We start from the raw sequence: 144,179 nt of genomic DNA on the forward strand, positions 1-144,179 counted from the left end.
AGAGAGGGTAAGAGAAGAGAGAAGAAAGAAGAGAGAGAAAGAGAGAGAGGACATTCGAGAGAATGAGACATGGAAAAATGAACAAAATGAAAAAATTGGGTTTAAGTATCTAAAGCCCCGGAGTCACAAGATTCAACCACGTGGCATTCCATCATCCATTTGATCGAAGAAAGCATGTAGCTCCCCTGCGTCCGTCCGTTTCTATTTCCTATCAACGGCCCAGATCTCACTGTATTAGTACTCTGGATTACCATCCAATCCTCGTAGATCAACAACGGTCAAGATCGCCTTGTTCAAGAAGAAACCATCATGAGTGTCTGCACGCCAAGTGACACATGGCAAGTGCGTGGCCCTCGTCATTAATACACATAAAAGCCCGTGAGCCATCTCCACAAGCCATTGGATCATCCCTCAATTGGATGGATCAAATCATGGCATGATAAGAGATCTGCGCGGGTCAAATCCCTATGGATCCCTACTATAGTGATCCGAAGAATGATATTATTTAAATAATAAGAGGGAGAGAAATAGATACAGAAACAAAAGGAGGCCGGAGCATTCGTTGACGACATCGCATTTTGGGGATAATTTTAATTTTAGGAAACTACTAGGACTCATCGATGAATACAGGGGTTCGTCGACGAGTGCAGAAGAAAATTCGTCGACGAACATAGGGTTTCGTCTACGAGAAAATACCGAGGGACGGTTCGGGCTACTCTGAATTTCATCGGCGAATACAGGGCTTCGTCGATGAATTTACTAAAATGTTCGTCGACGAAGTGACGTGTCTCATCGACGAATTCGGCCCTATAAATAGATAAAAATCGAATTTTTATTCATTTCTCACGCCGCTCTCTCTCTCTCTCCTCTCTCTCGCTCTCCTACGTCTCTCTCTCCCTTCTCTCTTCAATTCTGGCCCCGTTAGTCACCAGATCGACGATCTGAAGCCACCATGACACTCCAGGCAGAATTCTCTTCAAGTTTGCTAGGACGGATCGTCGGTGGGATTGAGTGGGGTTTCATCCCAAATTCAGGGTAAGACCTTTTTAGCCCAATTTTGCCTTTCTGACAGTTATAGGAAATGATGTAAGCTAAGAAATACTAATATTTGGTTCTGGCGAATATTATTTTTAGGGTGTTGTGTAGGAGGCCTTGCGGGTGTTAGGCTAGTAAGTCGTAGGGGGTGTTCTGGTCGTCAGGTAAGGGAAATATAGGGGTGAGCATAATTTGGGGAAACCCGAATTAATCGAATTAACCGATCAATTTTGGTCGGTTCGGTTATGGGTTCGCTAAATTTCGAGTAATCGGTTATCGGGTCGATTATGAAAAAATTTAATTCGGTTAACCGAATTATCCGAATTAAGAATTAATTAAAATTTAAATATAAAATATATATATATATATATATATATATATATATATATATATATATATGCTAAGTCCTCTCCACTCTCCTCTGTGCCAGACGCCCCGACTAGCCAACTGCTCGTGTCCTCTCAACTCTCAAGACTCATCTGCGTCGCAGCTTCTGCCTTCTCGAAGAGACGATGACTCTGTCTCGGCATCTCGGACTTAGACCCTTAGTTTTCCTTCTCCAGTTCTCCTTCAAAGTCTCTTTTGCGCCGCAGCCTCTCCAGTCTCCCCTCTCGGTCTTGGACAGCGCCGCAACCTCTCCAGTCTCCCCTCTCGGTCTCGGACCTCAGTTCTCCTTCTCCTTCAGATTTCAGTCCTTCTTCGGTTTCCCTCCGCCAGACTTAGCAGACAGTCCTTCTCCACTTCTCCTTCTCCCTCTTCGCAAATCGTCTCTTCAATCTTCGTTGCTTTGCTTGAGGCTCAGGCCCTAAGCGCCGGCGGCTACGCCCCTCCTCCGACTTCCCACTTCCCAGTTCTCTATTCTCGTCCCGATCCTGATCCCAAATCCCTCTTCCAGTAGCTGGATGGATGGATTAAGTGACTCAGGTACATATTTAATTAATTTTAATTATTTCGGTTAACCGAATTACCCGAAAAGGAATTCGGTCGGGTTTGGTTCGGGTAGCTTTCCTTGTTCGGTCGGTTCGGTTAACAGAATTTACTAACCAAAATTTTCGGTTAATTCGGTTAATTAACCGAATCTGGCCGAACCGACCGTTTGCTCACCCATAAGGAAATATGCTATGTTAGGTATTTTTAAAATATTATACAGTTTATTAAATGATGAAAATTATGTATTACAGTATCGTGTGGCTTTTGAATATGAATATAGTATGAATATATGTTTTACGATATTTCAGTATTCTGATTTAATGATATTTCAGTACCATGATTTTATGAATTTCAGTACCATGATTACACGATTTTCAGTATTATGATTATGCAGTTTCAGTGTTATGATTATACAGTTCTCAGTAATACGACGTATAAATTACAGTACAGTTATGCAACATCATGGTTATTACGATTTTTTTAGAATCATGGTAATTCATATAGCTGTATATAGAAATATATTATATAGTATTAGACCCTGTTGGACTTGTAGCTACAGAGTACGGTACCATTGCTATAGAAATTATGTTACTTTATGAGTGCAACCACCTATTTAGATAATATGTGGTAAGGTCGATCACCTAGGCCCATGAAGAGATTAGGCTTCCCATCCAGATATGGGTTGAGGTGGGCAGATCGACCGATGAAGTATAGTGATTTATTCTTGGTTGGTCAGCTAGGGTAAATCCCGCCTACGGGCTGCACAACCCTGTCATGAGGGGGTAAGTCATGACACATAGATAGACACAGGGAACAATTTCAGTTACTATTACGTACGTACGGATTTACAGAAACAGGGACCATACTTATGTACACTAGAAGTACTTTGAATTATAACCTATAATATTGTTATGTTAAGCAACATGGAAATGGGTGGTGTATTTATTACTTGTACTGTACTTTTGTATCCAGTTATTCATGATTATATGAAAACAGATTTTCATAGTATAGTAACTCATTTGCCACACACTAGTAATAGCATATTTCGTCTTACTAAGCGTTGACTCATCCCAATGTTAAATTATTTTTCAGGTGATCCAGGTAGGTGAGCAGACTAGGCTCGCAGATAGAGGGGCTTCATTGGTGCCCTGTTAGAGAGTGAGTATGTTATGAAGGATTTTTGTATACCCTAGCTAGTTAAAGGTATTTTGGGGAACAAGCATATGTATATATTTTGGAAAACATGTAGTACTCTGGTATTGTGTGGTATTGGTTTTTGTATTGTGTAAATATTTTCATATGGTTATGTCTATGCGATTTATGCTTCTCGCTGCTTAGGTTATTGATTGGATTTACTCCCAGTATGGTATCAGAGCATGTGGAATGTTATAGTATAAAAAAATATATATACCCAATTAATTAAACAGATCGTTACACCTACAGTGCACCAACGGTCTAGATTACTCCACATCAGCATATCAGCATTAGGAGTCTGCGCCCCCTCCTCAACCACACGATCTGTGTTTTCTAGGGATGGCTTCGATCGCTCCACGTTGGCAATTTGAGTACCACTTGCTGCTTATCGTCCGATGTGTGTTTTCTTGGGACGGTGAAGATCTCTCCATGTTAGCAATCCAAGCGTGCCTCACCTCAACTGTTGAATCCCTCTTTTCCAGCGACGACTTGGATTGAGCCACGTCATCGATCCACACCCGCATACACCCACCAATCGGGCCACCGACACGTGGCTAATTTTCCCCAATGCGCGAAGAGTCCTACGTGCCCCCCCCGACCACCGTTGGATCTGTGTTCTCCTGGGATGCTCAAGATTGTGCCACACCTAGATCCAGGTCACATTTGACTAGCCACTCAGTTACTGACACGTGGCACACCCTCCTCAACCGCACGATCTGTGTTTTCTAGGGACGGTTTGGATCGCTCCACATTGGCAATCTGAGTACCACTTGTTGCTCACCGTCTGATGTGTCTTTTCTCGGGACGGTGACGATCTCTCCACGTTAGCAATCCAAGGTGCCTCACCTTCACCGTTGAATCCCGCTTTTCCAAGGACGACTTGGATCGAGCCACGTCATCAACCACACTCACATACACCCACTAATCGAGCCACTAACACGTGGCTCATTTTCCCCAACGCACGAAGAGTCCTATGTGGCCCCTTTGAGCACCATTGGATCTGTATTCTTCGTGGACAATCAAGATTGTGCCATGCCTAAATCCAGGTCACATTTGACCAACCATTTAGCTACTAACACGTGGCACACCCTTCTACACACTGTGATATGCTACGTAATCTCTTGTGAGCCATTCGATTTATGTTTCCCCACGACGAATAAGATCATGCCACGTCTTCGATCCGGGTCACCCTCTATCTCCTCTTTTTGAAGGTCGACACATAACCTCACTTAGAAGACGACACGTGGTCAATTTCTTGGCCTAACTAAAATAGGTGTCTTTTATCTTTATAGGCCTGTTGTTAGAGATAACATAGGAGAGTTCCTACTGTTACCCCAAAACAACAAGGCCTAAAAAGAGGGGCAGCTGTGGACACCCCAATTTTAACTAGGTCTTTCCAAGGAGACTTTATGTCAAACCCCTTCCATACAGCTTGTGGGCCCCACATGATTTGTGGGCCCCACATCTTTGGCACACTAGTTCGAATTCCTACATCCGGTGCACGTTACCTTTTTTAGTACGCTACCTCAGATCCCTATATCTAGTGCATGCTAACCTGAGTTCCTATAACCCTCACACGGCTCGCAGGACCCACGATGCTTGTTGACCTCATATATATCTATTGGGCCCCACTTGGTTTGTGGGCCCCATATTTTTGGTACACTAGCTCAGATTCCTACATCCAGTGCACGTTACCTTTTTTAGTGTGCTAGTTCGGATCCCTATGAGTGCATGCTAGCTTGGGTTCCTATAATCCTCACACGGCTCATGGACCTCAAATGGCTTATGGGCCCCACATATCTCCATTGGGCCCCACATCTCTTGGTACGCTAGTTCGGATTCCTGCATCCAGTGCACGTTACCTCCTTTAGTAAACTAGCTCGGATCCCTATATCCGGTGCATGCTAGCTCTGGTTCTTATAACTCTCACACGGCTTATGGACCCCACATGGCTTGTGTGCTCCACATATCTCCATTGGACCCCACATGGTTTGTGGGTCCCACATCTCATGGTACGTTAGTTCGGATTCCTACATCTAGTTGACATTACCCCACTCTGGTACGCTACCTCGGATTCCTACATCTGGTGCACGTTACCTCCTTTGGCATGCTTATGCCTGCTAGCGCAGGTTCTTATAACCCTCAAATGGTTCGTGGATCCCATATGGCTTTTCGGCCCCACATCTTCTGGTACGCTGACTTGGATTCTTACATCCGGTGCACGTTACCCCCTTTGGTATGCTAACTCAGATCCCTATATTCGGTACATGCTAGCTTGGGTTCCTATAACCCTTAAATGGCTCGTGGACCCCACATGGCTTGTGGGCCCCACACATCTCTGTTGGACTCCGCATAACTTCTAGGACCCCTATATTATTATTATTATTATTATTATTATTATTATTATTATTATTATTATTTATCTAATTTGTCAAATGCAAGCATGCTTTGTTCCCCCCATCATCACTCACCACATGTTTTGTTCCTCTCCTTATCATTCATCCCATGCTATATTCCCTTCATCATTCTTCACCCTATGCTTTGTTCCCCCATCATCGCTCACCATATGTCTTGTTTTCTCTCTTTATCATTCATCTCATGCTATATTCATTTCATCATTCTTTATCTCATACTTTGTTCCCCCATCATCACTCACCACATGCCTTGTTTCCTTTCTTTATCATTTATCCCATGCTATATTCCTTTCATCATTCTTCACCTCATACTTTGTTCCCCCATCATCATTCACCACATGCTTTGCTTCCTCTCTTTATCATTCATCTCATGCTATATTCCCTTCATCATTTTTCACCCCATACTTTGTTCCCCCCATCATCACTCACCACATGTTTTGTTCCTCTCTTTATCATTTATCCCATTCTATATTCCCTTCATTATTCTTCACCCCATGTTGTGTTCCCCCCATAATTACTCCCCTATGTCTTATTTCCTATGCTTGCCCCAAGTTAAGTCTATAAATAGTCTTCTCATTCTAAGCACAAGGGAAGAGTTTTTGGTGGTGGTAAGGAGAAGATTTCGAATATTGAAATTTTCTATTATAAGTTTGTGAAGCTTGTTTTTTTGAGTGGTAAGGAGAAGATTTTGAATATTGAAGTCTTCTACTGAGTGAGGTTATGTTTCATTCTCTTAGAAGATAAAGCGGTTGACTGATCCATTTTCCTACTGGTGCTGGGTCACCCCATCTGAAGAAGGCACTCCGTAGTGCCTCGAGTCAAAGCTCAAGAACAACCCTCGAGAAGACGCTGTAGACTGACCCTGGTAGACTCACCGACAGGAAATGAAGACCAGAGGAGAGAAAGGTGAGAGGTAAAACTAATGGATTTTCCCTTCCTGAGTTACATTTGGAAGTATAATAAACGAGGTATGAACTTGTGAATCGAAGACTCAAACCCAAAGTTACGTTCAATGTCGAACCTAAACCACGTTTATCTCTCTGTGAATTGTTTGAACCCTTGAATCGGTATGGAATCTTAGTATGTTTTTTTTTTCTTTCCTTTAAATGTCTAATGATTCAAAAAACCCATAAAAAATCATAAAATGCCAAAAATAAAAAATCAGAAACATTTTTTTAGGAAAAATTCCAAAAATACTTTCAAACTTTGACTTCTGTGAGTTTTGTTTTAATTTTATTTGTGCTATTTTTAAGTTCGGGAAAAATATTGAAAAATCATAAAAGTCACAAAAATGTTTTCACACTTAGAAAAAATCACAAAAACATTTTCAAGGTTTTAGAAATCATTTTCACCCCGAATGAGCCCAAAACCTCCCAAGGTTTCAAAAATGTCAATTTTCCTTAAAAAAAAATTCTTATAAATTTCAAAATACCTGGGAGTTATTTTTTTGTGAAAAAACCTATTTTCTCTATTTCCCGATCCCAATGATTGCAAAGAAAGGTGTTGAGTTTTCCGAAGCATGATATGCCCCGATTCCGAGGGAATACTTATATGTTATTTTTTTTTTTTGGATATTTGTTTTACAATTTTTTTAAAAAAGGGAGTAATTTTAAAGGCTAATTAAATTAATTTTTGGGATAATTTTTAATTAATTTGGTACCGTTTGTGAGAATGGGCGCGTAGGGAGTGTGAAGACCTTCTCCTTGCATAACCGTACTCCCGAGCCCATCTCTGGTAACGCAGACCGATTCTACCTTTAATTGGGTAGTAATCAAGTGTTCTAACCACACAAAAAGGTTAGTGGCGACTCAATTACACCATTTTTCACGAAATTTAAAATTCACTTTTCATTCGCTTTGTTCCGCCTAGGAACGTCGCGACAGTCTTTTTTTGAGAGACACGAGAGATTTTGTTAGGTAAGAAGGTAAAAAGTGGTCTCGAGCATCAGCATTCCCACTAAATTCATGTTATAGAGTTTGAACTAAATAATCTTATGCACAAATAGTCTTTACTTTAAAGCTCACTATAATGTCACGTCTAATTTGGCTTTATTAAATTAGCTCATAAATGATTTTAATTTAAACATATTAAACAAACTCAAATCGAACTCATAATTGAGCCGCTCATGAGGCGAAACAAGCCAAATTAAGAGGAAATTGGAGAGTAGTACAGATGTATGGTTGTCCATTAAGTATTGAGTGGGGGTTTTAAGTAGGAACATGACAGGAATGACTCAATTAAAGGATGCTGATTTTTGGATATTACAGAATCTGAAAGTGCAAATTGTGAATAAAAGAATTAAAACTATGCAATGTGTGAGATGACTAAAACCGAGGCAAAGGAGGTTGAACTTAAATTTGGTGGAAGTAGCTTGGGGAACCCAGGGTCGGCGGGTGGTGGTGGCATCCTTAGAGACCATACATGTTCTTTTGTTTTTGAGTTTTCAAAATATTTTGGTTCTTGTTCAAATAATGAAACTGAGTTGAGAGCTGTATTGGAGGGAATAAAGATTTACAAACATTTGAGCCATACTAGTATTGATATTGAATATGATTCGAATATTGTAGTAAATTGGATAAGATCCAGTAAGTGCTCCTTGTAGTATTTGTGGGATTTTTGGGAGTAGCTTATTAGTTTACTAGAGGGAGTAGACTTTTCGATAAATCATTGGTATAGAGAAAGGAACAAAGTAGTAAATGCCATGACTCGACAAGGTGCGATGAGGAGGAATAGTTTTTTTACCAATTGTAGTCAACTTCCTAGAGTTATCAATGGTTTGTATAAACTGGAGAAGATGGGTACGGCGTATATGAGGTATGTTTAGCTGATTTTCTATTGGTTTTGGTTTATGCTTTTTGTTGTTTATCTTTTGTTTGTTTTATTGCGTTAGGTTTGTTTTGTAGGTCCTTGTTTTGATTTGTTTTATTTGGACTTGTAACCCTGGTTTGGCTGTTTATTGGTTTTGCTTTTTGGGAGACCTTTTTTAAAGTTCTATCTTTTGTTTCTCGCATTGATTATCTTGTAACCAAGGTATTCCTTCACTAAAAATGAGAGTTTATCAATAAATAAATGGAGGTGTCGCCATTCTTCTAAAAAAAAAATTTTTTTTTTAAAAATCAAATTAATTCATAGTCAAGTTCAGGTTGTTTACTAAACGAGTCACAAAATGAGTTTGAGAATCTCTAGTTTATATAATAAATGAAATTGAACGAACTCTTACAAAAATTGAGCTCCTGAAACCACTCTAAGTAGTTTGGTTTGATTGTAACTCTATTGAGTATATGAAAATTACAAAAATCCTAAACTTATATTTCGATTTGGATTTGAGAGTCTGAATTTCGAATTTTGAATTTAAATTAGGTAAATTTAAATAGTATTTAATAAATTTTAAATTATATTTTATTAAAATTCACATAATCCAAACCTTTTCCAAATATAGGAATTGTGTAGTTTTCACTCGTTGAAAGCTTGTGAACTTCTCCCTTTGGCAACAAATACCAAGAAAAGAGTTCACAATTATAATTTTTTTTACAGTTATTTCTAAGGATGATTGCAGAAGATAATCTTTTAGTTTTAGTTCTACTTCATTTCCCAATCAATTTAAGCACAATAGAAAAGATTAACTAGAAGATGCCGATTTCATAGTTGGTTAGGTAAAATAAAACAAAATGTTGCCCATTTAGCATTAATATTTCCATTAATAATTACCCATGTTAAATTATAATGGCCTTATTATTATTATTATTATTATTATTATTATTATTATTATTATTATTTATTTATTTATTTTGCTTGTTTAAAGGAGGGCAGCACCTCCATTTATTTATTGATATACTCTCACTTTTGGCAAATGAATACTGTGGTTACAAGACAAGCATTTGAGATTACAGATTAAAAAAATTAAAAGTCTTCCAAAAACAATACCAACAATCACCCAAATAAACTTAAATAAAAAACAAAGGCCTATCAAAAATAAAAATAATAAAATAAACTAAAATAAAAAAATTAAAAAAATTTATAATGGCCTTTTGATCACTACCAGCTGTTGTAAGTGACACCTTGTAAGTTATTAGTCAATAATTGTACCTACTCAATTCACAAATATCTTCTCCCTGTTCTACTTAACACCCATATATAGCAATCAAGACATGGACAATTACCAACCACTAACAATGATCAAGCATTTCCCTTCCTGGATGCCCTTTGGTTGGCTAATGATCCTATGCTTCTCTTGCTTGATCCCTCTTTGCTACACTTGTAATCAAGTTGATCGTGAGTCGCTCTTGTCATTCTCTCTCACTATCTCTCATCCTCCGACCAATCCTCTAATATGGTCATTCAGCAGTGACATCAATGACTGCTGCCTCTGGGAAGAAATTGCTTGCGATCCAAACGGAAGAGTTACCCATCTATGGCTGCCATCTAGAGGCCTCGGTGGAACCATCTCCCCCACTCTAAAAAACCTGACGCGTCTCTCTCATCTCAATCTCTCCCACAACTCCCTCACTGGCCCACTCCCAAATGGGCTCTTTTCTGCTTTGGCTCTCCTTCAAGACCTTGATCTCAGCTTTAATAGTTTGCATGGGAACTTGTCGAACACTTTGCCTATTTCCATCCGAACATTGGATTTATCCAGCAACCACTTTGATTCTGCAATACCATCTTCGTTCCTCCAACAAGCATGGAACTTGGTCAGTCTTAACGTTAGCAACAACTTATTCACCGACCTCATCCCTCCTGTTTGCACAATCAATTCTAGCCCCCTTAAGATTTTGGATTTCTCCTTTAATTTTTTCAGCGGTCAAATTCCTCATGGGCTAATAAGCGAATGTCCCAAACTTGAGGTTTTCAATGCAGGTTTCAACGCTCTCTGTGGATTGCTTCCAGATGACATTTACCATGCAGCAACCTTGCAAGAAATCATATTACCTTCTAATAAGCTCTCAGGGCCTATAGGCAGAGGCATCGTTCATCTAACCAATCTCAGTGTACTAGATCTTCACGATAACAAATTGAGTGGCGTGCTCCCTAGAGATATCGGAAAGCTCTCTAAGCTAGAAAAATTAGTTCTGCATATGAATAACTTGAGTGGTACAATGCCTGCTTCGCTTATGGATTGCACCCATCTTAGAGAACTGAATTTGGGGTTTAACATCCTCCAAGGAGATGTCTCTATCCTTAATTTCTCCAAGCTTCTTCGACTAAGCGTGCTAGACCTGAGTAACAACTACTTCACTGGTAAAATCCCCAAAAGCCTTTACTCATGCCAGTCCCTAACGGCAGTTAGACTAGCCTATAACACGCAGTTGGAAGGCGAGATCATACCAGACATACTTTCTCTGCAATCTTTATCAACCCTCTCATTGTCTGACAACAGGCTAACCAACATCTCCGGCACAATAAAAATTTTGATGGGTTGCAAGAACCTGAATGTCCTCATCCTTGCAAAAAACTTTGTGGATGAGGTAATGCCAGATGGTCATGATCACAACAAGCTGGTAGCCTCAGGCGGGTTTCAAAATCTGCGTCTTTTGAGTCTATCTGATTGTGGACTCACGGGTCAAGTGCCCAGTTGGCTGTCTGAGCTTATGAAGTTAAAGGTCTTGGATTTGTCTGGTAATCAATTAACCGGTTCAATTCCTAATTGGTTAGGCACTCTGCCAACCCTCTTCTACATAAATTTGGCTGGTAATCTCCTTGAAGGAGAGTTTTCGCAAGAACTCTGTCGACTTCCAGCATTGACATCGCACCAGGCGATGGATAATGCTTCTTTCCAATTGTCGGTGTATGGTGCACATAACTTAAGTGAACCTAGTAAAGCTCATGATAAACAATACAATAGACTCTCGAACATGCCATCAATAATTGACTTGAGCAACAATAACCTTCGCGGTTATATCCCTGCTCAAATTGGCCAGTTGAGGCTTCTTCAAGGGTTGAGTCTCAGAAATAACAACTTCTTTGGCAGAATTCCAGATCAAATGTCAAACCTTTGCAACTTGGAAAGATTAGACCTCTCCAACAACCATCTTTCTGGTAAAATCCCACAATCGCTAAGGAATCTCAACTCATTGGCAGAGTTAAATGTTTCATATAACAATCTTGGAGGACCAATCCCACTAGGCACCCAACTACAAAGCTTCAACTCTTCTGCATATGAGGGAAATCTTGAACTCTGTGGGGCTCCACTTCCTCTTCCGTGCCAAGTTGTTAGTACTACCGATGATGATGACCAAAGCATTCAACAAGAGGAGCAGGGGATAGATGAAACTCTTTGGCTTTACGTGAGTTCAGGGATTGGATACATAATGGGGTTTTCTGCCGTTTGCTGCACCTTGTTAGTGAATGGTTCTTGGAGAAATGCTTATTTTCAATTCTTGACCAACACTAAAGACAAACTTTATGTGATCTTGGTGGTTCACGTTGCAAGAATGAGGAGACGGCATGTGTGAAAGCTACCTCAGTGGTAACAATTAACTTCCATTTTTCTACAATTTGCTTTTATAATGAGATGTGTACTTTAGACTCCTTGCCTATTCCTTCAATGCTGTTCTTTATGGGTCCTAACCATCATAGACTCACTGTGTGGAGCTTGACATTAACTACCACTGTTATTTGTTCTTACTTTGGGAGCTAGTATTTGACAACCATGCTCTTGCCGCTCTTACTCTTTGATTGTAGGTGGCTCGTGTAGCAAACAAGTCGAGGGAATATCTTGGCCGGCCATTGCATGGAAGAACACAAAACTTCAAATTCTATTTTTTTTTTTTTTCTCAGATTCACCTTTCCTCTTAGCTGTATTTTAAGTAATTTTATTGATAAAATTAAATAGTAAGTGCTAAATGTTGGGTTTTCAATATAATTAGAAATGTCTCCGAACCATGTTGAATTTAGTTGTTTAGAAACTAGAATGCATATATGTAAGATAGGATTTGAAAGATAAGGGTATTATAGAGTATTGATTTATGAAATTCTCATTCAATGGCAAAAATGTTCAATGGGGCGGGTTTTTAAGTGGACCTCTCACTTAGTACCATCATGAATATAAATTATTAGGTTAAATAATCAAATCACGTCTCATTTTAGATAACCATCATGAATATAAATTGTTAGGTTAAGAGTTCGGTTTAGATTAAACCCATATAACAATCATGGTTAATTGAATTGAACTGATTTGTTATATATATATATATATATATATATATATATATATATATATTATATAATTATATATGATACAATATTTTAATAATTTAAATTATTTTTTTATAACAATTTAAAACTTGAGTTGGTTACTTTTATGTTTTTTTTGGAACTATAACTTGAAAATTATGGATTTTGCTTCTTCTTTTTTTTAAACTTTATAAAAATTTAAGACTTTCTATTGATGCTTGAATTTTAATGTTTGATTAATTTGAAAATAATGGTTCAGTTCGGTTCGATTTGTTTAATCGTTGAATATCAACATGAAACCTTTCAATTGAATTTTAATTAACCATTAAAAATGTCAATTTTAGTTCCCATCAATCAAAATAACAATTTAGTTACAATACGAAGAGTATAGTTTGGTAATTAACTGAAACATGCCACCCCTATGGCCACCAAGGACCTCCTAACTCTTAACCTTTTTATTTTTCTCTTGGTTGTAGGATCATTGCATATGTGGAGTAAGATATTTTTGCATAAACAAAACTCCATGTAATTTTGTACTACATTCTACACAAATTCAAATCTAAATTCCAAGTCCAAACTCTAACATGGCCTTTAAGAGAATAAATTTCATGACTTGAATTTGAATTTATTTGGATATGAGTAAAATATTACATTTTATTTAAATTTTAGTCACAATTAAATCTAGAATTAGAATTATAAACCCTTGAACACAAAATATGGTCCCAAACGCATAGGATGAGGATATTTTGGGATTTAAACGTGTACAACTTTTGAGTGAGAAGCTGAACTCTTTTAAGTCCATGCACTCTACCCCCAAGTCAACAAGAAACCTAAATAGAACATGAAATCATGTGTCACACATTCAGGCAGTGAGTCAAAAATGGCTGCAACTCTAAACTTTTATTTATTTATTTGTTTAATAGGACGGAATCTTCTAACTCACAGTTTATTTAACTAAATATGCAGTTCTTTCTCTCTCAATTTGGATATACAAATTTTTATCCAAATTAGAAAGTTATAATCATCACTCCCAAGATTTGAAAGACTAACACCAAACTAGGAAAAAGATGTTTTAAATTTATCAACACTTAGGGTGGGGCATTGGATAAATTGTTGGGTTGGTCCTGTCATGGTGTAACCATCCAAAAAATTTTAACTATTTAAAATAATAAGAAAGATAATAAAAGGAAAAAGGGAAATAGAAGGAAGGGAAAATAAATTTTAAAGGGTAATAAGCAGGCGCTCGTCAACGAACTTGATTTTCTCGTCGACGAGTAATCTTCTGAGCCTCGTCACTGAGTATGCATGTCTCGTCGACGAGGGTTTACCGAGAGAGGTTCTCATATTTCTGAATTTCGTCAAGGAGCTCTGATTTCATCCACGAATTGTGTTCTTGAACTCGTCGATGAGTCCAGATGTCTCGTCGACGAGGCCACGTGGCAAGTTGCCTATAAATAAGCAAAAATCAAATTTTCAATGGAAGAAATCATTTTCTCTTTTGTTTCTCTCTCTAAAAAAAGGCCTCTATGTCTTTTCTCTTCGAATCCAACTTGGTTTTAGCCCGATTAGACGATCGGAAGTTACCACAAGACTCTTGGAAAGATTCTCTCCAACATAAGCGGAGCGTTGAGAGTACTTGGGAACCACTCCAAAGCCAGGGTAAGTGAGATATTTTAGGGTTTTATTATTATTTTGAAATATATGGAACCTAGGAAGCATTAAATGAGTTTGTTAACTCTATGAGTTCAATCCTATTTTGATAATGACAAATCACTTGGTATTTGATCTGTACATTGAGATTGTGAATAGGAACAATATTTAGCATGCACGGAAGGCTAGAAAGTCATGGAAGCCATGAAGATTAAATTATATACATCTTGGCATAATCCATCGAATTAAAAGAGTAGAAAAATGAAAATGCAAGCGGCAAGTTCAAGATCGTCATGGGAATGGGTATTTATAACTGAATGTATTTACATATTTCATATGATTAAATTCGAAGCTTAAAATATACCCTAAACTGATCTTAGGATTCATGCATCTCATGAAAATCTTTAGGGGATATTTATGGACTTAGATATTTTTTAAAACACCAGAAAATATTTTATAAAAAAGCAAAAAAAAAAAATAGCAAAACAGATTTTTGAAACTAAAATGAAAAAACCAGAAAGTGTTCTATTTAGAAGACCGAAGTCTTTACCCAGAAGTTGGAAGTGTCAACTTCAGAAGATTGAAGTGTACGCTCAATCATCTGAAGATTCAACTTTAGAAAACTGAAGTTTAAGCTCAGTCGTCTGAAGAATTTCTTCAGAAGACAGAAGATTAAGTTCAGTCGTCAGAAGATTTATTGAAGAAACACATAAACAGGCAGAAGCACACCAAAAGACTGTACGTTGACTTCAGTTGTCTGAACCCACAACTTTAGAAGTCTGAACCCCAACTTCAGACGTTTGACCTTCTGTCTAATTCAATTTTTTGAAACTCTAAGGAACTTCAATCATCTGAGCCCTACTCCTCAGTTGTCTGAACCTGCGAGAAGATTAAAATTTTAATCTTTAATGAGAGAGCGAGTTATTTTTTAATCAAGTTGATCCAATGGTTAGGACTCATCCTAAGGGCAAGGTTACCTATGTAATCAACATCTAAACCCTAAAGCCCCAACTTTTGGCATAAGATTGAGTGTATTGAACGTTTAGCACAACTTGGGAGAGCATTGAACACACTGCTAAATTATTGCTTGGGATTTCAAAGCTTATATTTCAAATCTAAGCTAAGGCTACATTGATCTTCAAAAGGCATTCTAGCAATTGTTGTGCATTCAACTTGGTATTAAGGTTTGATTTGAAATTATATATTGTAATCACGGTTCGGGTTATGAACTGGTTGAGGAGGAAGTTGTATCTCTTGTAAGTAGTAGATGTAAGAGAAGCTCCATCCCAATTAAAGGAGCAGGGATTTAGTGGAATCCTTGAGTGGGTTGCTCAAGGCAAGAACGTAGGTTGATTTGGCTGAACCTCGTAAAAACTGTGTTTGTCTTCTCTCTTCCTTTGCTCCTTTTAATTTCTGCAATGCATTTCATTACCTATCTTGCATGTGTGTATGTTGAATAACCGCACACGCACTTCATAATTAATTAGGTAAAATAGAATTTATTGAGATAATAATTTGAATCAGTTTCAAATCCATGCTATTAATTTTTTAAATATAGAAATAGGGATTAAGTGGTAAATAATCTTTAAGATTTTTAAAAAATACCCAATTCACCCTCCTCTTGGGATTACACCTAAATTAACATTTGGTATCAGAACGAGTTTACATAGACTTAATTGTTCATTTTGTAAAAAGATCATATGGCACACATCGATGTAACTCCATTCGGTGAGGGACACTCATCCACTAGACCATTTATTTTATGCGGTGTAATTAATACCTACTGGAAAAGAAGGATGAGTATATATCTTTTAAATGTGGATTGGAAAGTGTGGAAAATTGTTTCCAAGGGAAACCATGTCCCTATGAAAGTAGTTGATAAGGTTAATGTACCCAAAACTGAAGATGAGTTTACTGAAGAGGACTGGAAATTTGTGCAAATAAATGCTATTGCAATGAATTTGTTATTTTGTGCACTAGATTTAAATAAGTTTAATAGGGTGATGGCCTGTAACACTGCTAAAGAGATTTGAGAAAAATTAGAAGTTACATATGAAGGTACTAAGGAAGTGAAAGATAGTAGGATAGACATGCTTGTCGCGACGTCCCGAAGCGCGGGTGCCCCGGGGTGGCGAAATAAAAAATGTGGTTTAATATTTTCATGAAAAAACAGAAGTATTGGAGTCGCCACTAACCTTTTAGTGTAGTTAGAACACATGATTACTACCCAATTAAGGGTAGAATGGGTCCACGTTACTAGAGCTGGGGTTGGGCGTTCGGTTACGTGAAGGGAAGGTACAAACACCTCCTATGCGCCCATTCTTACAAATGGTACCTAATTAATTATAAAATTATCCCTAAGTAAATTTAAAAATTCTTTAGGTTACTCCTTTTTATGAATTTACAAATACACATGCAAAATAACTAAGTAAACAAATTATACAAAAATATACATTATATATATTCCCTTAGAACCAAAGTTATGTGAAGCCCGAAAAAGTTTGTACCATTTTTAATTGCAATCATAGGGAAAATTCATACCAGTATTCAAAAGTCGTATGACATTGATTTCCCAGACTAGATGACTGTCTTTCTCTTCAACTGCCCCAGTTTCATTGAGGGTCACTCATCCTTTTCGTCTTATCCTATTGTGAAACAACTAGAAATCTTTTGTTTAATTGTTGCCTTTAGCTTAGTCAAGTTCAATCCATGTTTTGATCTCAAGATGGTCTTTAAGACTCGAGATGAAACGTAGGCTTAGGGATGTAAACTTTTAGAATAAAAGTGAAACTAAGACTAAAAAATCCCACCCCATAATGATGTTTTATGCCCTTAGTTAGAGTTGAGGCGCTTTGCAATATATTGACCGAACTTGTTATTTACATAAGCTGCCTATGTACCTTTTCAGGATCAGGTCATTACGTAGTTCAGACTCAACATTGAGTCTGACAAATCATTTAAGACAATAACATATACCAATCTAATCAGAACTTTTATTCGGACCGTAATGTAGGCTTTAAGTATGGGTTGAAGAAGAAAAGAGTTAAATAAAGTTCAAAATCATCGATTTCATCAAGGGTAATTTGGTCAAAGACCATATCGATAGTATGTCCATTATTTTCTTTCTTCTTCCTTTTCTTCTTCTTTCTCTTTCCTTTTATTTCTTTCATTTTTTATCTTATTTTTCTTCTTTTACAACAACTTTCGCTTTTCCTTTTATGAAGGAATTTTAACTTCATTTGGGACCGATTTTTAAAACTGCCCCAGTGTGGTGTGTGATCCTTTGATAGGTTAATCAAGAAATGAATTTTTCAAGCTCAAAAAGGGTTTGTAAGGGATTTTTTTTTTGAATTTCTTTTGGATAGCAAAAAAATGATCTGTCATCCTTTTGGTAATGATTATTGTCTCAAATGACTCGCCAAACGCTAAGGTACCCAAACCCAAGTTAGGTTTCTGGTGATCTGACTTTTAAGAAATAGTTAGTTTAACATTCAGGTTCAACTTGGTTAACAAATGGTAAATCATTGTTTTGGGTTTTTTTTAGGGATAACTGGTCAGCCAAAGAGAGTCATCCATCATTTGATCAAAACATGAGTGATGAACTGACATGAAATTGTTGGAACAGCACAGCCACTTCGTTGACTACCCTGGAGAGTAAAATACTTCTTCATGACATCTAGATTCAATAGGGTGAGGACGATTGTTTCATCCTTCTTTACTTTCGCCTCTTGGATTAAATTTTCAAAATTAACAGCTCTTTTCAGCTCGTGAATACTGGTAATATTACTTTACCTATTTCCGCATGAAATACAAGTAAACAAAATTTGGCAAATGAACTCATGATGCAAGTGATATAATAAAATGCATAATTCATTTTATTGATGAGAGAAAATTTTTCGAGACAAAGGCATCAACGGATTACAAAAAGTAAATAACAATAAGGAAAACAAAAGAACATTATATAAAAAGGATTGGACAATCAAAATCTTGCTGATCCAGTATTTTAGCTTCTATGGTCGACGAGTGAGACCATTGATTCAGAAATCTCCTAGATATGTTAACCACTTCCTTTCTCGTGATTAGGTAGAGGATACCCCTGGACTCCCAGTTGCTTGTCATCAAAAGCTAACCATCCTGCATCTCTTAATGACTGCACTTTATGCTTAAAGGCCCAGCATCGATTAGTATGGACGGGAGAGTTAGTATGGTAATCACAACGAACCCTGGGATCGTACCACTATGGAGGAGGGTTCGTAACGAGCATCCCAGGGATTGCAGATACCATCCCTCTTTTAGAATAAACCTAGTTCCCCTGGAACTGATCAAACAAGTCATCGATTCTGGGAAGTGGATATTTATTCTTAACTGCCAATTTATTTATCTCCCTATAATTGATACACATCCTCATGGTTCCATCTTTCTTTTTCACAAATAAGACTGGTACTCCCCAGGGCAACACACTGGACCTAATAAACCCCTTATCCAATAATTCTTGCAAATGATCCTTTAATTCTTTTAACTCAGTTTGGGTCATTCGATAAGGAGCTTTAGATACTGGCTTTGATCCCGGTAGAAGATCCACCGTAAACTCAACTTCATGGTCTAGGGGTAAACCAGGTAATTCTTCTGGAAATACGTCTGAAAATTCTCTGACCACAAGAATATCAACTTGTTTCAATTCTTCTTTTGGCAATTCCTTAATGTAAGCGACAAATCCCTGACAACCTTCTTGAATCAGTTTTCTCACTTGAATAGCTGATGCAAGCTAAGGTGAAGAACAGACACGTGAACCAAGAAATCGATATTCTGGCTCGCCTGGAGGTCTGAAAATTACTTCTCTCAAATGACAGTCAATGCTAGCATGATTAACTGCCAACCTATCCATACCCAGAATTATATCAAACCCCTGCATGTCTAATATCACCAAATCAGTTGGCAATGTTTTTCCCTGAATAGTAACTAGAAAACCCCTGAGTATCCTTCTACATCTCACCACTGACCTAGTTGATGTAGCTACAGCTAACCCAACACCCAAAAACTGGGCCTCATGCCCCGTTAACTTAGCATTTTCCATAGAAACAAAAGAGTGGGTGACACTTGTATCAAATAAAACAATAGTTGTATATGAGAAAGTAGTAAGGGTACCTATAACTACATCTCCAGTTGCATTTGCATCACCCAGCATCAATGCGTACACTCTCGCTGGTGCAGTATTTCTCTATTAGCCTCCTCGGGGCGCATGATAACCACCCCGGTATGGTTTAGAAGCCGATGTTTGAGCTGGAAATCTCTAACACGACCACAATCGGTGCCCGGGTCTCCCACATCTATAGCAAACGTCCTCACCCATTCGACACTCACCCGAATGTCTACGTCCACACTTAGGACAGGTAGGAATAGCCCGTCCACCCTGAGGACCACCGCGGCTCGTCATTCGTTCCTTACCACCTCCATATCGATCCCCTCTCCACGGCCCTCTGTTGGAGTTCACCTGAAGATCCTGACATGTGGACCTCTTTCTTTGACTCTAAGCTACAGCACCTCTCTACATACCACTCTTAATAATGGCAGCTCTATCCACCACCTCAGCAAAAGTTTAAGCCCGAAAGCCAATGACTTGCTCAAATAAATTCTATCTCAGGCCTTCCTCAAACTTTCTTACTTTCTTTTCTTCATCTGGTGCTAAATGTGGGGCAAAACGCGATAACTCAATAAACCATTCAGCATACTAAGACACTGTCATCTGCCCCTGAGCCAAATGCAGGAATTTAGCTGGTTTCGCACTCCGAAAGATAGCAGGGAAATATCCCTCGAAGAATAATTCATTGAACCGACTCCATAATACTGGAACTAGATCTGGCCTCTACTCCTCAATCAACCGCGCTGACCTCCACCAGTGTTTCTCCTCTCCCGTCAATTTAAACGATGCAAATGCCACTTTATGCTCATCTGTAAATGCCAATACTACTAAAATCTCTTCTACGTCCTGAACCCAATTCTCAGCTACGATCGGATCAGGTCCTCCAACAAAAGAAGGAGACTTCATCCGCGTAAACTGCTCAATCGTGCAGCCATGCTTTCCTTCGTTCCTGGCCATCTCAGCCATCACTTGCTGGGTGATGTTGCGTAATATGACATCTATATCTCCACCTCCCATACTGGAGGATCCTAGTTTGTCACCTCCAGCATTTGTTCACTGCTACCCAGATCCATCTTGAAATACACAAAACATTGTTTCAAAACCCTATCTTCTCTACAGATCTAATTTACTCAAACAACACCCATGTTCTTACCCCATAGTCCAATCCTGCAACCCAAACACACAACTCGTCAATAGTTTACTATGATTTTCCTGAAATCGTCACCCAGGAAAAACACAAAAACCACCACGAAAATCCTGTATATAGACCACAGAACAAACCTCAAATGCTTTTCCTATTTTCTAGTATTGTTCCCACTGCATTCTAGAGTTTACAGAACCTAACAACCTAGGCTCCAATACCAAACTGTAATGACCTGCTACTTATTTAACATTTTTTTCCGTATATCATAGATGTCATCTATTTGAAATACTACTGAAAATACCTTTGGCTCAAAAGAGCACTAAAGAAACTCTGTCTGTCATATATAACTAAGCAGCGGTGTAGAAAGCTAGGAACTGCTATATACAATACCATAAAACTATAATGCTCTGAAATATAATTACCATACAAAATACCCAATGACAACATCAAAACCTTGAGATCTACCCCAACTCACTGGTACCAAAATATACCTACCCTTTCAGTAAGGGCAGCACAAGACAACCTCTACCCGCGAGCTTGATTTGCTCCCCTAGCTGGATATCTTGAAAAATAGTAAGTCACTGGGATGAGACAACGCTCAGTAAGTAGAAATATGCTATTACTAGTGTGTGACGGCTGATTTAATCATTTAAGGTACTGAAATAATACTGATATTGTAACTGAGAAAACTGATAAACTATATAGAATATATGGAATATAATTTAAAACATAGTTGTGTATCTGAGTTTTCTATATAAAGGTACTGCTAATATAATAGTATAAATTACTACTGTGTGATATATGTGTACATAGGAACTGATGGTATACCCTAGGATCTGTGTATCATGATATAACCCCTCATGACAAGGTTGTGCGACCCATAGGTTGGACTTACTCTGGTTGGCCTACTAGGTAAGTCAATCTATATTTGTACATCCACAAGTGTAGCCCACTGCAATCTCTCCGGGCAATCTCCAAACTCTATCATCATCTAACCGGCCACCTCAACCCAACTCACTGGGGAGACTGTAATCTCTCTTAGCTCGGTTAGACAGAATCCACATGCTAGCTGAGTAATGTGGTTGCACCCTATTTTGTAAATAGCAATGGTACTATGCTCTGCTACATATATATATTGGTCTGTAATTCCCACAGGGTTCTGATATCGTGTAATTCTATATACCTATGTAAATACATATAATTATCTTGCTGCTTTTAACATGATTTTAAAAACAACCATAACACTATAAATCTGGGCTGTAATATCTGAGATATCTAACTGAAATATATAACTAATATCTTTCTATATCATCTGTGATTTCTGTCTATACTATCTGTAATATCTGTATATAATATATGTATACTCTGTCTGTAATATCTATAAAATTTGTCTGTAATACCTATAAAATCTGTCTGATTGTTATGGTTTAGAAATCATATTATTCTGAGAAATACTGTAAGTCTCATTCATTGTTAATAATCTGAAATATCTGAATATTTGTAATACTGTAAAATCTACATACTATACTGTAATAAACTCATGCCACACATTTGAGTAAACACATTCTCATGCTCAATTTCTGTAATTCTACTATAAAGATAATATTCATAATTTTCTAGAAAAATAATATGATCTGCATGCTTGTAAATGCACATTCATAATATTCTGTATACATATTAAAAATCGCTAGCATAGCATATTTCCCTTACCTTAAATATGAAAATTCCCTACTAAATTCTAGCCCTATACCCACGGAGGTCCTAGCTCAACACCCTGAAAACAGCATCCCCCGAAACCAAACATCAGTATTTTTCTGTATACAACATTTCTTATAACTGTAGGAAAGGTAAAAACTGGATAAAATACCTTACCCTGAGATTGGGATGAATTTCAAACCATCTCCACCAACGATCAGCTCCGGCAGACTTGTAGAGAACTTCGCTAGGAGCGTTGTGGTGACATCAAATCTTCAATCCGGTGAGAAATGGAGCCGAGATCGAAGAGAGAAGGTGAGGGAAACGTAGAGAGAGAGAGAGAGAGGAATTTTTTGTGTTGAAAATAGAGTTAAAAATTTGGGTTTCAACTATTTATAGGGCTGGATTCATTGATGAGACACGTCACCTCGTCGACGAGTCTTGTAGAAAGTTCGTCGATGAACCTGCACCCTCGTCAACGAGTTTCAGACTACCTTAAACCCTCTCTCAGTATCTTCTCGTCGACGAGACGTGACCTCATCGATGAGGCCCTCATATGTTCTCGTAGACGAATCCCGTGTGTTCGTCGATGAGCTCATTTTAATTTTCTTTGGTCATTACAGCCAGTATCTTCTCAATTCCCTCACCCAATTCTATACCATCATTTGGTCGGCACCTCCCAAAAACGTTGGGGGATGCATACGGGTAAACTTCTCAATGGTGCAACCCGCATCAGTAGTAGGACGGTCATGTCCCTTATAACTCCGCATGATCTCAGCCATGACTTGTCTGGCCAATCCACGAAGTACTAGAGGAGATTCATCATTGGAAGCCACCTCAGGGCTACTTCCTCCAACGTTCATGTCGTTATCCTTGGGGTCCATTTTGAAAATACGATAGGAATAAGTTAGAATTCTAATATCGTAACACGATCGGCACTATCATTTTCTAGATAATCATATTAACATCCCAAACCTTAAGTTAAGGTTCATCTCACCGCACCGACACAAAAACCATTGATGATTTGCCGTGACTTTTCTGAAATCGTCATTTTAGGAAAAATACAGAAGAGAGTAAAAGGATTTCTGCCCCCAGGCTATGAGAAAAAACTCAACCTACTCTATCAGTACCTCAATCTACCCATTCCTATCTTCTTATACTCTGGTAAGACCATCTATCAAAGTCTACAAGACCTAACAACCTTGTTGGCTCTAATACTACGTTGTAACGCCCTGAACCCGAAAGTGGGGTCTAGAGTGTTATGTAAACCTACCTATCTGTATCATACATACATCTCTAATACTAACTATAAGGAGGGCCCGAACCCAAAGGGTCCCGGGTACCCTATCCATAATCAATATACATAAAAACAACGCAAAATAATTAAATCTCAAATACCTTACCAGAGCCCTACAGACCATACCATTACACAAATACTTTCTAGTATTCATATTACATCCCAAAATAGATTACAATGCAATAGTTTAGTGTTACACAACACTTACAAAAACTATACGATCTAAATCCCAACCCTCTAGTATGCTAGGCCTGATTACCAGCAGGACCTGAAACGAGAGTTGGATATTGGGGTGAGACATTCCTCAGTAAGGTGGATTTGGTTATCATCAGTGTGTGGCAACATGTGTTTTAGTGTGAACATAATCCATCGATCGTTTTAACTATAAGTGAATGCGCAGTTGAAAAACCATACTCACACCTGTATTATAGAAAATACCTACTTTTCCCTGCAAAACATAGTTCGGCTCATTATAGCCCATTTTACTTAAATCACATATATGCATAAAAATCCATCCATCTTGGAATGTCACATAACACACCATTTACTTCCCCCATGGTACAAGTTGTGTGGCCCGAAGGCTGGACCTAATTGGGTTGATCAAACCACAGCTAAGTCAAAGTAACATCGTCTGTAAGTCTGATTTGCCTACATCAACTTGGTTTAGATTCCAGGAGGGTACACAACCCTTCCATGGCCAAATCGACTATCCAACCACCAAGACCTCCTCAACAGTGTGGTTGCACAGATCTTTTTATAGCTAGAGTACCGTGCTTCCATAATAACCAATTCCTCAAGGGTTCATAAATCATATATACAATTTATATAGTAAAAATAGTAACCTAGCTTCATTTCATAATACATTCAAAACAATTCAGTATTTTCACAATCTCATTCATTCCTCAGTATAAAATCGGAACAATCATAATTCCTCGATATAAACCAACATATTAAAACCCTCGATATTAAACTGTATATCAAATTTCTCAGTATTAAACTAGCATATCAAATCCCTCGGTATTAAATTGGCATATCAAATCCCTCGGTATTAAACCAGCATATCAAATCCCTCAGTATTAAACCAGCATATAATTTCCACTTTTCCTGAAAATAATTTGAAACCCTAGTTTTCCACGTTTCATTCCAAGAAACCAACAAATTCATTTAAACCATAAATTTCATTATCATGCCACACTTATTTAGGTAAAATTCCACAATATAACAAATAGTCCAGGAAAAGTATAGTTTTAATGACAACAAGGGTACCATCATCTCTAGGTTTTTGTTTAACTCAAATATATGATTTTTAAGAAAACGGAGATGATTACCCTAATCCCACTAACTTTTCCCAAAACCATAAAACAAGCGAAACCGACATTTTTCCATACTCGATTTATTCAGAAGTCACATATAGTATTCCTGTAACAATATACTTCAATTTAATCAGTTTAGATTTCAAAAACAACTGATATAAACTAATCCCCTTACCTTTTTCCTGAAAATACGCCTAAATGGTTCGGAAATGGCGAAACCCTAGCTTTTCTAACTGGCCAAAATACGAGACTCAACTAGTTGTAAGATAAGAGAGACAATTGAGAGGCAAGGGAGAGCTTGGAAGAGCTTTTATGTGAAGAAACTTCGAAATCCTAGGAGAGAGAAGAGAGAGAATTTGATTTTCTCTAAAAAATGAGCTCACTTCTATTTATAGGTGAGCTGCCCAAGACAAAACCGTCGACGGTTTGCCATTTATCAAACCAAAATTCCTTTGTTAAATACTCTCAATCGTTCAAATCGTCGATAGTTTTCTTGAGCTCCATGAAACCATCGATAGTTTGGTTCTGTGCCAAACCTTTTCTTCCTTTTTTCCTCTTTTTTTTTTTCTATTTTCCTTTCTTTTTAATTCTTTTTCTTGGTTTGAGTTCCTACAATATTCCACAGCTTGGTGGAAGGAATGAGGCGGTTATAAGAGATCTTCTGAGAAAGAATTTTGTATAAGTTGGAAATAGTGAAAATTTTGGAGGGATCGGGGTCCCAAGAATCGGAATCAGGGATTCCCCTTCTGACAAAAGCTTTTTAGATCAATTTCGGTAACTCAACTACATGATTTACCTCCTTCCCTTTGATCTACCTATTGGAAACAAGATCCCAAAAGGGTCTATTGTTGGGGAAGCTCAAAACCTCTACAATTTTGACCTTTTCTTTTTATTTTCTGAGAAGTTATAGAGTTTAGTATTGGATAAAGGTTTTGAAGGGTGTTCTTAGCAACCCATTTGTCTATCCTAAAGTTTGTTTTGCACCTGTCTCCTACAAGAATCGTCATATGGTCCCACATAACCCAATTGAAATTAAGGATGTTTTTCCATAAGCTCCACCCGATGGATCCTGAAAATGAAGGAGAATACCAAGTAGAGACTCTAATTCTATACTTTATACAAATCACCATTTTCCATAAGCTGTTATCTTCCCCTGCAAACCACCAAATCCATTTCCTTAGAAGAACGTTGTTCATGATATCCAAACGTTTGATTCCAAGACCACCCTGACCTTTTGGGTTAAGTCACAAATCTCCATCTGGACAAAGAATATTTGAAATTCTCGTCGGTTTTTTTCCAAAGGAAATTTCTTTACAATCTTTCGAAAATAAAACCCACCCTCTTATGCATAGGGAAGATGGACACGTAATAAATGGGGAGGTTGGAAAGCACAGAATTAATCAAGTCAATCTACCTGCCAAGGAGAGGAATTTTGACTTCCAAATAGCAAGTTTTCATTCCAATTTTTCCACAATGGGATCCCAAATGTGTCTGGAATTTAACTTTGTTTCCATGGGAATGCCAAAGTAATGGGTGGGGAATGGAGTCTTGCTTGCAGCTTAATTTCCTTAATTTCTATATACACAAAAATCATAGCAGCTATGATTTTAAAAATAGTTAAAAATATTAAATCATTAAATATTCGATTTAAAACAAAATGGCAATCCCGCAATTAAACCCAACATTGGGGGCGTGACTGTTTACTTCAACTTTGCCTTCTCTTCCCCGTCTTTTCTTTTGTACAGACAGAACACATCCATCCATGAAGAAATATATTGATCTTTGTTGAGTAATTTTTATTATTAATTAGATTTTTAAAAAATAATTAAATAATTTTAATTTAATGTAATGGATGGTGGGGATATTTTTGTCCCATAAAGTTACGTTATCATTGTAATCCAATATTAGCAAATTAAAAGTGACCTAGTCTTGAATACATATATATATATATATAACAAAAATAATATTAATAGTTATACTCATTGTTATTAAGTATAGATTTTAAATATTATAATAATATTGCTCAAAATGATTAACAGTGTAGATACTTTTATCCTTAAAATTTAGATTATTATGGGACTTCACAAAATAAAAATGAACAAGTGTCAAGTCATTTCAACCACACAAATGAAAAAAAAAAAAAAAAAATCCTAAAACGGTATAGATATTTTTAAGAAAGAATAAAATATCTGGGATGAATAGTAACGTCCAAAAGCAATTAATGCCTTGCAGGGAGCTCATTCATGCGTTTGTTTCTCAAGTGCTGCAATGCATGATTGCAAAAAGGGTTAGGAGTATTCAAACAAGAGCCATGCTTGGGCATCCTCACCGATCCCCCATGTTCTACATCTTCTTCCCATGGATCTTATTCTCTTGCCTTATCCCTCCTTTAAGCTACGCTTGCAACATACCTGATCGGAACTCTCTCTTGTCCATCTCCCTCAGCTTCACTCCTCCTCTAAATTGGCCTTGTAATGTCAATTGCTGCCTCTGGGAAGGGATTGCATGCGATCATAACGGTTGGGTCACCCATGTTTGGCTCCCCTCTAGAGGCCTCAGCGGTGGCATCCCTCCATCTTTAAGAAACCTTACACAACTTTCTCACCTTAATCTTTCCCACAATACCCTTACTGGACCACTTCCAGATGATTTCTTTTCATCATTAAATCACCTCAAGATCCTTGATCTCAGCTTCAACAGGCTGCAATGAGAATTACCGTCGCTTCTTACATCAAATGGCTCACCCATCTCCCTCCAAATGTTGAATTTGTCCAGCAATTACTTTCAAGGGTCATTATTCCAATCTCCATTTCTTCAGAGAGCATGGAATTTGTCAAGTCTTAATGTTAGCAACAACGGCTTCGTTGGCCGTATCCCTTCCTCTATTTGTAACAATTCCAGCCTTGTTAGGCTCTTGGATTTCTCTTACAATCATTTCAGTGGCCAAATCCCTCATGAACTAGGGAAATGCTCCAAGCTTGAGGTTTTTCGTGCAGGTTTCAACTCGTTAGTTGGACTGCTTCCAGCTGACATTTATCACATGTCAGCATTGCGAGAAATTAGTTTACCTTCCAATCATCTCTCGGGACCGATTGGCAGCGACATCGTTCAGCTCGTTAACCTCACCATCATTGAGCTCAACAACAATGAACTGAATGGCATGCTCCCTCAAAATATCGGGAAGCTTTCTAACTTGGAACACCTGATCCTCCAAATGAACAATTTAAGCGGTACAATTCCTGCTTCCTTGTTGAATTGCACCAATTTGAAAAGACTGAGTTTGCTGTCCAACAAGTTAGGAGGTGATATCTCCACTTTTAATTTCTCCAAGCTTTCCAAACTTGTCATTGTTGACCTTGGCTTTAATCACTTCATAGGTCAATTGCCAGTAAGCCTTTACGCATGCAAGTCCCTGAAAACAATTAGACTTGCCTTTAACATGCTAGAAGGACAGATCACACCTGAAATTCTTGCTTTGCAATCTCTTTCACTCCTTTCCCTTTCTGGAATTAAGTTAACCAACATCTCAGGGGCAATCAAAATTCTAATGGGTCTGCACAACCTTAGGGTCCTCTCGCTTGCCAAATGCTTTGTAAATGAGATAATGCCAGATGATAACAGCTTGGTTGATTCAGTTGGATTTCAAAATCTTCAATATTTGAGTATAGGCTTCTGCCAACTCGTTGGACCAGTGCCAACATGGTTGTCAAAGCTTAGAAAACTAGAGATTCTCATACTAAAGAGGAACCAAATTAGAGGTCCAATTCCTAGTTTCTTAGGGGCTTTGCCCAGACTCTTCCACATTGACTTGTCAAGAAATTTCATTTCTGGAGAATTTCCACTGGAACTTACTAGACTGCCTGCATTAACAACTAAGCAGGCTTCTGAACAACTTGATCAAATTTCTCTCGATGTGCCTCTGATTTTTGGCATCAAATCACCTTCACAAAGTGGTATTAGACAATACAATAAAATCTCAAACATGGGAAAAGTAATTGATGTGAGTAACAACAGCTTGAGTGGCAATATTCCTATTGAGATTGGTCAATTGAAGTTTCTTCAATACTTGAATCTCTCTCAAAACAACTTCTCTGGCAACATTCCACATCAACTATCCGACCTTTATAACTTAGAACAACTAGACCTCTCCAAAAACAATCTTTCTGGTGAGATTCCACAATCGTTAAAAGGTCTCAATTTTTTGTCCATGTTTAAGGTCTCATACAACAATCTTCAAGGAGCAATACCATTGGGCACTCAACTTCAAAGCTTTAATGCTTCTGCATACGAGGGGAATCCTAAACTTTGTGGTCCCCCACTACCATACCAATGCCAAGTTGTCGGTGTCGAAGAAGATGGGAGCATTCAAGATGAGGAAGATGGGCATGAAATTCCATGGTTTTATGTGAGTATGACGCTCGGATTCATCACAGGGTTTTGGGCAATTTGCGGTAGTTTATTCTTGAAACCTTCTTGGAGGTATGCCTATTTCCAATTTTTGATAAATACAAAAGATCGATTTTGTGCGACGCTAGCTGTTTGCAAGGCTAGAGTTTGGAGCATGATTCAAACTTAAGTGGTAATAGTCCCTTTTTTTTTTTTGGCCTCCCTCTCTTCCTATTTTGTATTTTCTTAAGTGGTAATAGTCCTTGGTTCTATGTGAGTATGGCACTTGGATTCATCACAGGGTTTTGGGCAATCTGTGGCACTTTGTTCTTGAATCCTTCTTGGAGAAATGCCTACTTCCAATTTTTGACAGATACAAAAAACTGATTTTGTGTGACACTAGCTGCTTGCAAGGTTAGAGTTTGGAGCAGGATTCAAACTTAAGCGGTAATAGTCCTCTTTTTCTTTTTCTTTTTCTTTTTGCCTCCCTTTCTTGCTATTTTTTATTTTCCTAAAATTCTATGAACGCTTTATACACACATGCACACATAGACATGCACATTCTTATGATTTATCCATGGCATCAATACAACTAAAAAGAATCACCCTCGGGTTGTTTCGAGAGACAATTTTGTTTCATATATAACAGAATATATAGTTTGTATGTTGATTCATTTATCAAATTCTTCATGAGCCACCCCCACCCCCAGGCCTCCTTTTCTATTTTGTGTGAGAGCATGGCTCAAGCATGCATTTCAATTAGAGTTATATGAATTTGAAAAGAATTTAGAAGCACTTAACACGACAAAGTCAAGAATTAAATTTGAAAACTCCCAAACAGAATACTAGTTTGGTACGTGATGAAACAAAAGACGCATACCCAGCTATAAAGGTGCTTGTAACTTTTCAAATTTCTGTGTGCTTAATTTTCTTACGCTACCAACTGATTGCAGTTTCTATCTTGTTTGTTTACAAACACGTAGTAATTATGCCTTTTTGTGTTTTGAAAGGCAACAAGTTGATCTCTACCCACCATGAGGATCAAGTAGCCCTATTACTAGAGTGCAACAACAAAGTGCTAGAGGACAAAGGGACCAGCATATCAAGATTAATTAAAGAGCCTTTATTTTTTGTCTTTCTTTTAATAAGCAAATTAAATAAAGATGAAATTTTTAAAACAATTCTCTTTGGTTTTTTGGTTCAAAATTAGGTCAAATTTTGTACGTAGAACAAATTGTGGTATTGTACGAGGTATTTTTGCTTTTCTCTCGTTTCTTTCTTTGTTCATGGTTCGATATTCTAGTGTCCTCTCCTTCAAGGACTTGAGAATGAAGACTGAAATTATGTTTCACATTCTTCTTGTACAATTAATTGTTCTTGCATTAAGCTTTTCTTTTGTTTTTTGCTCCCTTCACAGTGCACTTGTGAATTTCTATTTGAAAAACTATGTACATGCCTGTTATTCATTATCTAGATTCTAGACTACTTAGCATAAGTCTACTCTTTGATTTATTTTTTAGCGATGAATAATGATGCCCTTTGTCCTAGTTTATGTCTTAAGTGATATAGTTAGACTCTTTATTTAGCTAAAATGCACATACAACATTTTCATAATTTTTATAAGATATTAATTGACAACATGAAACATAGAATTCAAGGCTTTCTTTTCCGGTATTTATGATCATATGAAATAAATTAGTTTTTCTAACAAAATGTCAATGCACGGTAACAAATAAATTTATTGATTAACATACAAACACTCAAAGCTAATTACTATTTAGCTATTTAATCTTTAAATAATTAAAACTCAGAAATTATACAAATCCTAAAACTTTCATAAAAAATAGAATATTAATTTTGGGTGAGTGTTTGGTCCTTACTATTTTATTTTAGTATTGTTGCTTACTCATTTCATTGCTTTTTAGTATGAGAAAAATTCTCAAAAAAAATAAAAATCCATCATAAATTAACTTCAAAAATAGTTTTGAGGGGGTATTTAAACCTTATGTTTGGTTTGAGATGTGCCATTTCATAAGAATAAAATAGTGTCATTCCTTCATTCTTTGGCTATGTGCAAAGGGTAAGCTGGCCACATCGGACAATATTTATGTGGAAGATTTAAATAAATCCTGTTGTTTTTGCAGCCCTGATGAGGAGAGTCCAATAGAACACCTATTTTTTAAATGTAGAAGTACAGCGGAAATATGGAAACACTTGAGGAGTTGGTTGGGCGTGACAAAGCCCCCAACAACTCTAAAGGCTGCTCTTAAATGCTTACACAACAACCACTCAATTGAAAACAGGCAACCCCAAAGTCAAGACATGACTTTGAAAATACTTTTGCGTGATTTGGAAGTTAAACTATACACATCATAGAAGGAGTCTTCATTTCAAGAAAGAAGGCACCAAGTTAAAAACCCAACATTCATTATTATTTGCAAAATGAAATAAAAATGAACACGTCAAGTCATCTCCAAAAGCAATGCACCATCATTGTCCTGCTTGAATGAAATAAAAATGAACACGTCAAGTAATTTCAACCCACAAATGAACCCAAAAAAAAAAAAAAAAGCTAATAATGAAAAATGATGGAAGTTAAGAAAGAAGAAAATATCTGGGATGAATAGTTAGTTCCAAAAGCAATTTCTATAAGAAATGAATTGCAATTTTCATGACAGTGCATGATTGCAAAAGGGGTTACGAGTCATCAAACAAGAGCCATGCTTGAGCATCATCACCGATCGCCCATGTTCTCCATCTTCCCATGGATCTTATTCTCTTGCCTTATCCCTCCTTCGCTGAGCTATGCTTGCAACCAACATGATCGGAACTCTCTCTTGTCCATCTCTCCCAGCTTCTCTCCTCCTCTGAATTGGCCATCCAATGCCAATTGCTCTCTCTGGGAAGGGATTGCATGCGATCATAATGGTTGGGTCGCCCATATTTGGCTACCCTCTAGAGGCCTCAGCGGTGGCATCCCTCCGTCTTTAAGAAACCTTACACAACTCTCTCACCTCAATCTTTCCCACAATTCCTTTGCTGGACCACTTCCAGATGATTTCTTTTCATCTTTAAATCACCTGAAGATCCTTGATCTCAGCTTCAACAGACTGCATGGAGAATTACCGTCACTTGTTACATCAAATGGTTCACCCATCTCCCTCCAAATATTGGATTTGTCCAGCAATTACTTTCAAGGGTCATTATTCCAATCTCCATTTCTTCAGGCAGCATGGAATTTGTCAAGTCTTAATGTTAGCAACAATGACTTCGTTGGCCTTATCCCTTCCTCCATTTGTAGCAATTCCAGCCTTGTTAAACTCTTGGATTTCTCTTTCAATGATTTCAGTGGCCAAATCACTCATGAACTAGGGAAATGCTCCAAGCTCGAGGTTTTTCGTGCAGGTTTCAACTCGTTATTTGGATCGCTTCCAGCTGGCATTTATCGCATGTCAGAATTGCGAGAAATTAGTTTACCTTCCAATCATCTCTCGGGACCGATTGGCAGCGATATCGTTCAGCTCATCAACCTCACCGTCATTGAGCTCAACAACAATGAACTGAATGGCATGCTCCCTCAAAATATCGGGAAGCTTTCTAACTTGGAACACCTGCTCCTCAAAATGAACAATTTAAGTGGTACAATACCTCCTTCCTTGTTGACTTGCACCAATTTGAAAACATTGAGTTTGTCACTCAACAGATTAGGAGGTGATATCTCCACTTTTAATTTCTCCAAGCTTCCCAAACTTGTCATTGTTGACCTTGGCGGTAATGTCTTCACAGGTCAATTGCCAGTAAGCCTTTACACATGCAAGTCCCTGAAAGCAATTAGACTGGCCAGTAACATGCTAGAAGGACAGATCACATCTGACATTCTTGCTTTGCAATCTCTTTCATTCCTTTCACTTAGTGGACTTAAGTTAACCAACATCTCAGGGGCAATCAAAATTCTAATGGGTCTGCACAACCTTAGGGTCCTTTCGCTTGCAGAATGCTTTGTGAATGAGATAATTCTAGATGATAACAGCTTAGTTGATTCAGTTGGATTTCAAAATCTTCAATATTTGAGTATAGGCTTGAGCCAACTCGTTGGACCAGTGCCATCGTGGTTGTCAGAGCTTAGAAAGCTAGAGATTCTCATACTAAAATGGAACCAACTTAGAGGTCCAATTCCTAGTTTCTTAGGGACTTTGCCAAGACTATTCTACATTGACTTGTCAAATAATTTCATTTCCGGAGAATTTCCACCGGAACTTACTAGACTACCTGCATTAAAAATCAAGCAGGTTTCTGAACAAGTTGATCAAATTTATCTCCATGTGCCTCTGTATTTTGGCATCAAATCACCTCTACAAAGTGGTATTAGACAATACAATAAAATCTCAAACATGGGAAAAGTAATTGATGTGAGTAACAACAGCTTGAGTGGCAATATCCCCATTGAGATTGGTCAATTGGAGTTTCTTCAATACTTGAATCTCTCTCAAAACAACTTCTCTGGCAACATTCCAAATCAACTGTCCAACCTTTATAACTTAGAAAAGCTAGACCTCTCCAAAAACAATTTTTTTGGTGAGATCCCACAGTCATTAGAAGGTCTCACTTTTTTATCAAAGTTTAATGTCTCATACAACAATCTTCAAGGAGCAATACCATTGGGCACTCAACTTCAAAGCTTTAATGCTTCTGCATATGAGGGGAATCCTAAACTTTGTGGCTCCCCATTACCATACCAATGCCAAGCTGTCAGTGTTGATGAAGATGGGAGCATTCAGGATCAGGAAGATGGGCATGAAATTCCATGGTTTTATGTGAGTATGGTGCTCGGATACATCACAGGGTTTTGGGCAATTTGCGGCAGTTTATTCTTGAAACCTTCTTGGAGGTATGCCTATTTCCAATTTTTGACAAATACAAAAGACCGATTTTGTGCGACACTAGCTGTTTGCAAGGCTAGAGTTTGGAGCATGATTCAAACTTAAGTGGTAATAGTCCCTTTTTTTTTTTGGCCTCCCTCTCTTCCTATTTTGTATTTTCTTAAGTGGTAATAGTCCTTGGTTCTATGTGAGTATGGTTCTTGGATTCATCACAAGGTTTTGGGCAATTTGTGGCAGTTTGTTCTTGAATCCTTCTTGGAGGTATGCCTGCTTCCACTTTTTGACAGATACAAAAAACCGATTTTGTGTGACACTAGCTGCTTGCAAGGCTAGAGTTTGGAGCAGGATTCAAACTAAAGCGGTAATATTCCTCTTTTTTTTTTTTTTTGCTTCCCTTTCTTCCTATTTTTTATTTTCCTAAGATTCTATGAACGCTTTATACACACACAAACACACATGCGCACGTAGACATGCACATTCTTATGATTTATCCATGGCATCAATACAACTAAAAAGAATCACCCTCGGGTTGTTTCGAGAGACAATTTTATTTCATATATAACAGAATAAATAGTTTGTATGTTGGTTCTTTATCAAATTCTTCATGAACCACCCCCACCCCCAGGCCTCCTTTTCTATTTTGTGTGAGAGCATGGTTCAAGCATGCATTTCAATTAGAGTTATATGAATTTGAAAAGAATTTAGAAGCACTTAACATGACAAAGTCAAGAATTAAATTGAAAACTCCCAAACAGAATACTAGTCTGGTACGTGATGAAACAAACAAGGCATACCCAGCTATAAAGGTGCTTGTAACTTTGGGTGAGTGTTTAGTCCTTACTATTTTATTTTAGTATTGTTGCTTACCCATTTCATTGCTTTTTAGTTTGAGAAAAATTCTCAAAAAAAAAATCCATCATAAATTAATTTCAAAAATAGTTTTGAGAGGGTTTTTAATCCTTATGTTTGGTTTGAGATGTGCCATTTCATAAGAATAAAATAGTGCTATTCCTTCATTCTTTGGCTATGTGCAAAGGGTAAGCTGGCCACATCGAACAATATTTATGTGGAAGATATAAATAAATCCTGTTGTTTTTGCAGCCCTGATGAGGAGACAGTAGAACACCTATTTTTTAAATGTATAATTACCGCGGAAATATGGAAACACTTGAGGAGTTGGTTGGGCATGAAAAGGTCCCCAAAAACTCTAAAGGCTCTGCTCTTAAATGCTTACATAAGGAAGCAAGGGGTACGGGTGTTCAGACAGCGGCCAAAAAAGTTTGTTTGGCTGCTACAGTTTATTACTTGTGACATTTTAGAAATAAGAAGTTTGAAGGTAAGATTACTCCCATTGAGGCTATAATAAGAGTGATTAAAAATCACACATACAGAACAGTGTTTGACAAATTCCCCATGTTTGTCAAAATGTGGGAACCTAGTGGTTTGGAATGATGCCTGAGAGTATGTAGAGTCTCCTGGGCAGAGTTGAATGCATTTTAGTTGGTTGGAGCAGTTGTGTCTTTCAGCTGCTGTAATGTTGTTGACAATGATGTTTGAGGGAGGTTACAGCTGATAGATTTTATGAATTACAGATGCTGTTCTGATATGTGGAGGCAGTAGTTGCTGTAGTTTGGTTGTTCTCCTTTATATGGATTGTGGGTGGTATTGGACTCTGATTCTGTTTCTGAGGGTGGTGTGTGGGTTTTGATGGAGAGTACATTCAATCTTTAACCTCAGTGGTCTTTTGGAAATGTGGAGTGCTACATTTTACTGTGTTGTTTCAAAGTGCAGGAGTAAATTGTATTTATTCCTGCGTCTCTGTTTCTGAGTTTCCATTTCTGCAGTGTTGATGCTCTGATTTTCAATATGGGTTTTTCCTGAAATGCTGTGATTTAAAGGGGTTATTGCTCTGATGATACTGAATATGCAGTTGCTTCTGATAACTGCTACAACTGTTTATGGTGTAGTTGATTCTAGTGGACTGCGGGTTGCAGGTTATCTGTTCCTATGCTTGCAGCTCTGTTGTGCTATTTCCTGTGATGCTGAAGTTCTCAGTTGCTGTTTCGAAGTTTCAGTGATGCTTTTCTGAAATTTCTGAAGTTGTGATGAAAAGAAGAAAGTAAAAAAATAACAGTAAAGAAGACTGAAAATAGAAAATGAATTCTACTGCTCTTTGTTCTTTTCCCTGTAAACGGAGAACAGTGTTATATATATACATAGGAGAGAGAGTGAAATATTCTCTATAACAAACTTAACAAAAATAATAATAAAAAGAAAAATATAAAATCAGAACAGCCAAAATCCGTTGAGCTGAAAATTATTCTTCAGCGCAAGGTGGTTGAGTAGTGTTGACACGCCCCTGCGAGCCAAACGTGTGAGGAAGAACAGTGAGGCTCGAACGGAGAGATGCAAAACGAGAAGCAGATAAAGGCTTTGTGAAGATATTAGCGAGTTGATCCTTGCTTGAAAGAAAAGAGACCTGAAGAGCTCCTGCCTGAATGCGATCACAGACAAATGGTAGTCAACATCAACATGTTTAGTTTGAGAGTGCATAACTGGATTCATAGACAAGTAGGTTGCTTTCAAGTTATTACAAAAGAGAGTTGGAGATGTGGATAGAAAAACACCCAATTCAGATAGAAGGGATTGTAACCACAGTAGTTCACAAGTGGCATGGGCTAGAGCTTTGTACTCGGCCGCTGTGCTGGATCTGGCAATAGTGGGTTGCTTCTTTGAGCTCCATGAAACTAAGTTGCCACCAAAGAAGACGCAGTAACCTCCAGTTGATTTTCTGTCATCGGGACACCCTGCCCAGTCTGCATCTGTGTAGGCAACCAGGGATAAGTTATGTGAGGGTTGCAGCAATAAACCATAATGCAGAGTGTGTTTTAGATAGCGTAAGATGCGCTTAACACTGTGCCAGTGAGATAGACATGGGGCACGCATGAACTGACAAACACGATTGACAGAGAAGGCCACGTCTAGTCTGGTGAAGAGTAGGTATTGTAAGCTACCTACTACACTATGATATAGCGTAGGATCTAGAACATGAGTGGAGTCAAATGCAGACAATTTTTCGGAGGAGGACATAGGACTGGTGATTGGCTTGTAGTTCATCATATTTGTTTTATTAAGTAGATCCAAGATATATTTCCGTTGACAAAGCATGAGCCCAGCAAAGGTATGATGACATTCAACACCCAAGAAGTAGTGTAAAGATCTCAGATCCTTGATAGGAAATTCAGAGTTCAGGGCAGAAATGAAGTGTGATATAACACTGGAACTGGAGCCTGTAATCACCAAGTCATCAACATATACAAGAAGGTAAATTGTGACGGATTGATGTTGATAAATGAATAGAGATGTATTTGATTTGGAAACAATAAAGCCAAGTTCCAGCAGTCGAGAGCTGAGTCTAGCATACCAGGCTCGAGGAGCCTGTTTAAGGCCATAGAGAGCATGATTGAGTTTACAGACATAATGAGGGAATTGTGGATGAATGAACCCAAGGGGTTGAGTCATGAAAACCTGCTCATCTAAGTTGCCATGTGAAAATGCATTCTGAACATCCAATTGATGAATTGGCCAACTAGACGAGACCGCAATGGAGAGAACTAACTTGATTGTAGTAGGTTTGATCATAGGACTAAAGGTTTTAGTGTAATCCAAACCTTCAAGTTGGCTGTAACCTTTGGCAACCAGGCGGGCCTTTCGTCGCTCAATGGATTGATTTGATAAATGTTTCGTCTTAAAAATCCAACGACAGCCAACAGCATGTTGAGTGGGTGTAGGAGGAACAAGAGACCATGTATTTGTGGACATCAAAGCATCAAACTCAACTTGCATTGCATGCCTCCATTCAGGAAATTTGGAGGCTTGAGTAATCGAGGTGGGCTCCTCTGGGACAACAATGGTAGTGGTATGGGCGCGAGGCGGAGGCCAGGGGATGGTTCCATCAGTTTGAAGTTTAGTGCAAACTTTTTGTGCTCTGGCTCTTGTGTGCATGGGGTGAAGAGAGGTGGTAGGAGTCACAGGGGGAGAAGGGGAAGCAGGGGAAGGGGAGTGTGACGAAGGTGACGAGTCGAGAGAAGCCCTAGGGGATTGTCAAGAGGAGGAAGCAGGAGCAGGGGAGACAGGTGGGAGCTGGGTGTGAGAGCGAGGGATGGAAGGATGTATTAAGGGCCCAGTGTTGCTGGGGGGGAGATGATGGGCCGGGCCTAGAAGTGGGGAACAATCCAATAGGCAGACTGGGTATGGGCTGAGCTGGATGAGAATGAAGGAAGCTAAAATTGGAATCAGCAAATGGAAAGACATTTTCGTCCAATAAAACATCCTGGGAGATGTACATACAGCCAGTAGGGACATGAAAGCACAAGTAACCATGATGAGAAGAGCTATAGCCGAGAAAAACACAAGGAAGGGATCTGAAGTCCATTTTGTGTCCATTATATGGCCTAAGATTAGGCCAACATTAACAACCGAAAGTTTTTAAAAAAAGATAATCAGGTTTGGAGTCAAATAAAATCTCAAATGGGGATTTGTTATTTAAAATGGGGGAGGGTAAACGATTAATTAAGAAAGTGGCAGTAATAAAAACATCAGACCAGTAGAGATGAGGCAAAGCAGAATGAGCAAGAAGAGCAAGGCCAGTTTCCATAATGTGTCTGTTTTCTTTCAACCTTGCCATTTTGTGAATGAGCGTGAGGGCAAAAGAGGCGATGACAAATACCAAAGGATTTTAACACAGTATTAAGAGATCGAAATTCACCACCCCAAACAGATTGTAATGAACAGATATTTGTATTAAAGAGAGTTTCTACATGACGTTTGAAAAACAAAAAAACAGAGACTACATCGGATTTGCATTTTAAAGGGAAAATCTAAGTAAATCAACTGTAGTCATCTACAAAGGAAACATAAAAATGAAAACCACCACGAGAGATCACTGGTGTAGGGCCCCAAACATCGGAGAAAATGAGATGAAGTGGGGTAGGTGAACGATGAGATGAGCGACCATAAGGGAGCTGGTGAAGCTTAGCCTTGCAGCACAAAGAGCATAAGCCCGAAGAGGAGGAATTGGTGGGCAGAGACATTTGTGAGATGATTTTATTGACCAATTGCATGGAGGGGTGACCAAGACGAGAGTGCCACTAAGATGAGGAGACACGCTCACCAACATGAGCATAAGGAGACAGAGATGGGAACACGTACATGCCATCCTTAATAGAACCGTGAAGGAGAAGCTGTTGAGTTTGGGAGTCCTTCACACAAAAAAAAGATGAGCGAAATTCAAAAAATACAGAGTTATCCTCACATAATTTGCAGACTGAAATTAAATTCTTAGAAATTGAGGGAACATGATAGAGTTTAGAGAGGAGAAAACTGCCATTGGAGGAGGGTATGGTGGAGTTGCCAACATGGTGAATTGGGAGAGAAGAGCCATCATCAACACGAACTTGTTCATCACATTTGTATTTAGAAAGGTTGAGAGAGAGATTAGAGAGATCATGGGTGAAGTGGTGGGTGGCTACTGAATCGGGGTACCAACTAGAGTCTGTAGGTGGGGAAAAGGTGTGCTGAAATTGTGGGCCAGAAGTGAGGTAGGCTGAGAGGGAAGGGGGTGGAGGAGATTGGTAGCTACAGTTAAAACGGTGGTAACAAGAGATGGCGGTGTGGCCTCTCTTATGGCAGACCTAATAGTTGGGTCAATTAGGTGAAAAGGGAGCTGGGTTGGAGGAGGGAGGATGACCACCATGCCTCCCACGACCCCCACGACCACCACCTCTGAAATTGCCCCTGGCGTGTGAGAAGCCTCTGATGCGAGAGAAGCTGGTAGCAAGTTTTGTTTGAGTAGTGTTAGCAAAAAATTCAGGAGATGTTGTAAGTGTGGTGCTCTGATGGTTCAAACGAGCTTCATGAGTTAAGAGATGGCTGTAAACTTGCGCCGGAGTGAGTGGATCCACACGAGTAGTGATGGATGTAACAAGAGAGTCGTAGTCGGAGCCTAAACCATCTAGGAGATACGTAATGAAATCAGATGAAGGAATGAGTTTATCATCCATGGCAAGGGAGTCCTGGAGAAGCTTTGCCCGACGGTAGTATTCAGGTATGGTTTCTGAACCCTTCTTGAGAGTAGTGAGCTGGAGTTGAATCTGCATGATGCTTGCATATGATTTTGCAGCAAACAAATCTTCAAGCGTTGTCCACACCTCACGGGAAGAGGTAGCTGTGAGGACATAAGCAATTAGCGTTTCAGAGAGGGAGGAGATCAAGACGCTGATGATGGCTTGATCCTACTGTTGCCAGGCAAGAAATTCAGGGGATGGAGCATTGTTCTTGCCGATTGGGTGAGGAGGAACTGAGGACCCATCAATATATCCAAAAAGATTATGGCCTATGAGATAGGGTATGAGTTGTGCCTTCCACAGTAAGTAGTTGTCATGGGTTAATTTCACTGTAATCATATTGATGGGGGAAGGAAGAGAAAGTACTGGAGGTTGCGTGTAAGAAGACAATGCAGTAGGAGATTCTGCCATGCTGTAGACGAGGAAATGGACGCAAGTCTTAACAGGGCTCTGATACCATGATGAAAAGAAGAAAGTAAAAAAGATAACAATAAAGAAGAATGAAAGTAAACGAAGAACAGTGTTATATATATACACAGGAGAGAGAGTGAAATATTCTCTGTAACAAACTTGACAAAAAAATAATAAAAAGAAAAATATAAAATCAGAATAGCCAAAGTCCGTTGAGTTGAAAATTATTCTTCAGCGCAGGGTGGTTGAGTAGTGTTGATAAGTTGCAGCATCTGAGGTCTGCAGTGTAGTTGTTCTGAAGCTGTAGTGCAGTGTGTTTCAAAGCAGGTTCCATGAAGTAGCTTTGAAATTGATTCATTCTCAGAAGCTTAAGATTTTCCTGCACACACACACACACACACACACATATATATATAACCTTTTATGCGGAAAATAAATAAATCACATACTGAGATCATGGTATATGTCAGCCGAGAAGAACACTCGTAGAAACCGTAGAAATCGTTTCTCCCGCTTAACCCCAATCTCTTCCTTTACTTCGCCAGATTTATGGGATTGTGCTGATAAATAGAGAGCAGTAGCGGAGAGAGGACAATTCCTATATTCCTTTCCTTCCTTTCTCCTTGCAGAAATTCTTTACAGATTTCCATTCAGAATTTTATTTTCATACAGCTAACACTTTAAGCTTACCATTTTCAGCTTAATGCTTGGCTTAGTTTTTCTTACCATTTTTGCTACTCCCTATAACAGTAGCAGATATATATTGGAAAAACTTCCAGCCATTAAAATCTCACATTAATTAACCTAATCCCTTTAGTTAACTCATAGATAAGACCTTTCATTACCCTTATCATAGTCATTTCATTTCTCTTATCATATTGGACACATATCCTTCATGTGAGACTCATGTCATTCATGTGAGACATATCATTTGGGATATATCCAACATTTCCCAATTTTTTGAGAGTTTGGTTGGGGTTCTCTTCTCGAAGTGCAGCTGTTATGAAGTTGCACTGCAGTGTGCTATTTTTTGTGTTGTTGATGTCTCCTGTTCTGATTTTCCTGGAGTGTTGCAGTGTGTTTATCCTTGCAGTGATGTGTAATTTTCCTGATACAGTTCTATAGTTTTTGAGTTGGGTTGTTGCTCAGAGATTGCTGATTGTGCAGTTGCTTTTGTAATTGCTGTAGCTTTTGTTGGTGCAGTTTGCTGGTGCTTTTTAAATGGAGCTGGTTTTATTTTGTTCTTTGCTGCTCCCTTGAGTGCCTTCATCAAGGTGTCTCTTTTGTGGAGCTCTGATTTTCCTGCACTGCTTTGTTCTGAAAATGTAGTGCAGTGTGGTAATTCCTGTGGTGTTAAATCTGTGTCCAGTGCAGTGTTAGGACCCTGTGAGCATCCAGAAGAAAATGACACCAAGAAATTTACGTGGTTCGGTCAAGAACGACCTACACCCACGGAGCACACACACCAACTATTCAATAACTCGCCGAAAAATGTTACAATTCTCTCTCTCTCTCTCTTTTCCTCCCTTCTTCCTCACAACTCTCTCTGCACTCTCTGTGCTCTCTCTACACTGCTGTACTATTCTGAGCTATTGTCTTGCTATGTAAAACATCTTCCACAACCCTCCTTTTATAGGGTTAGGATTAAATTACAATTAAGATAAAATTTAATCAAGAATGAGAGTTACAACAAAGAGATAAATTGCACCATAAATTCCACCGTGTGAAATTAAATTCACCACGCGTTTTTTGACTCAGCAATCCCGCGTCTTCAGCTATGTTTTTGGCTCCATCTCTAACAATCTCCCACTTGGAGACAGAGACACCTCCTCAACCAGTATCATGAATAAATGATGTGCTCATAACATGTGTCTTTAAACATGAAGATCAACTGAAGTTGAACACAACTTTAGCTTCTCTGTAGTCGCCACCTTCCTGTCTGCTCGATTTCTGTGGACTAATCTGATGGTTGTCATCTTCACAACTGGTGTAAAAATGTCTGTGTAGTCAATCCCTTCCTTCTGTTCGAAGTCTTTGACTACCAACTGAGACTTGTACCTCCTAAAACCGTCATGCTCCTTTTCGATTTTGTACACCCACTTGTTATGAAGGCCTTTGGACAACTTCCACGTTCTGTTGGAGGTGAGGGACTTCATCTCATCCTTCATCGCAAGCTCCCACTTGCTCGTATCTGCCACCTGACATGCTTTATCATTGCATTCGGGTACTCCTCCATCTGTAGGAAGTAAATAATCAATATACCTTCTGTCTAGTATATGAGAACAAGTAGATCTCCTAAACTCCGGAGCTGGAGTAGGAGATGGTGGTGCGACGATCTGCTCCACCGGTTCCTTCGCCTGAGAATTCTCGGTATTCTGCTGATGTGTCCCAACACATTCATGGGTGTTTATCTGGAAACTAACCCTCTTCTATTTCCTAACTATACAATCCTCACACATGTCAATCTGCACTGACTGTAGACCACTCAAATTTTCTTTTGAGTGTATCACCCTGAGTCCTTTCTCGCACATGCGACCAAGTCGTTGGTGTTAGATGTTGCTTTCGCCATTTCCTGCCGCAACTAAAATAGACATGGAGACATTGGAGGTTAGAAAAAGTGTTCCGCTTTTCTTACCTCGCACAATTGTTAGTACACTTTTTGAGACTTTTCATTCATCGCCAATGAATTTCGTCGTGTATCCCTCATCTGCTAGCTGACCCACTGAGATTAAATTCTTTCTCAAGTCTGGAATATACCTGACATTCTTCAGTTTTCATACTAACCCGTTTATACTGATCTTCACAACTCCCTTGCCGGTTACGTCGCAAGGTTGATCGTTGCCAAGGTGCACCTTACCAAAATTACCTAGTGTATACTCCTCTAGACAATCTCTGCAGCATGTGGCATGAAATGAGGCTCCGGAATCTATGACCCAAGACTCCTGCTTGCTCTCCAAAGAGCATATCAACATCTCATCATTCTTAGAAACAATATTTGCTTCTGTCTTTGCCCTCATCTCGAATTCTTTCTTCTGACTCCTGCACTGGTTTCTATAATGACCAGTCTTTCCACAGTTCCAGCACTCAATAACTTTAGTACTCTGAGAACTTGTGTCCTAACTCCTGCACTGGTCGTCACTACCATCATGCTGACGACCTCATCGTATACAAGCTTCGATTTTCATGCGGAGCTACTGATGGTAGTGACGACACCATTCCAATTTTTAGGCAGCTGACTGAGAATCAGTAGAGCCTGAATCTCATCATCAAACGTTATCCCGACTGAGGCGAGTTGATCAGACAACTCATTGAAGTTATTCAGATGCTTGCTGAAACTTTCACTTGCAGACATGTTCATCATAAATAGTCTTTTCATGAGATGTACCTTATTTGTGACTAAAGGCTGCTCGTATATATTTGAGAGCGCATCCATCAGAGATTTGGTGAATGTTATATGCTTGATATTGAACACCACAGATTTCGACAACGTCATTCATATGGCTCCGAGAGCTTTTCGATCAAGCAACTCCCACTCATCCTCGTTCATGGATGTTGGCTTACCCTTCAGCAGTAAGTGCAATTCCTTCCCAAACAAATAGTCTTATATCTGCATCTTCCAAAAATCGAAATTGTTTCCATTGAACATTTTGATTTTTGAGCTCTTTGCATTCGACATCTCGATTTGCTAATCTAGAGACGGAATTAGCTCAAATGGATAGCACGGATGAATTCGAAACGATCGAAAACCCTAGAAATGGTTCAAGTCGCTTGAAAAACGGACCCTAAACAACCCTGAAAAGCTCAGTCAAAATTTTCAGTCAAACCTGGTCAAACTGTTGACGTGGCATTTGCTGACGTGGCAGTGGGGTCCACCTGCTGACGTGGGAGTGGGACCCACTTGATGACGTGGCAGTAGCCTGCTGACGTGGCTTGGGCGCTGATCTGAGCGGCGGGTCGAATCCGGGTCAACGATCGAGTCTGGTTTAACCCGGGTCTGAGTGACTGGCCAGTTCGGGTCAGGTAGCAGACCGGGTCGGGTTGAGGCGGTTCAGGCGAGGAAGACGCGTGCAGCGTGTCACCGGAACGTGGAGAGGCGTCTTGCTACGGCGAGACGCGTGGGGGTGCTTGTGGGCTTGTCTGAACTCCGTTCGAGCTCCGGGGGGCACCCTTCTCTTCGTCTCGGCAAGAAGAATACGATGGTGGCTTCAAAACATAGTTTTGATCTACTGGACAGAGCTCTGAATTTTTGGATCACTTCTGATCTAGCTTTTGTGCTCCAATCGGGCTCTGATACCACTCGTTAGGACCCTGTGAGCATCCAGAAGAAAATGACATCAAGAAATTTACGTGGTTCGGTTAAGAACGACCTACGTCCACGGAGCACACACCAATTATTTAATAACTAGCCGGAAAATGTTACAATTCTCTCTCTCTCTCTCTCTCTCTTCCTCCCTTCTTCCTCACAGCTCTCTCTGTGCTCTCTCTGCACTGTTGTGCTATTCTGAGCTATTGTCTTGCAATGTAAAACATCTTCCACAACCCTCCTTTTATAGGGCTAGGATTAAATTACAACTAAGATAATATTTAATCAAGAATGAGAGTTACAACAAAGAGATAAATTGCACCATAAATTCTACCACGTGAAATTAAATTCACCACGCATTTTCTGACTCAACAATACCGCATCTCCAGCTGTGTTTCTGGCTCCACCTCTAACATGCAGTGTGCTGCTTCAGCCAATATGTTGATTTTGACTGTCTAGTTTGTGAAGGTGTGCTCTGTTTAGATGCTACAAGGCTCTGATTTTTGGTTAGCTGAAAGTGTTGGCAGGGCGAAGTCCTGAAGTTGATGAATTTTTGTTTTGCAGTGTTGTTTCTCATACAATACTGTGATTTGAAAATTGGTTACCCAGTTTTCTGTTTGGTTGAGACGATGAAGCTTTTCAGTTGTAACTTTTTTGACCAGAGTGATGGTTAAGTCAGCTCCTCTGTTGGCTTTTCATACGGAGATGGGTCAACTCAACTTGGATTCCTTTCCGGTGGAGGCTCGAGACTCTTTGAAGTGTTGACTTTCATGCACTTTGAGGTTTAAAATATATTTAAAATATATTTTGTTGCTTCCTTGATGGCTTTCCCTCTGTTGATGGTTCTTTTCATCATGGGTTTCTTTCCGGTGGAGGCTTGAATTTTTCTTTAAGTTGCTGTGTTTTGAAATTTCTGAATTATCTGATGCTTCTCATTTGAAAGACGGTTCTGAAAGTGTTTTTTGGAGCTGGCTCTTTTTATTTTCTATCTGCTACTCCCTTGATGGCTTTCTCCGGTTGGTTTTTCAACAGCGTCTTTCTTTCTAGCTTGAGTTTATTTGATTGGTCTTCCATCCGGCGATGACCTTTTACAACATGGTTTTCTTTCCAGTGGAGGCTAATTTCTTTAAAGTGTTGTTTCTCATACAATACTGTGATTTGAAAATTGGTTATTGTTGGAGTATAGCATCTCACATTGACATCATAGAATTGAAATCCAAAGAAGAAAAGATCAAGACAGAGAAGAAGCCAAAGACTTAGCTTCTGTTATTTCTGTTATTCCTGTTATATATCTATTAGTTTTTATTGTTTCAATGTAGTATAAGTATTCCAAGATCTGCCTGTATTTTTACTTGAAGATTTTCATTCTTATTCATTTAGTAAATACAAGTTCTTCCAATTTGAATTCTCTATTTTTTAGTTTCCTCTTTTCTGATTCATCAAATTCTCAACATGGTATCAGATTGAATTTTCTGATTCTTGCTTCCACATATATATATATATATATATATATATATATATATATATATATATATATTTTCCTCTCCTATATGTTGCTCTAGAATTTTCTGCTCTGTAATTCTGCACATTCTGCTCTGGAATTTAATTCAATTGTTTATTGCATCTTCTTTACATCTATCAGATTCTCCTTTACAAAATGTCTGATGCAAACCCTTTTAATTCTTCAGATTCTTCACATTTATTAGATGGTTCTCCTATAAATCCTTTCAATGATTCTTCAAGCCCATATTTTCTTCATCCTAGTGATAATCCAGGTTCTTTACTAGTTTCTGAGATCTTTATAGGAGACAACTACATTCTATGGAGTCGATCGATCACCATTGCTCTTACTGTCAAGAACAAGGTAGCTTTCATTGATGGCTCAATCCTTGTTCCTGCTATTACTCACCGTATTCTTCGTGCTGTTTAGCTTCGTGCAAATAATTCTGTGCTTTCTTGGCTCATGAATTCTATTTCTAAAGATATAAGGAATAGCCTACTATATGTTACCTCTGCTGTTGATCTCTGGAATGAACTAAAGACAAGATATCTGCGAAGTGATGACCCAAGAGTTTTCCATCTTGAAAAAGCTATAAGTTGTATAAACCAGGGTTCATCTTCAATTACTGAATATTTCAATGCTTTTAAAACTCTTTGGGATGAGTATATTAGTTATAAATCATTCCCAAACTGTACGTGCGGCAAGATGGCCTCTTGTACTTGCAATTGTTCAACTTCTTGTTCCTTCGACAGCAATCAGATTACGTATTGAAGTTTCTTGTAGGTTTAAATGATTCATTTGTTTTAATAAGAAGTCAGTTGTTACTTGCTGTTCCATTACCAAGCATGGTCAAGGTATTTTCTTTATTGCTTCAAGAAGAAAGTCAGAGACAACTAAAAAATTTTTTAGCTCCTGAAACCCATGCTTTGTTAGCCAAGCCATACACTCAACCTGCTCAGCATATTCAATCCAAGTTTTCTAAAGACAAGTCGAAGAAATCTTTATTGCATTGTACTCATTGTGGCTACAATGGTCATAAATGCTTTCAATTACATGATTATCCCTTGTTTGGACTGGACCTAATGGAAAAAGAAATACTTCTCTACACATGTTGCCATTACAACTAAAGAAATCTCCAATCAACGTAGTAATGAGGCCAAAGGATAAGTTTAACTGCTGAATAATTCAATAAACTCTTAGCTCTTGCACATTCAAGTTCATCTAATCAGATCACTAGTTTACCCACAACATCAGTAAATCTAGCCATTGCACCTCATTTTTCTGGTAACTTTTTCAATCATTGTAATTCTACCTCTACCAAGTTTAATTCTGAACTTTCTTGGATGTTAGATACTGGAGCAACAGATCATATGATTTGTCCACCTCAACTTTATTGTTCCCCTCCTAAATCAGTTTCAATTTCCATTAATCTCCCCAATGGACAAACTATTCCAGCACTATATATTGGAACTATAAATCTTTCTACCACTAATTGCACTATGTCTCGTAATTCCTAGTTTTTCATTCAACCTTGTCTGTTTCTAAACTAACCAAAGATTCTAATCTTTGTATATCCTTTTTTGGTTCTTATTGCCTTTTACAAGACCACTCAATGAAAAAGATGATTGGGATTACATTTGAGAAACAAGGACTTTATCACTTTTCTCAAGCTTCATCGAAAGCAAATTCCTGCCAGTATTCTCTATCAACCCTTTCTCTGCAATCTACACCATCTTTTGCATCAGCTACCACAAAAATTCAGTCAAACCTTTGACACTAAAGATTATGCCATATTTCAAATTCTAGAATTCCTTTTCTTCAACAAATAAATAACTCAATTGCACTTGATTGTACAAATGTCTGTGAGATCTGCCCTCTTGCAAAGCAGAAAAAACTCTCTTTTCTTGTATCTCAGCATAATTCTAATAAAAAGTTTGATTTGATTCATTGTGATGTATGGGGTCCATTTGCTACTATATCATACTCTGGTTTAACATTTTTTTTTTAACCATTGTAGATGATTTCACAAGATGTACTTGGGTTTATTTACTTAAAAACAAATCTAAGGTATCATCTTTGCTTCCAAATTTTTGTAAAATTGTTTTGACTCATTTTAATACTTCTGTCAAAATAATAAGAATAGATAATGGTTCAGAGTTTATACTTACCAATTTTTATAGAACATTTGGCATCTTACATCAAAGAAATTGTGTAGAAACTCCACAACAAAATGGAATTGTTGAAGGGAAACATCAGCACTTATTAAACACAGCTAGAGCACTAATGTTTCAAGCAAACTTACCTCTGATTTTCTAGAGTGATTGTATATTAACTGCTGCACGTATAATAAATAGAATTTCAACCCCCCTTCTCCAAAACAAAACACCTTTTAAAATGCTATTTCACAAAACCCCAAATCCTTCTCATCTAAGGGTTTTTGGTTGCTTATGCTTTGCATCTACAATTGCTAATCACAGACAAAAGTTTGATCCAAGAGCAACTAAATGACTACTCTTAGGTTATCCTTCCAATGTCAAAGGATATAAACTCATGGACTTAACAACAAATAAAATCATTATTTCTAGAAATGTTGTGTTTCATGAAACCACCTTTCCTTTCAAAATTCTTCCACTTAATTCTGACATTTCAAATGTTTTGTTTCCTCCTTTAGAATTCCAACATGATTTTTTTAATCCAATCACTTATATTCCACATACTACATCATTACCTTCTCCTGCATTAGATTCATCTCACATTGAGAGAGTTCATTATGATTCAGCAGCATATGGTTCATTTAATAATACCTCATTATCCCCTTCTGCATTAGACCCTTCTCACACTGTCAATGACCACTCTGAATCAGTAGTTTCTATTTCTCCTGATTCATGTATCAGAAAATCATCCAGAATTAAACATCCACCTAAATTTTTGCAGGATTATTATTGTGGTGATGTCTCATTGTTTCCGTATGTAAACAACTCATCCCCTTCCATTGATTGCCCCTCGAACACAGGTATTCTTTATCCTATTTCATTTTTTCTAACTGTTAATAGACTTTCAAAATCCCATAAGGCTTTCTTAGCTTCAATTTCTGTCACCAAAGAACCAAAGACATATCAACAAGCTGCCAAATTACTTGAATGGCAAACTGCTATGAGAAATGAATTAAATGCTTTAAAGTTAAACAAAAGTACTTGGGAACTTGTTACTCTTCCTCAACATAAACAAATCATTGGTTGTAAATGGGTCTTTCGAGTGAAATACAAGGCTGATGGAACCATTGAAAGACATAAAGCAAGGCTGGTAGCCAAAGGTTATACTCAACAAAAAGGATTAGATTTTTTTGATACCTTTTCTCCAATAGCAAAAATTACTTCAATTTCAATTATTGTTAGCTATTGCTACTGTCAAGTGTTGGCACATCCATAAATTAGATGTAAACAGTACCTTTTTACGTGGAATTGTCTCCTAGTTTAGATGTTCACCAGCCCAATTTAGTTTGTAAACTACTCAAGAGTATCTATGGACTGAAGTAGGCCTCTCGACAATGGTTTGCAAAATTTTCTCTAGCACTTCTTGATTATGGTTTCACTTAAGGATAGCTTGATTGCTCTCTTTTCATTAAGAAAACAGCTAATTCTTTCATAGCTCTACTTGTCTATGTAGATGATGTTCTTCTAGATGGTGACAGTCCAACTGAAATTCAACAACTCAAGTCATTTTTACATGATAAATTTACAATCAAAGACTTGGGCCAACTGAAGTATTTTCTGGGATTGGAGGTAGCCAAATCAAAGTACAGAATTTCTATTTGTCAAAGAAAGTATGCTTTAGACATACTCCAAGATACTGGTCTTTTAGGTTCCAAACCAGCTGCTTTCCCAATGGAATCAAATATCAAACTTAGTGCAGCTAATCCCAATATCTATGAAGATATCTTCGGTTACAGTAGATTAATTGGAAGACTTTTATATTTGACAATTACTAAACCTGATCTAGCCTATTCTATCCAGGTTCTTAGTCAGTTTCTTGTTAAACCAGCAATCTCTCATCATCAAGCTGCTATTTGTGCACGTCGACACTTAAAAGCAACACCAGATCAAGGGTTATTTTTCTCTTTATCTTCAGATTTACAGTTGAAGGCTTTTTCTGACAATGATTGGGTAGTTTGTTTAGATACTAGGAGAAGTGTTACTAGTTTTTCTGTTTTTCTAGGAGATTCATTGGTTTCTTAGAAATCAAAGAAGCGGGGCACAATTAGTAGATCATCTGCTGAAGCAAAATATAGAGCCCTTGCAGCCACAACATGTGAAGTGCAATGGTTACTCTTTGCCCTTTAAGACCTTAATGTTGTTCATCCTCAACCATCATTGTTATATACTGACAACAAATCAACTTTGTCTATTGCCACCAACCCGGTAGGTTGTTTAGATACTAGGAGAAGTGTTACTGGTTTTGCTGTTTTTCTAGGAGATTCATTGATTTCTTGGAAATCAAATAAGCAAGCCACAGTTAGTAGATCATCTGCTGAAGCAGAATATAGAGCCCTTGCAGCCACAACATGTGAAGTGCAATGGTTACTTTTTTCCCTTCAAGACCTTAATGTTGTTCATCCTCAACCATCATTGTTATATACTAACAGCAAATCAGCTTTTTCTATTGCCACCAACCCGGTACAACATGAGAGAACTAAACACATTCAAATTGATTGTCATCTTGTTAAGGAAAAATTATAGCAGCATGTTATAAAGATTTTTTATATTCCCTCACGATTACAGCTAGCAAACATCTTTACAAAGCCCCTCGGTTCATTGTCTTTCCATCATAATTCGTGCAAGATGAACATTATTAACATTCATGCTCATCTTGAGGGGGGGGTGTTGGAGTATAGCATCTCATATTGATAGCATGGAATTGAAATCCAAAGAAGAAAAGATCAAGGCAGAGAAGAAGCCAGAGACTTAGATGTTGTTATTTTTGTTATTCCTGCTATATTTCTATTAGCTATTATTGTTTCAATGTAGTATAAGTATTAAAGATCTGCCTGTATTTTTACTTGAAGATTTTCATTCTTATTGATTCAATAAATACAAGTTTTCCCAATTTGCATTGTCTGTTTTTCAGTTTTCTCATTTCTGATTCATCAAATTCTCAACAATTACCTAGTTTTTTGTTTGGTTGAGATGATGAAGCTTTTTAGTTGTGACTTTTTGCTTCCCTGTTTGCTCTCCCTCCGGCGTTGGTCTACATGGGTTTTCTCTTTGGTTAAGGTTTGAGTTTTTGTTGATGCTTCACCATGGTTCTCTCTTCGGTGGAGGCTCGAGTTTTTCTTTTAAGTTTTTCTTGAGTTACCTTGATTGGTTTTCCTTTCGGTGTTGGCTTTTTTCAATATGGTTTTCTTTCCAATGGAGGCTAGTTTCTTTAAAGGTACTCTATTTTAGTGCCTTTTTTAGAGTTTCTATGTTTTTGGTCACTTTATCTAATTTATTTAGTTTTGATGGCTTTTTGCCCCTGGGGATGCCTAGGTTGAGTATATATGCATTTTTGTTGATTAGGAGCTTTGTTCTCCCTCCTCTAGGGTATGCCCAGAGATTTCTGTACATATCTATTTTGGTCAATATAATTTATTATTTACTGATATAAAAAAATAGTCATAGTTTACAAATAAAAAAAATTTGTGTTACCATTCATTTCTTCATTTGTAGTTTGTCTAGTGAATTATCAAAGATGCATCAATGGACTAGTTACAATGTTTTTAAGATAGGAATACATGTTTTGATGGTACACTTGTGGTATATATATTCCTTATCTACTATATATTATGGGTTGATGAAAATTTTTACAAATTTTTCGTTTGGCTTAAAATGCCGTCACATTTTACATCCCTATGCTATGACTAATCTATTAATGGGAATTCAAATTCCAAATCAAACGTAATTTTAGAGTGCTTTCTAACACCTTTTATTTATGGAATAATTTTATTTAGTTTATTCATTACAAATAAATTCAAATTAGTGCATCAAAAGTAGAGTTAGTTTTCTTATGATGCTTTGAGGCATGAAAACAACCTCTTACAAAAAAAATACAAGGTTAGGTTGCACGCTTTGTCCCTTCCCCGAACTCTACATATGCAGAAACTTTATGTACAACACCTTTTGTATTTGTTGATTTTCTAGTGGTATTTAATTTGTACATATTTCAATGCTTTGAAAATAATAATAATAAAGAAAGTTTTAGCAGACCCAAATAATTTGACAAAAAGTTTATCTGGAAAGTTACTACAATCAACTGTATCTTTTTCAATATAAAAAGTTCAAATGAGTAAGATGAACTCTATTTTGTTTTACTTTATAACAAGCTGTTACAAGCGATAATGGGTATCTATTATTTTTCAAATCTTAAAAAAGAATTTACCTAGTATTTGTTCAGGAAACACAATTTCATTCAATCCTGCAAACTTTTTTAAGTTATGAATTTAATGAAAAATTACTATTACCCAAGAACAAATAAACATGGTCACTTACAAAATTAATTCTTAAGTTACAATCTTATGTGAACAAAAAATAAACTTAAAACTCAATTATTAGACATAAGAAATATTATTTTAATTTTAAATTTTACATCGATGCAATATAATTACACATGCATGGATAGGTGTGTAACTGTGTGAGTCAAGCCTAATCGTAAGTTGCTTAGACTCAAGTTGTTCTATAACTCAACTCGACTTGATTTTACTTGAATTCTAATCATGCTCGAGCAACTCGAGCAATTTATTGAGTTGAATTTGAATTCTCTAATACTACTTGTGATCTCAATCGAGTTTTCATAATTTTTTTTAATTTTAAAATATATGTCATATAAAAGTACATATTTTTTTACATATATTTAATATTATATATACATTATATTATTTATATTAATTTAGAATAGAATTGAGTTCAAGTTTTAAGCAATTCTGTTCAAATTTAACAATTTTGTGATTGATTGAATTTGAGTGAGTTTCAAGTTCAACATTTTCGAGCCAAATCGAGTTTGTGTTCTACTATGTTGACAATATTCGACTTAAATACACCCAACACGTGCATAGCACGAGTATATACCTAGTATGTTAAATTGATAGACCACATTCAACCAACTTAATTTTTTAAACAAAGAGATATCAAACATGATAATAAATAGATTCATTGTGGCATACCCCTTATCCCAGTGGTTAAATTTTTGATCTTTCAGAATATGTAAGTTTCATGTTTGAAATTCAAAAGGTAAAGGAACTAAAATATGATGGGAGATGGATTTTCAAATTAAGGGCACTTCATATATTTTTAAAACTTGCAAGCAAGCAGAAACATTATTTTTTTAGTCCATTTGGAGGCTTGCATTAGGCCTAGACTACAGAATAGGAGATAATAATCTCCCATTCCATATTTCCTGTCCCTGTTTTAACTTTAACCAAATATTTCGCGACATTAAATTATTACTCTATCTAAGTTCGGTCAAAAGAAACTTTATTATTAAGTAATCATCCGCTTCTCCTAGCTAAAACCCAAAAATATTGTTCAATAAGAATCTTCATTTTATGAGAAGTGATTCTTTTCATCCCTTATGAGACATTCTCATTAGATTTTTGCTCCATGTATTAAAAATATATGTATTTTGCCTTAAAATGGGATGAGGAGTATGTAATGGGAGATAGTTTGTATCTACTAAAAACCCTTTTGCCATATGCTATTATAATTTACTTCTTCCTTACTGAAACGTGTCTCACCCCAACTAATTATTATCTTGTCAGGTCTTTCAGGTGATTGAACTTAGAATGCTCTGGAACAGGGTTTAGAATTCTAGTGACTGGTGAGTGGTAGTAAAAACTGAAATATGTATAATTATGTTTTTAAGAATTTTTGGTTATGTAATATATGTGGATGGATACTCCTTTTGGGGTTGTAAATAATACTCTGGTATTTATTTTATTTGAGGTCATTCATTATTTTTTTTTTTTCCCGCTACATGAATGGTATCAGAGATGATGATTGGTCCCATCACACCCCGAGCCCCACCAGAAGGGTTTGAGGCGTGACATTGAAGATCAATTTGTACCATTACATTATCATTTCAATAATCATAATTGACTCATGCTGATAATAATAAAAACAACAACAACAACAACAACAACAACAACAACAACAACAACAACAATAATAATAATAATAATAATAATAATAATAATAATAATAATAATATTTATATATTATTATTTTCTATACTATTTATTAAAGGAATCCAAAAATAATTGTCAAGTGTATATTTAGTCTAAAAAATTTTCACCTATGTGTAATTTTTTACAATAAAAAATTATTCTTAAAAGATATTCAATAGACTTATTTGCATTCTATGTCTTTTGCATTGTAAAATGACAAATATAACCCTCTTTCTCTTAAATGACAACTTATTTCCTTCTTATTTCTCCACTATTATAGTACCATCTAAAATTTTCTATTGTGTTTTATCTAAACTTAATACAAATTCAAATTCAATGCCTCAATTCACTGCTCCCAAGTGTCAATATAGTAATGCTAAACAATATAAAAGCAATCGGTTGCAACATTGTGATTGGATGAAAGGAAACTTTCATTGTTTTTCTCTTATCATCTCCTTACAAATCATCTAGACCACATTTCTCTCTATACTATCAAAAGGTTATCTCCGTGACTTTGTCATTCACAGTGAATCGAATTTCCTTTTTTTATTATTAGACTTTCTAAAATCATGAAGGGATAGTTGAAGCTATCATCAATGTCCCTTTGAGTTACTTGACTATTTTTTTCAGTCAATCTCAATACTATCACAAAGGGAGATACCTTTTCACCTTATTTGACTAAAATATTCCGAGATTTTTTGAATAAATAATTATTCGATGGCTCGAGAAATATTATCAAAACATTTAAGATCGTTATGTGAACCCTTGCCCCTAACATTATTTTCCAACATGTAGCATTAACATAACTATTTAAGTTTCTAAACCACACAAGCCGCTCCTCCTCTCTCTCTCCCCGCAACGTGACCTGTGATGGCCACGAATCCGTGCTGTTTACACGGTTCAGTCCCTTCGGATTACTTGCACGACTATTTCGCAAAATCTCCTCTCCCGCTTTCCCTCCCTGCTTCGTAAAACCCTATCTTCATTCTCGCTCGCGACATGAACCCTGGTGTGGCAATCCCTTCTCGACCCCAAGTCCTTTCTCTTCTCCGTTCTCTGCTGCGCACAGCTCGAGGCTTCTCGGACTACAACATCAGGGAATACACCAAACGCCGAGCCATCGATGGCTTCCGCCACAACCGCGACCTAGCGGACCCTTCTTCAATCTCCGCAGCTTTCTCCGAAGGTAAATCTCAGTTGGAGATTGCCAGAAGACAGGCCGTTGTGTACTCGCTGTACGCTCCCAAGGTGAAGAGTGTCATGGAGATTAAACACGTCTGATGCGCAATTTTCACGGTATTTGTATCTATTGGTGCTGATTCCCTGTATTTGATTGTGTCATGTTGACATGAATTTGTAACTAATGTTGAAAAAGTGAAATCTTTGGCTGTCTACAGGGATATGTGAGTCTACTGCGTAAGAAAAACGATTTTGGTGTTTTTTTTTTTTTTTTCCAAGAGCCATATGTTTTTTTTTTTTCTTTTTCTGATTGATAATAATTAGCGAATGATTTCTCGGTATTTTTTGCTTTCGGTGCTAATTTCATGGCTTTAACTTGGTTATATTAACCATAATTTATGGGCAATCGTAAAGTTATTGGACTTTGTGAATTTACAGTTTTATGATTTTGATGAATTGTTGTTTCTTATGGAATTTAGGTTTTACTGATTAATTTGTGATATATTTTTCATAAGGTATGTGAATTTTCACGGTTAGTATGGTCTGGTTTGTGTCTTGTTAGCTAAGAACTTGTTCATGAATGAAATTAAAAGTTCGTTGTATTGTTTGAGTGAAACTATCACAATATTAAATCAAATAATTTGTGCAAAGTGAACGAGACTAGTTTGCATTAGAAATTTAACCCTATATTTAAAGGGCTTTGGATTTGGGTTTGTATTAGATTTGAATAAAATGTGATATAAAATTATATTGAAATTTGTCCAAATTTATCCGACTCCAAATTCAACGCCTGAAATACATGCTCCCAAAAGCAACGTATGTGAATTTTGAGATGATTTCACTCATGTTGGTATGAACTTTTGGTAAAACTTTTTTCTGCATGTGTAACTTTAATCATTAATTTAGGTTATGTGAGTGGTGTTGGGTTAGTTGAAAAGGCATATGGGTTTGCCATGTTTTTCCATTAAATGATGAACACTGGTTGATATCTGATCATGCAGAGCTGTCTGTACGGAGTATGGGTATTGAGAATTTGATTCTTTGGTGCCATGTGTATGGGCTAGATAAGGGGAAGAGCCCCTGGCCAATTGATGAGTCCTGCTTGATGGGGTTTCTAAATAATTATTGAGGGAACTTTTGGATATCCATGAAAGGATTTTTAAGCTTCATCTTTGGCATATAGTTTTATGATATTGAAATCTTGTTTAAAGAAATTTCCAGAGAAGACTGTCCTTCAAAGTAGCCTTTCTTTCGGTCTTTTCTTGGGGAATTTCAATTTTAATGTAGAGTTTTAGTTTGGATAGTCAAGTCTCAATGTAGATATTATCCTCTAATTAATTGAACAGATCTTATGTTATTTTAATATGCATAGATTGGAAGTTGGAGATTTTCTACTGTTGCTATTCTACTCAATTACTCTGGCCTGTGAACCTTTACATTATGTTTGGTTTATGGAATGGAATTGGGTAGGAAAAGAATGGAATGAAGATTTGAATGGAGAGCGTGATGAAATCAAGTGCTAAATTTGATTTCATTCCCCCAATTTCATTCCATTCCTGTGTGCCATGATCGCAGCAAACTCGCTCTCCAGGATGCAGAGCATAGAATAAAAATTTCTGAGCTTGTAAGCATATCTCAAATTCATTCTTTCTGTTTCTAGTGTAGTCGGAGATGGTTGTAAAGGTCATATTTGATATAGTTGTGTATGGGCCATTGGTGGCTGATTTTCTTGTTGCAATCTTGTTGTTCCACATTTATCCCTACGTTTGATACCCTATAATGGAATGAATTGAGAGTGAAATGGAATGAAAAATTGTATTACAAATTTGTAAAATTGTGAAGATCAATTTCATTCCACAATTCTTTATTCAAGCCCTACCCTAGTTCATTCCATTCTAGCGTTCCAAATATTGTGTAGTATATATTGAAGTATGAGATTCAGTCTTCCTTGGCATTTAAGTTGTTCAATATTAGATTCCATTTAAGTTCGTTCTAGGCTTGTTGCTATTGCCTTGTCTCTTTTTAGTCCAAGCCTGAGGCCAAATAGTGTTAAATTTTCTTCCAAATGTGAAGCCATGAAACTTGAATGGGTTTTTGTGATTACTGCAGCAGTAGGATGGGTGTATCTGCATGACATTCTCTTGATTTTTTTTTCCCAGTTGAACAATATCAGAATATCAGCTAATGACTGCATCAATCCTTCAAGTGGGACTTGTAGCTTCACTTTTTGCTAAACAAACTTTCCTTTGTTATTTTTATGCATATTGGAGGAAGTTCATTTAAATCACATCTGATGCTGTATATGTTTCTCTATGCCATTCTAGACAATGGAAGGCTTATTTCATGCCCCCTTTAAAGGATTTTTGCTCTGCATGCTCAAGTCAAGTGTTTTAAAAATAAAATTTACAGTTATAGAAGATTAAGAAGATGCAACTGCAGAGCGGCACATTCCTGAAATTTTCATTTTAAAAAAATTTATTTTTAATTAGGGACAATTTAAGAACTTAAAACAGCCTAGAGTTGCTAAGTGCGCATAGGGTTTTGCATTTGTTAATTTCTTCTGGTGAGAGCGATGCATGGTCAATTAATTTGAGTACTGGAGAATATGGGTACCAAAGTTAATTTGAGCTGATGAAAATTCATACAACTACAGCTTGGTACATCTTGAGTGAAGAACTTTTCTAGACGGTCTGTCAACATCTAAGTGCTTAGTCATTCTATCTGTCAGCATCTTCTTTTTTATATTTTTCACTGAATTGTTGCTGATGGAATTGGTCTGCAATTCTATTGCTTTAAACACCTGAATTAAGAATTATGTGATTTTGAATAAAATCTACAAAATTATTTTAAGTTTATATTCAATGTTGTCAAATATTCATACTCCAAAATACAAATGCAATCTGAGGTAGTGCTTGAGTGCATGAATTTTGGACCTTAGATTTGGATTTGGATGGTTTTAAATTTACACAAATATATGTTTAATATTGTCAAATATTCATACTTCAAAATGCAACTTAAGATAGTGTTTGGGAGTATGGATTTCAGATCTTAGATTGGGTGAATTTAGACAAATTTTAATATAATTTTACAACATCTTATTCAAATTTAATACAACTTTAAGTCTAAGGTCTTTTCAAACATAGGTAAGGGTATCTTCAAGATCATGTAGGAGGGAATTTTAAAAAATTGTTTGATATGTAAGAATAGAATGTAATAGAATTAAATTTATTTTTATAATTTTACATGTTTGCTACTTGAGTTTTAATTTTATTACATTCTCAATTCATTTCATTTTAGCGTTCTACCTTTTTAATGCAAATCTTGAATAATTAAAAAATAAATTAATATTTTTTATAATTCTTTAAAATCTAAAAAATAAAACAAAAAATTTTTCTCCTTTTCTCTCTACTCTCCTATATAAATTTCTTCTCTTTATTTTTCTCCTACTAAGAAAATATTTGTAGCATGAATTCTAACACTAATTTTCTCTTATTACTTGAACAGTACACACTAAAAAAATACTACCCGTGGAGTATGTGCAATTTCATGCTTCACAACTTTCTAAATTTATTTTTATTTTGAAAAGTAATTATAGAAAAAATAAATAGGAATTGCAAAATATCTTAATTTGATTGGAAGAATAGTTACGAGTAATTATAATAATGATCATCAGTATTTAAAAATCAGACCAAATTTGAGAATTTTCTCTTTTAGCATTGTAGAAAAAATAAATAGAAAAAAGACATTTTATTTTGATCAAGAGAGTAGTTAAGGGTATTTTATGTAGGGATGTTTATGGTTCAATTAGCCAAACCAAAATTCTAAAACACAAGCCCAAACAAAATAGAAAATTTCAATTCAAAGTTTTTGTAGATTGAAATTGATCTAAATTCATTGGCTAATCATTAATCCAATTAGACGAGAGAACGATTTTATTATAAGATATAGGCCAATTCTTGCGTCACATATTTTAAAAAAAATTAGATCTTTTATTTATTTTTGATTTAGTGCGTACTATCATACTTTATTTATATAAACCAATCACCAAAAAATATTTGTACATTCTATTTTTTAACATTAGGATATATTACATGTATTGTATATAATACAAAAGGAAAAATATATTGACCTCCTTTGAGATTTGGTAAAAATACACAGGTTTCAAAAATTTTACTTACCTTCCTTAAAATTTAAAAAATTTCATATACCTCCCCTAACATTTAGTTTCTGTGATGCTTATATCCTTACTAAGTAGTCTTTCTAACAAATTTGAGGGAGATCAGTGTCATTTTTTGGCTGACCTAAAAGGACCAAACAGAACCAAGGTATGTTAAAACCTCAAGACAGATCTCTAGGATTTTAATAATGTATGGTGTAATTAGAGTGCTAGAGCGCAGGCCATTGCATAAAAACAAGTTTGTTCATATCCATATAGACACAAAAAATGGTAATCAATACTTGACATTGTCATTCCAAAAGAGAGGCTACATTAAAATAGTCACCTCTACTGAAAATGGGCCTTTTTCAAAAATAAAAAACAGGGGTGAAAAATGAGAAATGGAAATCAAACAATCTGTAGATGGCCCTGAATACCAATATCAACAAGAACTGCAATCTAAATGAGTCTTCAGAAGAGACTCAATATTGCACTGTCGACCGTGTACAATATACAAAGGTACTTAGAGAGTTAAAAATTATCCAAAAATCCGAAGAATGCATAGAACAATGAGGGGGAAGAGTTTCAGAAGCTGCACCAACAGAGTCTCCATCAGAAGTTGGGCAATGCCCGCAATCTACTTTCCGAGCAAACGACGGCCACGTTGATTAGCACCTTTAACTCGGAAATTTAGCTCGTCCACATCATCTTGAACATGATCCAGAGCATTGGTTTGTCTGCAGTCATACAAGAGTTCGTAAGTACAAATATTCTGACAACCTGGAGATGAGACGACCAACACGGACCATAGCATCGGCCCAACAAATCATTCTTCACTTTCAGGAAATAAACACAAAAGATATTGGAGTCCAGTTAATAAAATCAACAGAACCAACCTTTCAATCTCAGATCCCATGTCGACAGCCATTACTTTAAGCTCCCCCAAAAGATTACTTAAATCTGAAAGTGCATCTTCTTGCTTTGCCTTTTCCACCTGTTTTGGCATGATCCCAAGTGAGCAGTGATAATAAGAATGCAAATCAATCAATGAATGATCAAAACACATAAAAATCACAAGAAAGCCAAAAACTATTCAACAATTTCCACAGCATTTGAAAATAAGAATTAGTCCTAAGATGATCATAAATGATTAAAAAAGCATCTGCACAGGCTCCTGAGAGTTGCATACTTCTGTGTTACAACCTCCCGTAGGCTCTGCCAGCTGAGCAAGCTGGCAACTGCAAATGATCTTAGCTAAGGGTCAAGAAAGAGGTCATTTTACATGCCTTATTAAACTTAGGATAAAACTTTCGTTCTTTCAACATCCACTTGTTATCAACTGTCTTCCAATAATCATAAATACCGATGTTATAAAAGCGAAGGCATAAGGCGAGGCATAAGCCTTAAGGCGTAGGGGGCTAAGCCTTTTAAGAATTTTTTTTTTTAAGATAAAAAATGTAAATAAATTTTATATATTTTAAAAATAAGGAAAAATTAAGAAAATCACAAATATAATATGAGAAAGAAAAATTATATACACTTTGCAAACTATTGGTTGGCCATTCAAAAATTACTAACTTGAATACATGACAAAAATCATGACAAGAGATAGCAATACTGTTACAAGGTTCAAACTGCTTTCATGGTCCTTATACAACTCTGTTATTTTGGAAGGATTGTGGTTATAGAGTTCTAGAAATCAACTCATATTATGATTCCCTTTATACAAACATGTAGTTAAAATTTTTTAACCAATTCTTACTTGAGAATCACACACCCAAAATGCATAAACTCAATTGAAAAGGGGCAAAAGGCATGCCTTTTGTAAAAATGCGTTAGCCTCAGCATAAACTGCGTTAGCCTTCTTGAAATTTGATATTTTAGATTGAGCCTCGAGGCATTTTAGGCATGTCGTGCGAGCCTTTTAAAACACTGATAAATACAAACCTCAACTTTCTGCAGTGCATCAGTTGGTTCAGGAGGTGGTATTCTGGAATTTGACTGTCCCTTGGGCACAGGAGGTAATCCCAACCTCTCCCTCTGCTCCACGTGGCTACCCTTTCTTTTAAATGAATCGTCTGCAAAAATCATCAGTGTAAATCAATCCCTCGTAAGCCCAAATCCTTCCTAGCCAAGTTGTAATTATATGTTCTCAAATTTTTTTTTTATTTTTTGTTTTTTGGCATAAAGGTTTACCAAGAAAAAAAAAAAAAAACAAACAAACAAATGAGCCCTGGAGAGTAAAGATAAGAGGCAAGAAAAACCTCTGGTAATAACAGGCCCTCTAATTGGACGATTCTTCTTTGGCTTCCAAGTCTTGGAGAAGATGCCTCCAAGACTTCCCAGGAGCTTCTCACCCTGAAATCAGAATTAAATAATCATTGAACTGTCCCTTGGAATACAAATACCAGTAAAAGAAATCCAGAAAACAACTTCCAATGACAAAGGAGTCACTGTTCTATAGAAGCAATATTTTCTAGGTCAATTGAGAAACACTATGATGGTAGACACCATCCATCAAATTGTATCCACTTGACCAATATTTAATCAAGAATATCACACTCAAAAAAATTTCTAAATGGCAAGTCCCAACCATTTGGGACATTTTTCATAGGCCACATGCAATGATGTTACAGTCAAATATATGGAAAAAAAATTTCATAAGATTTTAAGTAATAAACTAATATTAGGTGGTTGTATGTCAGGGGCCGAATATTTCACAACTTTGTGAAGGACTATGTGACACTAACAAAAGTACTCTTGTTTAACTAGCCCGACTAAAGTTTATCAAAATTTACCAATAAAACACTTTCATTGTCATTCAAAGAAATATGGGCGGAAGCATTAAACAATTCTTGAAAGCAATGGCATGCAAGCGATAAACATTGAAGCAACGTAATTTATTAAGCAACATCTCCGTTAACAATGTGTATCTAACGAAGGAGGCAAGTAGGCTAAACACTTTTACAATGACTAGTGAGTTTTACAAGTTGATGGGAACTCACCCTCCCCTAAAGAGCTTTCTATGCAATTCTCACTCTGGCACTAGAAAACATCAATGTGTCTCCCCTTTTCAGCATAGGGAAAATCTATCTCTGAAAAATAATCTTGCACTAGTATATATATGATGGAAACCCATCCCAAGCACATGAGACAAGCGGTCACATGCAAACATAATGCCTTGAACAAGCTTGGCTCATGACGCTCCTCGATTAATGCGGTCAACATCCTCATAGACTTTGACACTAGGTAATCTTCAACTTTGCCCATGAACTGTTGCATATCCTTCCCAAAAACCTAGCTGATTTCTTCGTTGCCAAGGTCTTTCCACTTCACTAAGAATTTCTGCCGCTTCTTCTTTAAGGATGTAAACTCGTTGTCTACGAGGATGTCTTCAACTTCTAGTCTGTCGGGTTGGTTGCACCGTCTTCACTTCTACTTTGGTTGACTGACTTCGGCTTAGATCTTAGGTGTTGGCGTTGAACAGCTTGAGGCAGCTGACGTGAAACACAGGATGCACTTTCATGCAAGTCGAAGGGTCAAACTTGTATGAGGTCTTCCCAACTTTGGCCAATATGGGGACTAGTACTTCATATTTACGAACTATTCTCCTTCAACCTGTCAAATACCTTCCGTAGTTGCTCTTTATATTCCTCCAGAGTGACACTGTACACAATAATATCATCCAAGTACACCACAACAAACTAGTCAAGTTACTCATAAAATACCTTATTCATCAAGGTACAGAATGTCGCAAGCACATTCGTTAATCCGAATGACATCCCCAAGGACTCATCCCCATACAGGTGTGCGCACAAGTCGTATTTGGTTCATCCCCATCAGCTATTCTCACCTAATGGTAGTCTAACCTTAAGTCAAGTTTGGTGAAGTACTTTGCATGTCTCAACTGATCAACTAGATTAACAATCAACGAAATAGGATAATTGTTGCCCACTAACACCTTATTGAGTGCACAGTAGTTTACACACATGCGCATGCTTCCATTATGTTTCCTCTAAAAACAACACTAGTGCTCTGAACGGTACTTTGGAAGGACAAATATATCCCGCTTCCAATAAATTATCAAGTTGCTTTATTAGCTTTTCTAGCTCTAGAAGCTTCATCCGCTATGGCCCCTTAGCAGGTGGCTCCACTCATGGGAACAACTGGATCTCATGCTTCACAACCCATCGTGGAGGAAAGTTGTGAGGTAGCACATCCAACATCACCTCCTTGTACTCATCTAACAAAGCTTGGACAGTCATAGGTACCAACTTTTGGCCTACTTCTTCATCTACCACCACTATAACGAGATACATCTGTTCACCCTCCTCAATCCTTTCTTTAGTTGTATGGCAAAAAGGAACTTTTCATCGTCACCTTTCTTTGCAACATCTTGCATTATGCAAAGGTAATCTCCTGTCAAACACAGGAACTAGATAAAGGCATCAACACTACCTTAGTCTCCCTTCGGAATTTCATTCCCAAAATGACTTGAAAGTCATCTAACGACACCACTGTGAAATTCGCATGTCTTGCCCACTATCCAAGGTTCATAGGGACTTGTTTGGCTACTCCTAGAGTAGGCTAGGCAACAGAGTTCACCGCTTTCATGCATCTTGAATCCTTCTCCAAGGATAAGTCTCTCCTTGCTTCTGCTTGTGAAACAAAATTATAGGAGGCCCCAGTATCAACCATAGCACAGGTGCTCTTCCCATTAATCCACAAGTTCACAAATATTAACTCTTTCGCCTGTGTAATTTTTGGTTCTTTTGCTTGCCTCTCCAATGCATTCACTAGCCGCATTGCACCCATCCTCAAGATATCCTCATCATTCTCTGGTGCCCCCTCGGCAATAAAATCTTGTAAGACATTAAGTGATGACTTGTGAAGGCATTCAGCAACTTTGTGCAGGCCTCGACATAAGAAGCATGAAATCTCACCCTTACCATTGGGTGCGTTGGATGCTCGAGATGACAAAGCTTCCTTTGAAGTTAATGTTTTATTGTTGGCTCCCCCACTTTTGGTTTACCCTTCTTGAAAGATTTTTTGTTGTTTCCACCCACACCACTCTCTTTGGAAAAATCGAAATTATCTCCAGCGTAATCAATTAAACATTCTGCGACAGCTTGTGCGGTAGACAAGTCTTGAACTCTTTTTCTATGAAGTTATGTTCTTGCCCACGGTTTCAACCCCTCAAGAATATAGAAAATCTTGTCCTTCTCCGACATGTCCCGAATATCTAACATCAAAGCAAAAAATTGCTTCACATATTCCCTAATTGACCCAGTATGCTTGAGGTCTCAACTTTCTTCTAGCATTGTACTCAACATTCTCAGGAAAGAATTGGGCCTTAAGTTCTCTCTTCAAGTCTACCCAACAATCAATAACATAATGTCCATTCTCAATTTCATCGTACTTAATACGCCACCACAATTTAGAATCACCAACCAAGTGCATTGTTGCAGTATTCACTTTCACCTGTTTTGAGTCCGTCCTCATAGCACGAAAGTACTGCTCCATATCAAACAAGAAGTTTTCCAACTTCTTGGTATCACAGGCACCCCCATACGTCCTAGGTTTTGGTACCTTGGTCCTGCTAAACTTCGGAAGGTTAAAGTTTACCATAGCAAGAACCATTATATTAACCTTTAAGGTCAGATAAGCTATCTGAGCCCGCAAGGTCTCTACATCATGGTGAAGGTAATTTGACAATTCCACCATGGAACCTTGTTGATGTTTTTGTGATCCCTCTAATTCATCAACACGTTGAGTAAATCAGGCCATCTCTATGGCCACATTGTTGGCTGCCATCTTAGCCTATGCTTCTAGCACACCAATTCTCTCAACATTGGTCGACATGGTCACTTACCAAAGCTTTCCCAATCCCACAACAAAGGCAAACAAATTCACATAGCAATTACCCGAGCTTTTATACCAGGTGTCACAAACCCAATATTTCACACCTTTGTGAAGGACTATGCGGCCCTAGCTAAAGCACTCTTGTTTAACTAGCTAGCCTAAAGTTTACCATGATTTACCAACAGAACACTTTCATTGTCATATAAAGAAACATAAGCAAAATTATTAAGCAATTCATGACAGCAAAGGCACGCAAGCGAAGCAACATAATTCATTAAACACCTCCTCCATTAACAATGTGTGTCTAGTGAGGGAGGCAAATAGGCTAAACATGTTTACAATGACTAGTGAGTTTTATAAGTTGAAGAACACTCATCCTCCCCTAAAAAGCTTTCATCTTGGCTTGTGATGGAGAGCTTGTTATAGTCCCATATCAAATGTGTACTAGGGAATCTTGGACTTATAAGGATGGTTTAAGCTCTGACTATGTGAGGCACCTTTTAAAAGACAAATCTGTGAGGCCAGTGGGCCAAAGCAGACAATACCTCACCGTTGTTGAGCCCAAGACCATTACATTTGGTATCAGAACCACCTTGAGGGTACTATCATGTGGGTAGATCTTACACAGAGGTGTAAGCCACTCTGACAAGGGCATCAGAGATCGGACTAGAGAGTCAATCACGATCCCACATCAAATGTGTATTAGGGAGATATTAGGATGGTTTGGGATCCAACTATTTGAGGCGCCTTTTATAGGACAAATTCGTGAGACTAGTGGGTCAAAGTGGACAATGCCTTACTGGAGCTCAAGCCATCCTTATAAGCTCAAAATCTCCCTAGTACACATCCAATGTGACTGTCTTAGGACTGATTCCGGTGAGGTATTGTCCACTTTAACCCACTAGCCTCATAGGTTTATCCTATAAAAGATGCCTCACAATTCACATAGTTGGAGTATAAACCATCCTTGCAAGTCTCAGATCTCCTTAGTATACATCCAATGAGGGACCGCGACAGGCTCTTCCATCTGATCTCTGACGCCCTCATCATAGCGACTTATACCTTTGTGTAGGAACCACCCACATGACAGTACCCCCAGGGTGGCTTTGATGCCCAACTTTGGTGAGGTATTGTTCACTTTGGCCCATTGGTTCTTGGGTTTGCCCTATAAAAGGCGCATCACATGGTTGGAGTCCAAACCATCCTTATAAGCCCAAGGTCTCCCTAGTACACATCCGGTGTGGGACTGGTGACACTGTAGGAGGATAAGTGAATTGAGAGATGAGGAACAAATAGAATCCTATCTAGAATGTTCTATTTTATGACAATTGAAGTCTAGTAGTAAAGAAGAGCGCTCTACAGCTAACTACATAGAGCAAAAAAAGGATCAACAAGACAAACATGAATCATAAAGCAAACTAAGTAATTAATTGAATCGACCAGGTACATACATCATTTATGAATCATCAAACCTCTCTGGAAAACATATATCCCATAATTAACCAACAATAATAATTACTTGCAATATTAAGCCACTTTATATGCACTCTTTTTAGAAAGTTGTGAGATTCATCCGTAAAAAATATCATGAGATGATAAAATGAAAGCAGACTTTTAACATTCTTTAGAGAGATAAGAATTAATATTATTTACAGAAAAACCTGCGTCCATCAAAGGATATTGAGCATATTTTACGCTAATATTTGGCAACTAAAAAGCAATTACGGTGGCTTGAATCCTAATCCTTCTATTCGTTCAAATTCCTTTATTTACTTTTTTTTTTTTTGGAAGAGAAGAGAGGGGGAAGGGAAGCAGCTAATAACAAGTGAAAGTAAGGTACATTAAATTGCACAATCAGTCCTTAACTTTTGGCTCGATTGTACTTTAATCCCTGATGCTTAAGTTTCAGCATTTGACTCCTTTAACTTACAAATGATGTTATCCTTGATCATTAAATTGCTAACAGACATTTGCCTACCCAATAAACACGACCAGGAATACATGAAATTACTTTGTTACCCTCTGAGCCACAAAAGATACCAAATCTAAACTTTACCCCAAGGTGGTGAAAGTGCTCAGAGGTGCCACACAATAGGGCAGCTGGATTTGGAGGTATTATTTTGTGTTTTTGGCACCTTAGAGGGGGGGGGGGGGGGGGCGGGAGAGGGGGGAAGGTGTTAATTATAGGATTTTTGTCACATGTTGGTTACATGGGCTAATGCTTGTTATCCAATTGGATGCTTAGGGGTGACTGATGAGATTGCAACTCACTTGCAAGTGGAGGGAGTTAACTGCCAAAAAATAAATATCAAGGATTGAGGTGCAATTTGGAAAACCATTGAGGAATTTTGCAATTTACCCTTTAGGTAATAGCAAAATTGTGCTCATACAGGAACAGGATCAAATAGGATGTCTAAGACATTTTGGGAAATTACCTCCTCCATTCTTAAATAAAAATGAACAACCAACTCCAACCACTTACATTCAAAACCAATTCATCATTTCTTGTTTGCCGCTTTGAAAACTACTTAAAACTACTTCAATGCCCAGAGTGTAGGCAGAAAGCACTTTTTATAAATGTAAATGCAACATGAATTATGGTAGCTATATACCAGGTGCAGGTGCAGTAGAGAAGGAGAGTGGCTAACTGGCTATGGTGCTAGGGAAAGGTGGAAGTAGTAGATTGGTATTGTTGTAATATTGGCATTAAAAAGTGATGATGGAGGATTGCTTGCAAATAATTCTAGGCGATCATATTACATTTGAAGATGTAAAATTGGAGATTTTGTTTTGAATTAGTAAATATACATATTTTCAGAGTTTTAGTTAGTTTAGGTTATTTTGAATATTTTAGATACTTTGGGGTTATTTTGCAATTATCTTTTTTAGTTTTAATATTGGGTGCAATGTTACATGGAAGGTAGAAATTTCTGGTTCATGGAACCAGAACGGGATTGCTGTATGATACATGCTCTAAAATGTGGAACATGAGGGGCGTACTTACATAGATATATTGGTGAAAAATGTTAATGGAACTTGTATATTTTAGAGAGGGTATTGAGGTGTTTTGGAATCTAGAAGAGATTTTCTTTTGTGAAATAGATTAATAATGACAGAAAAAAGAAGTACTATACGATAACTACAGTTAGAGATTGGAGGGCAGCATTCTTGTAGTCATTTTTTGTTTTTTTGTTTTTTTTTTCTTTCCTTTTCCTTTTTCTGTACTTCCCTTCCTGATTACAGGTTTTTCTTCTGTTTTCCTAGTTTGATGCGAAGGACTCCTCGTCCTCTAAATCATGTACTCTGAATTTCAGGTTTAAAACATTGTTTTCTTCTTCTATCAAAAAAATAAGGATGGAAAATAGAAGTCTATATGCTACACCCAAATTTAACAATAAAAACTATGTCATGTGAAAAATATTGAATTAAAACTTTGGATTGTTAGATTTAGTGTTATGGAATAAAACTGTACCATGTTTCAGAACTTCTATACCAATTTTTGGTTTGCTAGGGTGTTAAGAGTTTGTTAGAATACCACTTCACCTAAAAGCTTAACCTGTTAAGTTGTGAGCCACCAATTTATATCAAGCCTTAACACTCCCCTGATCACACAGCCCAACAGCACATGGAAAGATAAACACACGATAAATAATACCAATTACAGGGAGTATAATAATTTTTAAGCAATACAAAATAAACGCAGGCAATGAGACTAGAACCCAGGACCTCCTGATAAACTAATTTTGATACCATGTTAGATTTGGGCCAACAATGTATACCAAGCCTTAACATTCCCCTGCAAGAGCAGCTCGACAGCATGAGAAGAGATAATCACACAATAAATAACACCCATTCAAGGGAATACAATAAATTTTTAAGCACACGTGATAAATGTGGGCAACAAGACTAAAACCCAGGACCTCCTAGTAACCAGCTCTGATATCAATGTTAGATTACCACATTACCTAAAAGCTTAAGCTGTTAAGTTGTGGGCAGATAATTTATATCAAGCCTTAACAATTTTCAGGTAAACATAGTTGGGTGCATAAGTAGTTTGTGTATTGTTCACTTCCCCTCACTTTTGAGCATCATATTGCTCAAAAATTTTTGCAACACCTCCACCACCATCAGAGTAGGGACCCCAAAAATGCCCTCCAAAGTTTCATCACCATCTGACAACTGGAGAGCTCCCACGCCCTAGCCCAAAATTTCCCATCATCGCACCTTCAAAATCTCAGCCTTGCCAGAGTTTTACGACACGCCACAACTACCATTGAATTTGCCAACCCCCACTCTGTCTAAAGCTAAAATACCATTGTCGGCTGCCTGCACACAAGCAATGCGCATGCAATTAACTTCCTAAACCTGAGTAATTGACCTGCAGAGTGAGGATTTCATTCCAGCCATGATACTTTGAATTCTTTTACAATAATTTGATTTTATAGTAAGAAATTGGACTGCTATTATACCATCAGCATTTTGAAATCCTCTACTGCCACCACTCGAGATTCTGACTTAACTGAACTCTTTGTGGGAATTTATTTGAGATATTCAGAATTATTATTGAGATAAAAAAGGAGTAGAACTGGAAGTCAGTTTTCACAATATCTTGTAAGATGGATTAGGGAAATGTTGCATGATCTTCCATGTTTTGTCTAGAGGATATTTTTTGTTCAATGGTAATTTTTCCAAGAGAGAATTCATAAAATGAATGTCTTATCTTGACCTTTTTACTATGAATCAATGAAATACCAAGAAGGACAAGATTTGCATCTTATAAGCTGTTGGCTGTGCGGCTAAGTGGAGGGATAATGCAATACATTTGAGGACAGCAAGAGTCAAATTTTTTTTTGGTTTAGAATGAAAAAGTTTTTCAATATCATAGTTTTTCCCTGACATTCATGACAAGATCTTCCTCAATCTCAAGAGCCAAGAGTTCTTATATTAGGCAACATGAGCTCCAAATCTCATAGCAGACTATTGAAAAACAGGTAATTGTTGGTATGCACTACACATAAGATCACATAAAACAACAGTCAGGGTTTTTCCCTGGCCACTTGGGGTTCATGTTTTAGCTTCAACCACTTGAGTATCATCATTGTCATATTCTTTTTCTACAACCATGACCTGGCTAGGACATTCTGCAGCTAGATGTCCAAAACCTTGACATTTAAAGCATTTGAGTGATGGTTGGCTCTCGAAGCTGTTTTGAAATGCTCATGAGTCTTCCAAGAATAATAGCTTGAACACCTTTACCTACCCACTTTCTCGACTGTCTTCTCTCATACAGCTCCACTAGTGCTTTTCTCAAATCAAAGGGATAATGTAGCTCTAGGAGGATTGTTTTGCATATCCTCCTCAATCTGAGTGGCAACTGGTACTGCATCCCCAATTGTATTGAGATGATATGCAGCAAGTTTGCAGGCAATAGCTAGCTTCAACCTTTTTTGTACAAAGCTATCATCACATCCTCTTTCCATTCTATATCAGCAAGAGTAGCCAAATGACAGAATCTACTAGTGTACTCCATCTCTGTCTTTTCTTCTTTCTTCAAATCGAAGAGTTGGAGATGAACAAGCTACTAATAATTGGGAGGCACAAATTGCTCCTACATGGCTCGCTTGATCTCATCCCACGTTGTAATCTCACCAGATCTTCTTCTTCTAAAGATATCCTATTGTTTAATCCACCAAACTCGAACAGTTCCCTTCGATTTTGATTCAGCTAAGTACAACTTTCTAACCTCATTCATTTCATACCATCGGAAATTGTACTCCAAAAAATGCGCCCAATCATCAAATTCATCAAGAGAACCACCACCATTAAAAACTGAGACTTCTAGTTTAATTCCCTTACTCAAATAATTATCGGCCTTCACACAACTCAAAAGTGTGAGGCACAACAGCTATTCCACCATCTTGTTTTGTAGGAAATTCCATGGGCCAATTACCTAAGGCTGCAACTTCGGTTGTTAACCTATTCAAAGCATTGGTAATAGTCTCCACCGCATTTTCCATGTTTTGTACCCTGCCAAATTACAATTCCACCTTTGCAGACAATTCGACATTGATCACCATGATGCAATTATATATCACCAAGGTTTCTTAATCCCTTTGCAAACAAGCCTCATTAATTCATGCAAACCACAAACTTCACTCTCAATTATTTAAGAACAATCTTCAAGTACCTTTAATCTTGAGTATCACACAAAAATAAAATGAATCACTAAGAAAACTCACAAATGCAGTAAAAAAACCTGATTTTCAATGCTGCAGCGACAATATCTAGTGTATGGTTCCAATTTATCGCGCTTGCTTGCAATATATTGTATCCACAATCAAAATATCTCCTTGCAGGTCAAAATATCACAAAGGAAACCCAAAATATTGTGGCTGGGCAATTTCTTGTGAGACTGGAAACAAGAGGACAGTCTGGCAGACATTCTCATTTCCAGTCACCACCGCATGGGAGGTGTACTACGCGGTGAGGCCCCTCTGGGGATGAAACTCCAGCTACTGGTAGATCAGGGGCTCATGAGTCTAGTGGTGGTGGCAGTGGGATGGGTGGTGTTGCACAATGGTGTCTAGAAAGTGGAGTTGAACAAATGGGGACAGCTGAAATTTCAGAAGTTCAGAACTGTTTTCTTGTTTTTTTTCCTCCTTTTCCTTTACAGAAATTTCGGGGAAGAGAAGAATCAAGAGAGAATGAAGGAATAGGAACAGACAGAGAAGACAACACAAGAAGGAAAAATAAAGGCGAAAAGAAGAAGAATAAAGAAGAAGCAGCAGAAAGGGAAGGGAAGTTACACAACTGTGTGAGAATGAAGAAGAGAAGGCTAGGGGGAAGAAGAAGAGTGAAAGGGAAAGATGAGGGAATTGAAATGGAAGAATGAGATCGTGGTTGGGCTCTAATACCAAATGATGCAAGGCCAACATCAAGGATCTGCAGCCATGGGAGAGATTAGAAGAAATTGAGGAGAGGAAGGAAGAGGAAGGGAGGAGAGGGGAGATACAGGGGGAACTCACATTCACAATTCAATTCAAATTCAAAACCAATTGTCCACAACATGGCTTTTACACACTATTTATAAGAAAGCTTCGTCACATGAAATCACACATAAATCCTTAAAACTACATTACAACACAAACATACCCCAAGATTACACATACTATAAACCAGCCCCCAACATGCATAATCCCGAGAAAAGAAAACTAAAGACACATGATTAAACAACTAACTGAGCACATTTGGGTTTACGACCCAATAAACCATTGACCCTATTCTTTGACATAGGCCTCCAAATTGGGTCAAATAGATGCATCCAAATACCCATTCTCGTCCTACATCATAGTTGCATGTCAGCTGCAATTGCACCAAAGACACATAATTAAACAACTAACTGAGCACATTTGGGTTTAGGACCCAATAAACCATTGACCCTATTCTTTGACATAGGCCTCCAAATTGGGTCAAATAGATGCATCCAAATACCCATTCTCATCCTACGTCATAGTTGCATGTCAGCTGCAAATGCACCATATGAAATTACAAGTTGAATGGCTCATGGATATAAATTCTTGCTTTTGTTGCGCCATTGTAAAAGTGGAGGTCAAGTTCTCACTAACAAGGGGAGTTTAATAGAGGATCACTTGCAGATAATTCTAGCAATGGAAGATTTAAAAAATAGGGATTTTGTTTTAAATTAGCAAATCTAGACGTTTTATTTTTAGTTAATTTTGGGTTATTTTCAATATTAGGCATTAATTTGTACTTATTTGTTTTGTTTAAATATTGGGTGCATAAGTTTGTGTATAGTATGGTCTTCAGACAGTTATTATCTGAATTGAGTCTGATTTTTTCCCTCCCTCTCCAATGCAGCCCTCTCCCTCTTCTATCTTCCTCCTCCTCCTTGCTTCTTCTTTCTTCTCTGTATTTCTTCATTGTCCTGCATCAACGAGCTTCTTTTGGTCCTCTCTATACTTTGGCATTATTCTATAATTATCTGTTTTATTTTAAGGCTGGGTGTATAGTTTTGTATATTGTCTGGTGTTTAGACAGTTATGATCCAAATTCAGACTGGTTTTTGTTGTGTTTTTGTGGTTCTTATACTTTGTGGAGTGCATAGACAAAGGGAAGGAAAACAAATGTTGAAGTCATTGGTGCTGTCCAGCAGGCAATCGTCGACGAATGGGCCTCATTCGTCGACGAGTGAAGATACCGAGAGCAGATAAAATTCAGACATTCAGAAATCGTCGATGAATCAGGCCCATTCATCGACGAATGGACACTAATCATCGACGAATGGGCCCTATTCGTCGATGAGTGGACTCGGGGCTGCGATGATGATTTCAAATTTTGAATGTGAATGTTAGGACAGTTGGGTATTCAGAGGGAAACATCCATGGGGGTCGTTAAATATGTCATTCTGGGCATATTGTGAGAGAGGGAGAAAGGTGAGAAGGAGTGAAGATCATTGAAAATCATTGTATTGTATAATTTGTGATCTTCATAGTGAAATCTTTCCCGATTGCTCCCGTAGATGTAGGCTTTGCTAAACCTCGTAATTCCTAGTGTTGTTGCTCTTATTATTGCTTTCTTTATGTCGCAATGGTTGGGGAAATATTATGTATACACCATTTAGATTGTTGCAAGTGTATGTTTGATCCTTTATACAATATACATATTCCGCTTTGCATTGTCTGAGAGGCATTATTTCACAACAATTGGTATCAAAGTGAAGTTGTAATGGCCTCTACATTGAAGGATCTCTTGGTGCAGCAAAGTATGGTGAAAGTTTTATACATAATTCAACCAGATAGCATAGATGCTTCGACTTGGAATGAATTGGGAGCAACGGAAGTATCAACCTTTTGACTTTGTTTGACTAATGATGTGTTGTATCACGTCATGAATGAGGATTCTCAGACATTAGTTTGGCAAAAACTAGAATGCCGATATATGTCTAAGGGTTCGTCAAAATCTACAAGTGTAGTGGAGGAAAATTCAAAATGTAGTGATGGAAATATGCTGTGTGTTTTATCAAGTTCGGAGTGCTTCACGGGTGATTCTTAGATCTTAGATACCAGATGCTTTTATCCTAGAAAAATAGTTTGACATCTACAGGTCAGTTTATGCTGGTTGTATTTTGATGAAAAATGATATTTCATGCAAAATATTTGTTATTAAAAATGTCAAAATCATAATGTATGATGGTGTTGTAAAAATCATATGTGATGTAAAGCACGAACCGGGTCTAAGGAAGAATGTTATTTCATTGGGTACTTTAGACCGTAATGGATATTGTTACAAGTCTGAATGTGGAGAAATGAAAGTGTGTGAAGGCGACTCGATAGTGATGAAAGGAGAAAAAGCAACGGGAAATATCTATGCACTGCAAGATGTTACGGTTGAAGGTGGAGCTGCAACTATTGAATCTAAGTCAGATATCTTGTGGCTTATGTGGTTAAAGCATATGGATGACTACATGTATTCAAATGTTTGGGAACCGATGATGATAGCATCAGGGGATAGACATATGTATTTCGTGGGTTTATCACGAAAGGTCTTGGTGTACTTGATGCAGTGCCTGAGGTGGAGAACCAAATCGGGAGAGAAATCCTCAAGTCAAACATTGGGACTAAGTACACCAATTTCGTTCAAGAAGTTTTGTGAGCAAGGCAGGTTATATGCATGGCTTGCAGGGTACTTCTTGGTGAAATCAATGGGTATGGCGCGTTTCTCATGTGACCGATCGTCAAAGGTATCGCTAGATGGAAAAGTTGAAGGTGAATTGTGGACAAGTTTTGCGATAGACTACTCGGCTATAAGTGGATGTCCACTGGTGCACTATTCTAGTGATGGAGAATCTAGACTTGATGTTATGTTCAGACACTACATCTTTTTGCGGTATAAGAAAGGTGGGTTCAAGCTGGGTCATTCTATGGAAAACAAAGGGGTGATCGAAGACATGACTTTTGTTGATGAAGTAATGGAGCAGCGTACTCAAGTAAAGGAAGAGAAACAATTGCTAGAAAATTGCAACAGCAGCAATCATGTTATTCAGGTGGAGTTAGGGACTCAGGACAAAAATGCAGGGAGTTCTATCTCGGGTCAACAGTAGCACAGTATAAATGGGCGTGTATCACGATATGAATGGGCGTGTGATGCAGGTAGAGCTACAAACTCAGGGCAGAGATGGCATTGGTTATATTGCATGGAGTTTCGTTTTGGGATACCAGCAGAATCACAGTGGGCCCATGTACACTATCAGACCACACTCAGGTATAAAATTGGCATTCTGGTGTTTCATGTATTCATTACTACCAGCAACAAAGTTTCTATTATTTTTCAAGTTGCAATGCATGGCAAAAGGAAAAATAGAAGGATAAGTGTTATGGTAGAGAAAATGGATGTATTGCATATGTACCAGGTGTGTGAGTTGGTGAGACTTCCAGTGTGAAAGAAAGTGATAGGATGCAATGGAGTGAAGTATCTGTTGTGTGTGAATGACATGTTATTGGCTGGAAAGGCTTTAACCAAGGCTAATAAGTTGGAAACTCTGTTGAAAGTGTTTGACATGAATATGTTGGGTAAGGCCAAGATGGGTTTTGGTTTGCTAATTCACATGTACAAAACTGCAGGGAGATTAGTGTTATCTCAAGGTGGTTTTGTGGACAAAGCTACAGGGAGATCGGAGTTATCTTAGGGCAGTTTTATGGATGGAACTACAAGGAGATTTTGTTTGCTGTCTCAAGGGGGTTCTGTGGAGAATCAAATTGGAAAGTCTACCGTTCGGTACCCAAGAACGGGCTGTGATGTCCGAGATATATCAAAGGTTCCCCATGATTGTGCAATGGGGTGTTTCGGCAAGCATCAGAGTGTACTGTCATTTTTAAGTTTTGTTGAAGACTATGCAGGGGGCTTTGGTGATATAAGACTTGCAGCAGCTTTTGTATTTACTGTTGTGGGATGGTCTTATTGGAAACCTAAGATGAAGTCTTCGGTAGTTGCATCTACAATTGTATCGGGGTTTCGAAGCTGCCATCGGCAAGTTCAAACGGCGTTGCTTGGACTTGGTATTTGTCTCCAAGTGCTAGAAAGGAGACGGTCCCAACTGAATGGAGCAATTAGATATGTTTTAAAGGTTCTCCTAAGGGGCGTATAATTGCCAAGGTGGAGATTATTGTGTTTTTGTAGCTCTTATACTTCGTGGAGTGCATAGACAAAAGGAAGGAAAACATATATTGAAGTTATTGGTGCTATGCAACAGGCAATCATCGACGAATGGGCCTCATTCGTTGACGAGTGGAGATGCCGAGAGCATATCAAATTCAGACATTCAAAAGTCGTCGATGAATGGGCCTAATTCATCGACGAATGGATACTAATCGTCAACGAATGGGCCCTATTCGTCAACGAGTGGACTCAAGGCTGCAAGGATGATTTCAAATTTTGAATGTGAACATTAGGACGGTTGGGTATTCAGAGGGAAATCTCCATGGGGTTGTTAAGTATGTCATTCTGAGCATATTGTGAAAGAGAGAAAGATGAGAAGGAGTGAAGATCATTGAAAATCATTGTATTGTGTAATTTGTGATCTTCATAGTGAAATCTTTCCCAATTGCTCCCGTGGATGTAAGTTTTGCCGAACCACGTAATTCCTGGTATTGTTGCTCTTATTATTGCTTTCTTTATGTTGCTATGGTTGTGGAAATATTTTGTATACACCATTTAGATTGTTGCAAGTGTATGTTTTATCCTTTATACAATATACATATTCCATTGTGCATTGTTTGAGAGGCATTATTTCACAACAGTTTTCCCCCTCCCTCTCTTGTGCAATCTGTTTTCTTCCTCCTCCCTTCTTTCTTCTCCGTGTTTCTTTATTGTCCTACATCAACTAGTTCTTTTTTTTTGGGGTCCTCCGTCTCTCTCTCTTGCTCACTAAAAAGCTTAATAAGTTATTATAGATGAAGGTACATGACATACTAGGAACATAATTGTAAGGAAAATAGATAAGACCTTGAGGAAGATACAAATTAAGCAAATATTCATTAAAAATATGAACTGAAAATCCTAAATAATAGGTCAAAAAAAACTATATACTATAGACGGTCAAACAATGTTAAACTACTAAAATAAAAGCTTAATTTTTAACAAAATGTCAACACTTGACATCCAATAACAACAGCAACGCTGCAACCACCACAAAGCCTTAAGGTCTACTACATTGGAACTGTTATATGAATCTTCTGTTCATTATTCTACTCAATCTAGGGCAACATCCTCCAAAAGTCAGGGGTTCATCATCCTCCATAACTACCAAAAACCCAAGTTTTCCTAGGCCTAGCCCTTCCACTGATACTGCATATTAACTCAATCAGAAAACTATGGTCCATGCTCAAATTTCCCACACCCTCTTAAGCGCCCTTCTCTTTTCTATTGTTCTATGGTTGCTACTCTTAACTTGCTAGATTTATCTTAGGGAGTTACAAATGCTCTGCATCTTAAAATTCTCATTTTAACTGCACTTAATCTTTCAATACATGTTGTTTTAGCATTAAATATGAAAAGGAAAGATGGGGGAATTGAAATGGAAGAATGAGATCGCAGTTCGGCTCTAATACCAAATGATGCAGGGGCAATATCAAGGATTTGCAGCCATGGGAGAGATTAGAAGAAATTGAGGAAAGGAAGAGGAAGGGAGGAGAAGGGAGATACAGGGGGAATGTGAATACAGGTAGAACTCACATTCACAACTGAATTCAAATTCAACACCAATTGTCCACAACATGGCTTTTACACACTATTTATAAGAAAGCTTCATCACATGAAATCACACATATAAACCCTTCAAACTACATTACAACAAAAACATACCCCTAGATTACACATGCTACAAACCAGCCCCCAACATGCATAATCCCAAGAAAAGAAAACTAAAGACACATAATTAAACAACTAACTGAGCACATTTGGGTTTAGGACCCAATAAACCATTGACCCTATTCTTTGACATAGGCCACCAAATTGAGTCAAATAGATGCATCCAAATACCCATTCTCGTCCTACATCATATTTGCATGTCAGTTGCAAATGCACCATATGAAAATACAAGTTGAATGGCTCATGGATATAAATTCTTGCTTTTGTTGCGCCATTGTAAAAGTGGAGGTCAAGTTCTCACTAACAAGGGGAGTTTAATAGAGGATAACTTGAAGATAATTCTAGCAATTGAAGATTTAAAAAATAGGGATTTCGTTTTAAATTAGCAAATCTAGATATTTTATTTTTAGTTAATTTTGGGTTTGTTTCAATATTAGGCATTGATTTGTACTCATTTGTTTTGTTTAAATATTGGATGCATAGGTTTGTGAATAGTATGGTGTTCAGACAGTTATTATCTGAATTGAGTCTGATTTTTTCCCTCCCTCTCCAATGCAGCCCTCTCCCTCTTCTGTCTTCTTCCTCCTCCTTTCTTCTTCTTTCTTCTCTGTGTTTCTTCATTGTCCTGCATCAACTAGCTTTTTTTGGTCCTCTCTATACTTTGGCATTATTCTGTAATTATCTGTTATATTTTAATGCTGGGTGTATAACTTTGTATATTGTCTGGTGTTTAGACAGTTATGATCCGAATTCAAACTGGTTTTCCCCCTCCCTCTCTCGTGCAGTCTGTCTTCTTCCACCTCCCTTCTTTCTTCTCCATGTTTCTCTATTGTCCTGCACCAACTAGTTCATTTTTATTTTTTTTGGTCCTCCCTCTCTCTCTCTTGGTCACTGAAAAGCTTAATAAGTTATTATAGATGAAGGTACATGACATACTAGGAACATAATTGTGAGGAAAATAGACAAGATCTTGAGGTAGATACAAATTAAGCAAATATTCATTAAAAATATGAACTGAAAATCCTAAATAATAGGTTAAAAAAAAACTATATACTATAGACGGTCAAACAATGTTAAACTACTAAAATAAAAGCTTAATTTTTAACAAAATGTCAACACCAGATATCCAATAACAACAGCAACACTGCAACCACCACAAAGCCTTAAGGTCTACTACATTGGAACTGTTATATGAATCTTCTGTTCACCATTCTACTCAATCTAGGGCAACATTCTCCAAAACTCAGGGGTTCATCATCCTCCATAACTACCAAAAACCCAAGTTTTCCTAGGCCTAGCCCTTCCACTGATACTGCATATTACCTCAATCAGAAAACCATGGTCCATGCTCAAATTTCCCACACCCTCTTAAGCGCATTTATCTTTTCTATTGTTCTACGGTTGCTACTCTTTAACTTACTAGATTTATCTTAGGGATTTACAAATGCTCTGCATCTTAAAATTCTCATTTTAACTGCACTTAATCTTTCAATACATGTTGTTTTAGCACTAAATATGAAAAGGAAATTCAGATGTCACTTGAAAGCATATATATATATATATACAGATATGAAAATCCAACTTTTCTATGTTATGGCACTCACAATGTAAATATTATCAGTCTAATATTTTCCCCCTCTTATAAAACATTGTTCTCCTCAGATTGTAGCCCAGATAAAATGATTTCAGCAAAGAAGAAAAACCATACCCGACTGAGATCCTGATCAATGTCAATTGCAACCATGTGGGTCCTGGTAATTTGCTCACCCTGGTGATGCAAGGTGACCAAAGTATTAGTAGCATCCTCTCTTATGTCCTCTGCAATCTTCAGGCAGTTATTGACTGTCTTTGTTGTCCCCTCAGCTTTATATACAGCATAGTTCTCTAATTCTTGCACACTTTGGTTCTCTAATCCTCCTGAGTCACGAAAATCATTCTTGTATTTGTTTTTTGCAGCAAAAGTCAGTGACTGTGGAGGTGAAGAAGAGGTTTGCCTTTCCTCATCGTCATCAAAAGGGTTGGTCTTAAAATTTGGCGTGACTACTGCAGGTTCTGAAGAAGCTCTTCTTGACGGATTGATGGTTTGCTTGTTATCTGACTCATTGTCGAAATCAAAAGGATTGGAGCTAGAAGATCCAGAAAATTTGGGATCAACTGAGTTCTGCTTAGAAACCTTATTCAAAGGAGATTTCTTAAAACCACGCATTTTTATTGCGCAAAAGGCTGAATTTGACCCCTCAGACAATAGGATAGAAGAGCCTGAAAAAGGTTAGAACAGCAAACTGCTTAAAGTGATAGAAATCAACAATGGTAAGAAAAAAAAAAAAAAACATCAATTTGCAAAATATGTTATTAATAAAAACAGCATCATCCTGAGTTTTGATGAGAATGGCGCCCACTTGGAAGTTGGTACCCTGTGCAAGCTCTTCTGGGGAGCTGCTATCTACCACACATGGAGGGCCAGAAACCCTTTCTATGATCACAAACCATTTCACATTGAAGCAGTTGCACAGGCCATATACAATTATGTAAAAACCAAATGTTGTGACATTAGAGGCTTTGCTCAGTTTTTCTGATCTCTTGTAACTGTTTTTCCTCTCTTTTGAGTTAACACACTCTTTATTACCTTTTTTCAAATGATAAAAAATAAAAATAAAAAAAATAGCATCATCTGAACCCAAAAAAAACAAAAAACAGAGTTTATTCAACAGTTCATGAAGTATTGCAAAGGATTACCCATAAACACCATAATATTCAAAATTCAACAAAACAACAATGTATATATGTATGAAGCAACAAGAATATGTTATCTCATTTCTCTTTTTTGATTGGTATTGTAGGGGTGGGGAAGCGATCAAACTCAGTAGCTGAATTAAGAAAGAAGATGAGAAAGTTCAGAAAGGGTGTTGAAATTTCCCAAAGATACGGAGATGATTGCTGAGAAATTGACGAAATTAAAGTCATACGCATCTTTTCTTTCCACTCCTGGAAAGTAAAGTTGCGCCAGAATATGAGAAAAGAAAAACTTAAAAGAGGGACAAAGGTTTGATAAAAGCGATTCTAAAGGCATATCAATAATCATATCCAACATGGATTAAAAATTCATACAAACCCATCGGTTCCGTTCGGTCGCTGAGATGCAGGGGGGGAAAGCTAGAAGAATATTTTGAGTCCTAAAATTTTAAGTGGTTTTAACTACAAAAACATATTCAAAAAAAGAAGTCAATTAGACTAAACGAAGTAGCTTTGCGATCTCGGTTTACTTGTTTTTACCTCGCATTTTCTCAGCAATTAAACAAAAATGATTTGGGGGAAAGCAAGCTGGAAACATAAGCTCACAAACAAATACAAATTACGCGAAATACCGAAACAGCAACTTGAAAAGAAGTTGGAAAAAGGTTTATATATATAAAACATATTAAAGGCAGGATAACGTATATACGGGTGTTACATAATTAACATTAAATCGTCAGAAACAATACATACGAAAAATATAATCTGCATTAACCGCAAGATGACGATGATGATGATGATGATGATGAACAATAAAAGAAATTTGCAGAAACCCAAATGGATAACACAAAAAAAGGTTCAGATTAAGAAGCAGAAACAGAATGAAAACGAATCGGCAGGTGAAGATAGATTCTGGGTACCTGAGATTCTCACAAGAACGAGAGATGATCTTGCGATATTCCGCAACAGGCGCAGAGGTTAATATGAGAGAAAGCGGGAGAGAGAGAAGACTCTGTGGGGTTTATGAGAGAGTCTCTCTGCAATTTCTTAGCGGTTTCTACTTTCCACTCTCAGAACTTTCCTCAAGCGTTGAACCGTATAACCATCTCCTTACGTCTCTCTCAATCAAAATCTCTCTTCGTGATTTGTTCTTTTCTGCGTTTGAACAAATCAAGGCAAACTTAACATATTCAGATTTCAGGATAACCCATGGGGTTGTTTATTTTGGCCGTGTAGCCTTTTGACTTTTCCTTTCTAGATGAAAGCAGTTTGATCACGTAAAAAGAAAGTGGATAAAGTCTATCACTATCGCGATGGAAAGGCATCGGTAAGTAAAACAGAGCATCGAAAGTTTAATTTCAAGTAAATATATTTACGGAACTAATAATACTTATGAATAGTGAAAGTTTACTTTATGAATCAGTAGGGACTATAAATGGTGAGAGCTCACTCCGTGAGCCAGCGGGAACCATAGATGGTAAGAGTTTTTTGTGAGCCAATGGAGACTGTAGATGATAATGGAAATATGTCCCAATAATTGGATTGTCCGAACGTCCAACTGATGTACAGAAGCCGTGTCCGCATCCGAACTTTACCTTAATCAGCGAGACTTGGGGGTGGAGGACGTTGATCCGTAAGTTTGGTATCATATCAGGGGGGTCTAAAAGGCTCGTTAGTGACTGAAGTTTTTATGTAATTAAAAAAAAAAAAATGGATAAAAAGTCTGTTTAGAACTTGGAGAGGGAAAAAATGAAAAATATTTAATTTTTTATATTTAATTATTAAGGAAAGAGGAAAAAAGCGTAAAGTTAATGAATAAAAATAAAATGTTATATAGCAGTAGTATTTTATTTTTATTTTTTAATTATAATTAAATAATTTTCTATTTTTAATAATGTTTGATATAGAGAGAACATATAGAATAAAATACATCTTTATTTTTTTTAATTATCCTAAATAAAATCTTTGATATAAATGGATACTAAAAGTATTTAAAAGGATTAAAATGGATATGCATTTTTAAAAAATATAATGCAATGATAATTTTATAATATTTAAAAATACTAAGAATAGCAATGGAATATAATAATTTATTTAAAAAAAACTAATTTTTAATTTTAAAAAAAACTAAGTTTTAATTTTTAAAAAAAATTATATTTTTAATTTTTAAAAATTGATATTTTAAAAAAGAAAAAGCTAGTTACCAACTTTTACTTTGAAAAAGAAAAAAATTGAGTTAAGAAAGTGATAAGCTTACATATATCATGATGTTGTAATTAATGATTTGATGATTAATGAGTAAGCAATCTCATAAATAATTATTAGTAATTATTAGGTATGCCGCATGTGTTACCTAACATTCTAATTGATATACTAAATCAAGAGTAATAAGATAGATTTGTAAATTGTAAAAAAGAGAAAAAATAGTGAAGGGAGATAATTTAGATATTTTATTTAATTTTATTTTTTATAATAGATGGGGAGATATTTTAGAAATTTAAATATGAAATTACTTTGTCAAATTATGCATTCATGCTTTGAAAATATTAATTTATAATTACTAGATAATAATTTGTAAATGCTATAGACACAGTTAATTATGGTATGTAGTTTTTATTTTCCATTCTAGCTTTTCAAAAAATTACAAAAAAATAAATTAATTTTTTACTTTTACAATATTTGTATGAAATAAAGGAATACAAATAATAGTTTTAATATAAAATAATTTTATTTCTCATTTTAAAATTTTTAAATAATTACAAAAAATGTCACCTTCTTTTATAATTTTAAAAATTGATACAAGAATGTTTAAAAAATATTTTATATTATTTTTTTAGATTTATAACTTTTACTTTCCGTATGGAATCCGAAATACAAATCTTAAACTTTAATTTGTGTTGATTATGTATAGATCTTTTTCTAAATTCACACAAATCCAAATTTGAACTCTAACATCAAAATCACAAATACTACCCTAAACAATTTTTGAAAAATAAAAAAATAAGTTGTTCTTCTTTTTTATAAACCCTTTCTTCTTTTGACGTTCTTCTTGGATTATGGTTTGTGACATTTTTCTTTTTAAGTTTTTTCTTTTTCAAAGCCCTCATGATTAAGCAAATCAAATCAAATCAATACTTGACTTTTGACAAATTCTTTTATTTTTCTCGACATTTGCCCCAAGCCCTCCTCCTCCCTCAAAAAAAGAAAAAAATTATTTTAGCATATGGCTAACAATACAAATTACAATATTGATTAATATATATAAATGAAATCTTTCTTAAAATATTTATGATAATTAGACTGTGCTTAAGAGTATAAATTTTGATTTTTGAATTTAAATTTGTTTATATTTAGACAAGATCCATAGAATATTGTACCATATTTTGTCTATGGAGCAATTTCATGCCCTCACAACGACATTTGAAGCAGACATTTTTGGAGCAATTTCTTGGAAGTTAACTATTAATTATAATAAGTTCTTAACTCAAAAAACTCTCTTCTTAATGAAGAAAGCAATCCCACCACAAACTATGACATAATGTATTTGTATTTTGTATTTTTAGGCATTTGTCATGTAAATAGTATTTGTGCCTTGAAAAGTCTTGATAATTTCATGCTTTTTCTTAAAAAATAATATCTTAAGTACGCCTTTATTCTTTTTCCTCAACATTTATGCTTTGCACTCCACTTTAGTGATCAAACATTTTTGTCTTTACCATTGTATGAAGACCTCATCATGTCTTTGAGAACTTAAATTATAGAAAAGCTTAGATTTTGATTTATAAGAATTAAGAAAAAAATCGTTACAAAACTATATTAAGTTTCCCTTAAATCCCACAAGTACAAACCTAATGTTTGAAAATAATGGTCTCAAAAACAATTTTATTAAGGTTGTGTTTGGAAGTATAGATTTTCGGTTTGAGTTTGAATTTATTTAAATTTGTATGAAATGCAATACAATTTTATATTGTATTTTGTTTAAATTTACATAAATCTAAATCCAAAACTCATGTAATATAATTTTGAATTATATTTTGTTTAAATTTATATAAATCCAAATCCAAAACTTGAACAAAATGAGAACAGAGGTTGGAGAAAAGAAGAATTGTTGGATTAGGGCAGAAGAATAGGAGAGTTTCTGAATACAAGGCTTTGTTCAAAACCAATCATTAATGAGTGTTGAAATTGGAAAAGTATTGAATTTGATAAGCACTAATAAATATTAAAATAAATAAATTCCAAAAGTCATGATAGTGTTTGATAATGCTTGTAAAATATGTTGTAAGGTTCTAAATAGGGTAAATATTCTATCCTTTCATAGTTTGTGGTGGTCTTATAGATGCATAAAAGTAATTTAAGTGTAGTTGTTATGCTATTTTGTCTAGATGATAATTTAATCAAAATATAGACATATTTTATCTTTGATCTTTTTATTTGTTATCAAAGCTCTTCAAAAATAAAAAATAGGCTCAAATCAAAATCTTTCCAACCTCTTCAGCAAGTTTGGACAATTTTTTTAGCCTCTTCTTACATGTAAACTTCAAATTTCATGGCTTTTGAATCGTTTTCATCAAATTTTTTGGGAAAAAAAAAAAAAAAAAAACCAAAACAAAATGCTTGTTCATTCAAATCGATTTGGATGTATTCATGGTCGATACATAGTCTTCTTTCGTCTTATTAGTAGCTCATCATCTCTCTTCCCTCTCTCACTTGAGCAAAAAGCAAGAAGTAATGAAGTTTTTCACTAAGTATTTGTCTTATATATATATATATATATATATATATATATATAATTTTTCGGCATCACAACATCATATTAAAAAGCAATAGAAAAATAAACAAATACAAACAAATATTCAAAACAAAAAACACAACGAAGCAAAATCTTGACACTTCAAATCTACCTTCATCACCTATATACTAAACATTGACACTTCAAATCTACCTTCATCACCTACATACTAAACATAAAGTCAATGACCCAATCCACTAAATTGACTGAATTCAAGGACAATTTAGTGGCCCAAACACAAATGAAGACAAGATATCATAAACATGCAACATTAGCATTTAAACATTATGACAGTTTATAGAACATCTAATTGCACACATTTCTTATCTAAAAGCAAATGCGCAGGCAAATATATGTATATTTAAATGCAAATGCAAACTCCCAAGAATCTCATCATTCCTAAAATATTTACAATTATAGGAAATCCCCCTTTCTAATTATCTTATTCCCCATTAAACTTTTCCATTGAAGTTGATCCCCTTTTGTCCTAGGTGTAAAAGGTTCCTCCAATTAGGCTCTTCAAATGCACCATGTGGCATTTTCACCTATTTGTCCCTAGTAGACTACCCTAAATGCCCCATTGTGGCTATTCCTTTGCCCTAGATGGATATATAGGATAGATTAGGAAAACAAGAATCAAGGGAATATTCTCCTATGCCATATACTCCCACCTTCCCCCACCCAATTCTACACTCTCATGCTTCCTCTCTTTTTTTTTTCTTTTTTTTTTTTCGGATTACGCACCGACTATCCACGTGTCCGTTTTACGGTTCATGTGACTAATCTTGCGCCCCTTAAAATTGACCCCATAACTCTAAATGGAGGGTAAATTTAGGAGTTCAGAGGTAGAAACGAATTTGGGAGGGTTTGAATACCTGATCTCGTGAGAGGCACTCCTGCAGCTCGCACTACCACTTAAACCACACTCTGGGGGTCTCATGCTTCCTCTCTTGGCCCTCCTTGCTATTGTCAAAACCCTTTCTGTTCTTTAACTTTCCATTTTTCACAATCTAAAACTCAATTTACACATGACTAATTTATTTTTGCCCATAATGATAAATGTAACTTTATACATGTTTATAATCTTTACATGTTTCATATTCATTCATACAAATGTGAGTTGCATGTACGCATAGATGTACTTGTTAGAATGTAAAATTTCTTTTAATGCAAATGAAGATACATAAATGCATTAATTTCTAGTTACAAGGGTAGAATTTATGTTTTTTTTTTTTTTTTCCTTTTCATCCCCTTTAGCATTTGTGTAAGTTTCAATGCCAAAAAATCACTAGAAGAGACAGATGTTAGAAAGGGAGAGTGCATAATTAGTGAGATACATACAATGAAAGAGTGCAGTAAGATCTCTAAGGGTTTGAGAGATAATATATTAAATATAAAGAGTTATAGAGAAGATAAATGTACATGCTTATGTTTAGTTTCAGAGTTTAGTGGAGAGTTAGAGAAATGAGAGAAAGGTTTGAGAATTAGAGGTTTCGAGGAGATGAAAATTTGGGAGAGCAATATGCTTCAGACTGAGTAAGACTCTTTTGAAATTTGAAAAATATTAAGAAAATAAAAGAAAAATATATGGTTCTACTTTTTCATATTTATTTATCAAGGAAAGTGAGAAAAAAGTAAAAAAAAAAAAAAATCTAAGCCAATAAACAAAAATATGATTTTACACATCATTAACTTTTGATTTTCTTATTTTAATTATATTAAAATAAATTTTTATTTTAATAGTGTTTGATATAAAGAGGAAATATAATGCAAAACAAAAAATTCTCCTTATTTTCTTTTATTTTCTTTTCCTAGATATAATTTTTTGATTTAAACAAATCCTAAGAGAGGTGGAGTCTTATTTGTTTGGACAAAAACGATAAATTAGAAGAGATGCTACCCTATATTTAGTAAGTTGAAATCTTGTAATCTGGGAGCGAATTAAATGATAATTACTTGTAAGTTTCATTTGGAAATCGGAAAATGCTTTGGAAAAGAATTGAAAATATCAAATAATTTGCATTTTTATGTTTGATTATCAAAGAAAGTGAAAAAGAAAAAGAAAAATATAGCAAATCCATGAATAAAATTTTAATTATGCTTATTATTAATATTTAGTTTTTTTTCATATTTTTAATCACATTAAAGGGGAGCTTAAGTGCAAGAGTAAGTTTATCATTGTGTCACTTGAAGGTCACGAGTTTGGATCGTGGAAACAACCTCTTGCAAAAATGTAAGGTAACACTGTGTACTATGACTCATCGTGGTCCGCTCCTTGCTCGGACCCTACAAATGCAAAAGCTTTGTGTACCGGACTGCCCCTTTTATATTTTTAATCATATTAAAGTGAATTTTCATTTTCAATAGGTGTTTTGAAAAATACAAAAGAAAATGAGTTTCTCCCTCATTTTCCTTCCCTTTCCTTTTCCTAAGTAAAATCCTTTGATTAAAGGGACCCGTGAGTTAGCAACCCTTTTATATAATATTTGAAACCCACCAATCATAAAATGTTACAATAATAGTTGGACTTATGAAAATAATGTGGGACCCACTTCAACATATAACTTTACATTTTTGTAATTAATGAGTTCCAAATCTTTTATGGAGGGATCATTTCTCGCAAGTTTTAGTTGAATTAGAGTAATACTTGGTTTTGGAATCAAAAATGGATGTTTTGTTCCATATAAAATCAAAATAAAAATTTATTCAATTAATTTGATATGAAATAATTATATTATAAATATATAATTATAATACTATTTTATTAAGTTATATAATAAATAATTTTTTTGCAATAAAATTATTTTAATAGTACTGTATAATTTGCATACTGTATCTTATCATTTTTTTTTTTTTTTGGGCTATTAACCATGAGTTTCAAACGGATCATCCAGAGATGCAACAGATCCATATGAACCCATTTTGAATTCGGACAAGTCCATATGGATCCAAGCAGGCCTCTAGGGGTTTGAAGCCAGAGTCTAGAGAAACATTAACGGAAGAGGGATCCGAGATGGAGGATGAAATTTGAGAGAGTGAAACATTGCCGAGGAGGAGGGGACTCGCTCCGGCGGCATAGACGAGTGGAAGGAGCAGATTTGTAGCCATGATGTGGCCGAGACGGCAGGGAGCTTCCATGGCGGGAAGATGTTAGAGCTATCTTAGTGGCGTTTGGGTCCCGGCATCGTGACGCTACTATCCAGGTTGGGATTTCTGAAATTCTTACCTTTGATTTCTAAGCATATTATTTGTTGATTTTTCAATTTTATATATGTAATTTTTTATGTTTGATTTATTTGGGCGCGAAATTTAATTAATAAATTAAATAAAAATTTAAATCATTAAAAATGTAAAAAAGACACTCACTTTCCCTTTGGCAAAAAGAGTGAGACTCATTTGGACTGTGGCTGCATTCGGATTAACCCGGAGGGCGAATCAGGGAGGGCCGCCGTCCGTGGGTTTGGTGCCGCATCAGGTACGGAGGGCTTGTTGATGGCTGGAGTTTTCATGTATACCAAAAAAAAAAAAAAAAATTAAAAGAGAGAGAGAGACTCGTTAGGTTTCAAAAATACATAGGCCTTATGAGGTTTGCCAATTTTGACTTTTTTAATTTTGTATTTTTTAAAAAGATTTTTGAATAAAAAAAGGGGAAAGAAGAAAAATAAATGGTGGTAAATGACTTATCTTGCATTTTTCGTAAATTGAAAGCCAGACAATATATGTTGTCTATACTATGTCTTAATTTTTAACGCTTCATAATTTCTTGGGGAATCCCCAAGTTGGAAATTCGAACACTTGCCTTTTATAATAGGAATAGGAACACCAATATTGCAGGTTTTTGTGGGAATATGTACATTTCTTGAGAATGGGATTTCCGACTATTAAAATGTGAACCAAATACAGGAGTACTCATAAATCAACAAGGATTCTCAGAAATTGTTGATTGAATCCACAACTAAATGCCATGTTAAGGTTTTTAAGGATAGTTGTGCCGTTAAAGAAGATGACAAGGGCTAGGGTTTTGACTTTGAAGCAATTAAGCCCCCTCCTCCATGTTTGTCTTGCTTAAAATTGTGGTGACTAGTGTGTGGGACCAAGGACAACCTGAATCACCTTGACTTGAATGGTGATCAAGACTTCAAGAGATTGTCTGGTTGAGATTATGGGTCTAATGATCTATAGATTTTCAAAGAAGTCATAACAACATGTTATTTTTCCTAGGTGTGGTTAAGTCACCTAATTACTACAATTTTTTTAGTTTCTAAATTAAACTTAGGTTCAAGGAACCTATAGTCTCAGCTTGAGTAGTCAGCGTAAGGTTTGGGAGTATGGTTATATAAGGGGAAGGTATTAGCGCTCTTACACACCTGTCCTAATGATTGGTACCTAATTAGCCCACGATTACTTTTTAAAGTTAACCAATCAAGACTTGTGACTTTTTTGTACGTGTTTAATTTACCAACCTTTTCATATTGAATAGTCTTACCATTGCGGATGTTATTTTCACCTCTAAAATCCTGAAAGGATACCATTGCCCAGTTTTTAGGTTTCGTCGTCGAATTCAAATTTTAGTTTTTACACAAGGCATAAAATAAGATTGCAAATGTGCAGTGTACTATAGTGCTTGATACAATCACCAAAAAGACTCGAGGTGATTGAACTAGGCACACCCCTTTCAAGTTTTTAGGAGAAAGATATTTTCCTATATCTTGTCTATTTTAGGAGTCTACACGCGCACATGTATACGCTTTCCTAGTATTTTACAAATTTATGAAAAATTTCAAATTTTAAAAGTATTTTTACGTTTTCTTGATATTTCTATTATTTTTTGAAGACTTCTTCATTTTTTTTTTTTTATTTTTCTAAAAAAAATTGATGATTTAAACAAAGCAACAACCATTGGAAAACTATGATAACAATACTAAAAAGACAAAATCTAAAATAAAAACTTTATCCTTTTATTTATATTTACATTGTGGACATATGCATATGCATATATACAAGGATATATATGTCATGCAAAGAACACAAAACATGTATACACTCATGCAAAATCATGTATATGCCCACACAATTCACTTACATACTGACATACACATCTATGCATATCCACTTACATGTAATTCATGCTTGCATGTATACATGCATATATTCATACTCACATGCACTTATATATATTTGTGCATTTCCTATACATGTCCACGCACATCTACATGCTTAGATACATGCGCACACTAATCATGCGCATCCATGCAACGCGCATTTATGCACATGCATATGAACATGTTCACTACACTTGCATTCATTCACATGTCTACACATGCACATATGGACAAGTCACTCACACAAATTCATATACAAGAACAAACACACTTATCTATGCACAGACTTATGCATATGTATGTATATGCATTTTTACCTTCATATTTCTACATGCCCATACATATGTGGCCACTTATGCACATGATGAACTCACATGCACGCATGCATACCATTCCTACACTTTTTTTTTTTTTTTGAGATAGGTAATATCATTAAAAGAGGACAATTCAAGTAAGATGCTTGGATTCTCAAAAAAAGACAATAGATAAAGGCAAGGTTAAATCATCCTCCCAAATAAGAGAAAATACAAGAGAACTCTTACCAATTTAAGGATGACAAAAGGGTATTAGACTTAAACCAGTGAAACATATTTGATAAGCAGCGGTCAAATACAATTGAAGTTGTAGAGTACTTCTCCCTGAATATTCTCCCATTGCTTTCTTTCCAGATTTCCCAACATTTGATTGCTGGAATTGCTGCTTTCAATCTTCTAAGACACTCTTTAAGCTTTGAGACGTTCCAAACTAGAAACATTGTTGTTAAGGATTTCGGCATAACTATGTGATTAGGCATCCTTTGAAAGACCATAGCCCAAATCTGCTTACTGAAATGACAATGTAGAAAAAGATGATCAACCCCTTCACTTTCTTTTTTGCATATGATACACATAGAAGCTAATGTCCATCCTCTTCTTTGAAGGTTGTCGGTTGTGAGAATTCTGTTTTTAGTTGCAAGCCAACAAAATATACTTACTTTTGAGGGGATGATTGAGTTCCACAGCTGTTTATAGGAAAACCTTGGATTAATCTGGGTGTCCTTATGAGCAAGATAGTTGTAGAGACTTTTTGCTGTGAAAGTCTGGGTTGTGGATAGCTCCCACAAGCTTGAATTGGTCTTCCCCCCACTACTCACGACATTGTAAACCAGATTGAATAACTCAATAACTTTGTTGGCCTCCTTACCTCTAACGTATCTGTTAAATGAGATATCCTAGAAAGACCTGTTGTTGTGGAAGCTAAGCAAGTCAGCCACTGTAGCATTCTTCTATCTAGCCACCATGAAGAGATTCAAGTATAGCTCTTAAAGGGTGGAATTTGCTGCCCATTTGTCCAGCCAAAATTTTGTTTTTTTTCCATCCCCTACGTTGATTCTCATATTATCGCAAATTGTTGGCATGAGGTTGGTGATACTTTTCCATGGGCTCCACCCAGGTCCTCCCAAGCTTGACGGCAGATACCATTTGTACACATTGTATCTATACTTAGTGCAAATTACCGATTTCCAAAAACCTTTGTCTTCCTTGCTGAATCGCCATATCCATTTCCCCAAGAGAGCTTTGTTCATCATCTTTAGATGTTTAATACCCAATCTGCCACAGGGTTTGGGGCGAGTGACTGAATTCCAATTTGCCAATGGGTGTTTAATTCATCCTCTGTTCCTCTCCAGAGGAAATTTCTTTGCAACCTCTCTAATGCCTTCGCCACTGGCTTAGGAATAGGAAAAATTGACATGAAATAAATTGGTTGATTAGAAAGGACTGCATTAGTCACTAGCCGAGTCGTTCTTTCCGCCTTAGCTCATCCGAGTCGTTTGTTGACCGCCGAGCTAGGCTTCGGTTAGTCTGAGCCGAATATCTGGTTGGGAGTTTAGGGCACTCCGAGTAGCTGTTTGGCTGTACTTTTGTGTTTTTGATTGAGTCGAGCATCTGTTCGGATAAAGCAATCCGAGCAGTTCTTTTGTCAAAAATCCAAGCAGCTTATAATCCGAGCAGCTCCTTGGTTAAATTTCTTAATCTGAGCAGCTCCTTGGTTGGATTTCGTAATCCGAGCAGCTCATAACCTGAGCAGCTCCTTGGCTGGATTTCATAATCCAAGCAGCTCATAACCTGAGCAGCTCCTTGGCTGGATTTCATAATCCGAGCAGCTCTTGATCCAAGCAACTCCTTGGCTAGATTTCATAACTAAGCAGCTCTTTGGTTGGATTTCATAGTCCGAGCAGCTCCTTGGTTGCATTTCATAATCCGAGCAGCTCTTAATCCAAGCAGCTCCCTGGTTGGATTTCATAGTCCTAGCAGCTCATAATCCGAGCAGCTCCTTGGCTAGATCTCATGATCCGAGTAGCTCTTAATTTGAGCATCTCTTAAAATAATTTGTTTTATAATATATTAATTTATTATTTTTGAAGAATTATTTTATTGTAAATACTACTCAAAAGCTGTGGAGCACGCACATCACGCGTGCGTGCGTGTGGCTAGTTTACTTAATTGTTCTCTATTCTTTTGTTTGCTTTTATTTTATGTTCTTGTTTTCTTCTTTGCCAGGTTTCCTCCCTCTAAACTTGTAGATTTTAAAAACTTTTTCCCTTATTATACTACATCTAATACCTTTCAAAAAAAAAAAAAAAGTCCATAACTAAGTCATAGTTATTATTATTATATATTTTTTTCGAATGAAGCACAAAATCCCAAAGATATTTGGAAAAGAAAAACTAAACTAAAACAATATGAGGGAGAGTTAGTCAAGATTGATTGTGAATTTCACAATCCAATTGGTAACTCTATTACCTTCTCAAAAAAATGTTGAATATGAAGATCTCATTCCCTGCTCCAAAGTGTACAACAATAATTGGTCATTTGTAAAAATGAATACGAGTTGTTCTAGACATTGAGGATACATCAAATTGCCATACTTGAGTATCATAAATTATAATGCCCCAAATTGTCCAACAAAGAATTATAATGCCCCAAATTAAAAGAAAACTCCTTCAGTCATCGACCCATAGATTCCCTAATAAAACCCAGACACGCTACAAAGACACCTAAATTGCCTTAAAGGCTCCATTTGTGCTAGAAACCACCAAATCTTTCTATAGATTAGTCCATTTGATCGCTACCACTTCTCTCAAAACCTCATCCTTTCAAGTTTTAATACATTGTTTCCCCTCATTGATAATCCTTTTTACGTCACGGGATTCTTTCCAAGGATGCTAACGAGGGGCTTGCATAGGCTCCGAAATGAGAAACCTTAAGGAGAGGAAACGATTAACTAAGATAAACACAATAACTAGAAAGTGGAGCTGCCACTTTATTAAAGAAGGAACAACAAAGAGAAGTCCCTAGAAGATCTACAAAATAGAGAAAGGATTTAAGAGTGCAATTGTACATAGAGAAGGTGATTGAGTAATCATTTGAAATTAGTTAACCAGCATCCTCATCGACACTCATTCCAAGAATGAGTGACAATGTATATTGTGTGTGTGTGTGTGTGTGCGCTTAACAATAAAGAGAAACAAATGGAAACAAATCCTCTTTCGATCCTCTGATGAGATCATCACCATCAAAGAGTTTTCAAGCTAGGATTTTTGGAAAATCCTAGCATTACTCTTTAAGAAAAAGGTGCCTTGAAAAACCCTAATTTTGAAACTTCAAAAAGATTAAAGAAGAAACAACATTGTTTATTTGAAAATGATGAGTTTAAAAGAGATCAGGTTTAAATATCGATTTGAATGAAGACATGTTGGAAGAGATGGAAATTGAATTAAATCAGGGTGCATACTGATTAAAATAAAAATGTGTTTGGAAAAGATGGAAATTTGAATGAAAAGATTAGGTTTGCATACAAATTTTTGAATGAAAATATGTGTTTGAAAAAAGGAAGTTTTTGAAATAAATTAGCTCATCATCATTGACCAAATAAAGAAAGAAAATTTTTGAAAACATAATTGAAGATTTTTTTAAAAAGGCAATTTAAAATTGGCAAAGAGATATTCATTTTGGCCTATTTTATGAAAAGAGACAATTTTAAATAGACAAAGGAAGTTAATTCATTTTACCCTCTAATGACATTCTTGTTGATAATCTATCGAGCATATGGTTTTAAGAGATACTCTTACCATGCCTAGGAAAGGATGAGTGTAGACAGCTAATTTTGTCTAGATTGAAATTAATTTGAAAAATAGGCGAGGATAGTTTAGCAACTAAGGACAATTGAAGTCTCTTCCTTTCACCCTTTACCATTCTTTGTGTAATTTAGGGTGTTTAATTGCACTTTTAAAGATTTAATTGTGCCTTAATTAGGTTAATTGAGGAGTTATCCTAGATGGGGATAAGCTCCTTTCCTTGGAAAAGGTAGAACTTGTTGCCAAAATCTCTTTTAGGATATAGAAGAGGTTTCTTTGTTTTAAAAGGGCATTTTTGAAAATTTAAGATTAGGGTAAGCTCCCTTAATTTTTCTATGAGAGGGAAGCCATAGCTCTTAGTCAAAGTGGGAACACACTTTGAGCACAAAAAGGAGTGTACAATCGAAGAGAAGGCCAAGAGAGAGCCGGAGAGCAAGAGAAGAAAGGAAGAGAAAGGGAATAAGAAGGGAGATTGGAGAGAAAATCTTAAAGCTTGAGGATAGAATATTCAAGTTGGAGGAAGAAATTAAGGTTGCTTATAGGTTAGAAGAATCAAAGCTTCAAAAGAGTAAGGTAAGTCTCTAATTTTCATATTTAGTTGCATGATTTTATGAGTTTTGGTGTGCATAGATGATCAAGTTGCTGAAACCCTTTATTTGCATATGTGAAGTTGATATTTGCATCATGTTCTTCATACATGAGATGAAGATTCAATTTTTATGATGGATGTTATGGTAAAGTTTCAACTTTTAGGGTGTTCTTACATAAAATTAATCCGTTAGAGCTTACTTTAGTTGCTTGTGTTCATGGATGAGTCCAAACAGGGATGAGAATGGAGAGGACTCCAAGCTTAGGGTTTTTTTATCTATGCATGTTTGAGAGTAGCCCTAGGTTAGAGAGGGTCCAAAATAGCCAACAAAAGCAAAGGAGGGAGAGATAAAGAAAGAGAGAGAGAGAGAGAGAGAGAGAGAGAGAGGGGTTTCAGGGGTGCATGACTAGATTTTGATGGTCTATGTGACCTCAGTAAGGTCAAATGACCCCAAATACACCTTTGGAAGAGGCAAAAGCACCCAAAAACAAAGAAATTCTAGTTGTCGCCATTATCGTTACTGACGGGCAATCATGGTTTTAAAATACAGGTTTTGTTAGGTTTCAAAGGTTTTGAGGGTTGGGATGGAGAAGAAAAAAATGAAGGTGTTGGATGGTGTTTTCACCATCAAGAGAGGCCAAAAAGACGACCTACAACATGTAGGGTTACATCGTCTTCTCCAATGCGTCATCGAAGAAGATGACCAGAGAAATTACATTGGTCCGTTTGGAACACATGCCACGTGCATATGTGCTAACTAAAACTGGTTCAACTATGGATGCAAACCTATTGACTGATTCACTCCTTTTTTATTTTATTTTGTTATTTATTTATTTAATTTGTTTAAAATTTAAAAATTTAAAAAAAATTTCAATTACAAAAAAATCTAGAAAAATGAGGGGAAGTCTGAAAAAATATTTTTCTATTTTAGGACCATTTTTCTCAATTTATCTCATCTATTGGCATTTATTTTTTATTTTCTTTAATTTAGTGTTACTTAATTTAAAAAATGTTTTTTTTGCAAGATTTTGATTAGTTTGGTACATTAGCTTTTTAGGGGATTTATTTCTAGGGTTTAGATTTTTTTTGTTAGGTTTTTTATCCCTTATTAGATCATTTTATTGCATTTTTTTGTATTTCAGTCCTTATAAATTGTTAAAAATCTTGCCAAAAATTCCCAATAAATTTCCGAAAATTCTTGAGCAATTTCTAGTGAGTTTTGAAGCTTTTGAAATGACTTGGACTTAGTTTGTGCTTAAATTTGGGTTTTTAGAGTGAAAATATGCGAAAGATTGAGCTTTAATGACAATATGATGCTTATTGTGTATGAAACTTCCCATTCTTGAACCTAAGGTGTTGACATCCAGTTTAAATGTGTTTGATTTGCATGAGAAGGCATTCCAATTTGATTTGATTGGAAGGTTACGTCTTTGGCTTAATTTTCTAATATAGCTTCAATGATGTGGTATTTTATGTGTATGTATGTGTGATGATCTTTGGACCTTTATTTGAATTGTGAAAGGATTGAAATGAACAGAAATTGAAAACACAAAGCAATTAATTTTATGACGGAATCCGAAAGTGGCATGGTAACGTTCTTCTTGAGATTCTCGAGGTGAGGAAAGTCTAAAGACTCTTATAGGATATCTTATGGTTGTAAGGTAAAATAATACTTGAAGGGTGGTAATCCCATGAAATTGAAAGAATTTAAAACTTTACTTGCTTAATGTTTGAACATATCAATATTATCATGGTACCTTTCGAAAGGATGAGTGTGTAGGGGTGTTTGTACCTTCTCTTTGCATAAATGTACATTGGAATTTGGTACGCAAATCGAAAATTATTGATTCTTTGGACCCTAGGAGTAGCTAGTAGACTTTAAAATTAATAGGAACTGATTAGGTGTTCTAACCTTACCTAAGACAAAATAGGCTTGTAACAATTTTGTTGATATGTTATTGATCCACATCTCATCCTCTCAAATACTAAATTTCATAATTCAAGTTCGTTATTCGTGTCTAGACGATTCGAAGATTCGCCGGAGTAGGGGTGAGCCTTTGAAACATGTTAACAATAAGGAAAAGTACCATTCAGTAGAATTCTACCAACCAACTCATCATATTAGTGGAGAGAAGTTCGCAAGAAACCAATATGGATCAAAAACCTAAAACAGGAAACCATGGCTCGAATTGATACCTAAATAACTAAGAAAGCATGAGTAGACATCAAAATTGCTAAAAAAAACAAGTATACAAAACAAGAATGAATTAAGGCACAACCTAAGCACTATAAAGAAATGTATATGTTCAAGGCTGAAAAAATGGCTTTGGAAGGGGTTTCTTTTCGTTTTTTTAAATTCAGAGCATTGTCTAACATATTAATTGCTTTTCTAGGTTTTTCCCTATGTTTTTATTTTTATTTTTATTTTTAAGATTTGTCTATATTTTTCAATTTTTTTTTGGAATTTTTTTTTCGTTGTGGAATTTTTCTTAAACATAAAAATAAGAACATTAATAGATAATATTTTAAAAATTAACACTAGAGAAAATCAGTGATGATGATGATGATGATACAACAACACCATTGTTTTGGCAGGAAGTTTTTTGATTTCCTTCTTGTGCATGTTACTGTTCTTGAACTAACTTGCGACGACGATTGTTTTTTATCTTAATCTTGATTCATTCTCATTCAATTTCTGTAATTTCTGTATTGTTTTTGAGTTTTTTTTAGTGTTGAATCTCCATTATGGATAATCAATTAGAAAAATCTTATTCAGATTTGCTGAAATTTACTAGTATTAATGTTCAAGAGTTGACGGAAACTAAAGGAATGAAGCATCAAATTAATTTTCTGATTCAAAGGACATTAAGGAAGGAAATTGGAGGCAGCTATTTGATTCATCTTCATTGAATGATTCAAGTCTTCAATATTGCAAGCCCTTGGGCAATAATGGAAGAACGATTGTCGAACCTCTTGAAGACAACAACACAAAACCAAGCGTTAAGTCCCACTAGGTGGGGTCGACTACATGAATACTTTTTTGTCAATTTATACGATCATGGACAATTTATTTTGATAAATTCAGGGGTATTAAATCCTTACTATCTCATTCCAAGTTATTTTAGATCTACCCCTATCCCTTCTACTATCCGTCACAATAACAAATCACTCTTCCTCACTTGCGCACTATGTGGCTTATGTTACGAGTGCCCACTGCCCAAACCATTTGAGTTGCCCCTCTCTTATCTTATCTTCTACAGGAGCTATGCCTAACTTACTATGAATATGTTCATTTTTTAATTTATCTATCAATGTTTACCATTCATCCATCTAAGCATTATTAGCTTGGCAAGTTTCACTTTTTGGATATGTTGTTTCTTAGTTGCCCAACATTCTGATCCATATAGCATAGCTGGTCTTATAGTCATCCTATAAAACTTTGTTTTTAAGACACATACAAGATATTCTAATAAAAGGGGAGACACATTAATTGGAAACTTTCTAGGTAAACCTCCTCCATAATCATATGTGAAGCCAATTAGATGAGATTGAAATTTTCTCTTTGGCAGTAGGGGTTTACATGTAGCAAAGGGAAAGTCTGGGTTCTGGAGAACTGTCCATGGTTCATTGGATTTGGAAATACTCCACTATTCCTCAATCCTTGGAATCCTCTAGTTGAAGTTAAGAAAATTCAGTTAAATAAAATCTCTATTTGGGCAAAGTATTTTTTTTTTTTAATATTCCTTCAATATTCTGGATGAATGTGGGATTAAGTTGCATTGCAAGTGCAGTGGGACTCCCTTTCTTCCTCGACTTGAATACAAAGAGGATGAATAGATCTTTCCTATGCACGAATTTGCATTGAGATAGATTTCAAAGATGACTTCCCAGAATGCCATGTGTGGAAATTGCTAAGATTGATATAGAATAAATATGCTTGGAAGCCAGAAAAATGTCCAAATTGTTCTAGTTTTGGTCATTCTATGAAAAAAGTGCAGAGGTAAAAATGTTTGGAAAAATATCTGTCAAGAAACTTTGTTGGCTGAGAAAGAGAATGACTGTGTGAAAACAAAGATATTCAAGTTGGTGAGAAAAGCTGGCAGTTAAAGTTGAGGATGCTCAGACCAAGAAATCAACAGGAAGAATATTGTATCTAATCCTATGGAAGTAGCCCATATTGAATGGAAAAATTTCTTTTTCTTTTCTTCAGGAAGTAATAGAGGAACGAGAAATCAGCAAGAAGATATATTGACTGATTTCCAGTCAAATGAAGATAAATTCTATTGAGAAATCTGCAGGTAAGAGTAAGGTTGCCCAAGAATCTTCAATTGCTAAATCTAATGGTAAGGTGGATTCTGGTAAAAAGGAAAACTTAAAAGGTCAAGAAGAAGGGATGGGCTGCAAAATGTCAGTCAATTGTGCAAAAACAAAAAGAATGAAAGCTGCAGAATGGAATACTAGGGGCTTAAATGACCCTTTAAAGCAGAAATAAGCTGGAAATTTATAATATCTACTAATATTCAGTTAATGGATTTGTTGGAGCATAAAATAAAAGCTGATAGTTTGACTAAAGTCACTTGAAATATCCACAAAGGCTGGTGCTTTCTCCATGATTATAAACGTTCAATGGAGACTGGAAGAATATGGATTGGTTCTAATCCAAAATCTATGAAAGTTGATGAGGTTGTAGCAAGCTCTCAGCATATTTATATTAGAGTAAATTTTAACTCTTCTACAATCTGGTTTTCTTTCATATATGGATCAAATTCCCAATCTGAAAGAGCAGATCTTTGAAATGAATTAATTGACTTGGGAGGCAGATACAGAGATATGTTTTGGATGGTCTTGGGAGATTTTAATACTCTGAAGCTGGCTTCAGAAGGTTCAAATTGAATCATTGCTGGAAATTCATTAAAAATTGATGATTTCAATCAATTTTCGTCATCAACTGGTCTGGATAATGCTCCTTTTATAGGAACCCACTTCACATGGTCTAATAATAGAGAACAGGGTTTCATAGCCATAAAACGGGATAGAATTCTTGTCACCAATTATACTCTTTTGAACCTGTTACATCTGAGTTCAGAAGTTATTCCTGGTTATATTCAGAGTCAAGGAAAGGGTATAATTCCTAAAATGCCTTCTAGATTCCTTAATTGTTAGAGTAAACATAAGGACTTCTTGGGTGTGGTAGCGAAGGTGCGGAACTGCAGGTTTTGTGGTACTCCTATTTACATCCTTTGTAAAATGTTGAAACTTCTTAAAATATTTTTAAAGGAGTTTCATAAGAGGTATTTCTCAAATAGGGATAGTAGACTCAAAAAAAACAAGGGCAGACCTATCACTAGCTCATCCTAGTTTTTCTTGAAGGGCTATTGAATATTCAATCTTTAAATACAAAGATATATGACCATCTTAAGCTTTTGACGACTGAGGAAGAGTTTTTAAAGTAGAAGTCTAAGGCTGACTGGCTGTGCCTTGGGGATAGAAACAATTGTTTCTACTCAGAAGTTTGTCAACATAGAAGATTTAAAATGAGATCCATTAATTGATTCAAATGGTAAAAGGATTTATGATTCTGATGATGTATATAATGAATTGCTGAATTTCGACTCAAAACTTATCGGGTAATAGGAACAAGGATATTCCATGTCACCTTGCTTACCTCAGGAGTATTCTTAATTTCTCTTGGGATGATGATGCAAAGAAGGTTTTTATAAATGATATTGATGATTATAAAGTTAAGAGAGCTATATTTTCCCTCTCTGATAGGGAATCTCTTGGGCTAGATGGTTTTATGCTAAGTTTATCAACATTGTTGGGGAATCGTTAGAAAGGATGTTTGCGATGCAGTGAAATTTTTTTTTTTATACATTTTTTAATTTTTTTTTTAACTTAAGGCTGCTCTATTTTAATGCTACTTTCTTGGTATTAGTTCCTAAAGTTCAAAATCCTGCTTATCCTAGTGATATTTGGGCCTATAGCTTGTTGCAACATTATATACAAATGCATTACCAAGATTCTTGCAAATAGGCTTCAGTGTTGTTTGCCTTCTTTTATAAGTCTGAGTCAAACTGCTTATATAAAAGGAAGGAATATTTTTGATAATATCCTTGTTGCTCAAGAATTGCTTCATCTCTATCATCTTGATCAAAAGCCAGCAAGATTTGCTTTGAAGGTGGATTTGGGAAAAGCTTTCAATTGTGTAAATTGGAATTTTGTTATTCAGATCTTGAATTGTATTGATACTCAGTTTATTTAATGGATAAGGGAAAGTATTACATCTCCTTTCTATTCCATTGTTGTTAATGGTTCTCCTCAAGGTTATTTTAAAGGTAAGCAAGGTTTCAGGCAAGGAGATCACATTTCCCCTTGCAGTTTTGTTATGGTTATGGAAGTTCTAACAAGATTCTTGAGTCATGCAGCTAAGAATGGTCTTCTCTCCTATCATTATAATTGCAGCAAGCTAAATATAACAAATCTTGGCTATGTGGATGATCTTTTCGTTTTGGCAAATGGAGATCTTAATATGACATAGTATTAAAGGCATACTCTCTATATTCTATAAATTGCTTTGAAGGTGGATTTGGGAAAAGCTTTCAATTGTGTAAATTGGAATTTAGTTATTCAGATCGTGAATTGTAGTGATACTAAGTTTATTTAATGTATAAGGGAAAGTATTATGTCTCCTTTCTATTCCATTGTTAATGGTTCTCCTCAAGGTTATTTTAAAGGTAAGCAAGGTCTCAGGCAAGGAGATCCCATTTCCCCTTGCAGTTTTGTTATGGTTTTTGGGAGTTCTAACAAGATTCTTGAGTCATGCAGCTAAGAATGGTCTTTTTCTCTCCTATCATTATAATTGCATGAAGCTAAATATAACAAATCTTAGCTATGTGGATGATCTTTTCGTTTTGGCAACTGGAGATCTTAATATGACATAGTATTGAAGGCATACTCTCTATATTCTATAAAATTTAAGGTCTAAAATGCAACCCTAATAATTCTGAGTTGTTCTGCTCTGGTATCACTGGTAATCTTGCCAATTCTATAGCAAGTTCTTGGGAGTTAAGAGAGGCTCCTTACCTATCAAATACCTGGGTATACCTCTAGTTACAAAATGGATCAATAAAACTGATTGTGATTTCCTACAGGAAAAAATTTCTGTTAGGATTTTTTCCTGGACAAAAAAATTTCTTTTTTTGTTTTTGTAGATTACAGCTTGGCAAGTCTGTATTGAGTAGTATTCATGGTTTTTGGGCATCTATTCTCTTCCTCCCAAGTTCCCAATTCATGATTTGGTGAGGAAGTTTAAAGCTTTTCTCTGGAAAGGCATTGATTGGAACACTCAATTTTTCAAGGGGAATTGGGCTGATGTCGACGTAAGCCTTTGGTGGATAAGGGAGGCTTTGATATAAAGCTTCTCTCTGAATGGAAGGACATAACAGCTCTAAAGTTATTATGGTTTCTTTACTCCTCTAAAAACCTTCTTGTGGTTCATTTGGATCCATTCCTACAAACTGAAAGGCAGATCTATTTGGGCAATTAAGATTGCTCTGAATAGTATGTGGGTTTGTAAGAAAATTCTTGAAAGCAGAAAGGTTTCCTATGTTTGTATTAATATAATGGTTGGAAATGGACTAAAAAGGTACTTTTTCTTTGATAACTGGTTGCCTATCTCTCCTTTAAACAGATCTTTGAGCCGCTCTCTGTATATTGATATGGGATTGTAACTTGACTCCAAAATAGCTCAATTTTGGAATAATAATTCCTGGAAATGGCCAAGAAGAATGGCGATAGATTCAATTAAGCTTAAGGAGGTTCTGAGAATTCATATAGATCAGCAAAGAAGGATTATGTTGTGTGAAAATTATCAGCAAAGGGGAACTTCACTTTTTGCTCGGCTTGAAACCTTATTAGAAATAAAAAAGAGAAGATCAACTAGCAGCACGCAACAGTTTGGTTCAAATATAATATTACAAAGCATGCTTTTATAGCTTGGTTGGCAATTTCAGACAGGGATTCTAATCTTTCCAGAATTTTCTCTTGGGGCAAAGTCTTGAACACAAATTGCAGGTTTTGTGGCATGGGGTTTGAGGATAGAAACCATTTGTTCTTTGATTGTTCTCTTACAAAGAAGTCCATGAAGGAACTTGCTTTATTTTACATATGTAAAGGTGCTTCATGTTTGAATAATGTTGAGCTTGATTGTGGTAATGATCTAGACTGAAATCTTGAGTACAATACCAATTTTTAGAAAAATGATTAGAAGTGTGGCTGTTTGATTGTTAGATGTCTTTGGTTGAAGTGAGGATTGGGGATTTGCATGAATATAGGGTGTTGGGCTTATTGTGCGTTTGAATGTCATTTTAAGTGGACAAGTTGATTGGGCAATGTATCCACCAGCCCTTTAAGATCAACTGAATTTAGCAACTGAATTTAGATCCAATTAGGGATCTGAATTGGTTGGTTTGACTTAGCCTAGAACCAAATCTGATTGACGAGGGTCAACCTAAAACCTAGCCAATACCCCAAGGAAGGGGAGAGAGGGAGGGGAAGAAAAGAAGAGAAAGGGAAGAATGAAAAGGAAAAAGATGAAAGGAAAAAAAGAAAATAATAATAATAATAATAATAATGAGAGGGAGATGGTGGCGGTGGAGGGTAGAGAACCCTTAGGTGGAGATTCGATAGTGATGGCAAAGAGAGGGAGGGTAGAGAACCCGTAGGGTTCTTTTTCGAGAGAAAGAGAGGGGGAAAGAATAGGAGAGAAAGGGAAGAATGAAAAGGAAAAAGATGAAAGGTAAAAAAGAAAATATAATAATAATAATAATAATAACAACAACAACAACAATAACAACAACAATAGCACTAGCAACAACAACAACAATAGCAGCAGCAGTAGCAACAACAACAATAATAATAATAAAAGGTGGGGTAGGCAACCAGCCACCTAGGGAAAAAAAATTCGAGGCATTCGTACATTGCCACGTGTCACTCATTGGGAGTGATACGTGGTAGCATCGTCCCGTCTCCTACCTGCTGGGTGACGTTAGGATGACGCCACTCAACCACATGGCAGCACACGACTGTGTCTCGCAATAAAAAAAAGAAAAGAAAAGGTTAGTAGGTCACTTGTCACCCTAAATGGGTGACACATGGCATGATCTGGCAAAATAACACTAGTTAGGGTGGCATTAGATGGTGGAATTACTGAAGAACAATACCTTTCCATTTCAAACTGTTTTGGATCACTTGTCATAGTTAGAATTGGCCTGAAAAATTAGAAAAGCTAGGAATGATAGGTTTTTACCTAGATTTGTGCGCCTGAAGTCAAAATCACTGACATATTTCTTTTTCCCATCTTGGATTGCTTCAAATCACTTGGCACAGTCACATTTGGCAGAAAGAGATCAGAAAATCTTGAAATGATAAGTTTTTGCCTCGATTTATGTGCTTGAGGTCAAAATTATTATTAAACCTTTTCTTACCAATTTAGACTTCTTTGAATCACTCCATGCAATCAAATTTGGCACAAGGAGATGAAAAGGCCCAAAATGATAGTGGTTTGCCTCGATTTATATGACCAAAGTCAAAATCACTTTAGGTCTCTCCTTATTATTTTAGATTGCTCCAAATCACCTAATGCAGTCAGTTGGTAGAAAGTGACTAGGAAAGTCTATAATGAAGGTGGGGCAGTGCAACTCTAGCGTAGCCATGGGAGTCGCATTGCCAATGTGGCTAGCAAGGTAGAAGGTGAGGGAGGCATGAAGTAGAGGTGGCAGGGGTGTCACAGGCGGCACGGGAGTGTGAAGGGGAGAGGGGGACCCCCTACCAACATTACTAACAAAGGTTGCCAACCATGCCCCCTGGGCGGGGGGGGGGCATGGTTGGGAGGGAAAGGGAGGAAGAAAAGAGGATCCCAAAACAAAGTCGCATCAATTAGTTGGGGGGCACGTGCACGCACCTGTGCATGTGAACCACATGTGGGCACTTGCACACATGCACTATCCTTTATTTTTTGAAGAATCATTTTCTTTTTCTCTTTTTTTTTTTTTTTTGAAAAATATTTTGATTTCATTTTTTAAAACTGAATATACTACAATATTATAATATTTAATTTTTTTATTAGATTAAAGAAATAAGTATGTAGGATTCACCAAAAATAGTTAAAAATTCCAAGAGTGAAAAAAAATCCAGAAAATTATAGAAGTTTAGAATTACAAATTGACGACCCTCCTTACCATTTTGGACCGCTTTAGATTACCTGCTGTAGTAAGATTTGGCGAAAAGTGAGTCAAAAAGCCTAAATTAATAGGAGTCTTGTCTCGATTTAGAATTGGTGGAAAAAGTCCAAAAAGGTCACGAACGACAAAAGTTCACCTTGATTTGAGCATCTAAAGTCAAAATTATTGGCGAACCTCATCTTACCATTTCAAATTACTCTGAATCACTCGGTGTAGTTAAATATGATAGAAAGATATCATAAAATCCCGAAATGACAGGTTTTACCTTGATTTACGTGCTCGAAGTCAAAACCACTGTCATACCTCTTCCTATCATTTCATACTACTCTGAATCACTCGATACAGTCAGATTTGACAAAAACAACCAGAGAAGCTTGAAATGACCACAATTTCGTCTCAATTTGCATGCTTGATGTCAAAATTGCCGTTAGACCCCGCCTAAACATTTCAGACTACTTGGGATATTAAAAAATGGCGAAAGCAAAGTAAAGAAAGGTAAAAAAATAAAGGTAGAAAAAGGAAAAAAGGCTCGCCAAACTTCATCTTGGGCCTTCGATCGAAATGTGCCCCGCATGCTTGGTGAATTGACACCTGGACAAAATCAGGTGTCAAGAGAAATTGAATACTAAAGTATAAATGTAGAAACTAGGAAGGTATGGTGGTTCTAATTGTTTAATGAACTTGAATTTTAGTGATGAATTTTTCAGAGATGGTCTTGTAGAACACCATGGTTTTTATATGTTTAATAGAAAGTAGCGTATTCTTTAACCATTTATTATATATATTTTTATCATATGTATATATTTTTAATTTGAGTTTTTAGGCAATGTTTAGTTGGAGCAGCAAAGTTGGAGGGGCAAAGTTTCACAACATCCACCCTTATTGCAAGTTGTTTTATTGAACAAGCAATTGAGATTTTATCGTAAAAATGTAATTATATGTGTTGCAATGATTGTTTTGTAAATAGGCATAATTTGATTTTGAATAATTTTTGGATGTGAATAATGAATATATTGGTTATGAATAAAGTGGTGATTTGTAGTTCTTTAATAAATTATTTTTAGAGTTAATCAATCTTTGATAATTAATTTTAGTGGTACTTTTATGTTTTTATATGAAGCGAAAAGAATGGTGTGTATGTGTATATACATGTAATTATTTATTTGTAATTGTGAGGATACTATTACTGAATTATCATATTTTGGCATATAGGGGTGTGATGATATGAATATAATTTCATAATATATACATTGCATTTAGACGATCTTTGTAGTTTGATATTTTTGATAGCAAGGATATTATGGTAAATTTAAGGAAATTATTATTTAAATATTATATTTTCCTACATAAGAGCATTATAGCAAATTTTATATCAATATAATTCCATTCATTGAGTTTTATTGCGTGTTAAAAAGGGGAATGGAATTAACATTCCATTCTAATTCTAATCTTGATTTCATGCTTTGTCCAAACATTGGAATAGAATTGTGCATTTCATTCCGATCCCATGAATGATTTCATTTCTATCTTAATTCTATTCCCTGAACCAAATATGTAACAGCTATTTTAGAGAATGTTTTTAATATCAACAACTAATTTTCTCTAACCCTACATTTGGAGAAATATAAGATTTGAATTCATATTGAATTTGGATAAGATGTAATATTAAATTGTATAGAATTTTGTCCAAATTTACTCAAATTTAAATCAAATGTTCGAAATCTATGCTCTCAAGCATAGGGTAAGGATATTGAGAGTTTAGAGATTGATAAATTGGTTTTTTTTTTTTTTTTTCTATATTTATTTTTATTATTTGTGTCATTTAATGGAATGGCAAATGGCTATTGCGGGGGAATCATGACCTTTAGCAAATTTAATTAAGAAAATGAACCATTGAGTATGAATTTAGGAATAGCACATGGGAGATGCTAGTTTTATTTTTTGGGGTCTAAATTTTCTCCCATGTTTTATGCTCTTGCAAGGATGTGCCTTTTAATTTATCTCAAGGAGGTAACTATTGTTTTCTTGTCAATCCTCAAAATGTTGAAGAGAAACAACTAATAGTTTTGGGGATGCAACATTTTCTAACTGGATCTCTTATAACATATAATCATCTATTTATGTTATGATATTTTAGGGCACGACTTCTGATTAAAGATAGCAAGTGAGTGAGTTACATATGGATTCCAAGTTCCTCTTTATTTCTTTCTATTACGAACTCCGATGCTACATAAGCAATATGGGTGAGTTTTGGGCTTTCTTCCTCTATTTAGGGACGACATATCTCTAATTACAAATTTGGTATGCAGGAATGAAATGGAATCGAAGGAAATATAATTAAATTTATCACTTGATTTTGTCATGCTCCCTATTTAAATTTTATTTTATTTCTTTCTTACTAACATTTCATTTGCAAATCAAACATAACATGAAATGCCTTTAAATTCTAAATAAAAAAAATATTCATGATTTGAGGCTTAAAGCTCAAGTAAATTGTAGCTCCCTCAAATTAGTGGAAATCGACAATTTGGGCTCTTAGTGAAAAGAATTTAGTCATTCTTCAATATTGACTAAGTGACTTGAAATTTTCTTCATTTTCTGTTTTCACTGTGGTTGCTAGGTAATTTAGTCACTCATGCTAAGATAGCATAATCTATTTTTAAAGTCTCCAAAGTAGGGACTAGCTTTCACACTACTTATCTCTTATCAAGAAATAATTAATTCATCCAAGATCATATCATGGAGGTTTACTTCCCCAATATTATCAAATTGTGTTAATCTTTAGGAAGGGATGGATTTTTGTGTTTGAGGTAGCTGAATCTATTTTTAAAGTCTCCAAAAGTAGGGACTAGTTTTCGCACTACTTATCTATTAACAAGAAAAAATTAATTCATCCAAAGTCATATCATGGAGGCTTACTTCCCCAATATAATCAAAGCCTTTTGTTTTAATCTTTAGGAAGGGATGGATTTTTGTGTTTTTAGCTTATTCGAAATCCATATTAAGCTTAGATCGGACAATGAGCCATCTCGTATCCCTTGTACATTCTCAATCTTTTATAAGATTTGAATTTGAGACTTTTAATAGGAGAGCCTCAAGATATAACTATTAGGGTGTCTTTAGGATATGTCTGACTTGATGACGAAGTTAGGCTAGGGTGGGCAAGGCTAAGGGTCTTTGGTCATGTTTGGTGCAACACATCAAGAGAATTGTACTAACCAAGAAGGGGAGGCTTAGCCCATTCATGAGGTTTGGCCAGTGAGTGGATTAGTTAGCTTCACTAAGCCCAAACCACCATCTTTATCTCCTTCTATGGCCCTAAGCTTTGCTACATAGAGCTTGCCACATGTGCTGTCTTCCCTTATTTCTTTTTTTTTCTTTTTTTAATGAGTTGGGTAGAACTCAAAAATTGTCACTGTAAGGTTGTCGTCAAACAAATATATGAGTGTCATGGTGGAGCCCTTCATGAAGGAATTCTTAGGTGGGGACAAGGTTTTGGGAACAAAATTCGTGGTAATTCTAAGACCAAGAGGGCTGTGGGGTTGGTGAAGACACCTAAAGTTTTTGCGAGGGAGAATTTTGTGTTTATTGTTCTTATCTTATCCAGTTGTATCCCCACTGTTGACGGTGATGAAGAAATTTAGGTTGCATCTCTTTGTCTTGTTAACCTCATCAGTTCAATCTTCTTGAATCCTCATTTTATGGATCAAGTATAATTGCCCTTCTCATCTTCTTCAGTGCTATCCTTGTGCATTTGAATTACTATTTTTTGATGCTGGTCGGGAAGAAGATCTGTCGAATATCTCAACAGAATTGATGATTGTGAGCCTGATCATAATTTCTTGTATGCTTACAAATTGAATTAGTCTTTGATTGTGAGGTCTTCACTTATGCTTTTTTTTTTTTTTTTGTTTTTTTTGTTTTTTTATAAAAGAAGGACGACACCTTCATTTATTTATTGATAAATCCTCACTTTTGACGAAAAAATACCGTGATTACAAGACAATCAATGAGAGAAACAAAAGATAAAACATTAAAGGCTTTCCAAAAAACAACACCAACATCCAGCCAAAAAACAGGGTTATAAGTTCAAGCAAAACAAAACAAATCAAGGACCTACAAAACAAATCTCATGTAACAAAACAAACAAAAGATAAATAACATAAAGTATAAATCAAAACCAACAGGAGATTAGTTAAACATATCTCATATAAGTCGTACCCATCTTCTCCAGTTTATACAACTCATTGATAACTCTAGGGAGTTGACTATTATTTGTAAACAAACTATTTCTCCCCATAACACCTCGTCGAGTCAAGGCATCTTCACTTATGCTTAAAAAAGTATTTTGGTCTTTTAAATAAGCATCCTATTCCAAATATTGTACAAGATAATTATTGCAGTTGGTATAATTTGATTCTATTCAATCCATCTCTACCCAGTCTTATAAGTCTTATTAATAAAATTAAACACAACTTTAAAGAAAAGTTTGCCATCATCATATTCTTCATGCCAATTAATTTTTTAGTGAAACAAAAAAAATTATAAAATGATTATTATCTCTCCATAACTCTTTGTAAAAGGAAATATAAAAAATCCTGTAGGTGCTAGCATATTATTATCTAACTTAATGTAAAACATTGATCGGTTATATTTCCTTGAGAAAGAAAAACTTGCATGATTTCCCATGGAATTGAGAGATAGATTTCCCATGGAAGTGAGAGATAGGGTCTTGAATTTTGGCGGTAAAAACCTAGATATGATTAATTAAAGTGGATAATAATATGCTAGCACCTACAGGATTTTTGTCCACTTTAATTAATCATGGTTTTTACCACCAAAATTCAAGATCCTGTCTCTCAATTCCATGGGAAATCATGCAAGTTTTTCTTTCTAGGTGGCTGTCAAATGCCAATCACTTTTGTCAAAAAAATGTAAAGTGGATTGAGGTAAGCCAATTAGTTGCTAACTGGTTTTATACAATACCTGTGTTTTCATTTTTTTAAAGTGGATTCAGGAGAAGGGTTTTATTTTACATTTAATTTTTTAGTGAATATGAATCCTAAACATTAATTTTTTCATGCATTATTTGGGATGCATATTTGTTATTTGGATTTTTTTTTTTTTAAAAAAAGAGGACAACACCTACATTTATTTATTGATCTACCATCGCTTTTGGCAGAGGAATACCGTGATTACAAGACAAGTATTGAGAGATTATAGATAAAAGACATTAAAGGCCTCCCAAAAATAGTATCGGAAGCCACCCAAAACAAGACTACAAATTCAAAAAAAATTAAATAGAAAAAAAATCTAAACAGGCCTATCAAAAATCAAAATAATAAAATAAATTAAAATAAAAAAAATTTAAACCAATCAAACAAAAATCGAGAGGTTGAACTAAAGACAAAAGGAAGTGATACCCTGTTAGGGTCTCGTGGGCTGTATCAGTTGATGGGAATCGCAGTTGTTGGTGGTTTGACCTCGGATGATGATAACTACGCGTCGTCAGGAACAAACAAACGAGTTCGGTTTGCCGATGAAGAAGGCGGTATTCTTTGCATGGTTTAGGCGCTTGAACCAAGTTATGAAGACTTGCCTTGATCGAGTTCGTATCAAGGTGGAGCTATGGACTTGGGAGTTGATACTCGTCAAGGTGGAGATTGTTAGGGTGTGGCTCGCATTGGCGTCGGCAGCCGCACCACCTAGCTGCAATCGTTGATGCTGGAGACAGGTGGCCACCAAACTCTGCCTACCATGTTGACTTTACAGCTGCCTTGTTTAACTATCTCCCTTCCATATGTGTATATAATTGTGTGTGACATGTGTGGTGAATTGTGTGGGCTTAGTGGCTGTGTTGTGTGCGTGCAGAGAGTTGTATTGTGAGAGAGTTGAGAGCTGTGTGTTACAGAGAGGTGTGGTGTACTGTGTGTGAGCCAGAGTGAATCCTTGTAGAGAGAGTGAGAGAGGACTTGAGGGTAGTAGCCTCCTCCTTCTCCTTATATAATTCTCCCGACGGTTATAGTGGATTTTGTGTGCTCCCGTGGATGTAGGTCATAGTAGACCAAATCACGTAAATTTGGTCTCTTATTTTTGGTTGCGTAATTTTGCTTGTGCGATTGTTGCTCGTAGATCACTTCCCAATAGATCCAACCTATTAATCTAAAGGATTTAAATTTGTGTGAATTTAGAAAATAAATTTATTATAATGTTACACTATGTTTAATTCAAATCTACAGATTTGAATTCCATTCTTGCAAAAGTTAGGTTAGTTAGTGTATCGTAAATCTAATTTTTTAACAAAAAATAGTTAATATTAATTAAATTTATTCAATGAAGATGATACAAAAGGATCCTAAAAATATACATATATGTTTGTTCCAAGGAAGACTTAGGTAGTAAACTCAAGAATCTCCTAGTTAAATGATCAAGTTTTGAGTTTTTTGAGAGTTATAATTTTCCATTTAAGATAATACCTTAAATTTAAATAGAAAACAGTAGACGGATAGATCCATTATCTCAATAAATAAGTTCAAAGAGTGTCAGACACCATTATCTCAATGGATTATGGTATATGTGTGTATGTATATATATATTCTTTTCATTTTTTTTTATAACAAAAAAGATTTCTCGTACAATTAAAGTCAGACCTAATGATGTACGTTAAGAATTGGTTGTTGACAAATTCTTTTATTAATTATCTTATATTATTGGTCGTGTGTCCAAGTAATTAATTATGTAAAAAACGACGTTTACCTAGCTAGACTTTTTGCCGTCGACAGCTGCATACAATGAAGAGAACATTTCTAATAGAAACTAGATTGAATAATCAACTAACAGTGGGTTACGGAGGGTCCAATTAGATAATAAGGGATTGTTTGATGTCATTATTAAAAATTAGAGAAAAGAAAATGAAAAAATGAGCAAATTGTTTGGTTAAAATTTTTAAAACCAACACAGATTAAGAACTTAACTAAAAAATACTTTAAGAATATGATTAAAATAAGAAAATTCAAAACAATACACATATAAAAAATAGCATAATAAAAGTAAAAATTACTATAATTATTTTACTTTTCAAATTTTAATTTGTAGTAAAAATTTTATTGGACATAACAATAGAGAAAATAATAGTAAAATTATATTGTAATTGGCCTTATTATAGTATATTTTTATTTTAATTATATTTATGGTCATATGATAATTTTATTTTAATCTTAATTTAAAAGTGTATTTTTTTTAAGGAATGACAGCACCTTTATTTATTTATTGATAAACTCTCACTTTTGGCAGAGGAATACCGTGGTTACAAGATAATTAAAGAGAGAAACAAAAGATAAACTTTTAAAGACCTCCCAAATACAACACTAACACTTAGCCAAAATAAGATTACAAATCAAATCAAATCAAAACAAAATAAGGACCTACAAAACAAATATCATGCAACAAAACAAATAAAAGATAAATAACATAAAGTATAGTCCAAAACCAACAGGAAATCAGCTAAACATATCTCATATAAGTCGTACCCATCTTCTCTAATTTATATAACTCGTTGATAACTCTAGGGAGTTGACTACTATTTGTAAACAATCTATTCCTCCCCCTAACACCTTGACTAGTCAAAACATCTGCCACTTTATTTTCTTCTTTATACCAATGCTTTATCGAAAAGTCTACTCCCTCCAATAAACTAATCAGCTGCTTCCAAAAATCCCATAAATACCACAAGGAGCACCTATTTGATCTTATCCAATTTACAACAATCTTCGAATCACATTTAATATCAATACTATTATGTCTCAAATGTTACTTTAAAAGTATATAGAATAAATAATTCGACTAAAAAAAATATTTCTAGTTATTAAAATTTTTGACAATAAGTTGTCAAAATAATTAAAAATTATAAAATTTGATTTTCAGTTTTTTTTTTTTCAAATAATCAAAAATCAACAATAAAAATATAAAACTGATAATATAAATAAAGGTTTTTTTATAACCTTGAAAGAGAGACAAAAATTTAAAAACATCAACCAAACCAACCCTAACTGCTCAAATGTCTCATCCTCACATAATAGTACTCAGTTGCAGCTAGTCAACAATGGGCTCTGGAGGGTCCAATTAGTTAATAATTGATCGATCAAATGTATTGATTGCTCAAATGTCTTATTTCAACATCTCTCTCTCTCTCTCTCCTGAATCATCAAAAGCTCCTAATTTCTTACAAGCAGGGCAGATACCAACCATACATGCAGACTAATTGATTAAGCAAGCATGTTCAACCAGTCTCACCATTGCTGGACTTCAACCTCTGTCTGCTTCGTCATCCTCAGCTCCTGCTTCATCTCAATCTCCTCCTCCTCCTCTGCCTGCAACCAACTCGATCTTAACTCTCTCTTGTCCATCTCCCTCACCTTCTTCTCCCGGCCTCCCCTCAATCCCTTAAACTGGTCAACATCCAAATCCAATGCCACTGACTGCTGCCTCTGGGAAGGAATTGCCTGCAACCCAGATGGCAGAGTCACTTATCTATGGCTGCCCTCCAGGGGCCTCACTGGAACCATCTCTCCCTCTCTGATAAACCTCACACACCTCTCTCACCTCAATCTCTCCCACAACACCCTCTCTGGCCCCCTCCCTCATGGCTTCTTTTCCTCCTTGACTCTCCTTCGAGTTCTCGATCTTAGCTTCAATAATTTGCGCGGAAACTTGTCGAACACCTTGCCCAGTTCCATCGAAACACTGGATTTATCCAGCAACCACTTTGATGCGACTATCCCAACTTCATTTCTACAAGATGCAGTGAACTTGGTGAGTCTTAATGTCAGCAACAACAGCTTCACTGGCGCCATTCCGGGCTCCCTTTGCATCAATTCCAGCCTCCTTATGCTCTTGGATTTCTCCAGTAACGACTTCATCGGAGAGATTCCCTGTGGGCTTGGGGGATGTTCAGAATTGGAGGTCTTTCGAGCTGGTTTCAACTCTCTCTCCGGACCAATTCCGAGTGACATTTATCAGGTAAGGACTCTACGAGAAATCAGCTTAGCTTCCAATAGTCTATCTGGACAGATAGGAGGCAGCATAAGTAACCTCACAAGCCTCATCACACTTGAGCTCTACTATAATGAGTTTAGGGGCATCCTCCCTCCGGATATAGGGAACCTGTCCAAATTGGAAAAACTAGCCCTTCACATGAACAACTTCAGTGGCACAATACCAACATCCTTGATGAATTGCATTCATCTTAGAGAACTAAATTTGGGGTTCAACTCATTTCAAGGAAATATCTCCACCCTTAATTTCTCCCAGCTTCAGCAACTTACCTTACTAGACCTCGGCAACAATAACTTCTTCGGGCAATTTCCCATTAGCCTTTATTCCTGCAAGTCCCTGAGAGCAATCAGACTAGCTCGCAGCAATCTTGAAGGACAGATTCTACCTGATATGCTCACTCTGCAATCTCTCTCATTCCTTTCGCTTTCTGATAATAGGCTAACCAACATCTCGGGGGCGGTGAGAATCCTAATGGGCTGCAAGAACCTCAGCGTCCTCATCCTCACAAAAAACTTTGCAGGTGAGTTAATGCCGGATTACGATGACGAGGCGGCAGATTTGAGTACTGATGGTTTCAAAAATCTCCGATTTCTAAGCCTAACGGGTTGCCTACTCGTTGGCCGAGTACCCAAATGGCTAGGAAAACTGAAGAAGCTAGAGTTTTTAAGTCTCTCTCTTAATCAACTTCGAGGCTCCATTCCTGGATGGTTAGGGAATTTGCCCAGCCTTTTCTACTTGGACCTGTCTAATAATCTCCTTACTGGAGTATTTCCTGAGGAGCTTTGCAAATTGCCAGCATTGACATTGGATCGAGTTGCCACCAAAGTAGATGATACTAATCTAGAATTGCCAATCTTTACTGCATCCAACTATAGTGCTACAGCAAACAACACCCATGGTAGACAATACAACAAACTCTCCAACTTCCCACGAGCAATAATTTTCAAAAACAACAGCATTAGTGGGAGAATCCCAGCTGATATTGGGCAAATGAAATTTCTAGTTTATTTGGATCTCAGACACAACAACCTCTTTGGAAAAATCCCGGATCAAATATCGAGTCTTCGAAACTTAGAATCATTGCACCTATCCTTCAACCATTTTTCTGGTGAAATCCCAGTGTCACTGACTAGCCTCGATTTCTTGGCCGAGTTCAATATTTCATACAACAATCTTCGAGGACCGATACCGGCGGGCACTCAACTACAGAGCTTTGGGGCTTCTGCTTACGAGGGTAATCCAGAGCTGTGTGGACTACCACTTCCAAACCCATGCCAAGTTCCTGGTGTCAATGAACACAAGGATACTCAACACAAGGAAGAAGAGGACGGAGATGGGAGTCCTTGGTTCTATTTGAGCACAGGGCTTGGATATATTGTGGGGTTATCTGTAGTTTGTTACACTACTTTGTTCAACACTCGGTGGAGAGATGCTTATTTTCAATGCTTGACAAATGCTAAAAATCAACTGTGTGTGACACTTGCTGTTTGTGTTGCAAGAATTGGAAGGAGGACTTCACGGCTAGCTAGCTAAGTTAAAATTATTTTATGTTCTTCGTTGTTTAGGTCCGGATTTTTGTTTTGGAAAATGAAAAGAAAAGAAAAGAAAATAAGAAGTAAATTTATTTTTTGTTATAATTTTCTTTTTGTATTGAATATATAGTTAAAAATAAAAATTTATTCTACTATGATAATTTGCACATAAAAATTAAAGTTTTGTTCATTGATTTGTTATATAATCTAGGTAACCCTATTGTTGATCCTTGACTTAAAGGTCTTTCACTCCATCTATTTATTTATTTGTATTATTGAGTGTTTCCAAAGCTTAGTTCCACAAAAGCTCATTATAAAAGGAAAAATATTTAGAAACCTTTAAAATAAATGAACAGGAGCTAAGAACATGTAGTTAGTGATTTAGTTTCCAATTGTTTTTAAGATAAAATTTATAAAATAAATAAAATCATGGTATTTTTAATTAATTTTTATCTTCATTGAGATAAATTTAATAAGAAAAACCAATTTATTATTTTAAGCTTCTCAAGAATTTTTAATTTTTTTAATTTTTAAGTACAGGGGCTAAGAACATGTAGTTAGTGATTTAGTTTCCAATTGTTTTTAAGAAAAAAATTATAAAATAAAGAAAATGATGGTATTTTTAATTAATTTTTATCTTCATTGAGATAAATTTAATAAGAAAAATCAATCTATTATTTTAAGCTTCTCAAGATTTTTGATATTTTTAATTTTTAAGTCCAAAAATATTAGATGGTACTAAATAATAAGCTCTAGATAATTTAAATTGAATGATAAATAAATAAAAATAAATTTTTAAAAGTGATTCATTTTACAAGTTTTGAATATTCAATTTCATTCTTAATATTATAAAATTAAATTTTAATTCTAAAATATAAATAATTAAAATTTGTGCGTAGTACAGGATCGATCTTCGCTAGCTAGTGTGTGTAACATATGCACACACTTATAATGAAGGACTGTTTTTTCAAAATTAACTTATCTATTTTTTAACTTTTAAGGCTCAATGAATTACACTACATAGTTTAAATCCAACAAATTTTGTAGTGAATATTATTCCTGAGGGCTTAAGATGGTTTCAACTCTCTTTCTAGACCAATACGTACTAGGTGACGTTTATCAAGTGAAGACCTTATGAGAAATCAACTTAGCTTCAAATAATTTCTCAAGACTAGTTGGTGGCAGCATCATTCAATTCACCAACTTCACTACCCTTGTGCTTTACCTTAGTGAATTGAGTGGCATCCTCCCCCTTAACATAGAAAAGGAAAGCTCCCAAAATATGTCCTCCATAATAAAAAAATTGAGTAGCACAACACTTGCTTTCTTGATGAATTGCACACATCTTAGAGAATTAAATTTAGAGTTCAACTCATTTAGCAGGGATATCTCCCCCCTAAATTTCTCTTGACTTCTACAACTTATCCTACTTAACCATGCAAAAATAAGTTGTTCGGTCAATTTTCCATTACTCTTTACTTCTGCAAGTCCCTAAAAGCTATCAAACAAGCTTGGAACAAAAGAAAAGAACAAATTTCACAAGACATTCTTATTCTACAATCTCTTTAATTCCATTCACTTTCTGATAATAGGTTAACCAACCTCTAGGGGTAATAAGAATCCTTATAGGTTGCAAGAATTTTGGTGTCCTCATCCTCACTAAGAAATTTACGTGCAAGTCAATATTGGGTAATGATGATATAGTAGCCTTGCACACTAATTGTCATGAAAATCTAGAAGTTTAAGCCTAACAAGCTACCTACTTGTCATTCAAATACCTTTCTAACTGTTTAATAATTATTTTTGAGTAAAAAATGTTGCAAGCAAAATAACTATTGCCATCTATAAATAAAGCTTAACTAGATGCAATGAAAAGCATCGAATTATACCATCTTGAAGATTATGACTTTGCTATTCTTTTGAGTTAACAATTCATTGTAATTGAAGTAGTATCAAAGTATTTGCCTAATAGGATAAGTCCTTCATAAAGGATCTCTAAGCTCACAGATTCTAAAACTCAATACTATGTGTATGAGCTAAAAAAGTCCTCAGAGACTTGTCTTATTTGCTTTTTTAATTGGTTGCAATCCCAATGGGATCGTGGCGTCTCAAGTGTTGCAATACTGATCTTTGGCCAAGGAGTCGAGTGGTATTGGGGTTGTGTTATCCCTGGTTTTGAGGCATGTGTTGTTGGTGGTTGTCTAATAGTGGCAAGACAATTGTCTTGGTTTGTGTAAATACTAAGTATATTAGTATTGGATTATAGTGAAAAGCTCAAACAAGTTATTTTGAGGAGTCGATGTAGGTCAAGTAAGCGAACCACTATAAATTTTGTGTGCCACTTTATTTACTTCTTTATTTTATGCTTTGATCATATGCTTCAATTTCATTAACTTTAAAGAATTAAAATACTCTGCTGAATTTGTATGATACTCTCACACAACTTGAGAGATCGGGCTGAGCTTGTATTTATAGGAAAGTTTGTGACAAAGGTAAACAATATTTAGTTACACAAAAATTCAAAAAATAAAATTCAAACTTTCAAATTGCAAATTAAAAATTCAAACTTTCAAAATAAAAAATTCAAAAATGAAATAATCATATCCAATCAAGAGTTTGTTTGAGGCGTGAGATTCGATTGATGCAGGTTTGTTGAATGTGGACTTGCTGTGACTGACTTTGAATTTAAACATCTTTTATTACTCTCTCGCAAGCTGAACGGTGCAGAAGTAACGTTCAACTTGTCCCGAAGAAATTTAAAACTTGTAGAGGGCAGAGGCTTAGTAAGAGCATCAACAATCTTATCGCGACTTGGGATGAACCGAACATCCAAGAGTTTCTGTTGCACTTTTTCACGCACAAAGTTATATTCAATCTCCACATGTTTCATCCGAGCATGAAACATAGGATTAGCAGAAACGTAAGTGGCACCCACATTATCACACCACAAAGTCGGAGGAGAGGACAAAGAAATGCTAAGTTCACGTAGTAGAGACATAACCCACAAGGATTTAGCAGTGGCATTAGCAACCGATTTGTATTCAGCCTCAGTGGACGAACGTGCAACTATAGGCTGCTTCTTAGAAAGACCAGAAAATAAGGTTAGAACCCACACAATATGCCCTAATAGGCTTATGATCACCAGCACAACCCATCTAATCAGCATCGAAGAAAACAGATAAGCAAGAGGAGGAATTTCAATTGAAGAAGAGACCATGATCAATGGTGCTTTTGAGGTAGCGAAGAATTCGCTTAACAACCAACCAATGATTAATGTGTTAGATCTGACGCTGCCAAAAAACTCCTTCTTGAGAGCTTTTTCACCACTTAGAAGCAAAGTTAGACTACAAAAAAACTTAAAACTTAGTTCATTTTAAGCACAAAGGTTTCCAAGTTGGCCATACGAGGTCCAAACTGAGTGTGGTCAGTTTCGAGATGTTCGTTACATTGACTTGGACGTGCCGAATCCGACGATGCCTAAAAACTCCTCCTCGACAACTTTTTCTCCACTTAAAAGCAAAGTTAGAATACAAACATAGTAACCTTAGTTTACGGTCTTGCACCCAGGTGTCCAATTCAGTCATACGAGATGCAAATCAAGTGTTGTCAGTCCTGACACGTCCATCACATAGACATGGACTTGTTGGATTTGATGGTGCCCGAAAACTCCTCCCTATGAGCTTTTTACTCATTTAGAAGTAAAGTTAGAATACAAACATAGTAACCTTACTTCACGATTTTGCATACATGTGTCTAATTCACACATACGAGGTCCAAATTGAATACGATCAGTCCCGACACATCCATTACATTGACCTGGACATGTCAGAGCTAATGGTGCTTAAAAACTCCTCCTCGAGAGCTTTTTCCCCACTTAGAATCAAAGTTAGAATAGAAACAAACTTAGTAATTAAACTTAGTTCATTTTAAGCACTTAACTTACAATTCGGGCATACGAGGTCCAAACCGAGTGGGGTAAATTTGGACTAATCAAATTAAGTTATTTACAATTGTATCATTTTTTTACACAATGTCCGAATGTTCGATCATTTTACTATCAAATCATTTTTAATTATAGTATATACATATATGTTCAAATATTGTATAATAATTTCTTGTATAATTATTATTTTGTAGGGACTGCAACTGTCGCAACACTATAACGATGACAGGGACTACAGTCAGGTTGGATGCGCTCAGCTTTTGACTTTTTTTATATTCCTTTTTATCTGAATAGAATTATTTTTTATTTTTTAATTTCAATTTGTGTTTGTATATATGTATTTGAATTTTGAATAATTTTTATTTGAATTTTTAATAATTTATGAATGTTTTAGTAATTTTGGTTTAATTTTATGTATGCTAAAATGTAATTACAAGATTTTACAGGAATTTTCAAAAAAAAAAAAAAAAAAAAAATTTTAAAGTTGTTGGCCTTACAAGGGTTAACATTTTGTTTTAATGTTAACAAACAAGTAGAACTTAACATGATTTGTTTAAGTGATGTATTTTTAGGACTCAATGATGAATACAAGGTTAAAGAATTCATGAAAGCTTGTATTTCAAAAAAGGATGATTATATCAAGCTTGAGATATGGATTAAAACTTGAAGATCATGAGAGCATTGATATAAAAGAAAAAGTTTCAAGAATGAAAGCCCAAGTGATCAACATAGAAAGCTCAAACTTCAAATGTCATATCTTGAAAACTCACAAGGATCAAGAAACATAGAAGGTCTTACATAAATGCAAGTGATCCACAACGAAAGCTCAAAAAAGTTTGAAAGATCAAAGATCAACGACAAAGAGAACTCAAAGTAAAGAAGTGTCAAATGAGTTTTTAGAACAAGTTTTGTAAGTACTTCAAGTTGATTCAAGTATGAATTTTCATTTTGAAGCTCACTAAGTAAAGAGACTTAGAGACCTTAGTTTTAAGTCTTGGAACATATTTTTCAAAGTTAAACAAGTTAATATTCCAAGATTAAATAAACAAAGAAGAGAGAAACCAAAAATGTCTTGAAATGAGGAACAACTGGTTGACAGACGACTGCCTATCTATGATAGTCAACTGACATATTAAAGGAAGTTATTTAAATAAACAGAAGCAGGATAGACGATTGTCAAGTACTTGACAAACGACTGTCAGTGATGAATGAGACGACTGTGTAAGTTTTGTTAGACGACTGCCACCTTTTTGAATGTTTTTAAAAAACTAAGTTGTTCAGTGATAGACGATTGCCACCCTAATGACAAGCAACTGCCACCTTACTATTTGTGAAATATATACTTGGAATGCATGGACAAATGATTGCTAGAGATCACATAGTAGTCTGGCTCGCGGCAGATTACATTGATTTAAACACCAAAAAATTAGTTCAGCATTAAAAATCTCTCTCAAGTATTCAAAAGTTCTCAAAGTTCTTTCTTTGTCATAACTTGCACGAAGTTACTGAAGTCTTGTTGATTCTCTTACTGATATTGTGCTTCAATTACTAATTCTTTTATCTATTGAAAGAATCATATAGTGAAACATTTTTAGAGCTTCGATATGAATTTCATATTGTGAATTATATTGAAGTATATAGTTTTGAACTGTACTAATCAGCTCCTTGAGGAGCAAATTTTTTGTACACATCTATTTGATTTGTATCTTGTAGATTGAAGATTCCAAGGATTGTTTGAATTGTTGGCTAAGTAAGGGGATATTGCTTAGAGAGGTGGGCTCTAACCTAATTAAGGAGTGATTGAACGAAGGTACAACGTTTGGAGGGGCGGGCTCTAAACTAATTAAGGAGTGACCGAACGAGGGTAGGCTCTAGCTTGCTGAAGGAGTGTGTAAAGGTTTGTTTTTCCTGGTAAAGGAACAGGTTTAGTGAATCCTTTGGTGGTTTGCCAAAGGCTAGGACGTAGGCTGGGTATAAGCCGAACCTCGTAAAAATCCCGGTCTCACTCTCTCTTTTCGTTACTCTTTATTTTTAGTAAATATAAATTGTATGGATGATTTAATTTCTTAATCACATATACTACGTAATTTGGAAGTTAAATAAACTTAAAGTTTAATTTTGATTTGGGATTGCAGAAATCGAAAGGGAGTATGTTGGTTGATTAAAACTTTGCGGAAATCTTAAAAGGAAGTACGTTGTTTGATTAACACCCAAAGACAAACTAACTAAAGATGTTATTTAAATTCTGAGTTGTATTAGATTTGAGTTGTGGATTGCATTGAAGAAACCATTTCACATATACAGGGCTTGATTCAAATTTATATATTGAGGGCTGACAACAAAAGCTGAAAGTTGAATCTAATATATTATGATTGAATGGTTTAAAGTTTGATATTGATTGGAATGTGTTTATATTTCAACGAGTGCTAAATCTTGCAAGCTTTCATCAATCTAACAGTGCTGCAGTTAACGTATACTTGGCAAATCAATTGGTTGTTTGATTGAACCTTGTTTTGGTCATTTGCATTGTAGTTGTGGATTGAATTTTGTTTTAAATATTTATTTCGTATTTGATAAAACAAGAAGAAAACAAGAATTCATTAAAAATACTTAAAAAGAGGTTAAAGATTCTTGAAGAGAATTAAAAGAAATTTTAAGATCCAATTCACCCCCCTCTTGGGACTACACCTAACTTTTCAATTGGTATTAGAGCGGAGTTATAGCAAATCTTAATTAGTAGCTATAAAAAGATCCAAATGGCTCACTTAGGCGTAGCTCCCTTTAGAGAGGGACATTCTTCAACTAGGTCTCCTATCTTTTGAGGACATAACTACACTTTTTGGAAAAAGCAAATGCAAATATATTTTCAAACTATGAATTGGAAAGTTTGGGAGGTTGTCATGGATGGTGACCTAATTCCCCTTAAATTAGTAGATGGAAAACAAGTTCCCAAAGAGAAAAATGATATGACATACTTAGATCATAAGATGTTGCAAGTTAATTCTGGTGCTATGAATGCTTTATATTGTGCTTTAGATGTTAATGGATTTAATAGAGTAATGACTTGTAAATCAGTTTAGGAAATATGGGACAAGCTAGAAGTCACTTATGAAGACATTATAGATGTTAGAGATAATATGATTGGTATGCTTACCAGCGAATATGAAGCTTTTAAGATGAACCCAGATGAATCAAGTGACTAAGAGGTTGCTTATACTTGTTATATGGCATGGGACGATGAGGGAAGCTTCTCATTCAAATCAGATAATGAATATGATAGTGATTCATCTAATAAATCCAATGATGAGTGTATGCCATCTTATGATAAATTACAAAATGATTTATTCAAAGTCCATAAGATGTTAATCAAAGTAACTAAACAAAATATTTCATTGAAAAATAAGAATGAAGGTATAATGAAAGAGTTAGAATCCCTTAGAATTGCTAAAAATGATAAAGATTCAAAACTCAAGAAAATAGAAAATAAGTATGAAACTGTAATAAAAGAATTAGAAGCTAAAAATCTTACTGAAAAAAAAAAAAGACTTGAAAATCAAAGAATTAGAAAGCAAGAATGAAAAAATGATAGAAGACCTTCGATCCCTATCCTCTATAGAATATAAGAAAGACATATATATTTCTGAATTAAAAGATAAAATCAGAAAGTTATCTCAAGAATTAGAGAAATCACTAAAGAATGTTGATAACAAGAAAGATATAGAGATAAATAATCTCAAAAATAAAATTGAAGATAAAGAAACCATCATTTATAAGTTCACTAAAGGAAAGACAAACTTTGACAAAATGATAGGCTTGCAAAAGATGACCTTAAATAAAGAAGGCATTGGATTTAATGACGTTGAAAATAAAAAGAAAAAGAATCTTTACATGGGTTATTTTTAAAAAGCATTCAAAGATTATGCTAGCACATCCTTTAATGCCTACACTAACACCATATGCTATCAATGTAAGAAAAAAGAGACGTATAAAGTTTGAATGTCCATTTAAAAGAAATGATGTGAAGACTAAACAGGTATAGAAAATAAAAGAAATATCCATTGACAAATCATCCAAACCCAAGAAAGTATGAGTACCAAGATGAAAGACTAGTTCATATATGAAAAACTCCATGGATTAAGTCATTACCCTTTAAAAATTGAGAAAGTAACTTAATTCATGATCAACAAATGAACTAGTTGAAATAGAAAAACTTAAAGATAAGTTTAAGAGCTTATTATAACAAATTCAAAATGACAATGTTGACCAAAATAATAGGATGATTTTTACAAGACTTACTTAAGAAAATATCAAATTGAGCTTATTATATAAGTACCTTGATTAAGAAAAAGATATTTGAGAATGAAAGCCTATATGCTACATGCTTACAAGCCTATATGATATGCTATATGCTAGATGTGTAGGACTTGACTTGACTTATATCGAAAACTTATGGCTCATTATGTTGAAAATTTGAGCATGTGATCATTGAGCATAAGCATGAATTCTGATATGAGATTAATTCTTGACCATGCATGCTATTGATGAATCACATGGATAAACTTACTGCTCTTTATATTGATATCTATGAGTTATGAAAGATATAATAGTTATATTAGTATCCATGAGTTATGCATGATGTGATAATGACTTTGGTATCTATAAAGTAATTTGGTATCCATAAATATTTTAATTGATATCAAAATTTAAAAGCTCACTTGGTATCACAATCTAAAAGTTCAATTTATTTTTGAGTATGACAAGTATGATTATATCTATGAGCATGATATGACATTGATGATATTAGCATGATATTGATATTTGATACATCATGTGAATCAATGATTTGAAACATGTGATGATAAAAGCATAATTGGTAACAAAATTGAATGTATTGAATCCAGGGGGAGTGTTATGACTTATTGCTTATATTATGATCATTTCCCTATTAATCAATTGATATCATGAATTCAATTTTAAGTTGGTATAAAAAAATCAACAATTGTATCTTGAATAATGTCAAAGGGGGAAAAAGCAGTTAGTAGATACATGACTATTAAAACACACTACACATGCTATATTGAAAAATAATAAATTGAGTGTGTACATATGTTTGATGATATGCTCAAAATGTGATTTTATTTGAACTTAATCATTTTTTTTCTCTTTTTGATTGATGTCAAAAGGGGGAGAAGTTTTAAATCAAAAATTGAGCATGATATTGCAAAAATCGAGCATGAACATAATATATATCAAAAGGAGGATAAGTATTTGACATTGATTGATAAACTTGAACTTGAATAAAATGATGAGCATGATTGTAAAATGAAGTGATGAGCATGATTGTTGTCGCGACGTCCCGGAGCGCGGGTGCCCCGGGGTGGCAAAATAAAATTCATTTTATATTTTCAAGCAAAAAAACAAAAATAGAGTCGCCACAAACCTTTTAGTGTGGTTAGAACACATGATTACTACCCAATTAAGGGTAGATTCGGTCTACGTTACCAAAATTAGGGTCGGGAGTTCGGTTATGCGAGGGGAAGGTATGAGTATCCTCTACGCGCCCGTTCTTACGAACGGTACCTAATTAATTTGGAATTATCCTTAAGTTAATTTAAAAAGTCTTTAAAATTACTCCCTATTAGTGAATTTATGAAATACACACAAAAATATATATACTATATCTTCCCTCAGAACCAAGGTACGGCAAGCTCGAAAGCTTATACCCTCATTAAAATCATAGGGATAAAATTGAAAATACTTAATAACAAAAATATAATAATACTAAAATAATAGCAAGCTAATATAAATACTAAAAATAACACAATCGAATATACGTACACTCTAAAATAGAATAATAATGATAATAATAATAATAATAATGATGATGATGATGATGATAATGATGATGATGATGATGATAATTACAATTACAATAATAATAATAATAATAATAATAATAATAATAATAATAATAATAATAATAATAATAATAATAATGATAGTGATGGTATGCACACCAAATATTATATATAAATATGACAATACAAATGTGGAAATAATTAAACCCCATAAATAGTATATACAATAAATCAACATGGAAACAAAATTATGTAAACAATTCAAACTACCAATCTATTATGCAAATATATCCATGTACAATGTGAAAACATGTGATAATTAGGAAACATAGCAAAACCTAAAATTGAAATGCAATAATAATGTGAAAATATATGAGCTAATATACAATATAATGTGCCATGAATATGCAAATAATTATAAAAGGCAATCGCAATAATAATACAAATATACAAACTATACAATAAAATGTGCTTTCAATAATAATATAAATATACAAATAAACATATAAGGCAATAACAATAACAAATATGCAAACTAAATATAGAATAAAATGTACAATCAATAATACTATGAATATGCAAATAAATATATAATGTAATAATAATATAACTATGAAAATAAATATATAAGGCAATGACAATAGTAAATATGCAAACTAAATGCACAATGAACTATGCAATAAATAATATATAATGCAATAACCTCTAGGGTGTGGTTCAGGTGGTAGTGCGGGTTGCAGGAGTGCCTTTCACGAGGTCAGGTGTTCAAACCCTCTTGGACTCGTTTCCGCCTCTGGACTCCTGAATTTACCCTCCTTTTGGAGTTGTGGGATCAACTTCAAGGGGCGCAGGATTAGTCACGTGGATCGTAAAACGGACGCGTGGATACCTGGTACGTATTCCAAAAAAAATAATATATAATGCAATAATAATATAATGCAATAATAATATAAATATAAATGCACAAATTAAATATACAATAACTAGTAATAATAATAATAATAATAATAATAATTATAATAAAACACAACAATAATGACAATAATATGCAAATCAAACACGTGCGTGGGTGGTGTGAGTGTGTGTGCTGTGTGTTTAAAGGTGAGTATTTTTTTTTTGTGTGTGTGTTTTGCTGTGTGTTTAAGTGTTTGCGTGTGCTGTGTGCGGGGGTGTTTGCCGGAGTTACTGCTGCAGCTGCTGTGGCGCTTGGTGGCTGGGAGTGAAAGTGGTCGCCGGAGCAGTGGTAGACTGCAGAGTTGGAGGTCTCTGGTGGCTCGGGCCCGTGGTCTGGTGCTCGGGTCTCGGCTGGCCGACGAGGGTGGTCTGGTGGTGCTGCAGGAATGAGGAGGTCTGAAGTGGCCGTGAATGGAGGGGCTGCCGTGGATGACGCTGGGAGACAGGCAGCAGTGTGGTGGTCGGAGCTGGAGAAGATGGAGTTGGGCGGAGTTGCAGAGGAGTGGCGGATGGTGCCTTGATTGCGTCTGTGGAGTGGCTCGGCTGGTGTCTGCTCGGGTTGGTGGTTGGTGAATGGTGCCGTGGGGCTGGTGCGTTGCTGTTCGTGAGGGACGTCTGCCGTGGTTGCTGTGGCTGTGAGGTTGAAGATGGAGGCAGGGGAAGATAGAGAGAAGAAGCAGAGGGAGAGACTGAGGGGTGAGTTCAAAGAGATGATGGAGATAGAGAGAGAGGCGAGAGACAGGGCTGAGAGAACAAGGAGAGAGTTTTCTTTTTTTCTTTTTGGTTTTTTTTGCCCGTGTGTTTTGCGATGTATTTATAAGCTAAAAAAACCTAGCCGATTCTTTTCTTTTCTTTTTCATTTTTTTTCATTTTTTTTGGGTACTTTTATGTAATAATGAATATACTAATCATAATAATAATAATAATAATAACAATAGCGAAATAATAATAATAATAGTAAATATAATAATAATACTTCTAATAATAATAGTAGTAAAATAATAATAATAATAATAAAGTAATAATTAATAATATTTAAAAATAATAATAATATCAATAATAATAGTAATAATAGTAAAAATAATAATAATTATAATAAAAGAATAGTAATAATAATAGTAATAATAATAATAAGATAACAATGATAATAATAATAATAATAGTAATGTAGTAATAATAATATTTAATAATAATGATAATACTAATAATAGTAAAAATATCGTAAATATAATAGTTATACTAAAAGTAATAATACTAATAATAATAATAGTAAAACGGCGCCTTTGTTATATTTGGCTCGGAAAAAAATAGGGTGTCTACAATTGTAAAAGAGTTTTTGAAATTAATATTGATCTTGCGAATATTGTTAAAATGATGCTTATTGAAAGGGGAAGTCTTTTTAAGACTCACTCTAATTTTTGCTTCTTGTTTGTCATCATAAAAAAAGGGAGATTGTTAGCCTTACAAGACTTAACATCTTGTTTTGATGCTAACAAACAAGTAGAACTTAACATGCTTTATTTAAGTGATGTATTTTCAGGACTCAATGATGAATGCAAGGTTAAAGAATTCATGAAAGCTTGTACTTCAAAGAATGATGATTATATCAAGCTTGACGCATGAATTAAAACTTGAAGATCATGAGAGCATTGATATAAAAGAAAAAGTTTCAAGAATGAAAGCCCAAGTGATCAACATGGAAAGCTCAAACTTCAAATGTCATATCTTGAAAGCTCACAAGGATCAAGGAACATGGAAGGTCTTACATAAATGCAAGTGATCCATAATGAAAGCTCAAAAAAGTTTGAAAGATCAAAGATCAGCGACAAAGAGAACTCAAAGCAAAGAAGTGTCAAATTAGTTTTTAGAACAAGTTAATATTCCAAGATTAAATAAACAAAGAAGAGAGAAACAAAAAATGTCTTGAAATGAGGAACAACTGGTTGACAGACGACTTCCTATCTATGATAGTCAACTGGTATATTAAAGGACTTTATTTAAATAAACAAAAATAAGACAGACAACTGTCAAGTACTTGACAAACGACTGTTAGTGACAAATGAGATGACTGTGTAGGTTTTGTCAAACGACTGCCGCCTTTCTGAATGTTTTAAAAAACTAAGTTGTTCAGTGACAAATGACTGCCACCCTGATGATAGGCGACTGCCACCTTACTGTTTGTGAAATATATACTTGGAATGCATGGACAAATGACTGCCAGAGATCACATAGTTGTTTGGCTTGCGATAGATTTCAAAATACTCAACAAGCATATTTTTAAACTTTCAACTACTTGAAGCCCAAATTAATATAAAACTTGGACTCTACTCCAAGTAAACTTGGGGAATAAGTTAGATACCTTTCTATATTTATAAATACCCTCAAGTTACATTAATTTAAACACCAAGAAATTAGTTCAACATTAAAAATCTCTCTCAAGTATTCATAAGTTCTCAAAGTTCTTTATTGGTCATAGCTTGCACGAAGTTACTGAAGTCTTGCTGATTCTTTTACTGATATTGTGTTTCAATTACTAATTCTTTCATCTATTGAAAGAATCATACGGTGAAAAATTTTTAGAACTTCGATCTGAATTTTATATTGTGAATTATATTGAAGTATATAGTTTTGAACTGTACTAATCAGCTCTTTGAAGAGCAAATTCTTTGTACACATCTATTTGATTTGTATCTTGTAGATTGAAGATTCCAAAGATTGTTTGGATTGTTGGCTAAGCATGGAGATATTGCTTAGAGAGGCGAGCTCTAACCTAATTAAGGAGTGACCGAACGAGGGTACATCGTTGGGAGAGGTGGGCTTTAGCCTAATTAAGGAGTGACCGAACGAGGGTACATTGTTTGGAGAGGCGGGCTCTAGCCTAATTAAGGAGTGACCGAACGAGGGTATATCCTTTGGAGAGGCGGGCTATAGTCTATTGAAGGAGTGTATAAAGGTTTGTTCCACCTGGTAAAGGAACAAGTTTAGCGAATCCTTTGGTGGTTTGCCAAAGGCGAGGAAGTAGGCTGGGTATAAGCCGAACCTCGTAAAAATCCCGATCTCACTCTCTCTTTCCCTTACTCTTTATTTTTAGCACATATAAATTGGTGGATGATTTAATTTCTTAATCACATATACTACGTAATTTGGAAGTTAAATAAACTTAAAGTTTAATTTTGATTTGGGATTTCAGAAACTGAAAGGAGTACGTTGGTTGATCAAAACTTTGCAGAAACCTTAAAAGGAAGTACGTTGTTTAATTAACACCCAAAGACAAATTAACTAAAGAGGTTATTTAAATTCTGAGTTGTTTGGGATTTGAGTTGTGGATTGTATTGAAGAAATCATTTCATATATACAAGGCTTGATTCAAATTTATATACTGAGGGTTGACAACAAAAGATGAAAATTAAATCTAATATATTGCGGCCGAATGGTTTAAAGTTTGATATTGATTGGAATGTGTTTATATTTCAAAGAGTGTTGAATCTTGCAAACTTTCATCAATCTAACAGTGCTGCAGTTAACTTATACTTGGAAAATTAATTGGTTGTTTGATTGAACCTTGTTTTGATCATTTGTGTTGTAGTTGTGGATTGAATTTTGTTTTAAATATTTATTGTGTATTTGATAAAACAACAATAAAATAAGAATTCATTAAAAAGATTTAAAAGAGGTTAAAGATTCTTGAAGAGAATTAAAGAAATTTTAAGACCCAATTCACCCCCCTCTTGGGACTACACCTTGTTTTTCAAAAGTATTAGTGACAGTTTGAAATACCGTCACTGTTAATTGCAGGAGAAGTATTAGCGACGGTTTTTAAATCTTCACTAAAAGACTAACACCGTCACTATAGAGTCAACATTTTTTCAGCTCAAATTTGTCACTAAAAGCCAAATATGAGTGACTGTTTTGATGACTGTCACTAAAAGAGTAACATTAGTGATGGTTTTGTGGACCGCTACCAATAGCGTAACAGTAGTGACGGTTATATAATCATCACTAATACATGACCTTTAGTGACGTACGATTTTGAACTGAGTAAATATTGATTCTATAGTGAGGGTGTTTGTCGTTTAGTGATGGTAGAGAACCATCACTAATATTGAACTTTTAGTGATGGTTTATATATTGTCACTAATAAGTATTAGTAACCGCATATGTGACAACTAATTTCAAACCGTCACTAATGCTTATCAAACGGTTTTTTGATTTTTGTAGTGACTTAGATATAAAGTAGGAAAAAGGGTATTATTATTCATCGCAAAAAAAAAAAAAAGTCAACAAGTAGACTTATAAGTAATAGGCATGCACATAGTTTTTCAATAAAAATTCACAAGTGCATAGAAAAAAAAAAAACTTAATCAAAGAACAATTAATTGTACAAAAAAATGAAACACATAAGAAGAACATGACACACATAATTTCAATCTTCATTATTGTCATACTTAAGTCCATGAAGGAGATGAAACTCTTAACATTTTGACCTAATTTTGAAACAGAAAACCAAAGAGAATTGTTTTAAAAGCTCCATCTTTGTTTTATTTTGCTTATTTAAAGGACAAAAAGAAAGAAAAAAAAAATAAAGACTCTTTAATTAATCTTAATATGTTGGTCCCTTTGTCCGCTACCACTTTGTTGCTGCACTCCAGTTATAGGAATACTTGATCCGCATGTGCAGAGCTTGTTGCCTTTCAAAACATAAAAAAGCATAATTACTATGTGTTTGTAAACAAACAATATAAAAGTTGCAACTAGTTGTCAGCTTAAGAAAATTAAGCACGAAGAAATTTGAGTAGTTAGAAGCACCTATATAGTTGGGTATGCATTGTTTGTTTCATCACGTACAAAACTAGTATTTTGTTGGAGTTTTCAATTTAATTCTTGATTTTGTCGTGTTAAGTGCTTCTAAATTCTTTTTAAATTCATATAACTATAATTAAAATGCTTGCTTGAGCCATGCTCTCACAAAAATTATGAAAGAGAGTATGGGCAATCAGTTCATGAAGACATTGATAAATGAACCAGCATACAAACTATTTATGCTGTTATATATGAAATAAAATTGCCTCTCGAAATAACCCGAGGGTGATTTTTTTTTTTAGTTGTATTGATGCATATTGTCATAGATGAATCATAAATATGTGTATGCTTGTGTGTGTAGGTGTGTCTATGTGTGTATTGAGCATTCATAGAATCTTAAGATCGAAAATAAAAAATAGGAAGAGAGGGAGGTAAAAAAAAAAAAAGGGCTATTACCACTTAAGCTTGAATCCTGCTCCAAACTCTAGCCTTGCAAACGGCTAGTGTCACACAAAATCTGTCTTTTGTATCTGTCAAAAATTGGAAGTAGGCATACCTCCAAGAAGGTTTGAATAATAAACTACCACAAATTGCCCAAAACCCTGTGATGAATCCAAGTGCCATACTCACATAGAACCAAGGAGTTTCATGCCCGTCTTCCTCATCTTGAATGCTCCCATCTTCATTATTGATGCCAACAACTTGGCATTGGTATGGAAGTGGGGGGCCACAAAGTTTAGGATTCCCCTCATATGCAGAAGCATCAAAGCTTTGAAGTTGAGTGCCTAATGGTATTGCTCCTTGAAGATTGTTGTATGAGACATTAAACATGGACAAAAAATTGAGACCTTTTAACGATTGTGGAATCTCACCAGAAAGATTGTTTTTGGAGAGGTCTAGTTGTTCTAAGTTACAAAGGTTGGATAGTTGATGTGGAATGTTGCCAGAGAAGTTGTTTTGAGAGAGATTCAAGTATTGAAGAGACTTCAATTGACCAATCTCAATAGGAATATTACCACTCAAGCTGTTGTTACTCACATCAATTACTTTTCCCATGTTTGAGATTTTATTGTATTGTCTAATACCACTTTGTGAAATTGATTTGATGCCAAAAATCAGAGGCACATCGAGATAAATTTGATCAACTTGTTCAGAAGCCTGCTTAGGTGTTAATGCTGGCAGTCTAGTAAGTTCCAGTGGAAATTCTCCAGAAATGAAATTTCTTGACAAGTCAATGTGGAAGAGTCTTGGCAAAGTCCCTAAGAAACTAGGAATTGGACCTCTAATTTGGTTCCTCTTTAGTATGAGAATCTCTAGTTTTCTAAGCTTTGACAACCATGTTGGCACTGGTCCAACGAGTTGGCATAAGCCTATACTCAAATATCGAAGATTTTGAAATCCAATTGAATCAACCAAGCTGTTATCATCTGGCATTATCTCATTTACAAAGCATTTGGCAAGCGAGAGGACCCTAAGGTTGTGCAGACCCATTAGAATTTTGATTGCCCCTGAGATGTTGGTTAACTTAATTCCAGAAAGTGAAAGGAGTGAAAGAGATTGCAAAGCAAGAATTTCAGGTGTGATATGTCCTTCTAGCATGTTATTGGCAAGTCTAATTGCTTTCAGGGACTTACATGCATAAAGGCTTACTGGCAATTGACCTATGAAGTGATTAAAGCCAAGGTCAACAATGACAAGTTTGGAAAGCTTGGAGAAATTAAAAGTGGAGATATCACCTCCTAACTTGTTGGACAGCAAACTCAATCTTTTCAAATTGGTGCAATTCAACAAGGAAGCAGGAATTGTACCACTTAAATTGTTCATTTGGAGGAGTAGGTGTTCCAAGTTAGAAAGCTTCCCGATATTTTGAGGGAGCATGCCATTCAGTTCATTGTTGTTGAGCTCAATGAGGGTGAGGTTAACGAGCTGAACGATGTTGCTGCCAATTGGTCCCGAGAGATGATTGGAAGGTAAACTAATTTCTCGCAATGCTGACATGTGATAAATATCAGCTGGAAGCAGTCCAAATAACGAGTTGAAACCTGCACGAAAAACCTCAAGCTTGGAGCATTTCCCTAGTTCATGAGGGATTTGGCCACTGAAATGATTGTAAGAGAAATCCAAGAGCCTAACAAGGCTGGAATTGTTACAAATAGAGGAAGGGATACGGCCAACGAAGCTATTGTTGCTAACATTAAGACTCGACAAATTCCACGCTCTCTGAAGAAATGGAGATTGGAATAATGACCCTTGAAAGTAATTGCTGGACAAATCCAACATTTGGAGGGAGATGGGTGAGCCATTTGATGTAAGAAGCGACGGTAATTCTCCATTCAGCCTGTTGAAGCTAAGATCAAGGATCTTAAGGTGATTTAATGATGAAAATAAATCATATGGAAGTGGTCCAGTAATGGTATTGTGGGAAAGATTGAGATGAGAGAGTTGTGTAAGGTTTCCTAAAGATGGAGGGATGCTACCGCTAAGGCCTCCAGAGGGGAGCCAAACATGGGTGACCCAACCGTTATGATCGCATGCAATCCCTTCCCAGAGGCAGCAATTGACATTAGATGGCCAATTTAGAGGAGGAGTGAAGCTGTGGGAGATGGACAAGAGAGAGTTCTGATCAAGTTGGTTGCAAGCGTAGCTTAACGAAGGAGGGATAAGGCAAGAGAATAAGATCCATGGGAAGACGTAGAACATGGGGGATCGGTGATGATGCTCAAGCATGGCTCTTGTTTGATGACTCCTAAACCTTTTTTGCAATCATGCATCGCAGCACTTGCCTCATAGTGAAAATTGCAATTCATTTCTTGAAGTTTCTGCAATCAGTCATTAACATCTCAGTTGGACTAGTACATCTAATTCCTCCAGGAAGACTTGACTTGAGAAATAAATGAGCGCCCTGCAAGACATTAAGTGCTTTTGGAAATATGACTATTCATCCCAGATTTTTATTCTTTCTTAAAAATACCTATACCGTTTTAGGATTTTTTTTTTTTTTTTTACATCATTTATGTCGTTGAAATGACTTGATGCTTGTTCATTTTTATTTCATTTAGCAGAAAAATAATGGTACATTTTGAATAGTCCGTTAGTATAAGATAAAAGTATCTACACCGTTAATCATTTTGTTGCAACATTATTATAATTATTTAAAATCTATAATTAATAATAATGAGTATAACTATTAATAATACTTTATTATAATGAAATTTATTTATGGGACAAAAATATCTCTACCATTCATTGCTTTTAATTAAAATCATTCAATTATTTTTTTTAAAATTTAATTAACAATAAAAATTATTTGAAATAACTAGTACTAATTTGTTATTATTTGAAAAAATATATTATTAAAAATTATTTTAATTAGAAATTCTAATTAACAATTGGGTGCTCACCACTTTATCACTTTTCTTTGTTCTTCATTTTGGTAAAAAAAAAAATAATGGGTATCACTAAAGCCGAATTTTTCCAATTGGTAGTATTGAAAAATGTAAACTTCAAGGCAGATATTTTAAGTTGTAAGTTGGACTCCTTCCCCACCCATTACCATGGGATCCCCATAGGAACAAAGTCAAATTCTCGGCACATTTGGGACTCGATTGTGGAAAAATGGAACGAAAACTTGTTATTTGGAAGTCAAAATTCCTCTCCTTAGGGGTTAATTTGACCTTGATTAATTCTTTGCTTTCCAACCTCCCCAGTTATTACATGTCCATCTTCCCTACGCAGAAGAGAGTGGATTTTTTTTTTTCGAAAGATTGCAAAGAAATTTCCTTTGGAAAGGAACCAATGAGAATTTCAAATATCCTCTGACCAGATGGAGATCAGTGACTTAACCTATAATTTAACTAGTTAATGGAGTGTGTGTGTTAGAGATGGAGCCAGAAACACAGCTGGAGACGCGTTGAGCTGAGTTAGAAAACGTGTGAATTTATTCTCCATTTATCTCTTGATTATAAACTTCTAATTTGTGATTAATTTGTATTGATTCGCATTTAATTATAATGTAAAATCCAAGCCTATATAAAGAGGCTGTGGGAAGTGATATTGTACAACAGCACAGCATAGTGCAGAGAGAGCACAGACAATGCAGAGAGAGCTGAGAGGAAGAAGGGGGGAAGAGAGAGAGAGAGAGAGAGAGAGAGAGAGAGAGAGAGAGAATTGTAATATTTTCCGGCGAGTTATTGAATAGTTGGTATGTGTTCCATGGACGTAGGTCATTATTGACCGAACCACGTAAGATTCTTGGTGTCACTTTGATTTGGATATTCACAAGGTCCTAACAGTGTGGACCTAGGAAATGTGAATATGATTATAATTCTAGGGTTGAACTGATTGAATTGGGATATATGATTTCAGGGTTTTGAACTCCGATCGCTATAGACATCGATTTAGGGATCCTAGCAGACACCTTCTCAGTAAGCAGGTAAGGGGAATAACTTATAACAAATTGATATTTTTGGAAAATTAACTAGTTGACTTAAAATATGTGAAATTGAGAATATTGTATATGGTTTTGGAAAAAGTATGTTATGGATATTTTCCTTGTTATTATTATATTATGATTGTCAGTCTAAAATTATGTGGCATGAGAAATATGAAATAACAGTTTTATATTAGAAATGTGATAGATATTGAGATATATGAATTGCATTGAGAAATGATGTACGAGAAACACAGATATGATTTTATATAGTGAAGAAGTTATGAGATATACTAATATGTTTTATACAGATATGAAAATATGAGAAACCCAGATATGTTTTATATAGAAATGATGATATGAGAAAATATAGTTATGTTTTATATTGAAATGATGATACGTGATATACACAAATGTTTTTATATATAAATAATGATATATGATATACACATAGATGTTTTATATAAAAATGATGAAATGAGATATATACATATATGATGAGAATTATACATATATGATGATATATACAGATGTGATAAAAAATAAATATAAAAATGTGGAAATGAGAACCCTGATGGATCAGAGATATATAGAGAGTACGGTGTCAGTGCTAGCATATGTGTTAATGCAACCACACATCATGTATAGAGTGTGGCGAGACAGTCGATTGGGTCCGAGAAGAGTAGAATTACCCCTGGGCTCTAGACCAGAATTGGGTAGGTCAATTGTACTACATATGCATTTAGTTTTGATCTAACTTGTTAGGCCAGCCACGGTTAGGTCCCACCTACGGGCCGCACAATTCGGTTATATGGGGTGAATACATGACGATGTGGCATGAATATCCTCATGATGGTTTCTCATAACAAGCGCGATAATTGAATGTTACAATATGATGAACAAAACCATAAGTTACAGACGCGTTATGCTTGTTGGTGGATACTCATGGTCTAGAATATGAATATGAGAAATGAAATGAAATGAAAAATGGATAGCTATGAGTTACAAACGCGTTGTGTTATATATTGGTGGATACTCATGAGTTAGAATATGATTGTGAGAAACGAAAGCTTATGGAAACATGTTGATATATGAATATGAGAAATGATATGGAAGTTTATGAAACTTTGATATATATATATATATATATATATATATATATATATGATTATGAGTACAAATCTATATATTTTTCTCAGTTGATATAATTATTTAAATGAATGTGTTATGATATAACAAAACTCATGTTGTCACACACTGTCAATAATTTATTCGGTCTTACTGAGAGGTGTCTCACCCATAATTTAAACATTTCAGAAAATCAGGATAGACGAGTGGAGCGAGTTCTGAGGTAGTGGAGATTTTGTTACTCTAATATTCAGGGCAAGTATTTTAGAGTTGGGGTTATGTTTTGAATAACACTGAGTATTTTGTGAATTTTTGGAGATGTATATGCTTATGTGTGGAAGTTATAGAACTTTGGTATTGTATATGAGACCTAAACACTTTATGTATTCCGCTGCATGGATAGTATGTTTCGATGGAAGGACTACCCGGTACCCCACTTCAGGTCGGGTCAGATTGATATACGGTATCAGAGATATTTGATAGATAATTTATTATTGCTTATAAAAAAAATGGTAAATAGAAAATCGGGTCGTTACACTTCCGGTAGTTTGATATCAATGATGTAAGAGAAAAGAAATTGAGGAAAGAATTATAGAAATTAGGACAAAGTCAAGCTAGCCAAGTTTAACCTTGTGATTTTGGGAGACATTTTTGTTCAAAATAAAACAATACTTTAAGTTATTGATTATTATATTAACTTCTCTAATTGAAATTTAAATGTTTTAAATAATTAAAACACTATAATATTATTTTTGAATTAACAAAAAAGGGATATTTATTAGCATATGATTATCAAAAAAGTGATTTTAAAAAACTATTTTTCACAAGTATTTGTCATATTACAAGTGAAACATAATTTTTTTTTAATAAAAATATTTATTTAAATGATAAAGACTATAAGATCTTCTTTTTAGTGCTCTTAAACTGATATTAATTTTTTTTTTCTTCAACAACCAACAGCTCAAATGGACGTCTTTTCTTTTCATCTCGCATTGGAGGAAGAAAAACTGCCCAACTGCTCCACAATTTTCCAGAGTCGGTGTGGACGTTGAGGCACATTAGGTGACGCTGAGACATTGATTTTTTCTTGGTGCCCTGGTCCACTTTACATATAAATTTTAAAGTTTATATATCCAATTTGTCTTTAAGAATTTGGACATGCAAAATGGTTCAATAGAGCCAAAGTTAGTGATGTTCAAATTTGCTCATTAAATTTTTAACTGGACTCGAGTTTGAACTGAGCTTATATTGAGTTTTAATATACTTGCTCAATCTTGTTTAAAATGCAAATGAAAAATCTCATGAACCTTTATCGAGATGAGCTATCAAAATGCTCACTAACGATTTGATTTTCTTGAAAATACTTATTTTGAGAGATTAGAGGTTTTGTTAAGTAAAAAAAAGGTTAAAAATAACTCTTAGAAATATTCCCTTGTTGCATTTGGGAACATGAAGTTCAAACCTTAAATTTTGATTTAAGTGGTTTAGACAAATTTCAATATAAGTTTGTATTACATCATCTCAAAATCTATTACAAATCTAAATCCAAAGTCCTGCAAACATAGAGTTTAAGGCCTTTTTTTTTTTTTTTTGACATGATCAGGCTCGCCTATTGGCCTCAAGCATTAGTCTTCTCACTAATTTCATGTTATGGAGTTTGATCTAATCAATCTTATACACAAAGAGTCCCACTTTTTCACTATTGTAACAACTTGATTTTTTTTTTTTTTCCTGTCACGCTGTAAAACATAATCTCTAATACCTTGTATAAGGCATCTATCATCATCACGGCCCGGAGTGGATACCGTGGTAACCTATGCATACCAAATATAACACCTATGCAACGAAAAAACATAAATATCCAAAATATAACCTAAAAATACACAATACTAGAGTTCTACAGACCACCTGCATATACATACACACTTATACATCATTTCCTAAAAAAATCCTTAAAATACTATGGACTCTGCTATACAGCCCAAAACTCACCCCAAAGCTACGCCGACTCAACCGCCTCTTTTATCTCTAAACCGACCCTACACGCCTCTCAGGGTTACCTAAAATATTTATAATACTAAGGTGAGACACCTCTCAGTATAGAGAAAATATGTTATTACCAGTGTGTGACATATGAGTTTCATTATATCATAATATATAAACACATCAGTGATTGTATCTTCTGAGAAAACATACCATTCCATATATATAGTCATATAAATATACAATACAAGCTTCCAAAAACCTTTAATTTCATTTCTAAAATCATTCGTACACAATTCATGTTTACCAGCGAAGTTCTTAAGAATAGGGAAGCTTACCCACCCATACAAGCAGCTTGCCTCTGCCTTAATATCATTTGTATTCTTACCCGAATAACTCGGGTTCAGCCACAACTGATAGTTATTAGAACACTCACCTTACTCAGTAAGCCCTTAGGCGGTGAGTTTTACTTCGCTTTAATTACTTATAATGTTAACTCACACAATTTCTTTTCACATTTTCTTTCTCATTCTTATTTTAAGCACATAATCATATAATCTTTAATATACTATTCATGGAGAATCCTTTAAAGTAACTATATAATAACTCACATTTATGTCATTTAAAAATACATAATTCAGAGTTCTCTATTCAATAGTACTTCTATCTATAATATGTAATCTCTATTTTTAGTGTATTCTATATACATACATAACTCTGAAAAACTTCCCTGAAAAACTGTACGTCATGACTTACCCCCTCATGACTAGGTTGTGCAGCCCGTAGGCGAGGCTAGACATTGGTTGGTCCTCTAATGTCAGCCTAACTATGTGCATCTCTATATGCCTCTAGCAAGAAAAGCCCCACTCCACTAGTCCGGACGCCAAGGAGTCCTCTACTCTACCTATGGCACAATCGGCTGTATCATACTCTATCCAAGACATATGGTTGCACCATTTATACTTTATAGCTACGGTATCGTGCTATAATATTGCTTTGTTCCATAAGGATATGATAACATATAATACATTTCATATTATTGATACATAACTGTTTTGTATTTTAGAGTAATTTCTGACATAATCATACTTCATGATTTCTTACATATCATACATAATCACGACATTTACGTTGACATAAAACATAACGTAAAAATTCATTGCATCTGCGCTGACATAAATCATAACATATAAATCATAAAGTTTCTGTGTTGTTTAACATAATATTCTAAAACCATAGTTCCTATATTGTTTAGGTTTTCCCGAAAACAGTTATAACATGCTTATTTTGAAAAAATTATAATATTTTAATATAACATAATTTTCATGAAAATTATACTCATGCTACACAAATAAAAAAAACTATATAAATATATATTGTATAATCTCCATGCTTTATTTAGTTTAAAACCATACACTCTATATAATTCATATTCAAATACCGTGTTGTACTAGTAAAATTTCTAAATTTTCCTAGCATAACATATTTTCCTTTACCTGACTATCCGAACTCTATTTATTGTTTCCCAATCTCACGCCTGTGACGTTCGTAATTTCAACACCCTGAAATTATACACACCATTCCCAGTCAATCAACTGAATTTTTCAAGATAATAATCATATCCAAATTTTCAGAAAACCCATGTATTCCTGTTTATCTGAAACATATTAATCGAAATAGGAATTATTATCCTTACCCTATTTTCTAGAAAATGCTCGCCAAAATCTAACTCCTGCCTACAACGTTCACACTATAGTCCTGTATTTCACAAATTTCCAATTCCTCAGTTCAGCCCCAGAACTATACCCATATTTACATTTCTAAGTTGATTCATCCCATTATTAAGATAATTAACCCAATAATATTAAAATAATACCCTTACCTAAGTTTTGGGATGGTGCTTTGGAATCCCAAATCGAAATTTTGCTATGCCTGGTAGTTCCTAATCATCAATCTGGGCTTTAATGGAGTCAGAATCGAAGAAAGAAGGTTGAGGGGCTGTGGGTTTGCGAGAGGAGAGAGAGAGAGGGAGATGTTTTTTATTTTCATTAAAACAAATGCTCTTAGGATCCTCTATAACTTTCAGTACTGGCTAGAAAACCGTCATCGGTTTTCTATTTAACCGACTCAGAATTACCGTTTTACCTTTACCGTCTTGCAGTTAAAACCTCAAACTGTTACTGGTTTTCTCCTGCTCTAGCCAAAAATTCATTTTCCCTACTTTTATTATTTTATTTTTTGGGTCGCTACAACTATAATCTATTACGTCTAATTCGACCTGATTGAACTAACTCATAAATGATTTTAATTCAAGTATATTAAATAAACTCAAATTGAACACATAATTGAGTCACTTACGAGGCAAAACAAGCCAAACTAATCTCATCTCCTTTACTAAATGAATCACAAAATGAGTTTGAGAATCCCTAGTCTATATAATGAACGAAGCCGAATGAACTCCTACAGAATTAAGCTTTTGAACCTCTCAGAGTAGTTTGGTTTGATTGTAACCCTAATGAGGATATTAAAGTTGAAAAAAAATTCTAAACTTATATTTGGATTTTTATTTGAGAGTATAAATTTCAAGTCTTGAATTTAAATTTAGATAGATTTAAATAATATCTAATAAAATTTTAAATTAGATTTTATTCAAATTCATACGATCCAAAACCTTATCCAAATATAGGAATTGTGCATTCCTCCATTTGGCAGTAAATGCCAAGAAAAAAGAAGTTCACAATTATAATTGTTATTTTTATTTATTCCTTAGAATTATTGCAGAAGATAATCTACTTCATTTCCCAATCAATTTAAACACAATTAAAAAATTAATTAGAGGCTACTTATTTCATGGTTAGTATGTTAAAATAAAACAAAGTGCTGCCCATTAAGCATTGTTAGAGAACTCATCCTCAAAACCTAGGTGTCAAGGAGAGAGAGTTAAGAGGATCTTATACTGACTTTGAAATTGGTCACAGAGATGATGTGAGACTGGATGAACATTAATACTCCCCCTCGACCCTATGGGGGAAATGAGGCGATGAGAGCCCATGGGAGGAAATGAGGCGAGGAGAAGTTCAACCCATGAAGGAGCTAAGCAGCCCAAGGCCCAACTCTAATATCATGTTAGAAGTTGGAGAAAGACAATTTTCTCTATATTATTATTCTGCATTGCATGGGTGTGTATATATACATGAGTCAAGGAAACAAGATCTCAAATTACTCCTAAATATCTGCTCTATAATAATTACACAATAATTGGAAAATGGAAAGTGTAGATATTTCTCTAATACTCCCCTTCAAGTTGGAGCCTGGAGATCTATAATGCCCAACTTGCGTGATAAGTTTTGGAAATGTTCATGACCCAAAACTTTGGTGAAGATATCGGCAAACTGACTATGGGTAGGAATATGCTTAGTGAAGAAGAGGTCAGCCCGTAACTTTTTATGAAAAATATGACAATTGATTTCTATATGTTTTGTATGTTCGTGGAAAACAGGATTCTGGGCAATGTGAAGAGCCACTTGATTGTCACAATATAAGAGCATAGGCTGGGAATGCGGTACACCAAGATCATTTAAAATAGTTTTAGGCCATGTAAGTTCACAGGTAGTGGAAGTAAGTGCCCGATACTCAGCTTTGGCGGAAGAGCGGGAGACCGTAGTTTGTTTCTTAATATGCTAGAAAATTGGACTAGTGCCCAACTAAATGAAAAAACCAGTGGTGGAGTAGCACGTGAGGGGACAACTAGCCCAATCTGAATTAGAATAGGCTGAGACTTGAAGAGTGTTTGCAGTAGGAAAAAATAAGCCTTAGCTTGGAGATGCCTTAATGTAATAAAGAACACGTACAACAACATCATAATGTGGTAGTTTAGGTTGGTGCATAAATTGACTAAGAATGTTGACTGGAAATATAATGTCGGGATGAGTGATGGTGAGATATATCAAACGTCCAATGAGTTGCCGAAATGAGCTTGGATCAGAGAGAAGATCACCATCAGTATTATTGAGCTTGAGATTTTATTCCATGGGAAAGTTGGCAGGACGAGCACCAA

The 144,179-nt window shown here is 35.6% G+C and overlaps 8 protein-coding genes and 1 long non-coding RNA gene across 16 annotated transcripts; 6 read left to right on the forward strand and 3 right to left on the reverse strand.

The window, feature by feature from the left end:
• The first annotated feature begins 9,420 nt into the window (after window positions 1–9,420).
• Window positions 9,421–12,435, forward strand: LOC131148701 (receptor-like protein 2). The gene is made up of 2 exons (XM_058098589.1): window positions 9,421–12,039; window positions 12,255–12,435. Exon 1 carries the CDS (start codon window positions 9,722–9,724, stop codon window positions 12,023–12,025), a length of 2,304 nt encoding a protein of 767 aa, XP_057954572.1. The 5' UTR covers window positions 9,421–9,721; the 3' UTR covers window positions 12,026–12,039; window positions 12,255–12,435.
• A 14,771-nt stretch (window positions 12,436–27,206) lies between these two features.
• Window positions 27,207–30,722, forward strand: LOC131149325 (receptor-like protein 3). 4 transcript variants are annotated; one of them, XR_009135191.1, is made up of 3 exons: window positions 27,207–29,818; window positions 30,213–30,263; window positions 30,382–30,722. XR_009135191.1 is itself a non-coding variant. In XM_058099691.1 (3 exons), the coding sequence occupies exons 1-2, from the start codon at window positions 27,744–27,746 to the stop codon at window positions 29,788–29,790; spliced, it is 1,839 nt and encodes a 612-aa protein (XP_057955674.1). In that variant the 5' UTR covers window positions 27,207–27,743; the 3' UTR covers window positions 29,791–29,818; window positions 30,382–30,722. The 4 variants fall into 4 exon arrangements, 2 of the variants coding, with proteins under 2 accessions (XP_057955674.1, XP_057955675.1); XR_009135192.1 differs by lacking the exon at window positions 30,213–30,263 and having other exon boundaries at window positions 27,207–28,215; window positions 29,202–29,818; XM_058099691.1 differs by lacking the exon at window positions 30,213–30,263 and having other exon boundaries at window positions 27,207–29,464; window positions 29,673–29,818.
• Window positions 30,723–31,948: 1,226 nt separating this feature from the next.
• On the forward strand, window positions 31,949–54,582 carry LOC131149326 (receptor-like protein 3). Of its 5 annotated transcripts, XR_009135194.1 has the most exons (4): window positions 32,003–34,359; window positions 34,489–34,612; window positions 49,526–49,604; window positions 54,381–54,582. XR_009135194.1 is itself a non-coding variant. In XM_058099693.1 (2 exons), the coding sequence occupies exon 1, from the start codon at window positions 32,053–32,055 to the stop codon at window positions 34,354–34,356; it is 2,304 nt and encodes a 767-aa protein (XP_057955676.1). In that variant the 5' UTR covers window positions 32,003–32,052; the 3' UTR covers window positions 34,357–34,359; window positions 34,489–37,145. The 5 variants fall into 5 exon arrangements, 1 of the variants encoding a protein (XP_057955676.1); XR_009135196.1 differs by lacking the exon at window positions 49,526–49,604 and having other exon boundaries at window positions 31,949–34,359; XR_009135195.1 differs by lacking the exon at window positions 49,526–49,604 and having other exon boundaries at window positions 54,390–54,582.
• Window positions 39,957–40,787, reverse strand: LOC131148416 (uncharacterized). Its single transcript, XM_058098117.1, has 2 exons — window positions 40,707–40,787; window positions 39,957–40,544 (listed from the first exon to the last, which is right to left on the reverse strand). The coding sequence occupies exons 1-2, from the start codon at window positions 40,785–40,787 to the stop codon at window positions 39,957–39,959; spliced, it is 669 nt and encodes a 222-aa protein (XP_057954100.1).
• Window positions 54,583–55,567: 985 nt separating the features above from the next.
• LOC131149136 (uncharacterized) lies at window positions 55,568–56,305 on the forward strand. Its single transcript, XM_058099260.1, has one exon. It carries the CDS (start codon window positions 55,785–55,787, stop codon window positions 56,064–56,066), a length of 282 nt encoding a protein of 93 aa, XP_057955243.1. The 5' UTR covers window positions 55,568–55,784; the 3' UTR covers window positions 56,067–56,305.
• Window positions 56,306–60,409: 4,104 nt separating this feature from the next.
• LOC131147659 (SNAP25 homologous protein SNAP33-like) lies at window positions 60,410–82,832 on the reverse strand. Its single transcript, XM_058097173.1, has 6 exons — window positions 82,521–82,832; window positions 80,576–81,126; window positions 62,385–62,478; window positions 62,068–62,198; window positions 61,017–61,114; window positions 60,410–60,857 (listed from the first exon to the last, which is right to left on the reverse strand). Exons 2-6 carry the CDS (start codon window positions 81,071–81,073, stop codon window positions 60,758–60,760), a joined length of 921 nt encoding a protein of 306 aa, XP_057953156.1. The 5' UTR covers window positions 81,074–81,126; window positions 82,521–82,832; the 3' UTR covers window positions 60,410–60,757.
• Window positions 82,833–89,226: 6,394 nt separating this feature from the next.
• On the forward strand, window positions 89,227–107,495 carry LOC131147660 (uncharacterized). Its single transcript, XR_009134893.1, has 2 exons — window positions 89,227–89,595; window positions 107,265–107,495. It is a non-coding gene; the product is annotated as an uncharacterized LOC131147660 (long non-coding RNA).
• A 7,220-nt stretch (window positions 107,496–114,715) lies between these two features.
• On the forward strand, window positions 114,716–117,028 carry LOC131148419 (receptor-like protein 2). The gene has a single exon (XM_058098118.1). The coding sequence runs from the start codon at window positions 114,716–114,718 to the stop codon at window positions 117,026–117,028; it is 2,313 nt and encodes a 770-aa protein (XP_057954101.1).
• A 2,607-nt stretch (window positions 117,029–119,635) lies between these two features.
• LOC131148420 (receptor-like protein 2) lies at window positions 119,636–135,309 on the reverse strand. The gene is made up of 2 exons (XM_058098119.1): window positions 133,139–135,309; window positions 119,636–120,371 (listed from the first exon to the last, which is right to left on the reverse strand). Exons 1-2 carry the CDS (start codon window positions 135,307–135,309, stop codon window positions 119,636–119,638), a joined length of 2,907 nt encoding a protein of 968 aa, XP_057954102.1.
• Between the last annotated feature and the right edge of the window lie 8,870 nt (window positions 135,310–144,179).

The sequence above is a fragment of the Malania oleifera genome, chromosome 2, assembly GCF_029873635.1.
Source record: "Malania oleifera isolate guangnan ecotype guangnan chromosome 2, ASM2987363v1, whole genome shotgun sequence".
Classification (NCBI taxonomy): domain Eukaryota; kingdom Viridiplantae; phylum Streptophyta; class Magnoliopsida; order Santalales; family Ximeniaceae; genus Malania; species Malania oleifera.

Bases quoted from the DNA above. Each gene is read 5' to 3' on its own strand.
- LOC131148701 (XM_058098589.1), top strand. From the start codon at position 9,722: ATGGACAATTACCAACCACTAACAATGATCAAGCATTTCCCTTCCTGG.
- LOC131149325 (XM_058099691.1), top strand. From the start codon at position 27,744: ATGTTGAATTTGTCCAGCAATTACTTTCAAGGGTCATTATTCCAATCT. The intron at 29,465-29,672 runs GTATGCCTATTT...GATTCATCACAG, and splicing joins TTCTTGAAACCTTCTTGGAG to GGTTTTGGGCAATCTGTGGC.
- LOC131149326 (XM_058099693.1), top strand. From the start codon at position 32,053: ATGATTGCAAAAGGGGTTACGAGTCATCAAACAAGAGCCATGCTTGAG.
- LOC131148416 (XM_058098117.1), bottom strand. From the start codon at position 40,787: ATGGCAGAATCTCCTACTGCATTGTCTTCTTACACGCAACCTCCAGTA. The intron at 40,545-40,706 runs GTGAAATTAACC...TGGCAACAGTAG, and splicing joins CCCCCATCAATATGATTACA to GATCAAGCCATCATCAGCGT.
- LOC131149136 (XM_058099260.1), top strand. From the start codon at position 55,785: ATGAACCCTGGTGTGGCAATCCCTTCTCGACCCCAAGTCCTTTCTCTT.
- LOC131147659 (XM_058097173.1), bottom strand. From the start codon at position 81,073: ATGCGTGGTTTTAAGAAATCTCCTTTGAATAAGGTTTCTAAGCAGAAC. The intron at 62,199-62,384 runs GTTTTTCTTGCC...TGATTTTTGCAG, and splicing joins AGGGCCTGTTATTACCAGAG to ACGATTCATTTAAAAGAAAG. The intron at 61,115-62,067 runs GTTTGTATTTAT...ATGCCAAAACAG, and splicing joins ATGCACTGCAGAAAGTTGAG to GTGGAAAAGGCAAAGCAAGA.
- LOC131148419 (XM_058098118.1), top strand. From the start codon at position 114,716: ATGTTCAACCAGTCTCACCATTGCTGGACTTCAACCTCTGTCTGCTTC.
- LOC131148420 (XM_058098119.1), bottom strand. From the start codon at position 135,309: ATGCTTGAGCATCATCACCGATCCCCCATGTTCTACGTCTTCCCATGG. The intron at 120,372-133,138 runs GTATGCCTACTT...GTTTTTTTGTAG, and splicing joins TTATTCAAACCTTCTTGGAG to TCTAACTTTGCTTCTAAGTG.